Source organism: Cygnus olor, chromosome 1 (genome assembly GCF_009769625.2).
Source record: "Cygnus olor isolate bCygOlo1 chromosome 1, bCygOlo1.pri.v2, whole genome shotgun sequence".
NCBI lineage: Eukaryota > Metazoa > Chordata > Aves > Anseriformes > Anatidae > Cygnus > Cygnus olor.
This window is the reverse complement of record NC_049169.1, coordinates 97,515,503-97,632,749: the sequence shown is the minus strand read 5'-3', so window position 1 is coordinate 97,632,749 and position 117,247 is coordinate 97,515,503. Positions and strand designations below refer to the sequence as shown.

At 45.7% G+C, this 117,247-nt stretch overlaps 3 protein-coding genes and 2 long non-coding RNA genes across 8 annotated transcripts; 3 read left to right on the top strand and 2 right to left on the bottom strand.

Moving 5' to 3' along the window:
• The first annotated feature begins 1,654 nt into the window (after positions 1-1,654).
• ARHGAP31 (Rho GTPase activating protein 31) lies at positions 1,655-61,700 on the top strand. The gene is made up of 12 exons (XM_040571367.1): positions 1,655-2,796; positions 36,504-36,606; positions 37,107-37,251; positions 42,550-42,632; positions 43,347-43,454; positions 45,200-45,345; positions 46,750-46,948; positions 48,677-48,801; positions 51,084-51,143; positions 51,801-52,427; positions 52,780-53,093; positions 53,969-61,700. The coding sequence occupies exons 1-12, from the start codon at positions 2,697-2,699 to the stop codon at positions 56,435-56,437; spliced, it is 4,479 nt and encodes a 1,492-aa protein (XP_040427301.1). The 5' UTR covers positions 1,655-2,696; the 3' UTR covers positions 56,438-61,700.
• A 5,587-nt stretch (positions 61,701-67,287) lies between these two features.
• Positions 67,288-79,082, bottom strand: UPK1B (uroplakin 1B). The gene is made up of 8 exons (XM_040571357.1): positions 78,940-79,082; positions 73,929-74,016; positions 73,180-73,380; positions 71,511-71,585; positions 70,638-70,760; positions 70,159-70,338; positions 69,193-69,276; positions 67,288-68,587 (listed from the first exon to the last, which is right to left on the bottom strand). Exons 2-8 carry the CDS (start codon positions 73,995-73,997, stop codon positions 68,537-68,539), a joined length of 783 nt encoding a protein of 260 aa, XP_040427291.1. The 5' UTR covers positions 73,998-74,016; positions 78,940-79,082; the 3' UTR covers positions 67,288-68,536.
• Positions 79,083-87,751: 8,669 nt separating this feature from the next.
• Positions 87,752-92,970, bottom strand: TEX55 (testis expressed 55). 2 transcript variants are annotated; one of them, XM_040571318.1, is made up of 4 exons: positions 92,848-92,970; positions 91,703-92,002; positions 91,372-91,434; positions 87,752-90,627 (listed from the first exon to the last, which is right to left on the bottom strand). In XM_040571318.1, exons 1-4 carry the CDS (start codon positions 92,968-92,970, stop codon positions 90,514-90,516), a joined length of 600 nt encoding a protein of 199 aa, XP_040427252.1. In that variant the 3' UTR covers positions 87,752-90,513. The 2 variants fall into 2 exon arrangements, with proteins under 2 accessions (XP_040427252.1, XP_040427261.1); XM_040571327.1 differs by lacking the exon at positions 92,848-92,970 and adding an exon at positions 92,556-92,749.
• Positions 92,922-95,786, top strand: LOC121076745. 3 transcript variants are annotated; one of them, XR_005823691.1, is made up of 4 exons: positions 92,922-93,198; positions 93,279-93,366; positions 93,937-94,122; positions 94,834-95,786. It is a non-coding gene; the product is annotated as an uncharacterized LOC121076745 (long non-coding RNA). The 3 variants fall into 3 exon arrangements; XR_005823693.1 differs by having other exon boundaries at positions 92,931-93,198; positions 93,937-94,028; XR_005823692.1 differs by lacking the exon at positions 93,937-94,122 and having other exon boundaries at positions 93,022-93,198.
• Positions 95,787-115,752: 19,966 nt separating this feature from the next.
• LOC121079085 lies at positions 115,753-117,044 on the top strand. The gene is made up of 3 exons (XR_005824880.1): positions 115,753-116,006; positions 116,100-116,255; positions 116,545-117,044. It is a non-coding gene; the product is annotated as an uncharacterized LOC121079085 (long non-coding RNA).
• The last annotated feature ends 203 nt before the right edge of the window (positions 117,045-117,247 follow it).

Below are 117,247 nucleotides of genomic sequence, written 5' to 3'. Positions count from 1 at the left end.
CCTCCTCCTCCTCCTCCTCCTCCTCCTCCTCCTCCTCCTCCTCCTCCTCTCAGCCCGGGCTCCCCGGGCAATCCTCTCTGTCCTCATGCTGAACCTTGTCCTGGTGCAGCACAAGCCACCCCTGCAGCCCAGCCTCTTCTGGAGCTTCTCACACCGCAGCACAGTGTCTCTTTCACCCCACCCACCACGCTGTTTTGGACTTTGAAGAAGATGGCATGGTGGCTCACAGTGGTGGAGCCGCTCCCACCAGCTGGAGCGGTGCTGAGGCTGAACATCACGGAGTGGGTTGATGTGAGCAGGAGGACATGCTTCCCACCCAAAGGGGCAAGGAGATGGGTTTCTCTTCCTGCAGAGGGTGGCCAGCCACCCGGGTGGTAGAGGACAGCCTAGTGGGACACGTGGAGCTGAGTGTCCTGTTGTTCATCCAACCCCTTTGAAGTCTGCCCCTTGGCAGGAAGGCAGGATTCTCTGTGGCACGCGATGGGTTTGGCGGAGTGCCATTATGGGGAAGGATCCCAACCCAACACTGAGGTGCTGTGAGAAGCCCAAGATAAATTAAAGTCAGTTTTAATTTCTGTAGGGACACAGGGTTCCTGAGAACAGCTGTTGGTCTGGTCAAAAGAGCTCAGTCTTCCCTCTTAGCCTGGTAGAAGGAACAGGAGGCTGGGGGCCCACAGACCAGACATCTCTCTGATACCCTTCTGCAAATCATCTTCCCATCAGCCATCGTGCTATAAAATGAGGATAATGGCAATAATTGCAATGATAAGCTGCACAATAGGAGTTATAATTGCTCAAGGTCCTTCACTAGGGCTCGTGGTGTTTTTTCTCGTATGTGATGTGATAACATTCAACCCTTTTGAGGAAAAAGGAAAAAAAGTTGCCCTACTGAGGGACAGAACCTGAATGGCTTTTGACAGCAGAAGAATCACAACGAGGCTTGATTTATCAGAAAATCTTTGTTAAAATAAAGGAGTGTGGGTCTGTGGGAGGAGGCAGGTTTTCTGTGCTGGTAGGGGCTGAGGCAGGACAGAGTCCTTTGCCCCATTTCCTGGCCAATTTTCCTCCAAACCAAAGCTCTTTGGTCAGAATATAACTCATTTTTGGTGAAAAGCTGCAAGGTCCTGTTTTTGCTTGTTTATTTTTCACTGAGACCCACAGACTGACAAGTGGTGTGTGGCAAGAGGGGGCAGTGAAGCCTTGGCAGAGCTAGGCTTGCCTCCTGAGAAGAAGCGTGCAGCCCACGGGCATTCCCAGCTCTGTAAGGAGGTCTGAGTTTCTGGAATAAAAAATGTGGAGAAGGGACAAGGGACTGCCCTCATGAGCAGAGATGCATGTAGGGTAGGGTAGAGAGGTGTTGGTGGGGGGCAGGTATCGAGGCTGAGGGAAAGCCCATCCAATTTTCTTTCTTTCCACTACTGGGTGATTGCTGTCCCTTGCCTCCTAACCCCTTCTTTGGCAGAGGGCAGCCTTTTCTGGGAGCTGACTCTGCAGCATGGGAACTTCAGTGCCCGGATGGCATCTGTTTCTGCTTGCTGGGCGGGGAGCCGGGGAGGAGGGAGCTGAGAGCTTCCCGCCTCCCCCCTCTTCAGTTTCCCAACTTTCTGCCCCTGTCTCATGCTTTGCCAGCCCCAGCCCATGCCCCTGAAGGGACAGAGACACGGTGGAGGGATGCCTTGGGATAGAGGAACCAGCCAGCAGAGGCAGAGACCTCCTGGAGCAGCTCCTGGCCTCCCTCCTCCTCACCGGCCCTTCCTTGGGCCTTTCTAGGGCTGAGACCTGGTAGTGCAGGAAGCACCCGACCGCGGGCCACAGCTCTCCCAGCCGTGATTTCCTCTGGCGGCCCGTTATCTGCCCACGGGCAGGGAAGGCTTCCCCTCTTCCTCCCCCCGTCCCCCAAATCCTCTCTCCGCCTCCCCTCAGCCTCTTGCACACAAACGCACTTTACTGCCAAAAAAAGTCTTCCTCCCCCCCCCCCCCCAACACACACACAGCTCCTCCTCGGCTAACTTCCTTTCAGCATTTTTTTGAGCTGGATAATCCTAGGATTTGTCAAAGGGGGGAAAGGAGGGAGAGCGGGCGAGGGAGTCAGGACAGGAAGCTGGTTTCTCATTCCTCTTGCTGTCCGACGACGGCAGGAGGAGGGGAAGGGGGGGAGCCAGCGAGGAGCCTCGCACAGGCTCTTCCCCAGTCCCTTTCCATTAGCCTGCTGGAGCTCCCACTCTCCTCCGAAAGCTGGGAGAAGGAAGACCAGAGCGGGACGCCTGCGGCTGGCGGCAGCGACAGCCCAGCTGACGAAACCCAGAAGGGTGGCCGTGAAGGGTCCCAGGACAGCGCTGAGGGACAGACGTCCCCACCACCACCACCATCTCGACAGCTCGGATGCGGGCACCCGTCCACCACAGGCTTCCCCTCGATGCGAAGCCTTCCGGGCTCGGGCTATGATCGCTGCTGCTGCCGGCTGGGGAGCCTCCTCGCGCCCTGACCTTCCCCTGCCGCCGGAGCAGCCCAACATCTGGTGGGGATTAATGTTGATTTCTCCAGACGGACGCCGCGCGGGACCCCCGATGCTACCCCCTGGAAGCGGGACACGGGCGGTGGTCTGAGGAGAAGAGACAGCTTTTTGCCTCCCAGCGTGAGGCCGGGGGGAGGGGGGCAAGGCAGGAGGGGGGCAAACCTCTTTTGGGACTAACCTCATGAAGAACAAGGGAGCCAAGCAGAAACTCAAGAGGAAGGGAGCCGCGAGCGCGTTCGGCTGCGACCTGACGGAGCATCTGGAGAGCTCTGGGCAGGATGGTAAATGCCTCTTTATTTTCACTCTGGTTGCGGAGGAGCAGAGCGCGCGTCCTGTTTTTGGTTTTGTCTGTTTGCTCATTCTCCATCAGTGGGATTGGAAACCAAACATTTCTGAAGGGCGAGGGCTAAGCAACCTGGAGCTGTTTTATCTGTGGGAAGTAGAGTCACTGCCCAGGCACTCACAATGAATGAACGAGCAGGGGATTGCTTTGGTGACGCGCCTGCATGGCCCTTGCATGAGTAGCACAGTGCGTAGGGAAAGGACAGGGACAGGGCTGTGTGAGCGGGGACAGAGACGGCCAGGCGTATGCTGTGCAGCCCTCTCCTGTGCCCTTGGCCTTGGGAGTAGGGGTAGCAGGCTTTTAGGGAGCTAGGCTTGGAAAGCAGAGCGTTGTCTCCTCCCAAACCCAAAAATCCTCACGAAGTCCATGAGAGGAGAGCACAGCAGGGCCTGTAGAGGGAAGCTGGGGATGTCCTATCCACCCTTCCTTGACTCCAGGTCCCATATCGCCCTTTTGCTGCTGGACTGAGGCAGGATAGAGGCTGGGGATGGAGAACGGACGGGTGTGAGGTGCTGGGGGCAGCTGAGCTAATATTTTCAGTACCCTGCCTGTTATCTTTCCCTCCTTGCCTCCTCCCCCTGACCTCCATGCCCCCAGATATCGGATGGGAACACGGTAGCTCAGCCAAGAGATAACAGCGATAAGATCAGAGGGTCCCAGGCTTGAAATGATCAGTCGTGGGTGCAGGAAGGAGCACAAGATTTTTTTCTGAAAGAGGGTTGGAGGATAAGAGAAGCAGCTGAGAGTTTGGCTTACAGAAAGACTGGCAGTTTAGAAAGAGGAAAGGTAAATACGTGCCTGTTCCCATCCCTGCTGTTAGCACTGTGTGCCAGTTGGAGTTAACTAAGTTTTACCAAAGTCAGGCTACTCAGAGCAAAAAAAGCTTCCAGCAGCAATGTCAGCTTTGTACGGGGAGGGCTGTACAATCAGGTCTTTCATTTGCTGATGAGCATGGCTGATGAAGTGCAGTGTGGAAGTACAGTGGCAGAGGGATGGACTGCTTAGCAGCAGCCCTTTCCACTGCACAGGGAGGAGGACAGTGCATATATCACTAAGATAAAACGTTATATATGTGCATTTATTTAGGTATGGCGGAAAAATAGACATTCAATTTCATTGTGAGATGACAGTAACAATTACTGTATCTTTTAACTTATATAGCCCTTAATGGCAACTGAATCGAAACAGCCAAAGTAACAGACTTAATGAACTGGTATCACTTTGCCAGCACAAGATGCAGTTAGATAAATTCCATTCATTGCTTACACGAGCTACCACAGCAGAGGAACAGCTTACAGCTGTTTACAGGGACACTAAAAAACAACACAGGGAAGGCAGGTACAGAGAGTATATTCAGCTGAAGCATTGAGGGGGATTTTTAAGTGAGAAATATAAGTACTGCAGCTGAAATTATGCAAAAACAGCAGAATTTACTACCAGAAATCCTATATTCCTCTAAAATTGTTTTTGGGGCACAAGAAAGAAAGACATTGTCTCAAGTCTCATCTGTGGGATGGTTCACAGTTCCAACCTACTTAACTCTCTGTGCTGAGGAGTGCCGGGGGAGGACACGAAGTCCCTTTTCCTTTATACAGTACTGCTGTTTGCTGAATAGCACATCCCGTTGCCCAGTGCTGTGGGATCCTGAAATGAAAGGCTCAATTGTTACAGGTTTATTGGGAAGAGTGTACAATTGGTACAATTCGAACTGTTGGGATAGTGGGAGAAGAAATCAGAGAACTGGAGATACTTGTTTCTTTGCTAGCAGGGCTCTCAGGATCAGTAGGAATGTGCTCGAGTATGCGAAGGTGGCCTCCTGAGAAGAAACAAGTGTTCAGATGTCACCAGGACATCGTAAATATGCACCCTGTAACCGTGAAACAAAATCAGAAGAACAATTAGGGTGTGAGAGATGGCTGGTTTGAGGTTAAATTGTTCTGCTAAGAACAGTTCTCAGCGACAAGCCAGCGCTCCCGTGAGCAGAGGCTATGTCAGAGACGTAAAGCAATAACTTTCTGACTGCTTTAGATTGTGCTCTGAGTTTAACTGGTGGGATGCTGGCTCTGGTTGTTCCCTACTTGGAAGCAGCAATGATACAAGACCGTTCATGGTAGCTGGCAGTGCTGAGGAGGGGTAGAGCGCTTTGGCTGCTGTCCAGGAAATGGTTTGCTGCGGAAAGCAAGTTCTAAAACACACCCAGAAGTGTTAACTGGGAAAGAAGAAGTGGTTGTCGGGATGGTATAATTGGTTCTGCATTTGGGCTCAGGTCTGCTTTGTGCCGCCCTGAAGTGCTGCTTTGCGTGACATGGGTCCCGCACACTCGCACAGACGAAGGCAAACTGAGATGGCAAAGGCAAAGGCTAGCATAGACAACTCAATTTGGCTTTTTTTTTTTTTTTTTCTTTTTTCCCCGATCTGGATTAATGCACAGCCGTTACAGTTAGGGGGTGCTGCTCTACTCATGCGATGCTTCGCGGAGGCAATACACGAGTTGGGTCCCTACATGCTTGCGGTTGTTGAGGAGCAGCTTGTGCGCCCTGTACGGACCTTAGTCCCTGTGTCCTTGCCAAATTCCAGTGGAGAGAATAATGTCCTGCTTAAGGTATCAGCATTTCCTCTCCTGTCATGTTAACTGTTTAATAACTTGCTGCGGTCCTCATCAGAGATGGCTGTGTTTCAATGAAAGGTGGAAAGATCTCTCGGTCTACCTTATCAGACGGATGTAGCTAGGGCTCAGTTGTCATAAGCTTTATATAATGCAATAAAAGCTGTGGTGGAATTACAAAATATTTAAGAGTGGTGTAGATGTAAAGACTTTAGCAGGTATAGTGGGGGTAGCTCAGGAGATTTAAAATCAGTGGTGATGGACAGATAGATGTTTCTGTCTGGTGGTTGGTTTGAAGCTTGGCTGTGCTGAATTTACCATATTTCAAGGCAGCTCCTGTCATTGCCGCATTTGACCCTACTTGGCCTTTTCCTGCTGGCAGTCTCGACACAGAGGCTGGTTATGCTCCTTACAGAGGCAGACTGTTATCAGTGCTCCCAAGCATTTGAAGTCATGAGTCAGGCCACAAAAATCATGAGATAAAATGCTGTCTCTGCCAGCATCAAATTCACACATGGAGACAAGTGGTCTTCTGGACTATAAACCTTCACTAGAAAGCAGGCTTTGGGCATGGGTAGGCACCCATGCAGGAGGAGGTTTGCCCCCTACTAAAACATTTTATTGTGGCTGAAGTGTCTTAAAATGTTATAGCAGTGCAATGGAGCTAGTGGGTATTAACCCTGAATGGTTAATATTAGAGTTATATTTTGGCCTCTTGATAATCAGCCGGGTGTCCAGCAGAGAAAAGCAGATAGTGCTTCTGCTGAATGAGTGCTTTTCTCAATGAGAGCTGCATGTCAGGCCCCCAGTTCCTTTTATAACAACAGTATAATATTATAGCCATGGGTGGGCCAGCAGAATAGATAAGTCGCAAAACTGTACATGAACCTTAATTGAGGCAAGATAGTCTGCTCTGCTTAAGGAAACAGTCAGAAAGAGTAGCCTTGCTTCTGGTCATATCAAAGAATTGCTGTAAGAGGGGGCTGAAAAAGTCAAAGCTGTTAAAATGAGAGGAACTAAGTCAAAATGGAGTTTAATATTTCCAGTATTCCTAGTTGTTGGAAATTCAGACTGGGGTATCAGGTATACAACCAGGTACCACTTCTATGCTTTTTAAATGGAAATGGCCACAGCATCTATGAAACTTGGATTATGCTGGTAAAAGATGATCCAGTCTTTTGCTTAGGAACCGCTACTGATTCAGGTCTACCTTTGCTTCATTTGCTCAGAGCCAGCTAGGACTTAGAGAAAGGCTGAGGCATTTCCTTCAATTTTATTATGATGGTGTTTAGATGCAGGGCAAGGAGATGATACCTGGATGGCAAAAGGCCAAATCTCAGATTAGACACCTTCTTCTCAGGCTGCAGGTCAGCTCTGCATGTCCTAGCTTCCCCCATTTGCCAGAGAGTTATTTCTGCAGTTGCTGTACCCCTCTGTGGTTTGTTGCACATCTGTTTCCTGCCTGATGTTGTCTGGTTGGGATGCAATGAGCTCAGCTTTTCCCCTTAACCCCCTCCCACACTCCCCACAGCTCCCTCGGTGATTCTCATCCTGAGCCTGTAGCACCCTAAGCACTTTTGGTCTCTTTGTCCAAGGCTGGTTATTGTCTTTATTTGTTATTTGTTGTTGAAATGTGGCTGGTTGACTACAGGAGCTCTCTTGTGCTCTCCTTCTTGCCATGGCAGAGCTCAGGGCTGGCCACCATCACTCCCTGGAGGCAGGGGAGGGAAAGGGATTTGTGTTCTGCAGACATAGCACAGGGAGACATTATCAGCCTTTGCAGTGACTGCTTCTGCCTTCTCACAACTGCATTTGAATGAAAGAGTAAGAAAAGTTTTCATTTAGTGCTAGCGGTCTCACAGAAACATGGTGGTTCTGGCTGGCACTAGTTCCTCGAACAAAATCTTAACTGCTGCAGTAGGTCAAGGATTGTCAAGCAATTCTGAGGGAAAATAGTAACAATAATTCAAGGGTAATAGGCTTTGTACAAAGGAAAGGTGGCCCTGGACGCTCTTGGGCTGCTTTGGGACAGCCCCTTAACATGCTGCCTACTGCCTGGTTTTGATGCTCTGTATTTCATCACGAAGCTGCCTCTTCCGTGCTCAGGCAGATGAGACCTGCCACTCGAGAAGAAAGTTTGCTTTGACGCCTCCCATCAGAGCCAATCCTTAAACCTGCTGCCCAGATGTGAAGCAGCTTTTCGGGGTCACGGGGCTTTCTTTCCTCACACTTGCATGTGCAGCAGAGTGCTTCTGGGATAAGAGCATGCAGGGATGAGTGTGGGGGTGTGCACAAGCCCAGAGCGCATGTAAGCGTGTAGCAACCAGCATGTGCTTTTGCCTAACATAGCTGAACATCAAAGAATTACCCAATGCTGCTGTGTGTATTTCTAGGCTCCTAAGTGGAATTAGATGCTGCAAACTTACACCACGAAAAAATAAGCATTTGCGATTACTTTATTTTCTCTTTAAGCTGCTCTTCCTGTGTTGACGTATTGAAGTGAATGCATGCCCTTGCTTTTGGTTAGGTGATTCTGGTTAGCGATGCATGCAAAAAGTCCTGGGAAAGCTGCTGAAGGATCATTAATGGCAACGTGGAAGAAAAAGAGAAAAAGAGGAGGCCTTTTTTTAAAAAAAAATCTCCTTGGAAAAATGAAAATGCCACATGCTCATTTAATCTGCTGCAGAATGAAGAGCTGCCTTCATCCCGCTCTCAAAATTAGAAACTTTGGCACTGGGGATTTCTCTCTCAAGAAATGATCTGAAAAGAAACCTTCTCTTTTTGTGGCCAGGTTGCTTTCAATCCACATCAGTTCCCTGACCCACTTCACACCGGGGCTAGGCAAACACTTGTCACCCTGCACAGGAGGAAGGGGCAGGGGCTGGGAGGAGAAGGGGACAAGCAAAGCCTCTTGGGCTGGCTTGAAAGGCAGTAGTCCTCTTCTTTCATTGGACATGCCACTGCAGTCTGCTCTGCATTTCACTGCTGATGTACCAAGCAGCCCCATGACTTGTGCTCTGTGGGGTCCGTTCCTGGCAGGAGACATGTGGCCTGTGTGGATACTTAAGTCTGCATCTCCTCATCTTTGTGACAGGAGCCGGAGGGACAGTTGGGCTCTCAAGTTTGGGGCTAAAGAAGGGGGTCTGCATTGTTATACAGTAAAGGAGAACCATGGCAGAGGGGTCCTGAGAGCTGAGTACATGAAATGGAGGAGCTGGGCTGGGGTTACCACTTGAGGGTCTGCCAAGGCACGTGCAGGGGACAGAGGGGTGAGGCAGAGTGCTGCCAAGATGGACAGCAGAGGGGGAAAATTGTTAATCACACAGAAGTTGCTTTTTCTCCCCCCTGTTCTCACAAGTGGAGTGTCACGTTTTGGGTCCCAGATACCAGCCTCTATGGCAACAAAGTGAGAGCAACGAGACACTGGGAACAACGGGAGCAGGAGCCATCTGTCTGCTTCTGCTGCTCCGCTGTTACTCCTTGCTTTGGACGATGTTTGTGTTACTTCCTCAATCTGTTTTTCCTGGGAGGTTTTTTTTTTTTTTTTTTTTTTTTTTTTTTTTTGTGTCACTGTGGCACAGTGTTGCTGCAGTTAAAAATTCATGTTGCTGCTCCTTGTTCTGTATTGACTTTTCATTGCTAGCACCGTGTGATTAGCGGGGAGCTCTTCCACACTGCGTCCTGCATTACGTTTCCCTTACCAAGCACTGCAGGAGGCACACATGTCCTCTGCATGCACTAAGCCCCACTTTGATCCTGCCTTCTCCCCCATCCCTGGTGAAGAACAGCATGAATCACGTCTTGCCTGCAGATCCTAGATTAGAAAATGTATTTTGATTTAGCAAATGTTTTCTCTTTGTGGGGAATAGCCGATTTCATCTGGACATGGGGCACCAAGAACTAGAGACTTCAGTGCCTGTGATATGACAGCTCGCAAAGGCTCAAGCAAATTGAATACCTGCAATGGATGAAATGCTGGCACTGCACAAGGTGGATGTACAGCACAGGCTGATGTAGCTGTGGTGAACAAGTAGGTTGAGTGATCTCAGTGCTCAGATCCAGAGTTTTGGTGTAGGCCTGGTTCTGCTTTGGAGAGCTTGTGACACAAAAGAAATACTAGAAAGGTTGCATCCATGACACAGTTCTACAGCAGCAGCATTTGCTTGCAGTCAGGGCTGTGCCAAAAATGTATGTTCTGGTGTTTCTCCTTTACTGGTATTAGGGGAAATGAAAACAGCCCATCACTAACAGCGTACCCAGTCCTGCTCTGCGGGGTGGGCTCAATGTCAGATTGACCACCGGTGTCACTTCTTGGACTGTATCTCTGATTTGCAGCAGATGTGGTTTTCCTAAGTGTGAAATACAAATGGAGGGTGACTAAAGGATGGAGAGCTACCAGCATCTACCGCCAGTCCTGAACTACCTGCCTAAGGGCACACAGGGCTTTAACAAGGAAACCTATGTGTGGACATGGTGTTTAGGGTTTAGTGGTGGATGACACAGTAGTGTTAGGTTGATGGTTGGGCTTGATTTTAAGTGTCTTTTCCAACCTAAATGATTCTATGATTCTAGGTACTTATTACAATATCAAAGCTGCTGACTGGCTCCACTGATGGTTGTTTTAAGGGCAACTAAAGTGTCCATCTACTTTCCATCAATTCCCAGAGCCTCAAGACCCAATTATCCTTTGTTCATGTGCCAGAGCCTTCAGTTTCTCCTCTGATAACTTCAGTGGACATGTTTTGCATTGTCAACAAAAAATTCTGCAGCATGTTTACAATGGACACAGACAGAACAAAGTAACATAAATTTAATTTAGTGTTAAATCAAATAATGTGGGGCAACTGTGCTGACTGTATTATTAACTTTCCTACTTAATGCAATAATGTAACCCTCTGTTTTCTGTATTTATCTGAAACTGCAAGCAGACTTTCTGGTCTTCTGCACCAGAGTGACTGAAGAAAGGAAAGAACTTAACATGGGCCTTGAGACCTAGTTTGCTGTCAGATGTATAGACCCTTGTATATAATGAAGTTAAAGACACTGGTACTGAACTTTACACTCACTAGAGTGTTAAATCAATGCAATTATTGTGTGTGGAAGTGAGGAGTTCAGTCCCTAAGACTACAAGCCTTCTGGCATACACCATTTAAGTGGACAGGGAAGTCCCAGTCCTCTTCTGCCTCCTGGAGATGGCTGCCCAGGACCATGTCCAGTTGAGCTTTGAATATCTCCACAGGTAGAGATTCCACAACCTCTCTGGACAACCTGTGCCATCCTTTGAATTTGGCACAGTTAAGTAAGTATTTCCTTGTGTTCATATGGAATCTCATGGTTTTTAATTCATGCCCATTGCCTCTTGTCATCCCAGTGGGCACCACTAAGAAAAGCCTGTCCCCTTTTATCATTCCCTCCCTCCCATCAGGTATCTGTTAGAATTGATAAGATCCCTCTGGAGCCTTCTCTTCTCTGTGCTGAACAGTCCCAGCTCTTTCAGCCTTTCTTCTGTGAGAGATGCTCCTGTTCCTTAATCATCCCTGCAGCGCTGAGCCAGACTCGCTCCGGTAAGTCCATGTCCTCTCCTGGGGAGCCCAGAGCTGGACACAGCACTCCAGACATGATCTCACCAGTGCTGAGTAGAGGGGAAGGATCACCTCCCTTGACCCGCTGGTAATGCTCTTCCTGGTTCTTCTAGCATTCCCAGTAATGTACAGTTTCTGTCAGAAATTGGCCTTGGTAACCAAGGCCAGCAATTTCAGTAAGTAACTAACATGCAATTGAGACAATGTTGAGCATCCTTTCTACCCTGGTTAATGCTGAAAATGAATTATATTTTCATAAGGGGCCGCTGTTCTTTAATGGTTTCTGCAGTCTTGCTGCTGGCCAGCTCGAGCAACTTAATGTATGCTTTATGTAATACGCTGGTACGCTGCATCTCGTGAAAGCTGTGCAGCACCTTGGCTTAATAAAGGCCTAAAAATAATGTTGCAAGGCAGCACGCCATTCTCAGGTGCTTAGCTGTGTAGTCCTGCAGGCACCAAGCTGGGGACTTGTGGGCTGGCTTTTTCCTTTGCTGTTGGGTGTGTTACATGCCCTCCTCCAGCATGGGGACTGGGCAAGGCAGGGGGATATGTGTGTCCCCATGCAGGATGCTCAGCTGTGGCTGCTGCTCTCCAAAATATGCCCTGAGCAGCTGAGCTGGGTTCACAGCCATTTGTCTCCACCTCCTCTCTGCCCTCTTCTACACTCAAGGCTCAACTAACTAAATGCCTTTGGAAATGCTATTATCTCCTGTGCTCTCTGGGGCCAGGAGCGGCTTGAAGATTTATCATCTGGAACAAGAGGCTTTGTTTAGTTCTGTAAAGCACAGAACAGTTAAAGAAAGAATAAAAACTAAACCCCAAACCAAATGCAAAACTCCCTTTACATCTCATGTCCTTTCTTTGCTCTCTCCCATCTGTGGTGGTGTGTACATTTGTTTTTGTAATGTGATTAAATACATGGCTAAATGGTTAGAGGAGATGTACCTACATCTCTAAAACAGGGATTAAACAGCCAAAGGGCCAGGAGACATCCTTGCTATAATTAAGCTGTGTAACTTGCTTCCTGCAGATTGCAGGCAAGAGAGTGGTTCAGATTCCCCAGCACCACCTTCATTTAGAGAATATCACTGTGGTTTTCACCAGACACAGCGGCATCGGTGCTGCTTTTTTGTTTCCTGAAAGGTGCTGACATGCTCGCAAACTTTCTCTGAACTTGGGATACAGGGCCCAGAAGGCAGGGTGAGATCCAGGCCAGAGCCGTGCAAAGCTCACCAGCTCATCAAAAACGCTGATTTGGCAAACCCAGAACACTGGGAAGAAAGGGAGGTGTTTGTTTATCTGGATCTGAGTATTTCGGATGGGATATTCTTGCTACTGTTAGTATTCTGCGCTTGCCATCTCTAGCAGTGAATGTGACTGTCTGTCCCATTGCAGACAGGCAGCTTGGCAGCACAACAGGGCCAACCAGCACGTGGAAAAACACTTGCTCCGCGTGCACCTTGTGCTTGTTTTTCCATTCATCCTTCATTATGGTGCTGCAGTCACACCCCGGGAGGTTCGGAGGTGTGATCGGGCAGGATGAGCCCTCCTTCTGGACCCTGGTGTCTGCAACACAATTTGTGTGAAATAAATAAGCTGTCAGCAGGGCTGAATTGCTTTCTTACGCAGAATTGGAGAGGGAAACAGCTTCACCATCTTGCTCTTTTTATCCTCCTAGTGTTCTCCACTTGGTATTGCATTCGTCTTACCCTTGCTCTGGTCAGGTAGTCTCAGATCCGTGAGAGGCTAAATGAGAACAAGCTCTCCTGTGAGATTTATTGCACCTTCTGCTTCTAATCAAGCCAGAAAAATAGAGCAACAGCCTTTCTTATATAATCCTGTTCTCTCTCTTCTCGTCCCTGCTGGAAACCAGAAGTACAACAAGGTAGAGGAATGCAGCAAAGAAAAGTTAAAACAAAAGGTCTGGGACCTCTGAAGAAACCGTGGGGCTTGGCCTGGGGTGATGGCTCTGGGTCACAGGGAGGGCACAGGGGATTCTCCCTCATTGCTAGCGCTTTTGGTTCCCCTTACGTAGCTGCTTGCTTTTCATTTTTTTCTCCTTCCATTTCAATAACTTCATTGCCAGGATGGCAATATGCGTATGTTGCCAAAGTCAATACATCAAGCGTCTGTGCCTAAGGCGGGCTTAAGAGCACTAAATGGGAAGAGCTGTTTTTGATCTATTGACTCCATTATTCTTCCTTCCTGGCTCCATCACGAGCGTCAGTCACATAGTGCTGCCCGAGGTCTGCTGTGTAAAGCCACAAAAGGGATCCGAGCCAGGAAATTCAGTCCCAGATCCCAACAAAGCTTGGATCTGGGGTCCCATCTTGGACTTGCAGGGACCTGGACAAGACCCTTCTGTGGCTCTGTCCCCGGATCAGCCAGGCACGGGTGACCCGGGCTGGCAGGCAGCTCCCTGGCAACAAATGGGCTAACAAACCTGCTAACAAACCTGCTTCAGGGGCAGGGAAGGAACCAGTGTAATAAATACAAAGCAGGGTTAGGACTTCCAATTAGTCCTCATTTCTAGCCGGCTAAAATACCCATCTGTCACTCCACTGCAATAATGAGATTTGAGAAGATTAACTGGATACTGCTCAGGCTCCTAAACATGGCAGCTAAATAAGCGTGCTGCTACTCAGCCCTAAGACCTGCTTGCAGCAACCACAGCCTAAGCAGGCTCATGTCTGGCTAGTGCTTGCATGGGAGCTACCCAAGAAAGTCTGCTGCCAGCAAGGGCTGGGTGATTCAGGAGATGACAAGCTCAGCATCAGCCAGTCAAGTTGTTGCCCTGGCGTCTTTTAGGGAAATGTTGCCATTTGGGTGCAGGATAGAACAAGGGCACCAATCCTTTCAATGCTTTTTAAAAAGTTCTAGTTTATCTTGTATTTCTAAAGGATAGGGACCTTTTCACATACATACATGCTGTGCCGTGTCTTTCCCTTTCCAAAAGCAATTTCAGCTGGAGCTGTGACTTGTTTTTACTCAGTGTCCCATACTGTCACGTAGTGCTGCTCTGCCCAGTTCAACAGCTGCCACCTCCCAGCCTAGAGTTGGGTGGAGTGAATCTTGTTTTTGCAGTTTGTGAAATATTTCAGGATGTAAGGCGCTCATTAAATTATTGATGTTAGCTCTTGGCCATTAAAGACAGACCTGAACTGCAGCTCTGGATCCCAGAGGCTTTTGAAGCTTGTCCTTGCCCTAACTAACAATGGTTTGCTACTTTGGATTTTTCGTGCTTCTCTTATGACAGATCTGAACTCACTGCAGGATGGTGGAAAGATCTGGCAGGTTAACAATGGGTGACAACAAGGATTTTCTTCATAAAACTATGTACCTACGAAGGAAATTTAAGTAAGAATAGGTTAAAAAAAAAAAAAAAAAGGAAAAAGAGACATTAGACCAGGTTGCTCAAAGCCCTGAATGTGTTCAAGGCGAGGTTGGTTGGGGCTGTGAGGAACCTGGTCTAGTGGAAGGTGTCCCTGCCCATGGCAGGAGGGGGGTGGAATTACACAGGCTTTGAGGTCCCTTCCAACCCAAACCATTCTGTGATTCTATGACATGCATGTGTTTGCTTTGGGAGAATGGGAAAAATAAGGAAAATGTGCTCCTGCCCCTTTCCAGAGGATGTTTGAAGAATATGAAACTCTCCTGTCCATCACGGGGGTGAGGGCCATCTCTGATGCCCTCCTTCGCAGGGCAGCTTGCATGTTAATTAGCCCATCCAAACGAGACGAGCCTACAGCCCGACAGAGCCGCGATTCAATGGCCAAACAATGTCTGATTATCCCATCCCGGGAGCATGGGGCCAGTCCCTGGCATGTGGGCTCTGCGTGAATGAAGGCTGAGTTGCTCAGATCTGGGCTGGAACTGCGTGGAGCAAGGGAGGTGGTGGTAGGACTCCCACCGGTGACATGCCACAGGCCATGGCAAGCTCTGCTCCCGCAGAGACACCTTCAGGCCACTCCTTCTCCTTCTACACCCCACTCCCCACAGGGGTTAAATGATGCTGGTATCATCTTCTTTTTTTATACGAAGTTCTCAGTGTTATGATTTTCGCTCTTATTATTAAATGTGAAGGGTCTCATCTGTTTTCTTCACCCCATACTGAAAAGAGCGCCAATGAGAAATGTCATTTTGGACGACAGGCAGAGCAGAAAAGGGTGGCACTTGCCCACTTGCCCAACTCAAGCAGTCCCCATACCAACATCATGATGGTATTGCATGCCCAAAGAGGAAGGTTGCTGGTGCTTTCTTCTGAGTCAGAGGCAGAGCTCTGCCCTGATACATGGCGTTTTAGCTTTAAGGAGAACATGACAGCCATTTGCCAACTGATCTCTGCTGCTAGGAGATGGAGAAACAATCCAGCATCTATCTGAACTAGCAGTAGGGATTACCTAAACCGGAATTTATCCAGGATGCTGTCTTTATTTCTGCTAATCTTGAAAAAAAAAAAAAAAAGTGCTGCAAAAACTTTCTGCAAGACCGCAACCTTCATTTTATAGACACCAATTTAGGAGGGAGTCTATGCAATGACACAGCTTTCTCTGCATGTTGTGGGACATGGTTCATTACTGGCTCATGGAAAGGACTGCCCTAGAAGTCACTGGCAGCAATTTTGATTGATTCTGGTTTTGGGATCAGGCCCAAGGTTAGGTTATGGCTAGAAACTAATGATAATGCATCTAAAGAAACAGCTGGGAGGGGGAAAGTGTGGCAGAGAAATGAAAAATTGACTGGAGGTAATTAACATGGAAAGGGAAGAAGGGCAAAGTCAGAATGGAGAAAACGTGAGGAAATCCCAATATGCTTACGCTGAAGAAGGGCAAGGTTGGAAAAGCTAGCCTGGGAACAAAACCAACCATATCAGAGCAACTGGAGACTGCCAGTGAATAGGAGAAGAGAGAGGACCATAAGTGGGTGCAAGATTCAAAGTCCTGGCACATCTGTAGTAGGGGTAGAACAGATGAGGAGAGGCTTTTCTGAGTACAGGCAGCCAGGAATAGTGTTCATCAGCAGCAGTGGTCAGTGAAGAAAAATGCTCACAGCACCAACAGCTCTTCTTATCCCACACTCCTCTTCCAGCTTCTTACCCAAAACCGAGCCAATGTGAGAGATGAGGGAATTATTTCTGGCTCCTTCCAACCTCCGAAACAAGCTTGGTTTTGGAAAGTGTGAGAAGTTGCCATTGAGTTCCTGCATTGCCAGGGATGCAGTTTTTCATCAGTTAGCTACAATTTTTTTTTTTCATTCTCCTTTCGGTGCCTAATTGATTTTAAAATGGGCTTCATTCTCTGAACGGTTCCTGAGTTTATGGGTGTGAGCAGCAGCAGCTTTGTCTCGCTTGGGTGATCTTGCAATCCTTAACGTTTAAACATGCTCAGCTTTGTCACATCAGCTTCCTTCGCTTTGGAAGCCAGTGCTATGGTGCTCTTAATCAAAACTTCTCCAGTTTCAGAGTCTTCGACAGGTTCCTGTTTTTAGATCCTGCGGTTTGTCCCCCTTTGAGATGACAGGTTGCTTGTGCAGGGAGACGGACTCAGCCTGGTGTTTTTTTTCAGTTCTGAAACCCTCCAGCCTTATACAAACATCAGGATACAGGTCTTGGCCTGAAGCCTCTGCCTCAGCAGAGAGCTGCAAAGGCAACAAGATGATTGACTTATACGGCAGTACCAGAGCTATCAAAATGTAAGGAAGTTTGATTAAGTATGATCTCAACGCCCTTTTCCTGCAACACCCCTTCTTGTGTTTGCAATGTGTTTGTTAGTGCCTCAAAGCCCTTAGTACAGCAAGATCCAGCAGTCAGAAAGACAAAAGAAACACAGCCCAGAACAGCAACTCCTTGGCATTTGCCTTTGAAGAAACATAGAGCATTAAAGGAATTTTTTTTTTCTTATTTCCTCTTTCCTTGCTTCCCCCAATCTTTGTTATTCCCGGCGACGACTGCATTTATTTATTTGCCTCTTCCCAAACCGCTGGACAGATGGGGGCTCCGTCAGGGAGCGGTCTAGCCCTGCTGCTGGAGAGGGCAAAACAATGGGGCTTTAATCCGGGCGCCTCCAGCAGCTGCCGCTGGCCAGAGGTTTCTCTGGGTTCCCAACACAGAACAGTTGCCTCTTTCATGAAGCGCCTGTGGGATGAGCCCGGGATTGCTACACCCAAAGCATTTCCATGCTGCAATGGCTCTCCGAAATGAAACGCTGCCGAGAACACCGCCTGCAACGCCCCAAGCAACTGGGATGTCCAGTGTGAGAGCCTCTTTCTTCCAGGCCTGGGCTGTGTTTACTGTCCGTATGCAATTTGTGAATAGCTCAAGTCTGGAAAGTGTTTAGGAAAGCGTCTAACTTTTCTTCTTAAGGGAGAAAAGAAGGGCGAAAAAAAAAAAGAAAAAAAAAAAAGAAAATGGCAAGGGTAACAAAATAGTTTCCAATGATTTGATGCAGTGCGGCCAAACTGTTTGTAATCATTTCCTTTAAATTCCTTTTATATAGGAAGAATTAAATACGAAATCATGAAGCAGGAAGCAGTCATCCTGCCAGCCAGTGACATGTACAGAGAGATCAGAGCGAGGCGAGAAAGACACACAACAGCAGGAGACATGCAGAAACCTTTTTTAGCTCTCTCTTTTTCTTCCTCTTTTTGTTTAGCATACACATCCATGTAGTACTAACATTTCTTGCCCAAAAGGAGCTGCGGGAATCTCCTGCTGTTCCTTGTCTCTCCGATGGCAGCCCTGAACCTTCCTGCCTTGATATGTCTCATCTGTCTGTGTTTCCTGATGGATTTTGCAGTCCCCAGATGTTTGGATACCTGATTCATCTCAAAGGAGACTGTGAAACATTAAGTATTTTTAAATACCCAGCTTTATAATTGCTTTGTTTAACTTTGCAGCATTCTGAACTCATATAAGGCAATAATAAAAATCACTGCTGTTTTCCTTCAAAGGGTTTTGCTGTTGCTGCTTCAAAACTTGTGTGTGATGGCTTTTGCCTTTGTACTAGCAAGGTTATAACATTCCTATTCCCCGAAATCATATTTTTTCAATTCTCTTTTTCAAACCCTCTATAAAGCTTCCTGACAAGAGTGCCCAGGCTATTGTGTAAAAGAGGACTGAGGTTACCCAAGTGCTACCAAATCAAAGTTAAGAAATTTCCCTTACAAATCCTGAAGCCAGAAGAAAAAGACCTCGTGTCTGTTGTCTACAAAGGTCTATGGGTCTGCAAATCTGACTAGAGTTGCCCTTGAGGTTTGCATATCTCAATGTCAAGCTCAAAAGCCTGCTTAGGTTATGCTTTGGAGGTCTGACGCTGGCCTCTCTGCTGTCTCTTTCCCGAAGCAGGAGATGAGGATGCTTGTCTGGAGCCCTGTTCATTTTGAACCGGTTCTTCTCAGGTTTCTCTGATCGGGGTTGAATGTGAAGTAAGGGCTCCTGAGATCAATTTCCCTGAAACCTGGGGTGTTCAGCCACAGGGTTTTTATCTGAGTCTGTCTCTAGCTTGGCTCCAAGGGAAGGCAGAGTGAACATTACAGGCCAGGAGCCTACAGATGCAAAAAATTATAGGCTTTAAAATGTCACTAGCTGTGCATATAATGGATATTCTTTGGATTTTATGATTAGCTGTTGTGTTTAGTTGGCCAATGCTGCCTTCCTGATGCGATTTATAAAGTAGTCTCAGGTCATGGCCAGGCAAGACGGATTCAAAAGTTCCTTGGATTTCCCTGGAAACACCACTGTCTTCTGCATCATTTCCTGTATTTCTTCTGAGCAGGACAACCTTACTGATACATACCTGTGACTTCCATGAGCTTTGCAATCTCCTCTTCCATCCGGAGTCCAGCAAGACATTGTCCACCCAAATGTTTACCCGTATACTGTAAAACCAAGGGGACAGTTATAAACCAAACTCTGCTGTTAAATCATGGCAATACGGCCAGCATCAAGGGTAGTGTGTTACATGTGGGATCCATACAACTGATTGCCGTCTCATGCTCTCCCCAAAGCCATCCTAAATACCAGGATGGCCCAAACACTATATGTGTGTCTAACTCTGCATGAGACTGAGGACCATCTGTGCCTTGGGGACACGGGCATTGGTCTGGACCCCATGACACCTACGTGTGCACTTCTTACATTTGCACTGATGTATCTCCATGCAGCCTCCTCCCTACTCTGCTTGGGTGGACTTGAGGCACAGCTGGCCTGACGGGTGTCCCCTAGGGGCTCAGCTCTCTGCTGGTGTAAAGCTGCAGTGTAGAAGGGAAGGTGCAGAGCTGTTTGGCAAAATTGGATGGCTCAGGGCTGTACAAGCCAGGGCGCGCAATTAAGAGGATGCTCCTTGGCTGCACATTGCTTCACAGCAATCTTCACATGCCCTTCTTGGCATGTGGGTCCTGGGACCCAGTGTGTCCTTTCTAGAGCTCCAGCAAGTTGTATCTCTCACACTGGGACACCAGGAGTGTAAGGGATTCATGTGCTGGCAGAGAAAGGGTGTCTTCATTTTTTTTTCCTGTGGCTCTGAAAAGTTTTTCCAGCACCTTGCAGCACTCTGACACCATGCCTGCATTTCAGCATACTGTCTTTTAGCATTGAGCTCCTCCAGAAGCACAGACTGTGTGGCGCTGGGCCAGCTCCTGACCTCAGTGACACTAGCATGAATCTGGGATGCTGCAGCCAACTGGTGTGGAAGTACTTCAAATCTGCATATACAGCAAGTGTTTTCAGTTGTAAAGGGGGTTACGATTTCAGCTAGCAAAACAGCAGAACAAAAGCAACATCTACGTGGCTGTGGCATGTATGAATCTCCCCTTCAAAGGGGACAAAGTGCTCCTGTGACACCCACACTTATCCCGTTACCACCAGGCTGAGCCAGGAATTAGCTCCAGGGAGATCCAAGGAATGCACCAGAACAAAGCCACCAGGAGCGATAAAAAGAACCACAGATTTTAGGTGAATTTGCCAACATCAGGAAACATTGCTTTGATTTACTGCAGTTGTTATTGAAAATGGTGGTACCATCAACTCCAAGAGAAGTAGATTGTGTTGGCCCGAATCTCTTGTGGGACAGAGTGCTGAGAAATTACTGGTGAGGTTGGATACATATCAGAAAGCTTCGATGACAGTGCCTGGATGGGACATACTGGACACCTGGAGATGAGGCATTGTCTGTTTTCAGGAAGCCTGACCACAGAATGACATTAAACAAAGCCAAACTGCAGACAAATATGATCTTTTGTGAGACTTGCTGCAAAATTCCCCTTTGACCAGGGCCTTCTCTGCTGTAATTGGAGAAAATGAATTGGTTATGAACAGCGGGGAAAAAGAAGAAAAAAGCACTATGGTAGAAGAAGTTTGATTGAACCTGAGAGAGATACAGAGCAGAGAGCACAAAGAGCCTCGGCTCATTTGTAAACACGATCACATCCATAACATGACAACTACCAGTGAAGTGCAGTACAGTCACACTACTCGGGCTCTTCAGACAGAAGCCAAACATGTAATTTCAGAAAGGCTGAGAGGCCAAGGCTGGTATTTTCAGCATATTGGAAGGCAAAGTAAAGAAAGAGCAGCATGTATGTCCTGGAAGCCCTATGAGGATCCCCTGTGGTAGAAATACTTCATGTGGACAGGGGAGTGATGCTAAGGCAAGCACTGCAGTGCAGGCTAAAAGTGGATCCCGTAATGGGGCAGAGAAATATGGCCTGGGGCTGACAGCTGACTCACAGCATATCTTACTCCCCATCTCTCCCGAGAGCCACCCTGTGATGCTGTGACAGCAGGCAGACACATTTTGTGGGTACTCCCCACGGCTCAGGCAGAGCCTGCTGGGCTCTGCACAGGCTCTCCCATAGCCTTGTAGGGCCAGGATGGCCAGCAGTGCTGTCTGCCCGTGTCCTGCTCTGCAGCCAGCACTGAGCAAGTCCCAGCTCATCTCAGAGCAGCCCCAGAGGCCTCCAAAGTGGGGAATGCATCCATGCCCACGTCCAAGGAGAGCACCGAGTTCCCAGAGTGGTTCCCTGTCCTCCCAGCAGCATCGGCAGCTGCTGGCTCGGAACAAAGAGCCTGCGTGTCCCTTTGTGAGCCGGGGCAGCTGGAGGTGGATTTGTTTTCTGTTGATTTCATGGCAGTGTTGCTGCTTCAGGCCGCTGCCGTGGTGTGAGGAACAACAACGTGGTAGAGGAGACACCCAGCGAGTTGCTGACTGCTCCACGGCTGCCCAGTCTGCATGCCCAGCGTGGGAAGCGGTCAGACCACCCTGGCGGCATCGACAGAGCCATCATGTTTGCTGACATTTCAAGGGAACAGAGAAGGGAACAAAAGCTGGGAACAGAAGCCTTTGATCCAGCTCAGAGCTGCAGCTGGAAGATACAGGACTGAGTTGTAAACACCAGACCCAAATTTCCCTTTTTGCAGGGGAAGCATTTTAAACCTCCACTCAGGTCCCTTCAGTTCGGCCTCCAAGGGAAGAAAGCTATGCAGAAAACTGTGTGTCCTGTGAAGCAGAGATGAGAGGTAAAGGAGGGAAAGCAGCATTCAGTTGAGGAGATGAAAGAGGTCAGAGGACAGAGAGTGCAAGAAGTTTGGGATAACCAATCTGTGAACAGACAGGACAGCACATCTTTTCCATTGAATTCAGGCCTCTCCTCCCTCCCCCACCAACCTCCATTCCCTGAAATGATCAGAAATAATGCAGTTTCTCCCCAGATAGCCTCTGGGTAGTTTCTTGCCATTATTGTGGTATTTAGTTATGAGAGAACCATTCACACGTTCACATGGAAAAAAAAATAAAAAATGAGAATTAGAAGTGAGACCAAGCCACAAGGCGTGGATCCCATTCCAAAGTTCCCAGGCACAGGGATATTGCCATCTGGCCTTTTGGTACAAGACTAACTTTTATGACAACCAGAACACAGCTCCAATAATCTGATTGGCACACTCTGACCCAAATCTCCTTCTGAGGTTTCAGACTGTGTGTCCAGATTTTGGCTGGAGTTTTGGGTAAGGAGGGTCTGTTGGTTTGGTAGGGCCCTAGAAGAGTTGAGCTTCCCCCAGAAAAGCACATCTGTGTGAGATTTTCAGCTTGACTTTTGGGGTCAGTGACTCTGATAAGCCAGTTGCAATCTGTGTGTGCTTTACCAGCTTGTGAACTTTTGGAGGCAAGCTCCTATTTACTTGGAGTTTGGATGCAGGAAAGCTGGCTGTGCGGTTTAGTTACAGAGTGGGAGTCAAAGAGGCGAGCTCTAACCTTAGCTCTTCCACTAACTCACTGCACAACCTCAGGCTGCCGGCTCATTTCTGTTTCTCATTTTTTGCACCTATGGGATGAGAATGATACTTATCCTGTGTGAATTCACGGCTCCTTGCCGAGGGGCTGGATTTTTGCTGATGGAAGCGAAGCACGTTCTGTAAGGCCATGCTGGGGCTTTATCCTCACGATGGGGGATGTGAGATACAAATAAGATTTCAAATGAGGGTTTGTTGTAACCCGAGGGCTGAAAAGCAAACCCTAGGACACTCGCCTCCTTTTTCTCTCATTCGCTGACAAGAAACACACACAATAGTCTGCACTTTGGCTTGCAAGGAATTATGCTGCCATCCTTTAAGTGTGCAGAGAGGAGCAGGCGCTAGCCAGCCTCTGTTGATATCGCTACATATCCACTAGAGCTGGCTTCTCTTTCGCACTGCATTCCACTTCACTGCTGCAAGATTACCTTCATCCATACTCAGAATAAAAAAGCAGAAACTCCCCATAAATAAAAATTGTCGCAAAGGTGATATTATGTTGAAAATAACGATATTGGAGCAAATGTATTTCACCTTCTGGAAACAATATGTCTGGATGGTTCTTTGGTCAAAAAATTGAATTGAATCCCTGCATTCCCATGAACCATTTTGATTCTGTGAAATGCACACTTTCCCACTGGAAAATCATTCTGCTGGAAGGTTTTCAAGTAGCCTTTCTTCCCGCATGCTTTAGGATCCAATTTAAACTCCAGCTGCTGGTTGTGGTTGTCCCTTCTTGTAGCAAGTGCTGGCACTACATGCTTTCCTTTATAATTTACACACTGCACTCTTCCAGGGGATCTTGCTGTGGCTTAGAAAGCATTACCTGATAACAACATGGGAAGGACAGTGAGATTATTTTGTCTTGCTTGCGGGAGGCCCATGCAAGACTGTTCCCTTCAGAGCAATCTCCTGCCTAATTTTGAATATCCAGGCATGGTGGCTCACGCCCCTTCCCCTGAGGAGGCAATTCTGCAGCATGATACTATGTCTCGCTCTTAGGCCCTTTTTCCTACCACTCAACCTAAATTTCCCCTCATAATTTCATTCAGTCACTCCCAGTTACAGCTCCTCGATCATCCAGAACGAGCCCTTTCCCTCTGTGGTGTTTCCCTCTGCAGACCGCTATTGTGCATTTGTCTCTCTCCTCCTAATTTGGGCCAGCTGTGCCTATTTACCACCGTCACTTTGTTCTTCCTTTTGAGTCAGTCCCTGTAGATCATTAGTTTCTACTCCTTTTCTCTTCCTCCTCCCCATATGCAGTGTGGTATCCTGTTTTCTTTGTAACTGTAGCCATGCGCAGGGCTAAAAGATTCAAGGATTTTTCCATTAATAAACCCCACACCCTTTTCCTGGTCGGTACATTGCTTAAGAGTGATTGAGGTAATTCATTCACGAACAGCAAAGCCGTACTGAGAGAGAGAGGGAGAGTGTGAAGGGAAAATGTGAGCTCAGTGGGATCTCGAGTCGCGGTCCTTCCTCGAATCAAGGCTTTGCTCACGGGGCAGCTTTGCAAGCAGGGCCTGATCCTGCAGCGTGCTCAGTGTCCTCGGTGCTCGTGGGATTCAGCTCCAGATGGGTTTAGCTGTGTGAGGCTGGGCTCCAAATGGCAAGCGTCTGCTGCCCCAGCCATCTTCTGCTGTGAGGACCTAGGTGGGCTTTTTGCTTTTGCCTCTTGCACACTTACCAACAAAGATTTTGCAATCACACCTTGAGTAAGAAGTTCTGCTTGTGAGGAAAACGAAGCTCCAGCTCACTCTCTTGCAACTCCACTGGCTCTGCCAGGCTTGGGGCCATGTCTGTTGCATAAAGCTTGAGAAATTTTGCCAACCTCTGTGGCAACTTACACACAGGGACTGGAAGAGTAACCCTTTGTTTAGCTTCTACAGTGACACAAGAAGGTGGCCAGGCAATAGATAGGAAAGGAAGGAGAAAATCACATTGGAACAATGTATTTTATTGAAATATACATCAAACACCCCCTAAGGACCATGACTCAAAAAGTCTGGTCCTGTTTTGGCTATTAGGCACTGGGACCCTATAGTAAATCCCCTCCTCACTCCCCCTCTTTTGGCAGCAGTTTTAGGTGTGGTGTAGAAAATGCCGGGGGACCTGATTTCCCTGGTCATTCCTCACATAGGGGAAACTTGGTTTTGCAGGGGAATGTGTCCTAATGCAAGCCAGCTCCTCACCCAGTGCTGGAGGCTGTGGCAGCCGTGTAACTGGGATGCTCTGGAGGGCAGGAAATACCATTGCAAGTGTTGGCTGTGCTCCTCGTGCTCTGCCCAGTTACGTGCCCAAGCTATGGTGGAGCCTGCAAATATGTGTTCCCAGGCTGCTCCTTACATAGTGCACACCCTCCTATCACCCAGGGTGTGTTTATGGTCTGAGATGATTGTCATTGGTGCAGTACACACTGCAGAAATGCAGACTCTGAGTCCTGTTGTGCTAAGGGTGGTGTAAATACACACGTGGGCTCTTCTGCGTCCTTCCCTGTGTATACTACGGTGCCCAGACAGCACTAAGGGAATTCCTCCTCATCTGGGTGACCCTGTCCTTGATAACCTGCTGATGGGAGCTGTGGGAAGACCATCAGCTTCTCTCAGTGGAACAAGTGCAAGCCTTGAATGCCATGGACCAGGGGAGGTCCAAAATGGTGCTTGGTTAGGTTCACCCTTCCTTGCTGGGGAGTCAACTGGTGCAATGGCAGGCTGTGAAGAAGCACTCCAGCTTGGTGTAAGCCATGTTCTGCAATCTCTGTTCAGTTTCTCCACTGCTGATGAAACAGTGCTGGCAGCAGAAGAGGTTCCTCCATTTAAGAGAATGAAAATGAAGGCAGTGGTCTAGTGTAAAGGTCTTGGCATCTCCCTCAGCTTATGACAGCACTGCTGGACCACAGGGGCCGAGGCTGTAGCTTTTCTTCTGTGAGCCTTCATTCCTTAGCAGTGGGAAATCACCAGCTGTAATTAGTCTCTGATGTTCTCTGCTAATAAGTGATTTCCCTAGTACTCGCAAGTAAAGGCATCCCTGAGACACAGCTCTGTTGTTGTGACCTCTGGTCCCACTCCTCCTCATGGAGAGGGGCTCCAAATACATCCTGATGTCCTCCAACACTGCAAGGAAAGGAGTCCCCCTCTGCTCCTCCCCATTATACTCCTGTCTCTTTTATTTATTTATTTTTTCTCTCAGCCACAGCATAGGAAAATGGCTCCTGCTGGTCCTCATGGAAAAGGATACATGTGCTGGCAGGAAGGCCATTTGCTTTGGGAGGAAGAGGGGCCTGACATCAACAGGAAGAGCTGTGCAGCCGGACGGCTGCCGCGTCCAAGCGAGAGGGGCCTTGAAAACAATGTCAGCCCGAGGTTCAGGGCTCGCCAGCAGGAAATGAATGCACGCTGGTGTTTGCAGTGCAGAGGAAATGATAAGCACTACCTGGTCTGACTTGGAGCAGAGATAGCGGAGAGAAAAAAAAATGAAAAAGAAAAAGAGAGAGAAGAAAAAAAAGAAAGGTTGTTTTTCTTCACACTGGTTTGGAGCCCGTCCTTCGCCAAATGGAAAACAAAATAAAGAGCAAAATATGGAATGTATCAGGAGTCCGTTGGGGGGCTTGGGAACTGAGGAGAACAGTTGTGAAGCGACTAGATTTACTACTTTGGTAACAGCTGGATATTGCCATTTTTTCCATTGTTAGCACTGAGAATGACCCTCAGCTTGATAACTGCTGCCATGCTTATTTATTGAGAGATGAAGGGAGGTGGAGGCTGTATCCCATGTGGAAATGGGAGGAGAAAAGCCACGGATGGGGACAACTCTTCCTGCTGGGGCCTATAGCAGCCTAACGATAGAAACCTCTCCTGTCTTGTCCCTACTAGGTGAGGAAATCGAAGCCTGTTTGGGGAATAAGAAGACAGGATTATGCTGTAACAGTTAATTTGGCTTTATTTCTTCCCCCTTTTTATTACAGAATCACAGAAGTGTAGGAGTTGGAAGGGACCTTGAGAGATCATCGAGTCCAACCCCTCTGCCAAAGCAGGTTCCTTACAGCAGGACCTAGGGACCTTAGACCAGGACCTTAGGGCTTGTAAAAGCCATATCATGCATCCTTTCATCGTTGGCCTTCTGACAGTTTCTGGTTCTGATATCCTTACCCGTTTCTGGTTCTGATATCCTTACCCCTCTGCCAGGCAGCTGCAGAGGTACAGGCCCTGCAGGTCAGCTTTGGAGAAACCATACCTCATGGCTGGGCTGCATCTCAGCAGTTATGTGCTGATGTTGTGGGGTGGAGGTAGCCACAAAGAGCACGGCAGGAATTTTTTTCTTCTAAACCATCCCAGCCCAGCATCAGCCTCCAGAAGGCCTGGAGGCTGTGTGACACCATCTGCAAATGATGTTCTGCATCCTGTGCTGTCCTTGATGACTCTTGTGGAGGTCAGAGAGGGAGAGCTGCCCTCCTGCAACACAAAAACTGCCACAAGGCTGGCAGATGGAGCAGTACTGTATTCCCTGCTGCCTCTGCAAGCAGTCCTGAAGGTGCAGCACCACATCCAGATGTTGGAACCAGGCTGCTTAGATGCTCATTTTAGAGCTCTTTACACTTCATGGTGTATGGAAGGGAAAACATGATCCCTGAGACCAAGGCTGTAAGGTACAGCTTGGACAAGTGCAGCTTGCAGAGGCGAAAAGGTATAGAAAAAATGACCTTTATCAAATGGACTACTCTTAACTAAGCTGCTAAGCAAAACCAACCCACAGAGACAGGTTCTGAACTTCCTGATGTAGAAATACATGCATGCTTGAGGAATTCACCCCCAAACCAACAGCTTTGCTTGACTAAGAGCAAGTACTTCACCCAGAAAGACCTTCAGCATACAGCAATAATACGCAGGACAATGCACTAACTAGCTAAATGAACTTTGCCTGGGAAGGGAGACAGTAGGAAATGTCTGTGGCAATGGCTTACTCTCTGGCTGGCTGAGCAACCTGCAACAAGCAAGGGCACCAGCCTGTAGGGATGCACCCCCAGACCTATGACATCAGCTTAGAGAGACTTTTGCGGCTTCTGACTCTAAATATCACCTGTAGGTTTTAGGATTTCAATTGACACCTTATTGAGAAAAAAATCTATTTCTCTAAGAAGAATTTCCTGGTAATACACAGGAAACCTCTCTCACACACACATATACATGCACATACATGAATATACCTGTACGTATATGTAAAAATACGTATGTATATATGTGTGTGTATGCACACATGCTTAAATATATATGTCACTTTATATGTACATATTTATTTATATATATAGGTATGTGTGCCTGACCAGATGTTTCTTCTGGCAGAATTTCCTCCATCCTGGCTGGACACAGAAACTGAGCCAAGAGACTGTGGTGATCATACACCCTGGGCAGTGTTACTTAGGATGGGTAGAACAGCACTTCTTTTCACCAGACAGACATCAGTGATCCAAGTCACCCACAATTTAATCCTCTTGAAATAAAGACTAACTTGTCTTCATCCTTCTCTGAGCAGACCTGGGAGGAGCATTTCTGCGTGACCTCCTGCTGTCAGCAGCAGTCTTAGTTCTCTGTTCAGTGTTGAACCTCACACCATCATTTTATGTTCTTGAAAAGTTGGTGCAAATGCTCCTATCAGTCCTATCCATAGTTTGGTAGTATTTGAATGTTCCAGTAAGAGGTAGGACGGAGTTGGATATAGAGTTTTTTCCTCTTGTGGAAAATGTTGCTGAATTCAATGGGATTTTTTTGTATGAGTGAAGTTCCTTGGGTCAGGCCCAGCCAGCCTTGCAGTGAAAACACTCAGTCTAAATATATGCCTCAACAACTGTGCAAAGATGGAATGGATTTTATACTGCTTGGCTTTAAACTATAATGACTGATTATTGCTAGTGCCTTCACATGTTTGTTTTCAATCACATTGACATCATAAAGCCTTATTTACTTTTTCTCAAAAGTCTGTTTTCATTTGCTTTTCACTTCTCATCTGCAGCCTGTAAGGGTTTGTTATTTGGGCTCCTCATCTGTCTGTCTGTGATATATAATGATTCTCTACAATGTTCCCTGCTCTTTGCCCTAAGTTGTTGACTATCCATAAAACAGCGCACTTGGAGTAACCTCTGGAAATTGCTGTGTCCACTCTTCACCAGGAGAGCCCTAGAGGCAAGCTCAGTGAAGAGCCTGAGTGAAAGAACATTACTGCATAGCCTAGTGTCAGTCTGCATCAGTCTGTCAGTGTGACAGAGGGCAAAATAAAAAGAAGAGAAAATCACAGCATCAGTTATAAATGTGTACTTTGAGATTTAGCTATACAGTTTTAAATCCATATGAAAACATGGTCCAATGCCTCCTTCTCAGTTACTTTGTACCTTGTTACCAAACATTAACCTGGGCTCTCAGAGGAGTAACTGGCCCCTTGTTTCCCTTCCAAACACCTGAACTTATGGGCAGTGCCATTCTGCATTTGCTGGCACCTCTGGATGTGTGCTATAAAGCTGGGGAATGGCTATCACACATGCATGCAAGTGATCCACTGTGCAGAAAGCTTGGAAAGAGAACCATGAGTGCTGATGGTCCGTCCTACCCTTGCGTGCTCAAAGGGACAACAGTGTTTTGCTGGGGAAGAACCACATGGAGAATTGTAGATATCCTGGGACACTGAAGTCTAAGTCAGAAAGGACTAAGGAACAAACTAACTGAGAGCCAGCTATGGATTACAAACTGGTCTCCTTGAATTACCATTCTCCAGGTTCTGGGATCCTAAGAATCCTGCACAGGAGTTCCCATGCATCAATGCAGTTGTTGGTTTCTACAGTTTTTACAGCCAAAAATGGTTGTAATAGCTTACAATCACTCCCAGCATCATTTTGGTCTGTAAGAAACTGAACAAACCTGCATTAGCTAAACAGGCTCAAGTAGAATATGGAGGCTGTGGACTATTTGTTATCAAACTTGCTGATGAAGCCCTTGTAAATGAAAGCATATAGTCTAAAAGCTGTTGAGAGGAGGAAAAAACCTTACTAAATCCATATATTTTCTTTGCTTTGTTACCAGCAGTAAAGTAGCTTAGCATGACTTTCTTTGCTTTCCATGCTTAAGTAGAGAGTGAAGGAAGGAAGAAAAACATGATACAATGAGACAGCTGTAGTCCATAAACTTGTTTATTGATTTGGATGAAAGACAGTAAGCACTCAAGAGGCTTCAAATGGAGCCTACATCACTGTCCATCCATTCTGGCGCTCTTTTCTTGCAGGCTGCCTCTCCCGGCTCCCCTGAGCTGCAACATCAGTATTGCCCCACTCACTCCTGCATTCCCTCAGCCTCTGACACTGCCTTCAAATTTGGCATTGTGTTCAGTATGTGTCATCAGAAATGAGGTTAGCTGAAGAGCCCCTGCCTCACAGCCTGCTTATTCTCACTGTGCCTAGGCTTTCACCAAGGTCAATTCGCTACACGCAGCTCCACAGCTATTCTGATTTTTCCTGTACTTGACCTTTTTGTGACAGCGTGAACTGTCCTGTCACACCTATGTCCAGAATTCAGTACCCCAATTGCCTTTGCTGTTGTCAACAAAACCCCATACAACATCCACCCTGTGGATCAGAGCTGTTAGGATTTCAACGGTAGCTGAGACTGTGCACAGCTCACTGACCTGCTCCACAGAATCTGAGCCACAAAGCAATAAAGTTAGGACTGGAGACATCCTGTTCGGTTATCTGGTCCTTTTTAGCAGGAAACCCACAGCAGGATGTTTCCCTAACAAAACTATTCTTGTAGTTAGTACAATCTCTTTTCAAAAGTGCCTGCACGACAGAATTTGCCAGCTATGTCAAGGTATTAGCCACATTTCAGAGGGGTATGGTGACCGCTGGGTTTGAGAGTCAGCACTCAGTGTCTCCTTGCACAGTGCTTTCTTCTCGTTTTCCTTTGGTGTGCTGGTCAGGTCTGCTTCAGGCTCTTTCATTTCTGCCTGTAGCATCATGATCATCAGATCTGCTCTGGAAAATCAGGTGTTCCTACATGTCTTATTTAGATATGTGAGATGTAAGCTGTGTATAATACCAATAGGAAAAAAACCTTGCTGGTGGTGCTGTTGACTTTATTCAAGCTCACACTGGGCCTGTGGGCTGTGTTTAAGTGCATCTGCTTGAAATCCACCTGCCCCATCCCAAACAGAGCTTGGTGTTTCCACTTCCCACTCTGACCATGAAGGGGGATGGCTTGCAGCATTTGGCAGATCCGAGATCATACTTTTTTTTTTCTTCTTCTTTTTTTTTTTCTCATGTCTGATCCCACCAAAATCACAAGTGCATTCAGGACGGTGCTTTCATCGCACGGAACAGCATTGTTGTGCTGACCTTCGTGACGATGCAGAGAGGTTTCCCACAGAAGCAGAGGAAAAAAAAATATGAAGTGTGTGACTGAGGTGGTGATTCAGTTGTGCTGGCCATGCAGACAGGGTCACCTTGGCGCCAGCTATTCATCTTTTTTTAACTGTGTTTATGGCAGCTAGGGGGGAAGAGGCGAGGAGGGCTCCAACAAGGTGATTTGTTTTTCAGCCTGTTTGGTGTTGTTTAGATATCTCGTGCTGTTCAAACACAGGTGGGTGTGGGTGATCCTGGTAGCTCGGCCCTCGCAGCCTAACTAAACACTGGAAGTTGATGATGAAACTGTTTTATTTTTTCTTCTTCTGTAAAATTAATTTATTGATGGTGAAAAGTACGCACAGACATCCTGCGGGATGAAGCCCTCTGTTTGTCCTGGTAGGCAGATGAAAGCTTCTCCATCCCCAGCTCTGCCAATGCACCTTGCCTCTGAGCAGGGGAGGTCCTCTGCAGGGATTTCAGACACTGTGGTCCCTGCCATCCCTGGCCACTGATGACAAGGGGACTGTGGATGGCAAAGGAGACGATGCCTGGGGGTAAGGCAGGATTTATTCCTAGCTGCCGTGGGTTGGGAGTGCAAACTGGGATGCGGTTTCAAATCCTGACTGCTGTGCTGAACCACAGCTTAAGTGAACCACAGAGGGGAGAGCACGGTTTGATCTCCTCTAGAATCTGCTTCTCAGCCAACCTGATGCCTAGTAAAAGACAAGATCAGCAATAAGTAAATAAATAAATAAATGAAAAAAAAATAGTGAATCAGCATTAAAGTTCATGATTTAAAATAGGAATCATCAGGAAATGCAGAAAAATGTCACATCTGAGATACTAACTCTCAAGCTTGTTGCCATTTATACAATGCTGTTTCTTTCCTGTGATTAAGAGGCCAAGTTAATATATTAGTATGTTCTAAAATGTGTACCGTTTTGTTATTTTTGTGCATGTAAAGTACAGCTCTTGCTTAGCACAGAATGAGACACTCATTTTCTAGGGAGAAATATCTCCTAATTTAGTAATTTAAATTGAAACAAGAGACTGTTTAAACCTTTATTGTCTCATGATTTCACATGGTATTATAGGAAGCATACATTACAGTTAAGGGCAATGAAGAAAAGAAAAGAAAACTTAAGAAAATACTGGTACAAAGCAAAACAAAAATGGTGAAATACAAATGCCCACATCTCTTTTTTTTTATGGCACAGGATTCATTCTTTGGGGAAATTTTTGAAAAAAAACACCACCAAAACAACACTGTTTCCTACAAAGTCAAATGGTTAATGTTTCACATGAAATGAAATGTCTACATTTATCCCTCCAGTTACTTGAACTAAAATTAAAATAAAATGAAAAAGGATGTGAAACCACCTCCGTCTAGCTTAAACCAAGCACTAAGGAGGATCTGAGTAGCTCTGTCACTAACTTTTACCATTGGAAGGAGCTTTCTGAGAAAACAGCAAAAGGATAAAGGGAAAAATGAAGCCTGCCACTATTCAGACCAGTTTGGTACAGTGTGCTCTGGGCAAGATGACCCAGTCCAGGTTAGCTAACTTAAAGCACAGTCTTGCTAAATGGTGTTCATACCGACTAGTTTGGGTGGCTAACTTAGCAGCCTCCTCCCTAGGGTCCTTCTGTAGTCCATAGAGACCCAGAGTTTCTTCTAGTAGGCACCACTGAAGACCACAGGTGGTTGCTTGCAGCTCCTGCTGGATTAGTATCTTTCTTGCTCTTTGCTGGCTTTGTTTGCTAAATGGCCTAACTCACTCCCTCCTAGTGACCTTTCCTCTTAGGGCTGCTGAGTGATTTAGTTGCCTACATGCTTAAAAGTCTTGCTGGTTTTGATCCAAAATGCTCAGTCTTGTGCCAGACGAAACCTTGGTCAGCCATGGCTCAGAAGGGGCAGGAGACGGGAGAGACCCAATGCTGTGGGCATGAGCTGTGCTCATGGAAAAGATGCTGCTGAAGGTGAGGGTCTGCGTATGCTGAGCTCAGAGGTGATATCCAGTGAGAGTGGAATGAGTTACTGTGACTGCCCTTCTGGTTTATTTTTGTCTAGGGGAAGAGAAGTATTGTTTTTTTGTGCGCAGTATGTTTATAACTCAATTTCCCTTCTGACTGATGCCTCGCTCCACACTCTCCTCTCCTCTTCCATCTGGTTTCTATTGTAGTTTTAAATGAGGACAGTTTGGCTGTCTGGCAGAACAAGCGGGGTCTGTGTGACACCAGCTGCCTCTTCCAACTTCTAAGCCTCCAGCATAGTTTTAATTATAGAAGTGTCAAGATTGGACCCCCCCCCCCCCCCCTCAAACTTCTGTGTCTGCATGCACGCACAGCCCTCACTACAAATCCTCATCCCCATCTAATCTTCCTTCAGGAGACACCCACGTCTCTGATTTATGTGTTTCTTGTAAAGCTAATAGAGTCTAGGGCTGCATCTCCCCGCATCCAAGGTTGATCACAGCCTGTGTTTTGGTTTGTGCACATCAGTAGCCATACCCAAAACAACCCAACCACCTCAGAGATGGCTGGAAGTGGGAGGGAGCCACTCACTGCCTCTCTAACCTCACCTCCCCCAAGTGCCCTAAAGACCCAGCTTTGTAGGAGATCAGAGCTGCTCAGGAATTTCAGAGCTGCAGGTTCTGCTCAAAGAAAACACTTATTGTGCTCTGGTTTCATACAAGTGCTGCATTTAGGGGCTTGCTTTGCAGGAAGCCGATGCAGTCCTTTCACCTCCAGGGATCTGAGGTCAAAGTCTGTAATTTTTGGTTGCAAGTGAAATGTGCCCTATGTGGGATTTTATTGACATCACAAAACCGCCACACATTTTGGCATGACTAGCTGTTTCTCTTCATTAGAGTCAAAGACCTGGTATGGCAGGAAGTTATGTTCATGATGAGTGAAGGGCATTGGCAGAAATATGTGAGAAGCCCAGGGCTGGAAAAGCAGTTAAGATTGCAGGGCTGGTGTAAAAGATATTGGCAGAGCTTGGTGCGTATTGTCCATCTGTGGTCTATAAGGTTGTCTCTACTGTGCAGTCTTCACCCACTTTTAAAAATGAGTTGAATTTTTTATGTTTGCTGCAGATTATTCCCCTCAGCCCCCCCCCCCTTTTTTTTTTTTTTTTTTTTTTTTTTGCTTTCCGTCCTCAACAGATGGAGCTATCCTTCTCCAGTCTATGTATAAGAGGTTTGCTTATGTGCCTGAGGCCTCTTGACCTAATTTATCCCAAGGAAATTTAAACCTCAGCAAAACAAAACAAAACAAAACAAGACAAACAGAAAAAAAAAAAGTGTGATTTAATAGATCTTCCTTGCAAGAGGTCAAATTAGTCACAACAAACATCAATGTATGCATTTTTATTTGGTGTCCTTGTTCTTAACACTGAGGTTTTAAAAAGTGTTAAACAAAGGTCACTGTTGGTACAGACTACATTCGTGTGGCAGCTAGACACCATCACATACAGTTTGTTTATATGAAAGGCTGCTCAGTTTTCTGACAGACCTTGGCAAGTGGATTTCCTACTCAGATAGGTTTTCTGTTCAATTCAGTCTTTTTTTTTCTAGATGGCATGGCGTTCACACATTTTCCCACCCCTGTGGGTCTGAAGTGATGATGGATCTGCCTTGCTTTCATTTTTGCTGCTTATTTCACTTTTATTCCCAGACCCCAACCAAGAAGGCAATCTTAATATGCCATGTACCCATAGCTTCTGCCTCAAAGACATTACAGCTTAACCAGACAAAAATGAAGAAGAGGCTTGAAGTTATTTTCTTTCCTTGTCTTTATTTCTAGCATGCTCACCATCATATGATCTGAGTTCTCTGCTGTGGTTACAGATAACCAAGTCTTACTTGGAGAAAGGAAGGTTCTCTTTCTTGATGCGTCACTTGGGCAGGATATTTAGGAAATGTTGTACTTTTATTTTGCTCTGTATCCTTCCATGTCACCTAGTCCTTTTAGTAAGTGGGTGCTGTAGGCACTGAAAAGAATGCTTCCCATGTTCCGTTTGGAGGTCACTGATATGAAAAAGTCCATGACTGCCATGGAGAAATCTTATACCATGTAGTCTTCACTGGTTTTCCATGAACATTGTTGTTGTGGTAGGCTAGGGCCCCTGCAAGAGGTTCAGCTGGTACTTAGTCCTAGCCCAGCAACGTGGAGATCTTAAAAATCACCCTACGGACTTCAAGCATGACCCAACATGGCTATTTTAACCTGTATTATGAGTCCTTGATTCAAAAAACAAAGAAACAAACTAAAAAAATAAAAGACAATTTTCTCTGTTGTTCTGAAGAGGCTCCTTTGGCCTCTTTCAAAGAGAATTAGCCTGTTTGGATCAATCAGGTTTCCAAGGAATTGCTGCCACTCCCCCTCCATTTGGGTTGGCCATGCTGAGAAGAGAAGGGATGCACAAGAAGAACCTCTTTAACTCCCTTGGTGCCAGCTGAGAGGCAGACGGGCAGCGCTTCCCTGGCTCTCTGGGCTCAGCAAGAGTGTGTCACTGAGGTAAGGCACCAGCCTGGGAGCCCTCCTCCCCAGAGCCAAGGCCCTGGTCTGTGTGGTAGGAGCAAACCCACACTTCTGAGAAACCATGAGCTGGCTCTGGCCTCAGCGGCACCTAGGAGAAAAACAACAATGTACCAGCTCTTTGTTTTTCAGGCCGTCCTTGGGGTGCTGTCTTTGGATCCTGTGGGATGAAGCATGTGTTAATATGTCATTATGGCCCTGAACTCAGGCAGAAAAACTCAGGGAAGGTCCAGCCAGAGGCATTATCTCTGTGGTGTCACAGAGATGCAGTAATTTCTATGCCTGGCTTTCCAGTAAAATGTGTGGCTTAGCCTGTTTTCTTCCGCACAGCTTTCCGAATGTGCAGTGCAGCAGAGTCAGCATTACAGCGAGGAACTTCAACTTCTGCATTTACTGGCTTCTGTGCTTATGGCTGTGTGAAGCATTGCATTAAATACACAGTAGTTTCTAACACCTAATAAGGAAGGACTCTCTTACTGTTATTGTTATAGCTAGGGTTGTTATAGTACTGGGGACAGAGAGGCTTGGTCTGACCAAGGGGATGAGGGTTTCCTCTACCTATATAATGGAAAAAAATAAACACAAGCTTTGGGTCCAGGTCTGGATATAAATGCTGTGCCTCAGGCTCCTCTCAACTTTAAGGCTGATTAAGTCTTTGGCTGGTTATGTTGATGGAGTTCTTTTGAAGCCAATGTCAGATTTTGCCAGTGTGCAGATCTAGTCAATATTTGAACTTTATACCCCCTCTGTGGGAGTTTATGAGTACTAAACTGTGGGTATGTAGGCTTATATGGAAGTGTGAATGCTTCTCTGAGTTTTATCCAAGCCAATCAGACCTTTTGGCTTGATTCAGCAAGGCTGGAGCTCTATCCTGGGGAGGGGGGAGGTTCTTGGGACCACATGCTTTACCTCATGCTTTCAATTAGAGTGAAAATGCCTCTTTTTCTGGAAAGGAAAAAAGAAAAAAAGAAAAAAGAGAAAACCTACCTTTCTTCCCACAGTGCTTCTGTGACTTCAGGCTCAGTAACTGTCACATGGCAGAACCACTGCATATCTTTACTCCACAAATTAGCCACGGCTACTTTGTGGGGGCTATTTTTTTTTTGTTTGCCCTGTATTTCTCCTGTTACTGGACACTTTCCTGTGTCTGCAGACAGCCTCCAGTACTGTCTGATGAAACTGTCTCCTCTGTGGTGACTTGTGGAAGCTCTTGTTGTATATTCACTGTGTTTCTTGCTTTGCTTTCTTCTCCTAGTCCCCTATGTGCTGAAGAGCTGTGCAGAGTTCATTGAGACTCATGGCATTGTGGATGGGATCTACCGTCTCTCAGGAGTGACGTCCAACATTCAAAAGCTGAGGTAAGGGCAACCTGTCTGAGTGCCAGAGGGATTTGGTGGCATTGCTCAGCATCTTTGAGCAGTTAGTCCCTCAAGTACATATTGGGGCCAATAGAGCTCTGCACTGATGCAGAATGGGAACTGTCTCTGAAGCTGGTAGCAGGAAAATACAGTGTTTCGGGGATTAGTCTATGACAAAGAAAAGAAGTCTCCTTCTGTGTCCATTAATGGGAAGGGCCTGGAGTGTCTCAGCACAAATACTGAGTTGTTCTTTCTCATTTCAAGACAGAGAGATCTCTTTATATCACTTTGGTGGGCCCCTCATGGGACTGTGCTGGGGCAGCCAGAGCCTAGCTGAAACCTTGAGGCTTGGTCCCAGGCTGGGCCAGGCCGCAGATAATACAGTCATCTCTGCTTTCCAGTTTGTTTTATCCTCCAGCTGTAAAAGAGTATGCAGAGTGGAGTTTAGGCATGCTACAGCTCTTATTCAACTAGGTTGCCATGTCTGTGTGTTGTTTCAGACAAGAGTTTGTTTCTGATCAATGCCCGGACCTGACAAGGGAAGTTTACCTCCAGGACATCCACTGCGTGGGGTCTCTCTGCAAGCTGTACTTCAGGGAGCTGCCCAACCCTCTCCTCACTTATGAGCTCTACAAGAAATTCACGGTGAGCCCTCTTCCTGCCCTTATTCCTAACCAGAAGTGTGGACATGTCACAGGTTCCCCCATGACAGGTGTTTGGGTTTCAATCTGGTGTCCTGGCTTCTGGTGCATGAATCTGTATAAACACTTCCCAGTGCTCTTCCCTTCTCATCTTGCACTGGCTGTCTTTCCCTGTCCTTGTTTCTTTCCCCCCTTTCATGTTTGTTTCTCTCGTTTTCTCTGTTGTTTCCTTCCCTTTGCTCATTTTATTCACTGCGCTGCTTCCCTGGTGTTACCCTTTCTCCCCACTGTGCACCTCCTTCCAGAATGGCTAATTCTCTTTGTTTTCCTCATTACTGTCCATCACTGAGAGCCCTTGGGGTCACCTGGGGCCTCTGATCATAATCACAGGGGAGTGGTTTCCTCTTCCCTGTTCCTTCCACAGTCCTTGACACCTGAACAAATGGATTGCTCAATCCATGTGTAAAGTATCGACTTCTTTTTTGCATCTGTAGCATTTTCACAGAGTTTGTCAGAGAGCAAATGATGACACAGGTTATGCCAGCTATGACATATCAGGTCTGTCATGATCATATCATAAATACAAACAGCAGAGGAAAGTGGCAGCTGGCCAAGCAGAAATCTCCAACCTTGTTTAAATGGATTGTAATTCAAAGAGTAGTAAATCGATTCTTCAAAACAACCATAGATTATACATGGATACAGTAAGAGAAGATGGCAGGGAGCTGGAAAATATGACTGTGAAGCCTGAATTTTTAAGAGAGTTGGCTAATATTGGTGACAGATAATATTTTATTAAAAGGTGGCAGCGCAAGCTATACTTGTTGTAAAGGCTGCCTGTTTCTTACCCTTCTAAATCCACTTTTAGCTGTCTATGACACCAACAAATTTAAATCTAGTCATTCAGGCTGAAATTGTCCATGCTAGAGGTGTGAATTTTCAGATTAAAAGCATTCACCAGCTTCTTCAAACAACAGGGGTGGGGGAATGGGAAAGATTATTTTCTCAGTGCTAGAAACATCTGTCCTTTGTTAAGAATTTCTATCGTCCTACTCTTTCTCATTTGCTGGGGGGTGGAGAGGACAGGCATCGCCAAAAATGCTGGATATTGCATAGAAGAAATTTTGCAAAATCATGTCGAGATGAAATGGGAAGTGGCAAGCAAGCTTAGCTTCAGGTGCTGCTATCTGCATTACCTCTACCCTGAGTCAAGCATTTCCAAACAGCAATGCTATGGCTCAGGAGGCCCTGAGAAAAATACATGCGGTCCACACAAGAAGACATTCTTCAAAGACGCCTTGTGCAAGGGATCGTACTGTAGGGCAGAGAAAAAAGAGACCAGTCAACTTGCTATAAGAACCAGCAACTGGCTATAAGAAGTCACGTAGCTGCTTGGGACTATAACTGAGCTGGGGAACAAGAACTTGCTAGCCTTGCCGTGCTGCCTGACAGCCACACAAAAATGCTAGGTGTCTTTCTATTTCCATGATGATTTTTAAGTAAGACTACGCTGTGTTTTGAGGTGGTGGATAGTCAAAACCTCAATCACAACTCTGAGCAGATGTGAAAAATTGTCCTATACCCTCAAGATATAGGGATCGTTAGGATATAGGATAGGATCTCCAAAATGGAGACAGTCAGGGTGAATAGGACCTTGAAAATACAGGGTATAATTGAACCATTCATAGTAACTGATGAGCCTCATTCTTGTTGCAGATATTTGGCTGGTGTCTTTCTGGCTATCATTACTGATTTATGAAAGAAAAATGCTATAAAGGAAACATGAAGATTTAGATGGAAACTTTTTTAGGAAAGAATGTTTGCTGAAAAGTGCAGTTTTGAGATGATGACTTGCAGATTTTGGTCAGATACATTTGGTAAATAGTTTTATTCAAAAACAAAAGGGAAAACACTTCTGTAACTATCCAAATGTTTCTTTTACAAATACTTTCTAAAGGAAATGTTTCAACTTTAAATCAACACATCCAGCTCTTAAATAAAACATCTTTCAGAAAAGGGTTAAATAGCCCCAAATTTAAATGAGTTTTTCTTTCACTTTTGGTTGAAATGTGAACCTTAGTCAACCTTGAACAACTGTTTTTAAAAATCTTGTGCCAGCTCCCCCAAATGTTATCACTTTAGATTGACCTAAAAGGGATTTTTTTTTTTAAACTCCATCTTCTTAGTTTGCTCTGCCCAAAATCTCTTATTCACATAATTCTGCTCAGTGGAGATTTATAATGGGTAACCCAGCTGACAGGAAACACAGTCAGATACAGGGAGGAAAGAAATAAAAAAGACCAAATCCCCAAGGACCAGAAAAAGCACTATAGGAGCGTGCATGTGCGTGGGGTGTCTGAACAGCGAATGGTGGCAGCTGTGCCTAGGCAGAAGAGCTCTAGTAGGAGTAAAGGATGCATGCTAATCCCAGACTGACTCACTCAGAGTTGCTTCTGAGACGGGATAGGCTCCACATTGAGTCATCAGGGTGATTCAGATATTTGTGGCTAAGGAAAGTCAAATTCTTAATGACTAGAGAGGGATTGGCCTTTTGGTCGTCATTCATGGATGTAACATCCCAGTCACAACCTCATAGGCTGTTGACCTTTGCAGAATGGTGCCCTCTCATGCTCCCCAGTTTTCCATCTAGTATTCTGGTGCTGGCTGCTTGTTTCATGGAATAGATAAGTTGACTCTGCTTGGCTCCTTCCAACCTGGGCATAGAGGTGGATGGTCCTTCAGGACAGATCATCTGTAGGAGGCCAAGCCTACCTCCTCTCTCTGGTCTCAGTTCAAGTTGTTATTTGAGGCTTTTGTGAATTGTGCATTCCTAGAATCACCATCAGAGTTAAAAAAAAAATACAGGATTTTAAATTGTTTTAGATACCTACCTTCTACCATCCTCAGAGTGCTCTTTTCCTGTTTGTGAGATGAAAATATAAACAACTGGAATTCATGCTGTGATTAGCGGACATGTAATAAATGGAGTTATTGGTTCTTCCTTGATTTCTGTATTTTGCTGTTCTAATCCTGAAGTTGGAAAGGTCCTCAGATTTCAAAGGCACAACACATGTGGGTCAGAAATGTGACTTGGAGGTTTGAATGGGTCACGACCACAGAAAGTCTGGTATTCACTTGCTGTCTAAGCATTAGGTCTTTGAGAACTGGAAGTTAAATGTAGGAATGAAAATCAGCACAAATCAGGAGAGAAAATTCTGTGTACAATCCGGTTGAAATATAATGTTTTAGATGCACTAGTTAAAATTTGCATTCCTCTCTTTCTTCATCTTTGGGTAAGGTCATTCAGCTGGAAACCTTGTATGAAGATTGTGAGAATTCTTGTTCTTAGGATTTCTAGGCTGATTGTAATAGTGTTTTTTGTTTGTTGGTTTCTTTGTTTTTAAAGGATTGATTTCAAACTTTTAAATATTCCTATTTGTTGTAGTGAAAGGGCTGTCCCTAAACCTCCTGATGAGTCACATGCCTCAGAAGGGGTCCTTTGCTTGGTCCTTCCTCCTCACCAAGGCATTGTTTCAGCAGAATAACAATGAAAACAAGGAGAAAGTTAGCATCACTTTCTCAAATCTCAGAACAGTTTTGTTTCCTGCTTACGGTTGGAAATGAAGTGTACAGCCAGCTCTTTTCAATTCACAAGGGCTTATCATTCGCAATTCAGGTGTTTTGCAACAGGCGGCCTGGCACACTGCTGTTGTGGATCGCTCTCCTTGGCAGAGACCTGATTCATGCACATGTGCAGCTGCCTGTGGGGGCAATGCAGGTCATGGAGGAGTTGTACTGGTGTTGGCAGTGTTGTGACATGGCCCATCTGTGGCACTGCAAGGCTTGATTCCTGGCCTGTGGAGATGGCAATGTTCGGGCATTTGTATGAGTGTGAGCTTGTGACAAAGATAATCAGGTGGCCCACTGCTGTTGTTATGGGTAAAATGTAGTACAAGGCGTTAACCTACCTTTAATTTGGGCAAAAGAAATGCATCCACATCTCACATACACCAAACTGGTGAGTTCACTCATTTTTCTTTGCTGTAACACCAATGAGTAAATTCAAGCTAGAGGGCATAGATCTTAATTCCCAGTCTTAGGGAATAAAATATATTCGTATTCATCTCTGACCTTGAAACTAGCTAGATTTGGTTTACCGTTGGTTGTACATGAGAAATGGTCTGCAGGGAAAAGGACAGTGACCTGAACAGAGATGGCAGCATCGTTAGTGTAGATGTCGTAGGGATTGCAAGGACAAGAAGATGCTTCCGTAGTCGTAACTCGTAATTTCAGGTTGATGATGTTTAAGCAGCGGGTGGTTTGGGACGGGTTATTTCCTTCCTCTCCTTTCCTAGCAGTGCTGACGTCTGTCTGTAGGCAAAGCTTCTGCTGCCAGCGTGGGTCCCAGCATCTTTCTTTGAACCCACTCCAAAATCCAGTGGCAGCAGGGTAGGCAGGAGGTTCCCAGACAGTCATGCATTGTTTGAAGTCGCTGGTGGTTTGCCCTCCCCCAGCACAAAAACTGAAAGGGAATAGCTGAACAGATGGATACCAATGCAGTAAACTCCTAGGAATGCAGACAAAAGCTTATCATGGCTTTTTAAGCTTTTACTCCAGAGACACTTGATCAAGACCAAGACGTATAACCTCGATTCTGTCTAACCTAGTCTAACCTTGAGTATTGGAATTTATTAATCTACCAGGACAGTGATTTTGCTAAGGCTTCTCCCACCATGTAAGATGAAAACTCACACAGACTATTTCTAGTTATCCTCATATGACAGACACAAATATGGCTTATTTTAATGAGTATAGAGTATGCATATCCAACCCTTTTTTATTACACTGGGCTTGAAAGACCTATTTTATTTCAACACAGTTTTGGGGGATGGACATTTTCATTCATTCATCTTTTTCATTTTTCATTATTTTCACTTTTCTCTTTCCCTCTATTTCTATTTTACCCGTCACTATCCTTGTTAAATGAAGGGAAAAAAAGAGGGGAAAAAAACCACAAGAAACATAATTCCTAATTGAAGCTCTCAGTTTTCAACCCTCCCTCCCCTCAAAACATGGAACACCCTGTTGCAAGGTGTGGGGAAGATGTACCCATACATGAAATAACAGCACGGCAAATCTCTGATGTGCTGGGAACACAAAGCAACTTCTCCTACCAATAGCTCTGCAAGGTAACAAGAGAGCATTCCCTCAGAGACAGGCTGTCTCGTGTGACCTTCCTTATCCCTCTTCCTTTTCCCCTAAGTCCGTCGCCAGGGTGGACTGTTTCCTTGTATCTCTGCAGGAAGCAGTATCACGCTTCCCTGAGGACGAGCAGTTGGCACGAATACAAAATGTCATCCAGGAGCTCCCACCATCGCATTACAGGTGAGAATGTGTCCACTCAGGCTCTGAGGAACAGGGTGGTGGCTGTCACCATCAGGGAACGTTGCTTGAAACAGCAACAGAGTTCATTTCCAGAAATTAATTCCCAAAAGCTGACTCACTATTTCCAAATCTGGCAACAATTTATCTGGCATTTAAATGTCATTGAACAAGCCATCATTAAACAGGCTCTCCCTGCCTCAGCCTATCCTCCTCCTCCCTGGGTATGACCACCATGGCACCCTTGGCCAGTGTACTGGGTGTGGTGAGAAGCAGATGATCTTCTGGAGGCACTTCAGCATGAGCTAAGCCCTCGGACTTTGCAGGATCCAACCCTTTCTCCTACCCAGATGCCATCTCCCTTGCACCCACATCGTGCTAAGGATTGATTGGTTTATGTCCCATCCTTGGCCACCACAGAGCAAGGATGTTCAGGGATTCACTGCCATCCCATCAAAATCCTGGCTCTGTAAATCCTCAGTTCAATGGGGCCTATTGTGCAGACACTGCCCTCCTTGAGGAGGGGACAACTCCGAGCTCCAGGCTGAGCCCGAGACCTGCTGTCCCTGTAGACAAGCATTGGTCACCTGAGTGGAAGGGAGAGCCCACCGGTGGGTCTCACACTTCAGGCCGCAATGGGCAGCCCTCAGAGGAGACAACCATGCACACGGTGAGGGACTTGACAATTTTCTCTCTATTCATGTGAAACCACTGCAGAACGCTGGAATACCTGATCAAGCACCTGACTCACCTGGCCTCCTTCAGCAACATGACCAACATGCACACCAGAAACCTGGCCTTGGTGTGGGCTCCCAATCTCCTCAGGTACAGTAGAGTCCTCCCAGACTGAGCACCATGTTGAGCTCCACGGGGAGCATCAGCACCTGAGCCTAGAGACACATCCACTGAGGGAAAAGCAGAGGCAGGAAAAAACAGAACAACTAAAGGGAATGCTAGAGTAGAGCAAGCAGCTCTTACAATGGGAAAAAATTCTTCCAGGTTGAATAATCTGAGGTTTTACTGCCAACATCCAAGGAAACTTGTGGTTTTGCTTCTTCACTTCTTTTTTTTTTTTTTTTTTTATTCAAAAATAAGGCTGTTATTTGTAAGTTGAGCACATTGATTTAAAAATGACAAGTTAGCTCATCACTGTGGAACGGAAATGACATTTCTGACAGTGCCAGTGCTTCTGCAGTGATGCGGTGAGAGACAGCAGGGCTTGGAAGGGAAGAAAACAGGGTAATAATATCACAGGCCTGTCTTGCATCCGGGTCTGCTACAGCATAAGTGAAATGAGCTCGATGGACTTAAGATGGCAGCTCATGTCAGATCACAAGACCACCAGTTATATTTTGATTGATTTGCTGGGCACTTTTCTGAGAAGAGGTCCAGATAAGGCGCAGGCAGAAGTTTGTCTGATATGTTGTAGAGCTGAGTAGAACAAGAAAACATTTTATCTGAAAATTTTATATTTAAATGTTTTGTATTTTGGTGAAGTTGCCTTCCCCGCCTATCCCATACCTGTGTGTTGAGAGGATTGAGCTATGCAGGGGTAGTCCAGATAAGGCGGGCTGGGCAGGAGAGGGACATTGGCAGAGTTGGTGCAGGGAACCAGGAGGTGGGGGGGGCTGAGAGGAGGCTGCAGGGCAGGCTGGAGGGACATTGGCAAGAGAGCTACAGGCAAATCACAACAAAGGCAGAGCAGGTTCTGAAAATGATTCAGATGCTTACTCTACTGAACATCACAAAGTGTGCCTTTACTACTGAGATGTTTTCATGCCAGCATCTGTCCTTGTCAAAAAAAACTGAAGTCTGTTTCCTCTTGCAATCTATTGTAAGTGCATATCCCAGGGAGGATAAGAAAGGAGCAAGCAATGCAACTGCAGTCTCCTTACATGGTTATCCTCTTGGCAATGCCCCAAGCTATTATCTAACACACCAGTCATTAACTTTACAAAGGATCCATTGCCCAGAGATAATTTCTTCAGCAACACTTTGGCATGTCAAGATAAGGAATGTTTCTTTGCTGAGAGCAAGAGTGAGAATGTGAGAGTGCAGGGGGGCAGTGAAGAGCCTACTGGGACACACAGCAGAACATTGGCAAAACTGGCATGGGGAGAACATGAGCAGGTTTCTGAGGGATTTCATTCGAACTCTCCTTGGAGAGATGATTGAAGCATTGCACAGGGATCTGGAAGCAGTGCTTGAAGGCTCCTGTGTTGTCTTTCAGGGCTAACTTTGAAAGTGCTAAAGGAGGACCAAAGAGGGAGAAAAGAGAGCAGTTTGAGAGTCAGTTTTATCTACTGCTGAAGAGTGTGAAAGGGAAGGAGGGAAAATAACAGGCAGGAAAGAAATAACAAAGGTGAGAGAGAAAACGGAAATAGATTTTTAAAAGAGTGAAAAGGCAGAGAGAAGGTGAGGGCTTGGTGATCAAAGGAAAGCAAAAGATGCAACAGGGGAGGCCAAAACATCCCTGTTCCAAGTCTTGCAGGAAGAAAGCCAGTTCCTCATTCCCAAAGGCCTCATGTGACAATAATTCTGGCTACTAGTAAACCTCTTTCCTGGTGCAGGTCAAAGGAGATAGAGGCTGTTGGCTGCAATGGGGATGCAGCTTTCCTGGAGGTGCGAGTCCAGCAGTTGGTGATAGAGTTCATCCTGAATCACGTGGATCAGATCTTCAGCAAAAACAGAAAAGCCAGCTCTGCAGAGAACATTGGTAACAACCTCCCCAAACCACCCTATGTGTCACTTGCCCTGTACTATAGCTCTAACTGTATCCCCTTCCACCAATATTTCAAAAGCATCAACACTTAGAATGCTCACACACTCCCCCAAATACACCTTGATCCCAATCCCTCACTACCCTAGTCCTTCTCATCCTCATCTCCAATATTTCTGGGTACTAGTCTCCTCCAGTGTGCTCCCAGATTGCCCTATGGCTCATTCTTCACATGATCTCACGTGGCTTAACCCCTTCTTCAGAAGGAAGACCACCCAACTAGCTTCTCAGCCTGGGCCTAAGTTTCTCTCTAAGCGCATCAGCCACACTCTTGGTTCTGTCAGGCTTCCCCACATATAATTTATCATACCAGCGATACCTGCCCTGCAGCCATTGTATCCATCCAACTCAGAGGCCACACTCCCAAGATAAAACTTTTGCTTGTGTTTTAAAAACTTCTGTCTTGTTCTTGGAGAAGTTCTATGAGAAGTGATTGATTTATTTTTACTGGGACTTCAACACACTTGGGAGATGCTGATTTTTTTATTTAGTGACAGGTTTGCTGTCAAAATTCTTAAAAGGCTGAGAAGTGAGAGGGCTTGGAACCACAGTGATCTCACATCATTTCAGCAGTATGTGTCTTCCTGTTATACACACTGGGAAGACACCTGCAGAAATGATAGAGTAACCATGCTTCTTCTCTCCAGCCCTGTGTCAGCTCATCCCATCCACTTTTTCCTGCTGGCTGTCCCTGGAGCCTGCGGTTCCAGCGCGGTGCCCTGTTCGACCTGCAGCACCTGTGCTGTGCTGGTGCAGGTGCCACTGCTATGCCCATGTTTATGCCCTGGCAGAAGGCAGGGAGAGAGGAACTGTGTTCTTACTGCCACCAGCAGTACGGCAAGACATCGATTAGCAAATTCCAAGCCTCCTGGTTGTACTGCAGGTACTCCCCGTAGCCCCAAAGGGAAGGTATAGTAATGGTGGTTTTTAGAGCAGTCCCCCTTCCTAGAACAAAAGAAGGAGAAAGATGTGGAAGTGAGAGGGAGAATGAGGCACCAGGCTTGGGTGGGGACTCAGCTGCTCCAAAACCTGGGGAGGAAGGAGAATGTATGCATTCTGGTGTTTTTCAGGGACGCCTCTTTAACACCAGTGCATCTACAGCAGGGGCAGCAAGCCTGTGCAAAGCAGCCTTTGGCTGGCAAGTGTGGCCCCTGCTGGGAATGCGCTCAGATGGATAAGGTTGCTGGGGAGATGGAAGGCTTATCTGACAAAAGCCTCTCTCTCTGCACGTGCTGCTCCTTTTCCCCCTCCGCAGGAGTTGTTCCAGTCAAATAAAGACACAAAGCTCTTGCTCTCGTCTCTCCTCACCCCGGGGCTGGAATGTACTTTCTTGCTTTTCAGAGAACGCACCAGTTGTGAGAAATCTGTCACTCCCCTCGGCCTCCCTGCCGATGAAGCTGGTGAGCCTGGAAGAAGCGCAGGCACGGAGTCTGTCGGCCTCCCACCCTGCTCGGAAGGAGAGGAGAGAGAACAGCTTGCCTGAGATTGTCCCTGTAACCGGCTCCCTCTTCCACACAGTTGTTGACCTCCCTGACAGCAAGTAAGTGCCAAGAAGAGTGTAAAGTGTGAGTAAAAGGAGCAGGTTCCCCAGTATGATTAGGAATGAGACTTCTCTTAGTGTGAAAGCCGCACACCTGCACACATGAATTTACAGCCACCATTGAGAGAAAATTGCATATTCTTCTCAAGAGGCACAGCTGCTCCTGAGAAGCATTTCAGTTGCTGGATTCATAGCTCCACTAGTTCTCGTCCCTCCGTTAGGGCAGAACATCCTGCAGGAGGAATTAATTGTCTTTGCGACCTTGTGTGAGTTCAAGGTTTGACTAAACGAGGGCTGGGCAAGGAGCAGGTCCAGACACTGCTCTCATATGAGATCCACCTGCTGGTAGCTTGTCCATAGCGCACCTGATGGTACTGACCTGCTCAGCTTCATCCTTCTCCACCTTCCTCTCTGCTCACAGCCAAACAGCAAGGCAAAATTTCTCCAGCACGAGATATTTACACAGTGGCACCTATGTTGACAAGAGTCCAATTTCAGCTTACATTGCTGCAGTTGTTGGCACTGGTGCCCGGCCTAATTATTTATCTATTGGTCTATCTATCTGTTAATATATGGCTGCTTGACTGCCTGGTTCTGAGAGATTATAGCCTCTGCAGCAGGAGACTCATTAATCTACTGACCCATAAAGCACCGTAGCAAAGATATTTCTTCACACTTGATATATTAAAGGAAAAATGAGCTGTCTAATAGAATACTGGCAAGAAGATAACCAGTTTAAAACAAAAGGGTGTATTGCCTGTCTACAGTGCCTTTTCCTTTCTCACTTGAAGAGAACAGTCCTATCACTAAGATGTTAACACTCTTCGTAGGACTGATTTGTGCTCTTCTGAGTACTGATCTGAAAGAAAAGCAGAACTATGAGAAGGGGTAGAAAACCAATTTTGGAGAGTGAGACAGGGAGGTAAAATGGTTCTTGCTCTTGAAGATTGAAGGAGGAGTCAGAATGGGTATGCGAAGGAACTGAAACAGAGCTTCATGCAATAATATTCATAGAAGAAAATTGGCTTCAGGAACAGCAGCTTCTTTCTGTTTAAAGCTGGGCTTTCCGAAAAGACACAGGGAACTGGCATCCCACTTCCTCTGACATTTACAAGAAATTGATTTAATTCCCTTAAGCCTCCTCCTTTCAGTTATTACATTATACTAGCATATGATCAACACTCATGATTAAATTCAGATTGACCTGAGAAGCATTAATAGCCATTTGTATTAACAGATCCTTTTATTTTTGCAAATTCATAAAAACTATAAATCATGAGGACTTTAAAGGATAGCTTCGTGCACCAGGCAATAGCACACATTCCATCAGTTCTCTGGAATTTATCTTGCATACTGTCATCAAAACCTATCTAAAAGGCAATTATTTCTTTACTGTGTTACAAGACAGTTCTAGCCCCAGAAACATCTCCTTTCTGGAGGCAGGCATGGTTGATCACTCAATCACAGTTGCTGTAGAATGATGCCAAAGCCAACTGTGTGAAGAGTTGGCTCAGGTGTCTTTCCATCCTTGACATGGTTAAATCAGCAGTACAGATAAATCACTTGCAGATAAGGGAGAGGTGTTCATGTAGCAATGCCTTGCATATACTAGAATTAGAAGAGATTTGAGAGGAAAAGAAGGGAAGTGTTCAGGGGAAAGAGTTCAGGGACTTTTATGAGATTCTGAAAAAAACAAAAGGGTAGCTCTATTTTTTTTTTTTGTTCCAGAAGAAAGTTATCTACCAAGTCCAAGAAATGGAAGTCGATATTTAACTTGGGCCGTTCTGGCTCAGAATCAAAGTCTAAATTGAGTCGAAATGGGAGTGTCTTCGTAAGGGCACAGAAACTCTCTGGTAAGAACACACTTTTCAGTTACATATTTCTCTCCACAGCTTCTCCTGTGGCACTGATAGCACGAGGCAACCTGTATCCATGTGACACTAATGTCATTAGACTTGAGATAGTTTAATGGAGTCATGTTTGTTGCCTGGTTTCATGAACATCTTATTTGCATGTGATGGCAAAAAGCACCCTTAAGGATGATATGCCAGGCAGCTACAGCAAATATTCCATTTTGGTATGTGATAAACAGGCTCCCACTGCCCAGCTGTCGAGCCTGGGGACTAGGAAATGCTACGTGGCATATTGGGTTGGATTAGTCCACTCTTCCAACCCAGCCAACTCCTTACATTCCTTACACAGCACTGGGTGAGCGGCTGTCCTACCACAGGGCATTAAAGAACCAACTGTCTTCAATGTCTGTGAAAAACAAGGAGTTCCTATGGCTCCTAGCTCTCAGCACATTGAGGGAAATGATTACTTTTGCAACATTTACAAGGGAGAAAATGTCTTTCCTCCTGACTGGAATCCTAAATTCTAGATTCTCCTGAGCTGCAATATCTTTAGTGCTGTGCTTCCTAAAAAATTACCTAGGAGTGCCAATTCCAAGTGTTCAGAAATGATGACTCAACTCCTAAAAATCATAGAGATAACTTTAAAGTAATCATGATTTGCTTATTAAAAAGAAGATAAACTTGTGATTTTTAAGATAACTTCATGATTCTAGGAGTTGATGTTTGAAGGAATACTACCAAACGTCTCAAGACTTAAAATGGTTAGTGTTGCCAACATTACATAATGTTGCCAACCACATATAAGAGAGGCTGTCTTTGGATCAAAGATAAGTGTGAAGCCAAATGCTGGATCCAACTTTCTTTGGACACCTGCCTTCCCCCTGTGTTTTACATGTACAGATGGCCTCACACAGTGTCCATGGCGGACCTCAAAATAGCTCTCCATCCTATTTTGATCATGGGATCACCTTCTCACTTTGATAAGGAATACTCTGTCCCAAATTAGTACTAGCCTAGGGTTGCCTGGGAATGTTTGGAGCCCAGTGATTGTCAGGGCCGAGCCTTTGTTCCAAGCACAGTACTGAGTGACAGGAGGTTGTACATTTTCACCAGCAGGACATAAAAATGCAGAACCATGCAGAGATTTAGGCATCAGAGCAGTGCTTTGGAGAAGCAATGCTTTAGCGCTGCCATGTTGTATTTTTGTGTACTCTCTGCTTACAGCATAATGTGGGGAAACAGATGAACTTGCTGTTGAAACTCAGCACATGCTTTAGCACGGTTTTTGTCCATGCACACAAGTCTGCAAGTCACATAAAATGTGAGCTCCGCAGCTTGAATTCTGTTCCTCTGGGAATGCAGAGCCAGTGCTCAAGACATCATGCCATATGAACATGAAAGGTAGCCAGGACTCCATATAAATGCGAAAGGTAGCTGGAGTTTCTCCCGTGCTCAAGTGAAAGTCTTAGAAGCCTTAATTATATAAACAAATAAAGTCCAACAAGCCCACTCACTTTCTGCCTTACCTACTTTGTGCACCATTGTAAACAGCGAAGTTTGCTCCCAGATGTTTTCCAGAGCTCCCAGGATAGTTTTTGGGCTGCCAGAAACTAACTTGCTGTTCTTGCCAGCTACTTTTCCCTCCATCTCCCCTTTCAGAGCAGTAACAGTCACATGCTTCCAAAACCTCTTGGGAACAGACCTGTAGAGTGTCTGGTGACAAATGGCAGATCATGTTTGGACAAGTAAGCCCAGTGAGGATGACCAGGGAATAAGTTGCTTACTGACCACATAATTTTCCTGCTGTGCTTGCTGGAGGCTGAGCATGCTCATGCCAGCAAGAATCTGGGGATGGAACATGAAAATAACCCAACATTTACTATAAGGAATGAGAAGTGGGAAGGCATTTATGCCAGTTTAGTTAAAAAGTCCTCACAAGCAATAGTCTGGCATGATTGGGGAGGGCAATGAGACAAGGTGGCTTTGGGGATGTCAAACTGCTTCAGAGTGAAGATGGCGTTGACTGGCTGGGTTAAGTATAGCTCTCCACATGTCTGGCAGGTGCAAAGCTGTTGTTAGCACTAGTGGATCCCCAGCTGTGTGGACAAGTGTTGTGGGTAATAAGCGGCATGGTGTGGATGCAGAGGGGGAACGCTCGGAAACAGAAAATAACCTTGATGTCTGTCTGGCATGTCTGTCTATATTCAGCTTTTGTTCTTTATGGGCTGAAGCCTGCAAAGCTGCGGGATATGAAGCCTGTTTCTAAAACTCATTTTCCACAGAAAAAGCAACCATTCGGCCCGCAAAGAGCATGGACTCACTGTGTTCCCTGCCAGTGGAAGGTGAGACATCAACCACCTATGCAGTAAGGGTGAAGGGTTGCTCCTCTGCCCTCTCAGCTCTCCCCCATGCTTGCATATATGTTGTGGTCTGTCTTTTCTTATCTAACCATGTTGTATATCCTCATGTGCTTATGCCCCAACTGCTGACAAGTGCCCTCACCCTTCTGTGCATGCATTTTTAACCTTCAACTGTGTCTTTTGTGTTTGTGTGTGCACCTGAGAATTATCACTGTGCCTAGCTGCATCTTTATTAGCAGTGGGATTGCTTTGATTTCATTCTTGGTTATTCTGGTGGGCGCAAAGTTCCCTTTTACAAGAAAAAGTATAAAGCAATTAAAAATACTCACAACAAACCAAGAAAGCCCTGAGCTATGATCTCTGTGGGCAATGTGTGCTAGCTCTAGACTTGGCTGCATCTGATTGAGAGTGGCCTCTAATAAAAGTCCTAGATGATTTCCAGTGGAAGGCATCCTATTCAGCCCTGCCTGCCTAGTTTGAAGGAGTCGCAGGGCTACAGTCCCCATCCCTCTGAGGAAATGTGGGTGTTCACCAAGGGCAGGAGCCATTCCTGGAGGGATGAAGATGGGCTCCTTGCAGAGGAAGGCTGCTGCTAGTGCTTTGCTTCCCACTGATTGCCTTGTATCTTCCCTCCTCTAGGGGAGGATGAAAAGAGCAGATTCAAACGAGCAGTGACTACTGGAGGTTTTTTTGTCCCAGTGATGAAAATGCGGACTGGAGGCACAGGCAGCTCATATGACCTCAGCAAGGAGAACGAGTGGGAGCGGGAAGGATCTGCCATGGGGGCAAAAGGAAGCTCAGAGCTGAGTGGAGACAAAGCTCCTTGCCGGACACCACAGGCAAAATCACCCCCCGAGCAGCTGAAGGTCTTCCGAGCAGCAGAGGAGGCTGAAAACGAGCAGACTTCCCCCAAAGGCGGTCGCATGTTCTACACCTCTGAAACAGCTGCCAAGTCAGGCTTTCCCAGCAGCCTCTTCCCCTTGGAGGCCTCCCCTCGGCACCAGAGGAAAGCCCTGAACATCTCAGAGCCCTTCGCTGTCTCTGTCCCGCTCCGGGTGTCCGCAGTCATCAGCACCAACAGCACCCCGTGCCGTGTGCCCGCCAAGGACAAGCCTTCCCTCTCCAGCCTCGAGGAGCTGTCTGCCCTAGTGCCTGAGAGTACAAGCCCCTCGGCCCTGGAAGCAGGGAGCCACACAAGGATGGAGCTGGCTCCGGAGAGGAAGGAGAAGCCACCGGGGCCTCTCCTGCCAACGGGAGTAGCCCGAGGTAAAGGCGTGTTGAGGAGAGCTGTGTGGAGCCCATGCTGGGCTAGTGGAGGTACCCTGATGGTTGGCTGCAGTGGCATGGAGGTGGCTCCAGCCTGCCCTCGTGGCAGGAAAGAGACCAAGCAGTGCCAGGGCTGGTGTTGGCCGCTGCAGATCGCGTTGGCCCTTGCAGCAGTACTGGGGCTGGGGAGGTGGGTGTCCTTACAGCAACGCCCTGTTCTGCCCGGAGGAAGCTCTGCAGCTTTCTTTGTTCTCGCTGGGCCAAAATCGCACTGCTTCATTTCAGGGAGCGCTGCCAGGCACATGCTTTCAGTCACAAGTCGTTACAAAGTTCATTTGTGTTTCTGATCCAGGCTCTCACCCTGAGGAGCTGGTGGCAGCCAGGAAACCCGAGACATTAGAAACTGCACAGCCTGCAGCAGAAAATCAAGAGATGTTATGTGGGCAGAGCAGCAGCACCAGCAGCAGCAGCAGCCCCCGGCAATCCTCAGAGCAAAGTCCCACCTTGGAACAAACTCCAGCCTCAGAGGTTCATACAGGGATGCTCCCTGCAGACAAGGCAGAGCAAGGGCAGCTCAAGATGAAGGACGTCTCCCCAGAAGGCAGCTGTGGCCAGCAGGATATCCAGAAGGCTAAGCAAGAGGAGGCGCCACGCTTAAGGGATGTGGTAAGGAAGAAGCCGTGAGAAAAAAGATGGGGGGCGATGTCATGGTGGTAACTGAGAAGCTGTTCAAAATTTCATTGTGTGTCCGTCCATAGGCATGAAAACTCAGTCTATGACCTAGGCTAAGCAGGGTCAAGAATTGACCACGTATTAGTTTCAGTTCTGCTCCCATGAACATTTGGTGATTTAGCTTTATGCAACTACCTACTGTCTCTTCTTTGTTTTCTCTTTTTGTAACTATGACTGCAGTCAGTACAATCTGTCTGCTGTGAGACTCTCCAAATGTGAGACTGTCCAGGTGTCTGATCCTTTTGACCCAGGGTCTCTGAAATCCTCATGTATTTTTGCTGTCCCATTCTGTTGATCTGTACAGCCTGAACATTTCATTTTTTTTCCATTCTCTAGACACGTTTTTTTCCCCCCCTTACCTCCCCTGTATCTCTACTAGAGCTTTTTCACTAAGTTTCTTACAGCAATACTCCTCTCTTGATATCTATTCAAAGATCTGTTCGCCTATATTCTTAAACAGATCATTCATTCCAGTTAGAGTGCAACTTGGGAATGCAGAGCCTCTGGCGAGGACAAGTGAATGGGAAGAGCCGAGAAATGGGCTGAGACATTCCAGCTCCTCATTCACCTCTTTTTTCCAAGTGCATCTTCCCAGGCCTCATTCTGGCTACGTCACAGATCTTCTTCATAAAACCTACTTGTAATATTTCCTTCAGTGGATTGGTGGCAGGATGTGTGTGTGTTTCTGTACCCATGAACATGCTTGTCCAGAAGCCACCCTATCCTAAGAGGGCTGTACGAGAAAAACAGAGGTGTATTTACTGGTAAGTTGTGAGCTGTCAGGTCATGGCGTTTCTTCTGTTTTTCAGACTGAGGAGGACCCTGTGAATGCCCTTCTAGAACCGCTGTGGCCAGAGATACAGCATGAACTGAAAATCATTGAACCTGAAGAGGAGCTCTTGATCTTGCCAGCAGCTGTCCCCAGGACAGGCCCAATTTCTGAATCTTCTTCAGTACAAACAAATAGTTTTTCCTCTGGCCCAGGGCAAAGCCCAACCCTGTCTGAGCAGAAATCTGCAAGTGGAACGCCACAGACCACAGATCAGGTGCCTTTATTTGGTGCCATCAACGTGGAACGACCAGACAGCCACCACAGCTGCCAGTCTGATGTGGCTGCACAGCAGAGCTTTGCTCCAGCCCTACCCAAACAGGGTACTGTCCCGACTGGCGCAGCTGCCTCGAAGAACCACCACCCAGTGGTGGAGGACAGCATGAGTGAATGTCTCGCTCCTACCCTGGACTGGAAGCTTCATAGTCAACCAGAAATTAATGAGATTCCCCCAACAGATACATTTTCTCTTTCCAAAGGAGCATGCTCAGAGCCAGAGAAAGAAAAAGATAGCACTTGCAAGCTGCAGAAGGAAACTGAGGGTCATGCCACAGTCCATACTCAGAGTGAGAAGCCCGAGATAATGCCTGCTGATGGAAGGGACACATTCTCCTCCAAGGAGCTGAGTGGAGCTGGAATCCAGGAACTAAAGGAGGGCAATGCTGTTAGCAGAACTCATGATGCTGGTGAGCAGGATGACGAGGATACCTGGACAGACAACGTGCAGAGCTTAGAACTTGTGGAGCCATGGGAGGATCATCAGTGGGTCACGAGCCCCCTCCACTCCCCCACCTTTAAGGACATTCAAGAGAAGACAATACCAGAGTTTCAGCCACAGAGTCAGAGATCAGAGACAGGGCTTTCTCTTAGACCACGATTCAGTCGCAGCCTCTCCCTGGATAGTAAAGACACGGTGATGAGTCTGTGGACTATCCCATTCCCTTTCATAGATGCCCCTGAACAGCAGCAACCTTGCAGTGACATCTTGCCAGCGTCTTGTGAGCTGCCTAAAACACAGCCCATCTCCCCCTCTAGTTTGGGCAGAGCTAAGCAAGATGAGAATAGCACAAGTCTTCCTGAAGAACCTCTGAAACCTGAAGAGCTGGGATATCCCCTCGGCAGGGAGGAAACACCAGCTAAGCAAGAAGAACCCTCCAGAATCCCTCTTTCAGAACCAGAGGAGAAAAAAGTGGATGTGAGCAAAGAAAACCCTTGGAGCTCAAAGCTCGAGCTGTCTTTGTCGTACCCAGATACCCCAGACTGTTCTTTACAGACAAAGAACACAAAGGAGGAGTTGCCCATATCTCAGGACACTGCCCTGGGAGGAGATGCTGTTACCAAAGCATTGTGCTCTGCCACTGAATCAGGTCTGAGTAATAAAGATGAAGAAACACCTCGTAAAGTGAAGACTAGGCCATCGTCCCTCAACTTGGATACACTCCTTCCAGCCCCAGATTTCTTCACTTTTGAGGGCCTGGCCATGCCCTCCGCCACTGGACACCACCTCTGTGGGCAGAAGGAAGTGAAAAGCAGTGACTCTGTCCCATCCCTGCCAACTGCCTGCCCTGCTGCGGGTAAAGGTGTTCCCTGGAGATCTCCTTTCAATGCCCACATGGATCTGGACTTGGATTACCTGGCAGTGGCCCATGCCACCACCGGCCGTCGTAACTCTGCCCCTGTCAGTGTGTCGGCAGTCAGAACCTCCTTCATGATTAAGATGTGCCAGGCTAGAGCTGTGCCTGTGATACCGCCTAAGATTCAGTACACCCAGATCCCCCAGCCCCTGCAGGCTCAAAATGCTGCTCCCCCAGCAGAGAAGAAGGAGGCAGAAGCTAAGCAGGCTGGCAGACAGGCTCAACGGGTGGCATGGGGCCATCTGGAGCCCCCCAAGAGTCCACAGACAGAGAAGAAAGCCAAGGCAGAGAAAGAGAACAGTGACCCAGCTCAGAAGGACTCGGCCTTCCCTTGGCACAGCAGCCTTGGATCTCCACTGGAGCCATCTCAATCCAATCATAACCCTGGCCTGGATGCCCCCATTTTGCGCCGAAAGCGCACTTCTGAGGGGGAGACAGCTGAAGATAACCCACAGTCCTCGAAGATGGAGAGGCCATCAGGGTTCTCCAAGCCTTCCTATAGATCTAGGCCCGGGAGGCCCCAGAGTCTAATTCTCTTCAGCCCCCCTTTCCCCATTATGGACCACCCCTCCTCTTCAGCAGACTCCAGGGTGCTGTTATCACCCATAAGGAGCCCCACTCAGACCACCTCTTCGAGCCCCATCTGTGGCGATCTGTCTGAGACGTCGCGAACAACACCTGAGGGGGTGACGCTGAGGAACAAAATGACCATCCCCAAGAATGGACAGAGACTGGAGACTTCTACCAGCTGCTTTTACCAGCCACAGAGGCGCTCTGTGATTCTGGATGGACGAAGCGGGAGGCAGATTGAATAGCAACAGCTTCCCTTACTCCTTTTCTGTGGTGGATGGGATGGCAGTGTCTACACCAAGACCAACTGTTTCCATTTTGCTGTTGTTATAACTGTTTTGTGCAAGGAGGACCCAAATCTTTTACCATTTCCTGCAAAGCATTTTGCTATGGAGGGCCACAGTCTTTTTGTCTTGCTTTTCCTTCCCTTTCTCATCCCTTTGTAGTCCCTCACTGTCTTGCTTTTTTGTAAACCAGTCCCAAGGAACTTGCCTTTCCTCGTTCTTGTTATCTAACAAGCCCTGTGGAAGTCTCATCCTTTCTACAGAAAAAAAAAAAAAAAAAAAAGGAAAAGTAAATCTTGGATAACTGAAAAAAATAGAGTGGGGGGAAACTGTTTTAAAGTACTGCAGCCCAGGGTGCAGGGGCAAAACATCTGCTGAGGAGGTAAGTTCAGATGCTTGGGACCTCCTTCTATCTTTTCGCAGCAGCCATTGAAGGACCATGGCTCTCTGTCTCTGCTGTCTTTTTTTGGAGAGCATAAGTAAACAGCGTAGGAAGCCGGGGATAGCTGAAGAGGAAAGATGAAGCTGGCATGAGCAAGTTACAAAAGGTGTGAGCTACACAACGATGTTCCAGTGGCAAACATACAACCTGAGGGCACTTCCTCCAGCTTTTCTCTTGCATCAAAGATGTAATCTTTCCACCATGTGTGAGGTCTGGAATGAAAGCTGGACTGGAAATGCCTAGTTGTTCTTTCAGTCTTCCAAGTCCTGATCATGTTTTTTTTTTTTTTTTTTTTTTTTGTGCTCAGCCACACCTTTCTTTGGCAGGCAAGACTTGTGTGGCTGGGGAATGAGTGTCCATTGATAGAGACTTCTCAGGCTGGTATCAATGGAAGTGAAGATAAAGTCATAACAAAGGCCAGTATCAACTATTTTCATCATTGCTTAAAGCCAGGTGACACTTCTGTAACTATCTCCAGCTGTGCTCCACACTGCCAACAGCAGAGAAAACCAAGAGGATCTTCTGATCTGCATGTCCTTGGGCTACTGCCCTCCTGCACCCTGACCGATGTATCTTTGACCCTTGGTCTTTCATTGCCACTGTGTGGCATGTCCCCAGGTGCTTCTTCCTCCTTCAAACTTCCTGTCCTTATGATTTTACGTTGTTTCTTTGAGAGCATGGCTGGCTTTCACCTCCCTGCCCCTCAGTGCTTTCAAATTGATTGAGGGTATGGTAAAGAGATGGGGGACTTTGTGGGACTGTAGAACAGATCGCAAACAATATCCTGAGAGGGGGATCTGAAGTGAATTAAACTCTCTCCTGAAGGGCTGTTATCATTACAGGCAAATACATGTTCATATAAGCAATATATGCTGTGGGAATAGAATTAAAGCTTCCTTTATAAAGCCTCTAACTCTGAGTTAACCACAGGTTCATCTGTTGCCTGGTATGTGACGGTGGGCGATTGCAAAGTCAAGTACAGCCCATGCTGTTTCTGAGATTTAAATGTCATCAGTGGCTAGGAGGAGACGGTGTTACTACCAGCACTGAGATTGTCCCTGTAATGTGCTTGCAGGGCCCATCATTCGTGGAGGTGTCTGGGTCTGTAGGCTCTCTGATGGGTATTATGGGCTATAGTTTGAGCAGTAACTGGGCATCTGGTAGGAAGTGCTATAGCCACCACAATGAGTATCAGTCAGAATTTCCCAGCGGATGTATGGTTAGGGCTTTTTCATAATGTACTGGCATTTTAAAATTGTTGGCAAGCTCAGCTCATGAGCTCTTGGTCTGTCCTGAATGTGTCACTTAATTAGTGTCATTGTGGCTGGAGGGCCCGGTCTATACACTGCTTTGTCTGCACACTTTGATTGCTAAGGGGGAGAGGTGCCAGAGTACTTTTGAGAAGCTCTGGGCACACAGATGCAAGGAATACATCTTCAGCAGAATTTTATCTTGCCATATCCAAAGGGAGGGTGAAAAAACAAGAGGGCCTTTCCCTGTAACAAGTTGCTGTATTTGATCCTCCCCATTGCATGTCCCACTTGTGTGTAATGCAGTGTAGGAGGGAACAGAGCAAAGGACTAAGTCCATGCTGTCAGTTTGGTTGAGGGAGAATATTATTCCTGGAGTTCTTGTTTGGGTCCATGCTGTCTCACAGATGCCAGCCTCTGCTTTACCTGGGCAAGCTGTGGACGGCCAGTTCAGCATATGCAGCTTCATGACAACTGTATTAGCCTTCTAGACCATAAAATGCCTGTGCAGCCTCCCATTAAAACCAGGGGTTTGCCAGTTTTCCATATTCCTCATAGTACAGCTCTGTGTTGCATTTAGATGGCATCCAAGTGCTTTTCTTACTGCCTCACGGGAAAGCTTTTAAACACCATGGCTAGAGTAATGGCAAAGGACTTTGGAAGGTGTAATACAAGGTATCGTGGTAAGGCTTTACAGAGAGCAAAAGTAATGGAAATGGTGCCCAGATTTTTTGGCATCAATAAAACAGTTTACTTTGGGCAGGGATTTATATTTTCTCAGTTCCTAGTTGTGACTGCCAAGGCATCTGGAATGGAGCCAGCCAAACTCATAAAGTAATGTGTCAAAAGAAAAAAAAATGTGATGAAACCTCGGCACCTTAAAACCATTCTTTCTTTTCCTCCTTGATCTCATATAAGCTGATCTATGAACAAGAAATGAGGTCTGGCAATTTGTATATAATAAACTGCCTCAACTCTTAACAGTGTTCCAGTTAGTAATAGTGCTTTTGGCATAATTGGTGAAGTTCCTGCAAGAGAAAATTATTAGAAAATTATATATAATATTAAAGGTCGACCTCAACTAAAATCTGTATCCAGACTGTAATTTTTAAAGGTGTTTCAGAATTTGAGCTCAGATCCAGGTCCTGGATTTTAATTAAGCAGAGATTCTGTAACAAGATCTATATTTTGTAGCTTGATCACAGCTGTATTTGCAATTTCAGATCCAACCTGCAGCTGCTGTATCAAACTTCCAAGATCCTAGCCAGGTGGACAGAATGCAGGCACATCATGATAGCTTTATGGTTGTAAGGGGACTTGTATCACAAGAGCAGAGATAAGGCCCCAGATCCTGCAGAGCTGGGAGTAATTTCTTTATTGCACAGATATCACCATGCCCAGCTCCAGACCCAAACTTCTGCAGAGTTTCTAATGATCAAGGGTGGGTCTGTGTTGGTACTACAGTTGCAGTCAGCTTCAACAGCCAAAGCTTGATAGTTGGACAGAGCCAAGAAACAGAAGCTGTCAACCATTGAGTGGTGCTGACTGTGTGGTTGGAACCTCCTGAGACCCCACTTTACTAAGCCATTCCTGAGGTCAGCCCCAGGATCAGACCTGATGTCATCATCACTTTAGGGTCCTTAGGTTGTTCTCTGCCACTCCGCAGTAGCAGATTGAACCTGAGACTAGAAGATTATCTGAGGTTCAGTGTTTTGCAGTTGTACTTGGGGTAGTACCAAGCTCCTGCCCTCCAGAATGATCCTGCAAACAGTTTTAAGAAAGGATATTGTTTCTTTGATTGTTCCTTGGTTTTGTATGTTTTTCTGTGAAGCATTGAGAGGGATAGGACAGTGTTACGGGAGATGGGCCTGGCCCAGTATTTGAAGTTTTGTGAGATCTAAGTCAATGGTTCTTGGCACTATGGAAAGGATCTTCCTAAACAGACTATCACATCATTTGCAGCTTTGCAAGGATCATTTCAGAGACCTAAAAAAAATCAATTTCCCTGGGACTATGGATGGTTTAAAGGCCACCCCTAAACTTGCAGATGGACTCAGTCTCAATCATGATATCGTACCACCAGCATTTGCTGCTTGTAGACTTCTACCAGTGGGAGACAGGAGAGGTGGCTTAAGTTCACTTATTTTTTGCATGTAATCAGTGGGTTTGTACAGCTTCTGTTAAGTGCAGGAGCATAGGTCAGGGTGAAATGGTTGGGCTGGCAAAGAGGTAGATCCCCTGATGGAAAAGAGAGAGGTGGTTAATGTTAGCCTGTGTGGGAGCTGCCTTATTGGAGAGAGGGTAAGCAGAAATGAGTGTTCTATCTCACCTTATAAGCCACATTCCTCTGGACTGCCTGTCCTATGCTATCACTGCAGAAAGACCGAAGCACTTCTTTTTTTCACCTTTAGAGCTTCAGGGGAACTAAGGTCTGCATCAGAGGGCATTCATAAAGCCCTGCAACATTTTCCCCCACCTGGAGTCCAAAAGGTGCAATCAAAATCTATTTTCTTTCCTAATGAATTCTGAAATGCCTGTAGTGGTGAATATTGTGTTAAATTTATATATATATATATAAAAGAACATTTTATATAAATATATTAAAAAGGAAATGTAATTAAAATGAAGGAATTGTCTAAATGGAATCCTGCACATCTGTGAAACTTGGGCTGATGCATGGAACTGTTTTATGTTGCAACTTTTCTAGCCCTGAAAGTGTGAGATCAACTGGCTGTCTGCCCACAGAGAAGCTAATTAGTTCTGACTGTTTTGTGGTGGGCAGAAGGTCTGAATTGGCCTTCCTGAGCAAGATCTTGTCCTGGGAGAGGAAGGATGACATCAGGGGAGACCAGAGTGTAAAGACTGACTTGGCTTCCTACCACAAGCTTCTCCCCAGTCCTTGAAAACACAGCCATCTGCTGGAACATAGTCCCTTTTGGGCATGCCCAGGTTTTGCAGTTGTCTCTCTTGCTTCTCTCCATGTCTAGAAAATAACCTCTAGGGCTGGGGGAGAAGCTGTAGCTGATCACAATTCAGTTTATCTTTTTCTCGCTCCTAATCAATGTAAAGGCTTGGTGTTAACTACTTGTGCTCCAAGCAAGGCATGGAAAGCTTGCCACTAAGTTCAACTGGAGATGGAGCAGCACTTTCACAGGCCTGGAAAGGAAGGACGGCAGGAGGCAAGTGCTTCCTGAGGGCTCCATGCAGCAGCCCAGACCTCAGATATTGTTCTTGCAGATACTGGTCTCCTTCAAAACGCTATTTGCTGCCACATCAAGGGAAGGGTTGGAAGTCAGACACTGTGAAAAGGACTGTCCCCATCCCGCTGGCTCTGGTTTTTGATTATTTCTCCTGCTAGCCCTGATGGGTTGTACTTTTTTAAGCTTTGTTCTCTGTGTGGACTTGCCTGTCTTTGTGCCTTATTGCTTAAAAAAAGAAAGAAAGAAAAAAAGAAAAAAGAAAACATTAAAAAAAAAAAAGATGTTTTGCCAGGTCTCAGCCATGAGATTAAACTGGAGTTTTTATAAAAACAGATCTGTGCCCTAGTGATGTTTTGAAATATTTTCTTTCTCCTGGATTTGGTTTATGAATGCAATGTATATGCATTTGCCTTCCTCTGACATGGAGTTTGAGCCCTTCTCTTGTTGTGTGAGTGGCCAGGGCACTAAGCTGTGTTTGTCTGGGTTTTGACTGTGGGGGTGAATGTTAAGGCCTTGATCATACGTATTTCTGACTGGAATTTATGAGGGCTACAGCTGCTCTGCAGCTCTGAAAATGGTGAGGACTTGGAGACTTCTGTAGAAGTACCATTATCGGCAACACTTTAAAATTTCCGAGGGCAAAATTCATCTTTTTTCTTACTATTTCTAGTTCTACCAGGCTGATGTTTCAGTGATGCCTAATCATGTCATAAAATCATAGAATCATTAAGATTGGAAAAGACCTCCAAGATCATCTGGTCCAACCATCCCTCTACCACCAATGTTACCCACTAAACCATGTCCCTAAGCACCACGTCCAACCTTTTCTTAAACACCCCCAGGGACGGTGATGCCACTATCTCCCTGGGCAACCCGTTCCAATGCCTGACTGCTCTTTCTGAGAAGAAATGTCTCCTAATTTCCAACCTGAGAATGTCCTACCATTTAGGACAGGTCCTGTAGAATTCTGCCTTGTCTGCAATAATGCAGAGCAGCAGAGAGTAAGGAGCAGAAACACTTTGGGATCCCAACACTTGTAGAGTGAACAAGAGAAGCTGAACAAGATAGTTTACCATGAAGCTTTTGGTGCCTCATGTTTGGTGCTTTTGATGATATGTAAAGGATAAGCAAGAACTTAACAAAATTATGAATTAAGTTTCCTGGTTCTCTGGATTCTTGAAGAGTCCTCATTGATTCAATCTCTGAGATGTAGTGTGGATGTAAATATTATCTGTCCATTATTCTACTGTGGGGTAAAAAGGACCGAAAAAAAGGCTGGTGTTCTTGTGTTTATAGCCTCCTCGGGCATATCTGCAGTCCAGCCTGCTCTTGTTCCCCCCCAAACAATAGAGGAATCATTAGGGTAAATTTTTTTTTTTTTTTTTTCCTACTCAGCAGCTGAACTCAGAACTTGACTCTTTTCCTACCAGCTTCATGACTGCAATTTCCCTTTAGGAAAATGCCTGGGTTGTGCTTCCTGCTTTCCATGGCAACTGGCACGCACAGTGGGACAGAAAACCACGTCTGTTGAACTCTGCAATTGTGTTAGCCCTAACCAATTATTAGTGCTGTATGAGAAGCAGTATTTTTGTATTCTTTGTGCCACAGAGTCTATCAATGACTTGGCAATAAGACAAGAGGAGACCCTCAAACTGCCCCCAGCATTTCCATTTTAGATATCAAGCAAAAGGGGCGCTACAGACCTGGCCATACTCCAGTCAGCACTGTGCTTCAGCGCAATTTCAGCCAATTCCTTTTGCCTACTTTCCCATCACTATGGGTCTGAAAGTCTGACTCAGGACAAACATCTGTGTAGGTTGTATTAGAAACACCAGTTATAACATCTTCAATACTGTCAGCTAAGTCAAAAGTAAGATTAAGCAAGTTCCCAAGCTGGCTGTTAACCAGGAGAAAAGCTAACCCAGTACAAAGGGAGCTTGATACTTGTGTCTCATACAACCTCCTTGCCACGCAGGAGTCCAGCAGCTCTGGGCAACAGGACGTGTCAAGCTGCTATCCCACTTGGCAGGCAGGCAGTGCAGGGAGGGAAATTCATCCCAGCGGGGGAAACTTAGGTCAAGCTGGCACAAGGCAGCAACAACAGCAAGGAGAACATGATCATAATGGCCAAGATGGAGAAAGGCAGTAAGATATTTGATTACATTTTCTAGCTGAACAGGATTAACTCTTCCAATAACTTGTTGTCTCACATGGGAGCTGCAAAGCTAACACCTGGCCAGGTTCTGATGCCTCCAGAAGTTAGGTAAAACATAAGGGTTAGAACATGAGAGTTTGGTTCATTCCATAAGAAAAAAAAGGTAGCTCTTTTCTCATGTCTTATTTGCAAACTGCAGTGTGAGAGGAACGATGTTTTGTGTACCTAGAAAATCCGTAGGAATCGTGTCCTGCACTTTGGGTCCAGATGCATCTTAAAACTGGACCTGTTTTCTCTCATAGAACATCTGCTACAGGGAGCACATATCTATCATTCAACTCCCTTATCTGAAAAGACCAGGGAATATTTGAATTCTGTGAGAGGAAATGACTTCAAAGAAAATTCAGTAGCTACTTGAGAATGAACCACAAGGAACAGGAACATGAGAACAACCAGAGCTAGAGAAAGGAGAGTAACACATATGATGGTTATTAAACAGGGAAAGTTTCCAGATAAGTAAAACCTGAAAAGGAAGAAGAAAAAAAATGCCTATAAGCTATATGATAGAGTTGAACCAGTCTGGAAAATATCAGGTAACTTCTTTCCCTCCTCCTTCATACAAGTCAGTTTCAGTTTAGATCATCAAAAACAGGTGCTCACATAGTGCTTTACTCACCTTTCTTTTTTCTTTACTGTTTTTTTTTTTTTTTTTTTTTTTTTTTGTATCATGAGATAATTTGTTTTAAACACAATCTGCCAGACAGTGGAAGTAGAAGAGAGATGTAAAAAGACTAGGCAGCTTATTTGCAGGGGTTATCTGTGGTGGCTTTACCTGCTCCAGGCTTGGTGCCATCCACAGTGCCTTTCTAAAGGTGTAAGTTGCTGTACATCGCCTAAGGAAAATGATAGAGATTCAAGGTTTTCAGCCCTGCACTCGCATTCAGTAAGAGCCCCAAGCAGACATAACAGCTTGCTGCTCATCACTGTTTCTCTTGAAGAGTTTATCTCAGCGAGTGAATATGTAAGAACTACAGATGACCTTGCCTATGCTGGAATTTCACCTCGCGTGCAAGCTAATGTTGTCAGAAACACCCTCACCTTTTTTTTTTTTTTTTTTTTTTCTGTTGAGGATAAACCCTCAGCAGTCATCCGCAGCTCCTCACGCAGCAGGCTCTCCTAAAGATAGATGCCAGAGATTACAGGAAGAGTTCTTGCAGGAGGTTCCCAGCATACCACACGTTGCACAGGCTTTCCCCAGTTGCCAGAGGGAGTAGGGCTGCCAAGGGGTAGAAGAAGGAGGCTTCATTTATGAGCTAGTTTTAGGTCAACCAAGTATGGTTCCAATAAATATTTTTTTGGCATGAGTGCCTGTTGTAAGGAATGCGAAAAACGAAGATGCCAGAGCGGTGAGCAGGATGAGAAATAAATCATCTGAGCACACATTCATGCACTGAGGTGGGTAGCTAGATGCAAGCACAGCACAAAGCAGAAAGGCTCTGTACACTGTTTATAACCAGCAAGGTGAGGAGAAATAGGGCCTGAGAGATTGCGTGCAAACAGATTTCATGCAGATGAAGAACAAGTGAGAGGAAAGAAGGAAGGGGTAGGAGAACCTGTTGGAGAAACGAGGACAAAGGCAGGCCTGTGTTGCCCAATGGCCTGAAGAAACGAAGACTTTCAGCATTGCCAGCTACAATTATTCAAGAATTTGAAAGGCTTTGGGTTATGTTTGTGTGTGTATGGGAGGGGAGCAGCTGGGATTTGGGATACTTGTTGGCTTGGAGGTCAAGCTGCTCAGTTAAGTATGAACAAAGGATATTTCTCAGTGAAAATCTGATTTCTCAGAATTAGAATATTACAATATATTAATAATCTAAAAATACAGTTGGTAACTGTGGGAGAATTGAAACTTTTTTCTTTTTGCCAGGAGAGAACTGTGAATATTCACACCCACAGAGAAGAAATACACAGAGAAAATCTGCAAAAACAAAACCAGCCAAACAAAAAATACCACCCAACTTCCATCTGGTAGATTTTTTTCGTCATCTTGTCTTAGTCCAGCAAACTTAGTCCAGTTTCATACGTCTATGGACATTGCCTGCTCTGATGACCAGTTACAGCCATAACCTCCGGCAGAAATCCAAATAGCTGAGAATGATCAGGATTTCTTTACAAGCCACAGCCAACACACGAACCAGTTCACCACCATTCCTGTCATGGACTCCATCCCTTCCTCACCCTCCCCTGGCATCCCAGGTAGGGAACTTGTAGAGATTGGAATCAACCTTCAGAAGCTGAAAAACCAGAAAAAGCTGTGCAGGATTTTTCAAAAGCATGCTCAGCGTCATTCTGCCACCAGCCCAGTCTTCTTCTCCCACCTTAGTTCAAATGTGCCAAGTGAGCTAAAGGCTCAAAAAGCAGAAGGTAAACTTGAACCCAAATTTTATTGGCTTAAACTGCCATTTATGCCATAGGTCAATAATATCATCTGCAACTGGTTGGAGCAGTTAATACTGCAATAGTCTGTTCAAGCTATTATCGGTTCCTCTTCTCCTATAAAATCCTACAGCATTTTCTCTATATTGAGAGCAGTGCTATAATCACAGCACATTTAGATGGTGAAGGAAGAAAGAGACTTCTGGGTCTGAAGTAAAAGACCAGATGAGAAAATAATGTTTGAAGTCAGTTATTACTGTGGTCTTAAAGTTTTCTGCAGGCCATATCTCCAGCCACAACCACACGCAGAAGGCCTTGCTAGTCTCTAACATGTTCCATACCGGTCATGTTACTCATTTTCAGAGCTACTTGGGTTGTAGAAATAACTCAATCAAGAGATCTTTAGGCAGGTGAGAAACTATCCACGAAGGCTCTCATGACTGAGAAGTTATTAGAGGGATTTGGACAAGCCAAAAGGACAGAGGCATTGTCGCTGCATTTTGTCCTTATTCCCCCATTTGTCTCCTGTCCTCTCCCCTCCCCTCCCCTCCCCTCCCCTCCTCTCCTCTCCTCTCCTCTCCTCTCCTCTCCTCTCCTCTCCTCTCCTCTCCTCTCCTCTCCTCTCCTCTCCTCTCCTCTCCTCTCCTCTCCTCTCCTCTCCTCTCCTCTCCTCTCCTCTCCTCTCCTCTCCTCTCCTCTGATGTAGTAGGCAGGGATTTGCAGTTCACAGCAAGTAGTATTTAACTAAGTCTTTCCTGTTGCTGCCTATCCTAGGCAGACACCAATTCTCTTCAGATTTATTTAGATCTTTGTATGATTGTAGCTCTCAGAAACACACACACAAACAAAAGGCATTCATAAGACAAACCCCAACCACTGACATACACAGTCCCCGTGGACTAGTCATGTCCTCAAGTCTCACAAAAAAGCACTGAAGACAAGGCAGTCCTTATAGAAATTGCTGAGAGTCTGGTCTCTCAAAAACCATCACCACCCCACTGAAACAAGACTTTTGCATGTGGTCTCCCCTACTAGGATGGCTGGTCCGTGGGGATTTTCCTTTTCGAAGGCACGCACATAAAGAAAAACCTTTCTGTGCTACCGAGACTTGCTTCTCCTTCAAGCTATTCACCCTCTTTTTCTCCAGCAGTGCTCTAGTGAGGGACTATTGAGCTGCAGACATACTGTAGCACCATACATCAGGGCACTGCATACTCAGACCTTCGGGATGGGCTTACAGGACTACAGAGTGCACTGCCCAGGGTGTCCCAGATACAGGCCTTCATCGTTTCCCCTTCCCAAACACAGAATCATGAGCAAAAGGAAAATTTCACTTCCACTTCTTTTTAATTAGCATTTTGGCAAATATACAAAAAACAAGGCATCACAGCAGCTGGCAAACTGTCACAACCTGAGCCAGAACACCTTGGGAAGAGGCTTCACCTTAAAATGCTCTACATGGGAGCACGTTTACATTACACGTGTAACTGAAACATCCACTAGGAAAGACACCAGATCAGTCTGGGCCAAAGTAAACTGCCACTATTGAACCGAGTGAGATTTGTAACTGTTGATGCAACAATTGGACTTGGCTCACTAAGGACCTGGCATTTTTCACAAGATTGTTGGCATTATTTGATGCCTGTCCTGCCTTATCTGGGGATGTGGGAGGAGGAGTACACATGAGACATGACCATGTACACGTAGGTAGCTGACACAAGAAGCACGGTGATCTACGGATGTGGGATTGCCACTTCCACAAAGCCAACTACCGCACAGGACCCCTTGTATTCTGCACAAATTCTAGTGAAATCTTCTGTGAAGTACATGTAGATTTTGGTGGAGTTGCTTGCTAGCAAGAGGAGCTTTTCATGAACTGGCACTTCTGAAGGCAGGAGAACAGGCAGCAGTTTCATCGGTCACAGGAGGTAGGCCTGAATGCAGGCAGCGTATTGCAGAGGAGTGAGCTGGCCTTTTGTTGGGCCTGACTAGCAACAGACTTTTCATCTGTGATACGTCTTTACTGCTGACACACTTAAACTCTAAGAGAATCTGCCTTACTCAAAGGCATGAGGTGACAGAGACCAGGAACAGAAGTTGAAAGATAAAATATATTAGGGAGTTCTCCAGTCTTCTCCCTTGCAGTGTCCATCTTTATTGGTCACAGGAGGTTACAGCTTTGCTCATACAGCCCTTGCCAGAGCCTTTAGCATTACGATTTACACTCAGCCAAGTTTTAGAGACAGACTTTTCTGGAGCAAACATATCTGGGCATTTTCCTCTCTGATGTCATCACAGAACAAATCGGACCATTTCTTATCTTATGCTCCAAGGATTTCTTGAACAGCAGAAGGACTGTACCTCAGCTGGGAGGCAGAACAAGGGGCAAAGAAGGGACAAGAAGGTTCTTTCCTGGAAGGATCAACTCAGTGTTTCAGGTTTTTGGAGGGGCAAAAGTAATATGGGAGAGGTAGCAGGAAAACTTCAAATCCTCAGTGGCACAAGGAGCATGGAGCAGGAGACAAATGAATGCAGTTTCACGGAGTGCTTCAGGACAACGCTGAGGACACCAGGCCTTCAGTATTCGATTCTGCTCCAGTAGAACATGGTACCAAGGAGGACAAAGAACTGAAAAGACAAGACTACTAAGTCTCTCTACTCCCCTTTCTTTCTCCACACCTCTCCCCCGAGTCCCATGTAGTCCTACTGATAGAAGAGAGCAACAATGGACTTTGATAAACAAGGTCCATTCAGGCACAAGAAGCTTAAAGAAAGAAAGAAGATATGTGCAGATGTAACTAGTTGACTGCATCACTCAGCTCACTGGGGATTATCTGTCATGAAGCTGATGAACCCAGAGCACCTGAAACACACATGCAAAGTCTTCAAACCAGATACAGGATTATCTGTCATGATTGCAGATCAGACGATCCAATACCCTTAAAAAACAAGTATCTGCATTTTGTGTTTGCTGTGCTGTATTACTGAGGTGGCAGCAAGCCACGGCAGGCTGGCAGGCCGTTTAGCTCTTCGAGTGTGGGAGCCAGGATGGAGGGGAACTTCTGAATGTAGCCCTGTTAGTGGAACTGGCTACAAGCAGATTGGTGACAAATAAATAACCATCATCTACAGATTTTTTTAAAAATGTGTCAGCTGTCATCTACCTCCACCCAACTGGGTGTGGGACAGCAAGGAAAGAGAAGCAGAAATAAAAGCAAATATTAAGTACTCACAGTCCAGCAGAGGATGGCAAAACCAAACCAGGCAACACCCCAGGCTTGTCTGTTCATTGGCCCAGAAATAGCAGCATAACAACCCTGTAAGACAACCATGCCTGAATCAACACCAGCTTTGAGCTTTTGCTGCTAAGTTACAAGGTCATCCACCTCTAAGAGAGAGTCAAGTGGCATGTTTCTCTCCTATTTTAATTTGGGTAACTCAAGAAGACAAACCAGAACTGAACTGCTTATTGACAACTTGCAGAATGCCTATCTGTTTCTAGCTCCAAATACAAAGTAGATCCATCTTAAACACTTCAAGAACAATTCTCTGTGCCATCCACACGCCAAATAAACATATGTAATCAAACAGCCAACAAAGAGATGGCCTCCATAATCAAGAAGGTGTAGGCAAATTTGGAAACTTGAACACCCTCTAGAAATGTCTGTTAGCTCATGACCTAACAATTTGTCTGAATAGGAAAAGCTGTTCTACTGAAAAGCTCAGCAAGTGATGCGTTCAGTAACTGGATGTCCCCACAGGAAACAACTTCCACTTTTCAGAGATGCCCTACTATTCATTTCCTGGGGCACCATGCCAGAAGACAGCCTCTTCATCCTCCCCTGACATCTGTTCTCCATTGGTTATGGCAACTGCCTTGAAGAGGAGAACTGCTGACTTGCTCACTCATGTTGTATCTTTGGGTTAAGTTTGGTTTAGCTGCTGTCCACCTGCATGTAGAAGATGCCATAGTTGGCACTGGAAGAGTTTTCTAAATAATGTTTTATCAGAAATGCCTTTATCACAATCTGCCCTGTGTTCAACATGACGAGGACCCTACAGGCATTGCTTCTCCTCCAGAAACCTTTTCAGCACCTGTAGCTTACAGTAGAGGAGGAAGGCTATTCCTTGTTTCCTTCCCTTCCATCAAGGCACCTTTGACCAACACGAGTTAATTGGAAAAGCAGAGAAAACCTTACATTGCTCTTATAGAACCCAGGGACTCCAAGTTTGCAGCCATCAAGGTTGATGGGAGACCCTCGAGAATCCAAGATGCAGCAATTGTGTGGCCAAGGGAAGTCAGCATCACTGTGCGTCATGCGGAAGGCAGATGTGTACTCCTGCCAGTCAGAGGGCCCGTGCACTCCACAGCACTGATTCTGTGGGGAGAGAGAAGGGAATGATCTTCAACAGCCAAGATCATGGCCCTGCACAAGACCGGACCCTGCACATGGCTAGTTAGTCATTAACCATGAATTTATGGGAAAGATTCTTGAAGTTCCTGCCTTTGAGAGTCTGCCATCAGATAAACAAGTGAAATAGGGAGTGTGGCAGGACTTCATTTAAGGTTCAAGGCAGATACCATCCTCTTTATTAGTGAGTGGCCCCAAGGAGGACTTGAAATTCCAGAGCTGCAGGGCATTTAGTCATTAACGAGCATTTTCAGTGTTATTATTACCTGAAGCATGAGTTTATCCCATGTCTTTGTGACCCCTTCACTCATCCATTTGTCATTGTTATTGTCCGCGTCTGGCTTCTGATACCTCTCCAGCATCTGCTTCAAGAAGAGATTTGGTGTGAGCTGCAGAAAAAAAAAAAAAAAAAAGAAGAAAAGAATGAAGGAACTATGTAATTAAGTGGCCATGCAAAGCAAATATGGGGTTATTTGGAGTGGGTTTGTTTGCTTATGTCAGTGTCCTGACAGAGAAGAGGAATGAAGATTTCCCCCTCCCAGTTTTACACAGAGGAGGGTAACGAGCTAGACTGAAGGAGCAGGAGCAACAAAAACATAGATCTTGAGCATGAATCTTGAGCAGGTCCCTCCAGATGTCAGATCACAGGAGATGTGCAGAAGCTATAGGTTGCACTTGATATGCTGCCTCGAGCTGAAATGCCACAGGTCATTTCCCCCCACCAATATCTGCAGTTACCCACATAGTCTTTCCCTCACTAGTAACACTGCCTGTGGCAATGCAGAAGATGTGTCTTCTGCATGTGTGATAGATTAATCAGCCTGTAGCTGAAAGACTAAACACTGTATTGATGATTCAGCTAACCCACGCTATTATTTCCTTAGATGCAAGGTTATAAACATTTTAAAATATCAAAAATAACAAAACTATGTTAAAAACAACAAAGATATTTCCTTCATTAGAATAATGAGGCTGAAGGTTTCCCTTGTGGGGTCTTACTGTATCTCAGCAGTAGTCCTTTGAGCTTACAGTGTACCACCACACAGGCCAGTTACTCTACTGAACAGGAGTCAGCATGCTGTAGAACTGCAACATTTTCTGATGTGGTTGCATGAACACATGAGGAAAGCAATACTCACAAAGTCTCGGTGAGTTGCTGCTGTGATGCAAGAAGCCATTTCAAATGCAAAAGTGATCAGCATCAGAACAATATACTGTGGGAGAGAGAGAGAGCAGAATTGGCTTAGTTAAGCAGTTTCTTCCAGTTCTGTATTTTTCAAGATTAAGCCCTGACTCCTGTTCAAGCCAGAAGAAGACAGACTATCTTAGTCTCCCCAGTCTTCTCCTCTAAACATTCATGTAGCCCTTCTCTGTACTTGTTTCAGTTTGCAGCCTGCTTTCCTGAAGGTAAATGATGAGAATTGTACTCCATCTCACAGACGTAATTTCATCAGAACCTCATTGAATGGCATTAATGCCACCCTGTCTTTATGGAAAATACTTTGCCCGATATACCCTAGAATAACATTAGCCATTTTCATCGCTGTATTTCATTGGCAAATTATTTTTGTGCCACATCTCCTCCTTTCACTTCCACTTGCAAGCTAAAAGCTTTTCAGCAAGAAGCTATTCAATTCTAGCAGGAGACCTCGTACTTTATGGAAAAAGAAGGTGAAATTCAACGGGTTGATCAGATCCTACTGATCTCAGGATTTCCCCAGCATCATCAGATTTCCTCAGCACTCTTACTCTGTAAGCAAAGATCCTTCATGAAAACTGATCCTCAAGAGAACCTCTCACCTGCTTCTCTTCCTTTCTTAGCACAACTCCTTTTAGCTTTTTCCATATTCCTTTTGCAGTTTTCATGCGTCTATTTCTCCTCTCACTTTTTTTATTTTTTATTTTCTAATTTATTTATTTTTCAATTTATTTATTTTTCCTCATATTCAGGGCATTGTTTTTTTTTTTTTTTTACCCCAGCTTCTGCCCCCTGCATTCTCTGTTTTCTCTTATACCACAGCCTTGGGTTTCAGCCAAGACACTAAAATTCAGAAATTCTCTTCCATCAGCTGTTTTTTAGCGAATTCTCTGGCACAAGAGCTCAGATCTCTAAGTGTCTCCTGTTTAAAACAGACACCCTGCCATCCTACATTAATTCAAGAGAGAGCTGATTGCATAGTTTTCAGCTCTACCCTTAATGCAAGCACCAATTAAGTTCACCACTGTCAACCTGAAGGACTAAGTAAGAAATTATATAGAGTTTTGTTCACGTCTTAACATTGTCTTTGGCTTATCCAAAGCTCTCTGTCCTCACCCCTGTAATTTCTGCTTGCTCACTGATGTATAATGTTGTCAGTTGCACCCATATTTGGTATACTAACACATACTAATGCCTTGTAAAGCAGTCATTACTTATCAGCTCCTAAACTGAATGGTACATGACAGCTGAAAGGCAGTAGGGGGTGGGGAGAAACAAGAATCTAAACCACATCTCAGCCGCATGTGATTGCACAAGTGTTTCTGCATGGCTTCAGGGCAAGGTCAGGGTCAAGCCCGTGAGTTTAAACCTCCATTGTGGCTCTCACTATTAATTCCCTCGTCCTGGCTTGGGAGTTTGTCATGCGTGTCCTCACAGGTATCACCTTGTGGGAGAACACAGCCATGGTGGAGAAGAAACTTTGGCTCCTCTTCACTAATAAAAGCTGTCTTTGCTCGGTGGGTGATTATCAAGGTGAGCAGGGAAACTAAACCAGCCTTTTTTTTTTTTCATTTTGTCAGGAATCAGTGGGAAAACTTTGCTACACTTACCACCAGCAGCAAAGTCCTGTTGGACTTAATGACTGCTATGATGCCAAGGATAGACAGAGCAACGAGTGCAAAGCCAACGAAGATGCCAATCCAGGCAGCAGCATAGATGTCATCATTTTCTGTGGCTTCCAGCAGAGGGTAGAGACCATGGGGATCGGACACAAAGTAGATGCACTCCGCTGTCAGGGCAATACCACACATCTGAGAAGTACAAGTTGAGGAAATCCATTAAATCAAGCTTCCTCAAAGAAATAAAGACACAAAAAGAAGCAGACTACATTTGTTTCTTTCACCCTCCTGCCCAACAGGAGCTCCTCAATTCCTCCTCTGTCCAACTCTACAACCTCTTTTACTGTGCCTTAACACAAGGATTGCAAGTTGAACTCACCCAGCTTAGACCTGAAATGTTAGGCCTAGATCTTGAGTACTTTAAGAAAGAATTAACACAACTTTTGCCTTCACTATAATGGAAGGAGCTGGCTGGAAAGATGTTGGTCAGCAGCAAGGGCTGTTCCTCTAGAAGAGCTGTTGGTCTTGCGTATCAGTCTCTGCTGTTCCTTGTTGTCCCCTCCCCACCCTACTGACCAACCTTAGCAGCTCTCCTTTACCTCTCCTCTCACACTCTACTGCTCTGCTTACAGGCGGACTTCACATGGGAAGAGGGATTTCATGGCTGGGAAATGCTGTTTCAAGAAGTGTCATACTGGAAGGAAGCCACCACCCACCCACCCCTCTCCCGCTTCACTTACCCCAATGACCACGTTCCCCAGGATTAATAGACCCTGAAAGATGCGTACGCCATTTTCAGTTTTTGCCATCTTTAGCTCTTCATGCAACCTGAGAAAAAAAAGAAAAAAAATAAAAATAAAAACAGTCATCAATTAGGCAGGCACAATAGATTCATTCAGAAATTGAAGTTACCCTATGGAAAAGGATAGACAGAACCTGCCAGCCTTTCTGTACCGCCACTCCAGAGGACAAACTTCCCTAGGTGTGAAGCGGGTAACTCGTACTCTCCCTGACAGTTGAGCTATACAAGATTGGGGTAACTCTGTGCACAGCCAGTGGCTTCAGCTCGCTTTTTGGATAGGTTTTCACAGACACAACAGCACCCACCAGAATGGATAAGGGATGAGTTCAGACCTCTCACGTTGCTCCTCCTTCAAAGGACCCAGCTTTATCCTAGGGCATGCCATCCATCCTTTTGGTCATTTCCTCTCAGCCAGCACCAGCACAGGACCATGCTGGTAACTGCAGCTCTATCACACACATGCTGGCACTGCAGGGCTTGGCAGCACCTTGCTAAGGGTAGTTCCCTCTCACACCCATGCCAGGAGCCAAAGCTGGGGCCCCTGTCCCCGGTCAGGTGCAAGGGATGGAGCTGCTCAGGCTGCAGCTGGCTCACGGGAGCCGGGCCAAGCAGCATTCCCACCAAATTCCTGAGAGTGCTACATCCTGCAGGCTGGGCCCAGGCGCCCCGCCTCGGATTCACCCCCCTCCAGAGAGAGCGGCATAAAGGCACTAGTCAGAGGTGTGAGGCCTCTTGGAGAAACAAGCCCAAATTCCAGTGCTGGTGGAGCCCTTGTTTCAAAGGGACAGAGTGCATGTGTGCATGGCGAGGGGGAGGAAGAATAACCCCAACCCCGAGACAGCTGCATTTATTGGGTGGTTAGGAAAACAGACACCACGAACGAAAGGCTGAAGTGGGCCCAACTTGAGCTGGCAAAGGAAAAAGCAGCTGGAACTCCTCCCTGCTGGAGTACCAGCACTCCTGCCCTTTGTTCCTGGGGTTACCAACTCTGATTCTTCAGAAAACTTTTGGGATTCCCCAAGAATTCCCCAAGTATTTCCCCAAGATAGCATGAGTAGCCATTGTTTCCCAGGTAAGAAGTCATTCTTATTACCAGCCAGGTGGTCAGAGGCTGGCACAATACATCTGAAGCTGCAGAGCTCTGTACAGGCTTATGAGATCAACCTGAAGCTGCCAAACTTGCAAATTTGTTGGCCAGCCAGCATGGCCAGGAGTCACATCAACTGCCTTGGAGGTCTGGGCAGTGCTTGGCCACATGTGGTCTGCAGTACAATACTGCAGACCCTGACAAACCTGAGACAGACTGGTTCTCCAAATATCTGAAAGCTGTAGAAATCACTGCCTTAATCCTTGCAGGGATTTTAGAAAAGCCTTTAGTTATTGCTGGCTAAAAGACATCACAAGTCAGGGCACAGTCCAAAAAGCAAGGAAATCTTCCCTGCTTGAATGCAGGTGCATGAACTCTGACTACCACGTGAAAAAGCAGGTCTGCTCCAGCTGCCATGCAGAGAGCTGTGCTGAGTGTGCCATGTGTCTAGCACGACAGATCATGCTAAGTGTGGTTAACAAAGTCACAACCCTTTCCTTAACACTACAGAAATGTCTTTATCCTCCCCTTCTCTCCTGCAGACATCCCTGCAGCATAACAACAGCACTCAGACTGAAGAAAACTAGACCTGGCTTGCTCTTGGCTACCCAAGGGCACAGCTCAGCTACTTCATTTTTGTTAACTAGCCACCTGTTTGGAGACCCTTGCACTTCAACTCTCCACCCAGCCCACATGCTCGCCTCCTTACAACCCGGATTTGTTCTTATAGGCAGGACCTGGCTTTCTCTTGCCTCACTTTGGCCAGGTATTACTGCAGGCACACCAGCCCCAGAAAGGGGACCTCTTCTCCTGGTGTAAACCCATCTCCTAGAATGCTGTAGCTGGGAGGAAAGCTGGGAATGATCACCACCACACAGATATCAACTCGAAATTGCCAGACTTCTAGGCAACTTAAGGCTTTCCAGAATCTTAGGACTTCATTTCAAACCCTGTATGGGGTTGGTCACCTAAAAGAAGCTGCAGGAGATTTGTGACTTCCCATCCGGCCTGTTCCTTGTCCCTCAGAATTAAGCGGCATTAAGCAAGAGCACAGCACTGGGGTCAGGTGCATGACTGCAGAGGCATGAGACAAACCTGTGCTGCCTTGCCCGAGGCAGGCTGCATGCAGGCATGACTTGCCACCATCCCCTGGGAGTGACACTGGCAGGCAGTCCTCCTCCCACCTCCCAGAGAGACATGCGCCAGCAGCTCGTGCCTGCGGACACAAATCATTTCAGAACAAGGGAAGCCTTCTGTGTGGGCTGGCTAAGGAAAGTTTTACAACCCAAACACACTTTCCTGGGGCTCCTGGGAAACCCCTGAAGAGACAGGAGCTTCAGCTGCAACTGTTATCCAAAACATATCCAAAAACTCAACCTGTGACACAAGAAGGGGGCAAGGTCCTGGGATTTCAGCTGTGAGCTTGCATGGACCCGGTGTTCCTCAGCACATCCCGGGGACCTTGTAAGTTAGCTGTGACACTTCAAGGTTTTCAATTATCACTACCATAGGCTTTGCTTCATGCTCCAAGGAGCTCTGGAAAGGTTTCTGTTGCTCCCATTGCACCACAAAAACCCACAGCCTTCCTGCAGCACCTCCTTCTTCCCCTTCCTACACCTGGCCACAACACAGACTGCAGCTTCTCCCTTATCCTCTCCAAGCTCCTGTCTGAAAAGTCAGGCATCTGCCCTTGTGTTTTAGGTGACTAATCCCATGCAGACTTTCAAACGAAGTACTGCTGGCAGCAGTGCCTTGATACAGGGAGGACTCAGCCTCTTATGCATCAATTAACACACATTGCTCTGACTGACTTTTTGAAACCTCTATACCCTATTTTTACAGACTGAGACAAGATTTCAGTAGCCTTACAGATGAATGTCCCCTACTTTACTGTATTTCTACTCCATCTATAGCCAAAAAAGCCCATGGGTAAGAATCGGTTTGGCATTGCCTCATGTAGAAGAGGGTCCTGTTCTCATTGCCACGTGTTCTGTGCCAGTTCTCATGGTGGAGTCACAGTGCCGTAGCCAAAAGGATGTCCAGAACCTCTCCTGTGAGCATCATTTGCTTCCACAAAGAGCCCCAGCCCTTGTGAAGCCCTAGGTCCTCCTTGCAAACAGAATTATGGAGTTTCCCTCCTTGGAGATATTTAAAAACCACCTGGATGTCATCCTGGGCAGCCTGCAGAGAGGTTGGACAAGATGACCCCCAGCCCCTCACACCACGGGCAGCAGCTGGGGGTGCTCAAGCCATTGCCCACCATCACGGGCATAACATCCCCACATCCCTCCTGGCCTGGAGTGCAGGGGCTGGCACAAAGCAGCACCTCTGGAGGGTGGGAAGAGGAGTGGGGACAGTGCCTGAGCACTATGAATGGGCCCCGCAGGACTTCACCTCACCCACTGTTACCTCCCTGGGTTTCATCATGCCTGCACTCTACGTGGCTTTCTTCTCCCCTTGTGCAAGGAGGCAGAGACAAGGGGTGCGTTTGTACTGTTTCCCATGGATTCTGCAGCCTCCAGTTGCCTCAGCTGAAAGGCTCGGAAGCACTTGAGCACAACTAAACAAACCCAGCCTTTCAGCCGCTGAAACCTCATCCTTGCCCAGGGGCCCTGCCCTGCCCTTCACCCCATCCAGCCACCTCCTCCTACCCCTCTGGCTTTCCCAGGCCTGTCTCTACAAGCACGAGCAAAACGCCCATGGTGGGGTGCCAAGGGGGGGAAGTTGGCGAGGAGGAGCCATCAGGGGAGCAGTGCAGGTGCTGTAGGATGCCCCAGGCAAGGCACAGACCTGACTAACCCACTAGGGTGTCCCGTGCAGCAAGGCTCGAGTAAACCAACTTCATAATTATTAATTACCGTGATTGCTGTTGTTATTACTATTTTCTGTTTTTTTTTCTTTTTATAAGCCCCCAAGGGACTCAAAAAGCAAAGGCAGTTTCAAAGTGTTTGGGAAATCTGCAGAGTTATACTGCCTTTAAGAGGAGGCAATTAAATATTTTATTGATGAGTCTTTTGGACCCTGCTGCTGCAAAGGCGGATGATTTACAAGTGTCGATTCATCATTTATTTATTTTGAGGCGAAGATTTCCAGCACACATGCACACAATCCTCCTGCCCCACCGAACCTCTCCCGTCACTCCACCTGCCAGTGAAAGGCAGCCACCCCTGACAGAGAGCAGCTTGCTCGCCAGGATCAAGCCACTCTGAGAAAATGAAGAGCCAGCCAGTTATTTTATGCTACCAGGGGAGAAATATAAAGCAAAAACAAAGCTCGGCATCAAGCAGGGGTCATAGACTAATTAAGTTTCCTTTCAAGAGAGATCGCTATGAAATGGAGCCTATGTGAACAGTGAAGCGGCTGCTAAATCATCATCAGGCATAATTACCTTGGAAATAGAGCTGGGAGGTAGTTTTTTCCTCTCTCCCTCATTAGTTCAGCAGAGCCAAAACAAGAGTGTTTTTTTTTTTGTTTGTTTTTTATATAGATATACTTTTCTATTTTCACAAGTGAGGAAGAATTACAGGATTTGTCTTTCTCTGTGATGATTTTTTTTTTGACATTCAAACGTGTTGGCAACAGATCTAATTTTCCCATTTCCTCCTCCCTAGTCTTTAGGAGAAAAAAATATGAAAAATTAAAACAGCCATATAGAAGACGCAGCCTGCGGTAGAAGAAAAAAAGAAATGCTTAATAATCATCCGCAGTTAACCTCATCCAGGTACCAGCCTCCCACATACTAAACACAGCCCAGGGTCTGAAATGAAAATCATTTAACATAAAAGGCTGTTTTCTTGTACCAGATGCTTCTCGTTGATTTGCCTCATGAAGAAGAAGATGGTGACCAAAGCCAGGTACTCACCCCTCTCTTCTGGTGATGCTTCCCAGCAGAAAACCACGCACACCTGTCCAGCCAAAAAAAAGCCCCCTTTCTCCTGCCTCGCCTGGTCTTTAAAGAGCCCAGGTTGCTTGAGAAGAGCGGTGTGTGATTGGTAGGGTGCCCATCACATGAGGAAAACTTTTTTTTTCTAGCCAAACCTGTTCCCTGGCTCGTGTGGGACCAGAGGGTGTCTCTCCGATTCTCAGATTGTATCGGAATGTCGTTGTGCCGAAAAAAGAAAGCTTAAAGAATTTCTAGCATTGTACTCTCAAAAGGGTGGATAAATGACTCACTCGTGTGATACTTGAACTTTAAAGAGTATAGGCAAATTTGAAGGAAGTAAATATAAATATTAGGGTTGCCGGACAGTTGTTTGAATGTGGTATAAGAAGAATGCGCTGACTAGAAAAGAGAGTAAATGAGTATCAGTGTTTTCATTAAATTGTGTTGCATGGGGAAGACTTGAAAAATACAGTGGTTTGGGTTGGAGCCATTTTGATTTTCTTTAGCCCAGGGTATTTTTAGAAACAAAAATGTAGGAGTTGGCTGCTGTGCAAGACACTATGGACAATGAGGAAAGTGGGGAGACCATTGCATTGCCTTGTGCCCTGTGGATTTTTAACTCATTCAGTTTTATGAAGAGTGAGTAAAATTGAGAACACATATATATAATGATTGGCCCGTGATGAACTAGGAGGGGCTGAAGATGAGGAACACATCAGGAAAAGCACTTCCGTCACCTTCCTCGCATGTTCCAGCCCAAATCTGCCAAAAATCATCATTCCTATTACCAGAGCCTTGATCAAATCTTTGGCAAAAGCACAGCTGCTCGTGCTCAGTGTTCTTCATCTCTGGGTGCAAACCCCAACCTACTGAACCGTGAGCTTGGGATAGGTGATGGGAACTTCACATTTTTAGAGTCCTCCACAAGTCAAAAACAAACATTTAAAGAATACATGAGACCCAGCCTGAGCAAGAAAGGGTGGTGTGGCTGACAAACCACTCAATGGGAGCCCAGGTGCCACCATGGGCACCCCCAGTGAGCTGTCCACAGCTGCTTCAGCCTTCCCTGTAGATCTGCATCTGAGTTTGCATAGTCCAGATGAGGAAAAGCCACCTGGTCCGTATAGACAGATACATACATTTTTGAAAACTGTTGCATTTGCAAACGCTACAGGCTCACAAATGCATGTACCCCTCCCAAAAAGTCATGTGCACAAGTGTATAGGGACATGTAGAAAAATACAAGTGCATGTGGTTTCTACACACACATATGAACACATAGACCCACATATGTGCACAACTCTGCTGCCTGTAGATTAAAAGCAGAGTGCTGGACTGAGTGTGAAGACACTGCAATTTGGGGTTTCATTTGATGAGACAGTTGGAGGAGGAAAATGAAATTCCTTGGGAGAATTATCACTATGACCGTGAGCTCTATGGGAGACTGGGCAATGTGAGAATGTGCCTGTCATTAAATGTGCCTTAGTTTTTCAAAATAGGGCATGGGAGGGAGATGGAGAATGCCTGAAGAAAGAAAAAAGCTGCTGATAAATGCTGAATAGATGCTGTAGGCAATACTAATGGACTGACTTTGCTCCCAACCTCTAAGAACACCCTTTCACCTTCCTGCACCCTTTGAATGTCTTTTCTTTATAGCATGGAAATAATGATTTAAGACTGAAAGAGTGTGAGGGGGGGTAGCTGGGGAGGAAGAGAGCACACAGAAAGGAAAAGGAGATTGTGGCCAAACTGGCAGGAGTCATTTCTATGCCTGCCTCATGCCAGCATCATGAAGAAACCACTCCTATCCACAAGTGAGGGAGCTCCTAACTGCATTTGCAATGTTGCATGCAAAGATTGGGTCTCACAGTTAAGGAAAAACTCAAAGAGGGCTTAGGAAATCTTACATCCCTCGCAGTGTGGCTGCACTGTCAACCATGCCCATGCACAGGTTCAATCTGACAGGCACCCTCTGTTTGTCCTAGGGAGGGGGACCTTCCTGATGAATGTCCCTCCACCATGCATGGCATCCTTGGAGCAAGGCTGAGCATCCCTGCCACAACATGCTGCAGAAGGTGCTGCCCGTGAGTTGAGCCACCGCCTTGGTGACCTCCTTCCAAAGGTGCCACTCCAGCAGCCCCGTCCCCAGCCCCTGCCACCTGGCTTTGCTCCCGCATTCCCAGGAGGGCTGTGAACAGCTGCTTCCCCCTCCGCAGTTCAACCTTCCTTCCCCTGCCAGGCGGGGGGCTGAGGCTGGCTCTGGCTGCCCAAGCCCTCCACGTGCCGTGGCCAAGTGCCAGGCCCTCCCTGGAGGAGCAGGGAATTCCTGATGGCTGCCTACTGCTGCCTCCACATGGGGGGCGAGGGGCAGATGTCCACCATGCCCCTGGGGTCTGCAGCTGACCTCCTGCCTCCGCTCCTCTGCCGGCTGGGCCGTGGCTTGTGCTGCAGCTGCTTCCAACTTTCGTGAGGTTTTGCCCTTCTTCTGACACTTCTGATACATCTCGAGAGAGCGTGAGGGGAATAAATAAGTGAACACCACCTAGGGAGATCAGGGGAGAGCAGCTCTGTCCCGGAAAATGTTTACCAAACAGTGTTGAGTGCGGGGAGACAAATGGCATACCATTAGCAACAACCGTGGGCTAATTATAGTGGGCTCGGATAAACCACTGGGTTGATGGGCTAGCCCCTCCATCTAGGCCTGGAAATAGAGAGAGTGAAAAGCAGAACTGTATGTATATATTTAGTGTGATGCGGAATGTGGAAAGTAACTTCTTTCTAAAGCCTCAGATACCTTGGTGGAGAGTGCTACAGAAAAAACAGATACAGGCATCTTTGTGATGCTGGTAGTTCTGGTATTCTGCATTTGGCAGGGCACAACCCACCCATGAATATGGCACTGCACTCCTCATTCCTAAGAAGAGAGGTATAAAGCACGCTCTCAACGACTGGGGTTTCTTAATATTTCATGAAAAGAGGGGGTTACACTTTATTCTTCTGATTTTGTATGATAGAGTTTTATTCATGAGCTCTTTTTTTTTTTTTTATGATACGTGGCTGTATTTTGGTTTTAAGACTTGCAATTTTCAGTGTTTGCATGGAATCTAAGCTATTAAAATCATGTGATTGCATGAAAATCTGTACTTTCAGCCTTTCAAAATAGATCGTTTCTTGTCCTTCTGATAAGTGAGCAATCGGAAAGGACAAACAAGTTGGAGGAAGCTGCTCTGTCTGGTAAAGAACTAGGTTCAGGCTGGCAACTGCTTCCACAGGGAGTTTTGGGCTAGAGCTTATATTGAAATTTCCTCATCTGGATATAGGTGATAACAAATTAAATTCCAGTATTCTACTGCTAACAACCTAGTCAGCTGCTGTGGCTCCATTCCTCAGTGGTCTTGGCCCAAAAGCTTAGACAAACAGTGAATGTTTATAAAAGGTAATCTCTGTTAGTTGCTATTACTGTTGGCAAAGAAGATCCTCAGGGTGCTTTCCTGAGTACCTTGAAATAGATTTGGGCTCTGAAAGTCCCCTAGGGAAGCCTCTTTTATTCTTCAGACTATGAAGGAAACTAGTAGGAGAGCCTCATCACAGATCTGAGGCTAATTTCTGCAAAGAAAAACCCAGACCAAAATATCTACACCTTAGATCTGCTCATCCCACCTAGGTCTTTCAGCAACTTAGTGGTCACTTTTTGGTATACACAGAGACCAGAAGATAAAACAAGCACAGAGGAGCCTGGGGGAGTCCTGAGGTCAAAACCTGCCCCGGGCCCATCCCACCAGCTGGAGTTTCTGCTGGTGTGGAAGGGGTGCCAAGCCCTGCAAGAGTGGCATTCCCTAGCCAACACCCATGATGGTGTAAAAGGGTAAGTAAATCATAGAATCTTTTGGGTTGGAAGGGACATTAATGATTATTTAGTTCCAACCCCACTGCCATGGGCAGGGATGCCACCCACTGGATCAGGTTGCCCAAAGCCCCATCCAGCCCGGCCTTGAAGACCTCCAGGGAAGGGGCATCATGGGCCACATAAATGGAATGTGGCTTTCTCTTGAATCTCATCTTCAGCTTCCTCTGGTGGACCTGGCTGTCTTGGCTGGGTCTTTCAGGCTGAGCATTTATCCAGGCAGTGGAGGGCATGGGGAAACAGCGGTGGTTATTACCTCTGCTCTCCTCCTGTCATGAGGGATTAACTAGGCTGGGCTGTGGTCCTCAGCAGCAGAGTGTCTGTGAAGCACATATAAATCATCAGAGGATGTTACGGACCCTCCTGGTGGCTTTAAAAAGAGGAAAAGAATGAGTCCTGGGTAGATCTGGCCAAAGTGGAAAGCCTTGGAAAGTATACAGCAAGCAACTGCTGTCCTGGGGACTCACAAGCACCTATTTACTGGCAGGGAGCACTTCTCATCGTACAGCCACATCATCTCTAACCTCTCAGCCCATATGCTGAAGGGCAGCACAAAAACACATCCACAAAGGAACCAATGCTCCTAAGTCTGCTAGATGGAAATGTTGAGCATGCTACAAGGAGGGTGGTTTTATAATGTGTCATCTCCCCTTTCCTTACTGATCTTGTGTTCCCATAGATTGAAGTCCACCTCTTTCCTATAGGGGACCATTACTTTATCGTTTTCTTCATTATTAATAATCTCTCTCCTCTCCATATACCACCTACCTTTTCCCTCCAGTGGCCTATCCTCGTGGATATGAAGCTCTGCTCAAAGCAAATGTTTTCAACTTGCACTTCACTTTGAGGATTGCTGTTTTACTGCAGACCTGAAGAAGGATTTGTGTGCCCTTCTTGCATATTTTTTGCAGCTCTACTAGTTGATCTGATAAAAGCTATTACTTCTGCCTCCAAGCATTCTCCTATGTCAGTCTCAGGAAGAGTTTAAGGGTGTTTTATTGGGGAGTCTTCCCTGTGATGACCAGAATACGCTCACAGGGCACCTCGCCAAGGGAGAGAACACTCTAGGGCAGGCTAGCTCACTCTGAACAGGAGCCTGGCCATAGGGAAGGCTCATAGGAGGCTAGAAATCTCGATGTACCTAGAAAAGGATTGACCAGGACCCTGCAAAATGTATGGCAGGAGAAAAGACTTTTGAGAACACAGAACTTTTCTGCTTGTGCTTTAGATAGCTCCTTTAAAAGGCTGGCAATGTCCTGGGAAGGTCTGCTGGAAAGTGCCTCCATATCGCTCTTGGTTGGGAATTTGAGGGCCTTCCGGATTACTGCCTCTGAAAGAATGCAGATGCCAGTGTTGATATATCTGCTAGCATGTGGCTTCAGGTCCTGAATGGCCTTGGCACTGTGGTAGTCCTTTGGTTCTGGTATTTCACTTGTATTTCATCTAACAGACCGGGAACAAGCTGTTCTGTCTGGACCCAATGGCTGCACTGCTGTTGCTGGTGATTAAAAATCTCTCCTCCAAAAATCTGTGTGTCAGTCAGGAGCTGCAATATGGTAGAAAGAAGAGCTCTTATTTGGAGACTTTTACTGCTTGTTTGGAAGGGGACAAAGAAATTTATTCACATGAGTTGTTCCAGCTCATTATTGAAAGGTGATTGGGGGTACCTCATTCCTCCCATATCCAGCCTGTTCGCCTCCTCTGCATTAGCTGCTTCTGATCTGGGAGGCTGCAGAGGGCTGGCAGTGGAGCACTGCCATCTACATACAGTTCCCTGTCACTATCCAGTTTGCAACATGCTTGCTGTAAGCCAAATACTTCAAGCCCATGTCTGATTTATCTCAGCATCTCCACAACCCACCTCGGCAGAGGGTTGGAGCACCCAAAATGAAGAGGGAGGACAGCCGAGATAAAGTTGCATTGCAAGAGTCTCAGCAGTAGGAACACGGAGTAATAGCAGAGGAGTGTTGGCTGGTGCAGTGCTTAGGAGAGCTGGGTTGGAAATAAACAGCATGCATGCCTTGGGTGAGTTTACAGGGTTCCTGGGTTGACAGCTTCTACTTTGGCAAGGGAGTGGTTGGCATCTCACACCAACTGATTGCTTTGACAGAACTGTAGGTACTGTCCAAAGCACTTCCTCTCTTTTAATGTTTCAGTAACTAACTGGAAACTTCCCTGAGAAGTCTGTGAGACACAGATCCTGTCGTGCACGAGGTTTGACTTTGTCTCACCTGTACCTAGCTAATCTGAATTTTAGTTTCAGGTGGGAGAAGGTTGGAGCTGTACTTCGGACCATCAAGTCCTTTTACACGGACTTTTTCTCCTCTGCTTGTAGCTGCTGCACTGCTAGACATAAATCACGGTGAGCTAGTGAGCAACTGAATAAAGTAATCTTGCCTCTTAAAAGCCTTCAGCGAAGTCTGCGCCGGTCTGTGCTGCCCTCTCATGGACATATACAGGAAAGGTTAAATTTCACTCTGTTTTATACAAGATGCTTTGAAAGCCACTAAAGCTACAGTTTTCAACGCACGATTTCTGAAAAGCCGGGGAGGTTTATGAACAGCTTCTAAGAGGGCTCTGAAACCTAAAAAGAAAATTAATTCTGTTTATAGTTGTGTTGGACCCTCCCTTTCTTAAGCTCTTAAACTGTGTTGGACTCCTCCCAGCTCTTATGTTTCTCAAGCTCTTAAGCTTTGCTTCTCTTTTGGAAACATTCAGACATCTAATGCGGAAAAAGGTGGGTAGCTGTTGCTCTAGAGAACAGGCTGAGCTTCTCCCATATGCACTTCCATCCACCTTGTCAAACACAGATCATCATCATCATGGCATCATGCCACAGTCAAAGAGTCTCTCAAAAGAGCTCAGTTATGCTACCACAGGTTCAAACAATAAGCAGAGTTGGTGCATGGTGTCCCAGGGCCAAAAAATGGGTTCTCTGCTGGACAGAGTTCCCACTGCTTTTAATACCCTGGGGTTTCAGCAAACTTGTGACACTTCCCTTCCCTGGATCTCCTTGCAAAGAGGCAGGATGTTATACTAGACCCAAGGGGATACTTAAATAATAGCAGGACAGAGCAGGCACCTCTCTGCTCTTCAGAGTGACTCCTGTTGTGTGTTTTATGATGTTTATGCAAGTTTAAGTCAGTTTTAAAAGTCTATGGCTCTTTGACCACCCACTTGCCTGCATTTTAATGTAACCTCCCTCCTGATGTCTACTCATATGTCCAAACACCAATAGCTTTTTAAGGTGGGAACAGTTTTTCTTCAATGGCTCATATAGCACATGTTTTTCCCATTAGCAAGCAACTGTGCTATTCTATGTGTTTATTCACCTCTACTTCCTGTTTTATAGCAGGAGATACACTGAGTGAAGGGAAGGAGGAAGGACAGAGGTCCCCTCCTATTCTCACAAACTCCCTAAACCTCATATGGAGCCTAGCTCCTAGCTCATAAGAAGAATTTTTAAATGTTGGACCAGGTGATTCCAAATAAGACATTTCCCTTAAAGGCTTGTCAGTTTTTAGTGATGTTTTCATAGCCAAGGTAAGCTGGGTGTAGTACTCCCTTAGCTACATTACCTACATTTTCACACCTGCAAACTGTACTAGGTACCAGTCCACCTTCATAATACTGGCTCAGTGTACCCCCATGTTCCTCCATCTCTTGCCACTTTAATGGCTGGCAATGAACAAGAGGTTAATTTTGGTCTCAAAGTAGGTAACAACACACAAAAAGCAAGTGGTTCCATCTTATAGTTCTAGTTTCTTCCCTAGTATTACTTCCCTGCAGTTAATGAAATGACTCCAGCAGTTTCTCCCATCTTCTGCACTGACAGAAAGCTCACCCCAGACTCCTGGATGAATATGACATGGAGATGGCCTTCTGAAAGCTAGAAGGCAGCTAGTTCTGTGGTAAAAAAGGGTGAGCTCTTCCCACCAGGGAAAGGAGCTGCATAGGGAATTGGTATGACATCCTTGAGGGAAAAAAGATCCATTCCGTTCATTCACACCAGGCATTTCTATAACAGACCAAGCACTGCAGTGTCTGCAGTAAGTTTCTGATCTTGAATTATGAGTGTAGAAGTCTGAGATTGCCTTGCCCAACTTCTGCTGTTCTGCAGTGACATTCCAGCCCATCACCTTTCCCCAGGAGAGGATGGTAGGTGGCTGCTCATCAGACAATGTCACTTCAACAAGTCAGTTTCCATTTTCATTTGTGATATGTTAAGGTATGGCCAAGCACTTTTGATGATATTGCTGCATCAATGTTGTCCATGAAGGTAGTGACCAAAAGGCAATGCAGCCACAGATATTGAAGCCTGACCTTAACAGCATGTTTCTTCTTTTTCTTCTGCATTTCTTCTGGCTATAAGAATGGTCAGGAGAAACTTTCCCTTGAATACAACCTGAAGGCATGTCAGACAGGGTATGATCAGTTTGCCCTGGTATATTCCCTTCCTAAGCACTCCCATAGTCCCCAGTCTTCAGACTGAGTTCTCTTCTGAGCTAAGCTCTTTATTAGAGTTTACCTAGAGGTTAATTTCTTCCATTTCAGACATGCAGTTCTCTGAATATTTGCTGCTGCCTACTTCAAGTTTCACATAATTGTGAAACTTCAAAATCAGTGGCATTAAACTAGCTTAAAATTGGTGTTATATAGCCATGATTCATACCCAGTGAGTCACAATGAAATGTCTCATGCTATAAGTGGCACGCCATTGAAGAGCTATCATTCTTGTGCTGTCCACCTAAGAAGCAGAGCAGAGCAGAGACAGGGTGAACTTTTCAAAAGACCTTTAATCAGCAGTTACAAGATTTTTTTTTTTTTTTTTTTTTTTATTGCTTAGAGGCACTACACTGGCAACTTTAATATTGCCTGGGCACCTCAGTTCTTTCAAGTTATATACAGAGATGGCAGAAAAAGAATCTGGCCTTTTGAACCATGACACCTATCTCAAGGTGAGTACAATCTCTTTCTGATTGGCCCCATGGCATCTAAGATTCACAACAGAAATGCTCTGTGCACCACAAGACCATGCTATTCGTAAGCCAAACTGGACGTCATGCTTCTGCATCAGTTCATGGATCAACAACAATTCTCATCCGTGAAAATACTGTGCTTGCTCACTGTCCGTCTTGAACTACAGAGTAGGCACCCTTGGGAACAACAAACTATTTCCAGCCTCCCCACCTTCCACTCTGTGACTTACCCTTAGCCATTGGAAACACAAAGCAATGCGCAGGTGTGGGTAAAAAAAAAACAACACAACACAAAGCACCCTTTTTAAAAGAATGTACGTCAGTTCATTCTCCCTTGTGCAGAGGAGAAAACAAACAGCAGATGTTAGTCACGTTGCTTAGCACACTACTGGAGGGCATTCAAATATACAGTGACTAGCATGCCACAAGGACTTATATGGAATAGTTTCGGTTACACACAATGAACTGTTAATTCCTTCAGAGCACCCAAGGCAAGAAATTTAATGACAGTTTAATGCCATGGTGATAAATGTCCACTTATGAAGAAGAAACAAGGATCCAAAGGTTTGGGAAAGAGTTTATGGAAAAGGGACAGTCACTCTGGAATTAATGCTGTAATAAATGTTTCCATTTTAAATCTAACTTTTCTCCTTGTCTTCAACACACAAAAGGAAAATTTTGGCCCTGAGATTGCTGAAGAACACTGTGTAGGGCCTTTCTTGCAAAACTTCCAGCACCTATAGGAGGAATACTTTACAGCTCTTTTCAATTTGTCTGAGAGAAATTAAGGAACTTTCCTTGCATAACACTCTTGATGCTGACACGAAGTTGAGGGCACACACCTATAGCCTGATAACGTCACAACTCACAAGTTTTTCATAAGTAAAACAGAATAACAAAATACAAATGATAGAAACCTAGGAAATTCACAGCTATGGCTGTACCCAAAAGTACCTTAATTCTGTTCTACAATAAAATTCAAAGACATGCCAACCCCTCTGTCTCTCGGAAAATGTGCTGACAAGCGAGCACAGAGATCAGAAAGCCTCAGCCAGTATCTTCACATGATGTTGATTATCTTCCACTCATTTCCTGTTTCACAGAGGTGCTTTAGCACTTCCCTTGCAAATTCTTGATCAAAACTATATAAGCCTGAAAAGCAATCCAATTCATCTAGTTGCTGAAAATAAGCAGGGCTTTCAAAAGCACTTCAGTGCTTCAGTGGGACCTAGACACCTAAGACCACATCATAACTCTTACAAAACCCATGAAGAGCTATCTAATCTTTAGCTATCTTTGGGATCATAGTACCTTGAAAACCTGTGTGCTCTGTGAATGACAGAGGTGCTTCCTGCCTTTAACCTGGAAACACAGGAGTTAACTCATCTTTTTTGAATCTTAGATAGAAAGGCATCTCTTCACAGATGCAGAATTTGTATGCCAAATACTTGCCTCTGTTATTCCCAAACTTTTTGGGCCCAGGGTCTGCTGTGGAGTATCACACAACCTAATCATCAGACTTTTAGCTGCAAATAGATAGATGGAAGATAAGTTTCTGTGGTGCTCTCTTCATAGCCAGAGACAGACATTTGGGAACATGCTACTATCCATCATGAAATTAGAGCACTTGCCTAAAAAAGAGAAAAGTCTGTAGTGACAAAAAGCTTTCTGGCACCTACTGCACATACACATGAAATGATGCCAAAATAACAGTATGGTCTATTGCACATTTTCAATAATCTTCAGACAAGAGACAAGAAATACAAACGTCCTTTGGAGGGTGAAAACAGACACTTGGAAAGTATGAAAATGAGCATTGCAAGTGTTTTGAGAATTAAAAGCAGTTCAAATGACATGTTTGCAAAGTGTATCTTAACTCTGAATTTCCTGTGCTACCAGTGCATGTCTTTGGTTTGTTTAGTTTTATTCACCTCTCACATTCCCGAGTGACAGTGCCTTCTGAAGCCACAGAGCGTGTAGGCAACTGTTGCTTTACTGTTCTTTTAATCAAAACACACACTGTACTTGCAATGATACAGGCAGGGCAGCACCAAAAAGCAGAGTGATCTGAACCCAGCAGGGATAGTTAAGAGTGAGACAGCTGCTGACAGTGTGTGGAAGCAACAAAGAGATGGCTCCTTGTGCCAGAGGAGCTTTGGGACAGCAGAGGAGCTTTGAGGCACTACTGGCTGAGCCTCTCCCAGTGTGGACTTCAAAGTGTTAGATGGACATTGGTGATACTGCATAGTTTGAGACAGTAAGCCACCAATGCAGCATGAAACATTGAGGACTGTGGGTTGTCCAGGGCTGCTTTTTAATTCTACTTGCTTTTGCACTTGTATCGTCTGCGCTGTGAGGTTTCCCTGCACAGAAAAGTTGAATCTAGTGGTGGCCTACATGTGGGAGTTGTGGATTTGTACAGACCATACAAGATTTCAGGAGAGCAGCCTTTTCAAAATGTGCCATATGTGCATGCAGGTTCATGCTCTCTTTCAGATTTGAGTTTGTGTGTCCATAAAGACACTAGATTACAGGATTTATATTAAAGAAGAAGCGCAAGCACATGAAAAATCAAGAAACAGAGATACCAGCAGACATTTCCAAAGTTACTTCCACTGGTTGCAAAAGCAGGATGCTGCAAAGGCCATGTGCAACATCACAATAGCAAGGTCAGTAGGGGCCAAAAGGAGTGCACAGGACTTGTTCCAGAAACTCCTCTCTATCTTTGCTCTCATCCAATATTCCCTCCATTTCTGCCTGCCGGGCATTTATCATAGACTGCACCTGGGCAAAAGGAAAAGGAAAAGAGTCATTTGGGAACCTATTTCCCTGCCAACAGTGCCCAGAATCAATCTTACCACCCCTCTGCAGGTCCTGCACATATCCCATACAGGATGAACCCAGCAGCAAATCACAAAAGTGGTGCTTCCCCTTACTGACTAGATGGCAGGGAGGGAAAGAACCCTCTCCCTTTCTGCTCATTTTCCTCTGAGCTACTCCTTTTTCCAAAGAGCTCCCAATGCTTCTAACTCTAACTTCTAATGCACTCCCAGTATATCACTCTCTCAACAGACTGAATTTTCTGTTTTAAAATCATCCAGGATCAGCAGAGGCAGCTCACCTGAATAGGGGTACCTGGCAGGAAAAGTGTTTGCTCCCAGTATGGAACAGAGGGAGCTACAGACAGATCACAGGGACACAAATCAGCCCCAACTTTCTCCCCAGGCTTCCCTTACCTGTCAGATAATGGTTCTTTGGGGCACATCCACCCCATTCTCTCCCTCACATCATGCTCTTTCACGCACCCACCCTCCTGGACCTCTCTTCCCTCTTCCTTAAGAGCACATGTGAGCATTTGCACCATGGGCATTCTGCTCCTGCCCTGTCCTCCTCCTCCTCCCATCTGAGCAGGCACAAAGTGAGAGAAAGAGTAATGAGTTCACCATGTTTCCAGCATGCTCAGCAAAGCTGGCTTTCTGTTGTGGATCTAACAGGCAGTCCCTGCTGAGCAACTACAAGACACCATACCTGCAGCAACATGAACTGCAAAGGGTCATCAGGCTTCTCATACACCAGTTTTTCTGTGATCTCCTAAGACAGACAGAAGGAAAGAAGTATTGATCCTTGGGAAGACACATGGCTGCACTTTCTTCTCCAACACTAGCTGCATTTTAAAAAGCAACCATCTCTTTCAATCCCTGAGGATGATCAAGTGTCCCTTTCTACTGCTTTTAACTTTACACTGAAGAAAGCTCAGGACCAGGAGGGATCCAGAGGAAGGGACAATTTGATCCAAGCTAATTTTAAGCCCAGCTTCACAAGCAAGTCTTGGGACAGAGAAGGGAAAGAGAAATATCACCTGAAATATCTGCAGAATATTATGTTTCTCCATATACTTAACAGAGACTTCATAGGGGTCTTCATACACCATTGGCTGCTCTGATATTTCACATGTTGGTTTGACTACAGGTGCTGATGGCCCAGCCTGAGATGTTTTACCCCCAGACTGTGAGGGTTCAGGCAAGAATGTCTCAACTGCTGGGAAGTCGTTCAGTGATGGTGGGAATTCAACTATAGGTCTCTGGTCCTCTGATGGTTCAGCAACTGATGGTATGCTGGATTTCTTCACTTCATTTTCTGAATGGTCACTGGCATCTTGCTAAAATATTAAACAAAGAACAATGAATGTTTTAAATAGGTAGCGCTGCAGACCAGATACATCACATTACTTCATCCTTCTGAAAATATGCTGCAGCCCCTCTTAGAGCAAATGTTAGGGCTCTCAGAGCAACACTAGGCTTAAATTTCTGTGATGGGTCTCCCCCACTGCCCCGTCCATGAGCCCAGGAACACCATTTAAGCTCAGACCCAAACCTTCAGACCTCATCTGTGATATGTTGGGGGAGTTCCCGTGCCTGGTCCTTGCATACTGACTGGTTTTCCTTGGGGGACTCCAGATGTATGTTTCAGGTGGTTTTGTCTGTGTCCCTGTCTCCTGCGTGGAAGTCCCTGGTTGTGTCCCAGAGCAGCTCATTACGTTCCCTGTCTGGCAGTGCTGGTGAGCCCTGTTACCAGCACCCTGCCCATGTGCTGTGTACCCATGCCCTCTTGCCTAAGGGTGAGGCTTGGCACAGCGAGGTTCATCCTCCTTGGCACAGCGCTGCTCTTTCTCCCCAGGGCAAACAGCCAAAACCTGCGAGGGCTTCATCTACCTCCCAGCAGCTGCCTGGGCACCGCACCCTGCCCGTGCCCCACATCCCCCTTCACAGCCCCGTGACCGAGCCCAGGCACCATGAAATCACACCGACAGCACGAAAACCCCGATGGAAAGGGCTGCTCTGCCCCGCACTGGGGGGAGATGCCCCTCCAGAGGCATCTGTCCCCTCCAGAGGGGACGGACAGGGGTCGGGAGGATGGCAGGGGCCACGGGATGGTCGGGATGAGGATCTGGGGATGGGCGGTCTCCGATCCCAGGGCCTTTCTGCTGCCACTGCCTGTGCTCACCGGCTGCCGGCCCTCCATGGCGGGGAGAGAATGGGAGAGAATGTGAAAGCCGCTGGGGAGGTTGCCAGGGAAGCACGGCCGTTGGGTCCCACCCCCGGTCTCTAGGCAATGCTGCACGGCCATCTTAGGTTCGGGCGGAAGAGCTGGGGGAGGTGGGGTGGCCCTGGCTCTGGCCCTGGTCCTGGTCCTGGTCCTGGTCCTGGTCCTGGACCTGATCCTGATCCTGGCCCTGGCTCTGGCCCTGGCCCTGGTCCCGGTCCTGGTCCTGGTGCACTATGGAAGCAGGCATCTCTTGGCTGAGAGAGGGGACATGGCGAAGGGTTGCATGTCGCTCTGCCTGCCACGGAGCAGGTGGGTTTTTTGTTTTACTGTGAGCTTTGTGTATTCACTACAAATTCAGTGCCATTAACTTTTCTATTTTGACAAAACAGGCCCTGATATTGCCTCTCTACTTTACCAAGCTCTGGCAAAGGAAGCAGCAAAGCACATGGTAGCTATTTTTTCTTGCTGGCCCTACTAGTAAGTATCACTGTAGTGAGAAGGTCTGGAAGGGAAGGGCAGACCATGGCAGAGACATGCTCTACAAAGAGGGTCAAATGTAGAAGGATATGGCAAATATCTTGTTATAAGAAGCAGGGACGCAAGAGGTAGGGTAGTAGAGCAGTGAGTGAAATGTGTGTGTGCGTTCAAGTGAGAGGTACTTTCTCCTCTCGGTTTTACACAAATCCTGACAGTGTGCTGTGTGATGAACTACTTCAGAAAAAAAGCAAATAAACAGATTGCCAGTTTCCCCCAAAGAGGAGATGAAAGGAAAAAAAAGATAAAAGCAGTGCTGGGTTACCACAGTAACCAGCTTCTGAAATACTCTGGTTCGTGCTCCAGTGTGACAAGAGCTCGGATTGAAACATGAGTGGCTGAAACTGCCATGGGCATTGAGGCGGGGAGAGTGAAAGGGGAACACAGGACTTCAAAAACTGTGCTAAACTAACAGATGTCACTTAGATTCAGAGCAGCTCACTTTGTGTGTATTTTTCAGGTTAAACTGTTGACCTTTTACAAGAAACACTTTCCCCACTGCTCCCATACTAGGTTCATAACACCATTGTCCATGTCTGCTGGCATGCTGACTGCTCAGATCCTCTTGCATTGCAATGCAGCTGCCTGCTCTCAGGGGATGTCAGGTCATTGCTCAACTCCTTTGAGCCTGTCTTGCCTTTCCCAGTTGCCCACGTGACTACTGTAGTACTGGACAACATTGGACTGCCAAGTTTTTGAGTATGGATTCTTATTATTTATTTTATTTTATTTTATTTTATTTATTTTATTTTATTTTATTTTATTTTATTTTATTTTATTTTTATTTGTGTGTGTGTGTGTGTGTGTGTGTGTTGGCTTAGGAAGATCTTGAAAGGTGATGGATAAAATTGTTGATGGGTCTTAGGCAGTTGGTTGTCTTCACATGATGGGAGGAAGCACTGTATACTGTCTGGTGTTAGGGATTGTCAGTCTTTGATTTCTGGACCCTGATATTTTTCATCCAGGAAATGTGGGCCCATGGAGCAGGCTTAAGTACCTAGACAGGATATTCACAAGTTTGTCGTGTACACCCCTGAGAAATAATCAGTTTGTTTGGTTGGTAGTTTTCTGCAGTGAAGTGTGTGTGTTTGCAAACCTTGTATCTGTGAAGAATTTTTGGCAAGGTCTTCTTGCCAACTGGTCCAAGAAAGAAAAGTCCAGAAACCCAGAAACAGTTGAGGCATGAGTTAGGTGATCTTCTCTGCCCTGCAGCTAGATATGTGCTGTAATGCTCACAGAACTAGTTTATTGAGGGTCTGAAAGGAAAGCTGTAAAATGTTGTATCCCTGTCATACTTCAGGGGGGCAGTGTTTGCTGTAGTAACTGCAATTGCAGTTTGAGCTGAAGTAGGCACCTGCTTTCAGTTGTGTGCTGAGCATCACAGTCTGAGCATCACAGTTTTCTCCACAGCATGACTTCCTGCAGAACTTCTCCCATGGGTTTCTCCTCTCCATCCTTTACTGGACAGGACTGAGCAGTTCTCAGCTGCCTGCTGTCTTCAAATAGAGTCCTGCTGTGGGCAAATCTCAAGCCCCATGTCTTCCTTTCATCTGTGCCTCATTGGTAAACAGCATATCTTTCCATTTCCAACCCCACTGTCTACTGCAGGGAACTGGCTGTTGGGGGTGGAAAGCTAGGATTTTGTACAGGAAAGTAAGATGAATGACTCCATTAAATAAATATCACTGCTCTGCTTGTTATTTCAAAAGAAGAGATTACAAAAAAACAATAGATGCATTTTAAATACATTAAAATTCTGAGTAAAATAAAGCCTTAAATACAATGCTCATGTAACATAAATCATACAGCTTTTTTCTATCCCTGCACATGGAAAGCAAAACCGTATTATTATATCATTATTTATATGGCACCATATGCTAAGTCTGGAACTTAAAGACTTTCAAATAAATAAGAAAACACCAGCTGCAGATCAGCAATACGCTCTTTTATTGGGAGTCACTGTGTAACTGTGGCTATCATTCCTGCTGTTAAGTTAAAACTTAAATAAATTGTCAGAGAAATAAGATAGCCATTAGAGATTCAGTGTCTGTCTCCTGGGGACACTTTTTCTAACAGCTGTAACAAAGATCTGCTGCTGGTTTTGTCCTATCTGTGTAGTAACTCATTGCATTTGTCCCTGCAGTATCACAGTTGTTCAGTAGAGATGGTTGAGCTGTTCACTATAAATAATGTTGGTTAACAATGCGGCCCCTTTTGGGTTAATAAATTACGGTCAAACCACTCCTGAGCCCCTTTGATTGGTTTCTTGCAAGTCTGCAGTGAAGAGTTGGAACAAATCACTTTTCACAGTCTCTTCATTTTGAATATTTCTTCTTATTTTATTGTGCTGTAAATAAATAAATATATAAGCCAAAGCCTGAAAATGCATGTCCTAAACTCCTGCCTCTTTATCCAGTACTTGACAATCATAACGGGATGCACAGGACGAAACGCATCAGAAAATTACATGGCTTTGCTTAAAGACACATAGAACCCTGGCCAGTGCCAGGCTGTGGGATCCATCCCCCTCCTGGGTGTGAGAGCTGTTTTCTGGCAGACAGAGGTTGCTGGACAGGGCAGCGAGCTCACCTGCTACACTGTCTATGAGGTTGTTGCAACCCAGCCGATACCCGAGGCCATGGCCTCATGGTTCCTCATCCGCTGTGGCTCTGAGGTTCTCCGACCTGTGGTTTTGCACAGTTGCAGCTGGGCATAGTTAAAACCTTCCTGAGGTCTGGAGAGCAAAGGGCAGCATTGTGGCATGGACCAATCATTAAGAAAAGCAGGCTGCAGAGGGGGATGGGTGGCTGGAGTCTCTGCTTATCCACACACTGACCTAAGATTTGTCCCGCATGTTTGTAATTGCTCAGCCCTCTGTTCAGGGGACTGCTGAGAAATTAAGTTATTTACAAGCTGGGAGGAGAGTGGTTATAAGTGCAGCAGAGCATCGTGGAGACAGCTAGCTCCCAAATGAGGTGGGGAGGGCTGGGATGTGAGGGGAGAGAGGCAGGCAGGGGGTGCTGACTTACACCAACAGTCCTTGATGTGGGCCCGGAGCTGACAGCGATGCTGCGAGAGAGGTTGCACCAAAGTGTCTGTTTCCATGCAGTGCCTCTGTTCGTGTGTGCGGGGACCAAGCCAGAGCATGCTGGCGAATCCAGCTCTTGCTGGGGCTCTGCCTGCATTTCCCAGCAGAGAGCAGCAGAGCCTCGTAGCTGCTTGCAGGGCCTCCGAGTGCATCCTCCAAGATTTCGTGCACTGCTTGCCTCCCCAGAACACAGCAGTAAAGCACTGAGCTCGCAGGCACGTCAGACCTGTCAGGAGCATTGGTGTGAACAAACAGAAAACACATGCCAGGAATCCCAAAAATTTGGTGCTTTCCTGAAAATCTGGGTGTTCGCAGAGAACAGAGGAACGTTTCATGAGGGGATGCTCTGCAGGTCGTCTTTGTACCCAGGGCCAAAAGGGGATACCTCAAGAATGGCTTCAGAAAGGAGACAGGTACCTGTAGCAGGTTAAGCAAACCCCTTTCACAGCTGATGTACACGGAATAAGTAACACCCTGAGGTCTTCTTCAGCTCCATCTTCGGCAGGGCAGGAAAGAAATGTGTTTGTAGGTTCTGTGTTTTGGAATATTTCTTTGGAAACCTGTTCACCACACTTTAGGTTTAACCTTTTCTATTAAAAATAAACCTTCATCTGTATTCTTCTTGTTCCCTCCTCCCTTTATAAAGTTATCATGAATGTTATTGGCAGTAAAAATGAATGAAAAATGTGAGACACTGCTTCTTTGCCAAGGTGTCAAAACTAATTAATCTGTGTCTAATTTAGACATCATTCTTGAAAAAAAAAAACAAGACTTCGGCCCTCTGTTTGGAAACTCACCTCCTGTTCCTAGGGGAATGAAAGAAGCCAACTTCAGTCTTATACTGGAAGTTCCTCAGTGATATTAACTGGGGCAGCTTCTGTCATTCTGTGATTGCCCCATTTCTAACTTCTGAAGCCTAAAGCTGTCAAGGTTTTATACTTCCCCATGGGAAATAATCATAGACCTTCTGGGATGCCAAATGCTTGTAAGAGAGAAGGCTTTAGTTTTGTCTCAGCATCACCTGGCACTAGAGGGAGCGGATGCTCTGTTCTGACTCATGTTTATGCTGAACTTTTATCCCACACTCTCCACATTAGCTGTGAACTCCCTGCAGGAAGGGAGAGTCGAGGCTTGATGTTCACCTGAGGGAGTGGTGTTTGTGGAGGATGGTGAGAATAAAAACAGCAATAGGATAGAGGGAAAATGCAGGTTTGCCTACAAATGCTGCCATATTCCTGTGCTGTGACCCTGTCTTTCACCATGGGGCAAAGAGCCACCATTGTATTGGACAGACATGGTATGGGACAGGCTTTTGGGAGACAAATATATCACACAGTGACAGTAAGACCGTGGATAGCCCTGTCTTGAAAAGCCTGTAATCCCTGGAGAGTTGTGAGTGGCTTTTTGTGCTCCTCAAAGTATGGAGTGCCCCCTCCCTCCTCTGATCTGCCTGTTCCCCTCTCCCAGCTTCCCCCCTGATTTGGCCTGTATGCCAAATTAATTTAAAATGTGATGCAAACCACCGCAGTCCTGGGGCCACTGAGCTGGTCTCCACAGCCTCCCACCACTCACCCCAGGTGGGATCTGTCCTTCTTTATGGATGCAAATGATGCTTCATCTCTGCATCGTAGCTGTACATGGGAAAGGTGCAATTAGCTGCTGCAAGGAGCTGGGCCCATCTGACTTGCCTTGTTTAACAGAGGCTTTAATTAAAGACCCCCTGATGCTAGAAAGTCACATTAATTATTCATCTGAAAACATTTACATAGAGTCCCCCGCTTCCCTTCTTCAATAAATTATCAACTTCACGTCTCCATAATTCATCGAAATGACTAAAAATACATTGTCTCAGCCTCCATCACCTCCCTCCTCACTCTGGCTTTGTCTGTTCCAACTGTGATGGTTTCAGTGTCTTAATGTGAAGTTCTCCTGCAGCTCTCATGTAAAAAAAAGGGGATGGAGGAAAAGGGGGAGAGTGAGAGGGAAAGATATTTCTCCACACAGAAGTCATGGAGATGGCAGTACTTTTTTTCTCTTTTTCTTTCCCACAGAACTAGCATGATACTGAGGTTTGCAGAAGCTCATTGACTATTTCTAGTGAGGAAAAAATCAACTGAGGGGGGAGAAAAGATGTTTCCAGGCCTGGATATAGATAGTTTCTGTGCTCAGCTGCAGATATTTTATGTGAACCAGAGCTCAGCACTTAATCTCACTGGATCCCCTTTATACTCCACCTCTAGATCAGGTCAACGGTCCCTGTCTGCCTGGTAAAGGGATGGTGCTTTACTAATTATAAGCTGTTCTAATATAGCTGTTGTAAGGAGGAAAAAAGGCAGACAAACTTAGGCAGAGGGAGAAGTTCTGCAGCAGATCACAACCAAGATGTCACTGCAGGCACAACTGAAGGAAAATTCACTGCAAATAGTTTTCTTCAACACATTTCACTTTGTGATAAAGTGAACTGTCACATGAGAGAGGGAAAAAACAGTCCTCTGAGGGCTTGTTTACATGGGGAGTTAAGACAAATTAGTGTGAGGTGTGAGTTAATGCGCAGAAGTTGAAGTGCATTAAACCCCTGTGTGGGTGCTCTAATACAGGAGGAAAACAGCATCCTTTCACTATGGTGACAATTAAACAAAGCAAAGCAAGGTCACTTTATCCTCGAATGTCCACACAAGGTTTAACATGTTTTAATTCATGTGCATTCATTTCACATCTTTGGTTAATTTACCTTAGCTTTCACGAATGTCCTAACCCACAGGGCCTGGTCAAGTGTGTGCTCCACCTGGCTCTAAATAACTCCTGTTATTTCCAGAAACAGGAGTGGTCTGGTGCCTACAGAAATCAGACCTGATTTCTGGAAGCAGAGGGAGTTGGTGGCTAGGAAGGAGTGATCTTCCAAAATAATGGGTGGACAGGGGCAGTATAGGTACCAGCAAGTTTCTCAAGACATGATAAAAGAGATTAGTAAATGATAAATCAGGAAAAGAAAACACTGACTCAAAGACCGACTTTAACACTGACTTTAAAGACATGACTTCAGTATTTTGAATAGGAAATAAAGAGGTTTTTGTGTAGAGACCAGAACATGTGTAGGGTCTGAGACTAAGACTGAAAATGGGGTTGAACTGCTAACAGAGTAATATGCTTATCCTAAGCATTATTCCATTTATTTCTGTCTTTGTTTCCCCATCCCATGCTCCTGTTGCTGTTCTAGTTGGGCTGTCTTGACCCAGCAATGAATGATGGTGACAATACCCTTTTAGGCCATGAGAATGTATCCAAATCTTGGCATATCTTGTGTGATGGACTGGTAATTGTTGGCTTATCTCAACTGTTAATGATGTGCTTTAACACAGCCTTTATTTTTGGCCAGGCTGGAAACTAGCTGAACTAGTTGATGTAAGAAGTGTCAGCTGAGATGAGCAGTGCTACATTCTGCTTTGACTGCATCTATAAAAATACAATTTAGATTGATACATGACAACTTTAACTTCCCTACTTGTCATGGGATAGGGATGGGGGTCGCTGAGATGTACAGTAGACTACAATGTGTAGGTAACCCAACACTGCCTGTCCTTGGCACTGGAGTTTTTGGCGGTGCCTCCAGAAACCGAGCCAAGGAGCAAAGTCATGTTCTTCGCTGACATCTCCAGACAGCACTTGAGTTACTGTTTGTGAATTCGTGCTGTGTCTCACTGACCTGCTCAGGGAGAATAAACTAGTAACCATCAGCCACATTTTGTCTTCTCAGCTGCTCCAGGGATTAAGGACCAAAGGCAGGAAGGGTGAAGCAGAACTTTCCAATGATGGTAAAGCCCTAAGTAAAGCTCTTGGGGGATTTCTTAAGCCCTTAAGGTTCTTTATTGGGAAGGGAGAACTTGTATTCAAAGAAAAATAGTAATACAGCCTCCAGTGTTTGCTGACCCTATATACTGCTTTCTTGGAACTGAGAGACTAGAAACTCTTCCTGCATCCAGTTCCTGGAAGACAATCCACTGAGGTCTTTTAAAATCTGAAGATGCTAGTTCTGACTCAAACTGTTCCTCACAAATAGATGGTGTCTGGAAGGGCATAGGAGTGCAGTACAGCCATACTCTGCTCTTCACCAAAGATACATTCCTGAAAGGTGAGATGATTAACAGTTTAAGGTAGAACAAAACAGTTCTTCCTGTAGAATTAAAGTCCATGTGTGCAGGGGCGTAGGGAATACACAAATTTAAATGTACAGGAGCAGTATTGATGGCATAGAGGACAGAGGGAGAAATAGGATTGTCAGATGGAGGGGATGCTGGCTCTTCAGAGGCCGACTTCTGGAAATGTTTCACTGTTTGGAAGATGTCAGCTGCTTCCTCCATGGAACAGTACACTCTAGTTTGTTAGCCCCAGCCCAAATCTTGAGTTTGGTGTAGGTTTTAGCTTGGTGTGCTGTTAGCTCTGGGAGTGACCTCTTCCAGGTGATCATTTCCTTGGAGAGTGGAGATACTATTTCATAGCATCTGTTGGAAAAGAATGCCAATAGAGGTCATTCTGTTAGCAATTATACCTCTAGAGGATGCTAAATAGCACTGAATTCAAAGCTTGCTAGCATTCAAATGGAGTCAGATACTTAGGATTAAATTTGCTAAGATATAAATATCATCTATTGCTTATCAATTAAATTCTATTTCAGACTGTGTTATTAAGGGATCTGAATTAACATGCATTTGGATGTAAGTCAAACACATCTTTGCAAGCACTAGGAAAAACTCCCATCCATCTCTTCTATCTAAGCAAATTGGGTTTAAATTGTCCGCAGTGAAGTTTTTTTAGCACTTTATAGAGTCTATTGAGGACCCTTAAAAATAGTCCAGGCTGTGGCTTCCATCTAGATGCACATAAATATCGGTTGTCGGATATATCACTCACAGATTAGTTTTTGCTATTTAATTTGTATTGGCCTTAATGGGCTTCAAAGTGATAATTTTTGCTGTGGCTCCTGCAGGATAGGACAATATGTAATTGGCTTAAACAGAAGGAAGATCGGTTTAGATATTGAGAAGTCTTTACTAATGGTACAGTAATGACAGATAAGAATAAATGGCTTGGGTCCTTCTGCCTCTAGAGGAGTTTGGATGAAAATGGCAAAATGATCTTGTCTTCTCCTGGAGGGAGAGCACAGACAGTTCTTTGACGTTTCTTTCAACTTTATTTTCCAAGATTCTGTATATGCCCACAAAGTTTTCTTGCCAAAAGTGGCAATAACAGCATGTTCATTGCCACTGCATTGCCATTGAAAATGCTGCCTCATCAGTGCCCCAAAGGAAGAACAGGCTGACATAACAGCATGACAACGAGAGCATTCTTTCTTTCCAAGCTGGCAGAAGCAAGCCATTTTGGAAGGTGTTGTACATCTCCCATAACCCGTGCTCCAGCTTCCTTGGTTGAGCCAAATTGTCTTCCCAGCTTGTTAAACTGGAAAAGTGTTACCACTGTAATTAAAGACATTAAAGCAATCAAAATGAGCATACAAGCATAATTAAGGCACTAGTGGTTTATGTCCCCTGCAGGCATTCTGTCAGAATAAATGACTTTTTGGTTTAATTTAAGCCTCTTCCAAAACATCACTAAGACTAAGAAGGAAAGGAATTTTTATTCATATATTCACTAGTAAAACTACATAGTTTTCAGTCTCATAACCTAGCTTACACTGGTAAAATTCTCCCACATAGAAAAAAGCTGGAGGGTATTGCTGCATAAGAAGGATGTAGCTTTGAAATAGTAAGTTGGATCTGGAGGACAACAAGAACCAAATGGGAGCAAGAGAGACTTCCCTGGCACTGGATCAAGCCCTTCATAAAAGAGAAATCAGTTGTGTTGCACCAGCATAGGACACAGTGTCCTGAAAGTCTCTTCCCTCCCTCTGAAAGGAAGGTATACAGAATAATTAACAAGGTTGGAAGAGCCTGGGTCAGAAGGAAGAAGAGGAGAGGGAGGTCAGGAACATCTAGTGAGTACTGGGGATTTGCAACTCCTCTGTGTCTTTGTAAGACTGGAGTAGGGTTGCTCTATGGAGGAGGTCAAGTCCACTTGTAGAGCTCACTGGATTAAACCTCAGGGAAGTAGATGTTTCACCTCCAGATAGGTTGGTAAGTTTATAGGTACATGGCTTGCAGCTTTGCTCATCTCTGGCCCTTTTGCAATAAACATCCAAGGTCTTTTAACAGCCATACCACTATGAATCCTATGTCGTGGCACTGAGACCAGGCAGTGGCTGGCTGCAGATTGAAACCACCGCTGTGCTGACGGTTGGTACTGGGATGTGTACAGCACTGCAGATGGGGTTACCCCCAACAGTACTACACCCCCATTCTCAGAGCTACTATGGTGACCTCAAGGCAGGCTCATAGGGGCTGCCCTGGGCTGTTCAGCTCTGACATACTGAGGTTGAGCTGTCTTTATTTGAGGTTGATTCTAACCTTCCCACTGGTGGGGGGGTCAGAGTGTCTGCTGAGTATTCTGAGTGGTCTGGGAAGAAGACTGAAATTTGACTTTCTTCACAGGGATTTGAGGCTATGATATATTCTCAGATATGCCTTCCTCAGAGCTAGTTTTCTGTGTTCTGTTGTAATGAGGCTCTTCAATTTATCCTGTGATGTAATACCGTGCAAAAACTCAATCCGACTGGTATAGTCCAGAAACATAAAGAGCCAGCTAATGGTGGTACAGCTTTGTGGACACTACAGCAATGTGGACACTTCCTTTGAGGACCTGCCTGTATAGCAGGACTAACGAGACCTCCTATTAGCACTGTAGAGTCACTGACCCCCACAGCTATTCCAGACTAAGCTGTTTGCACACAAGCCAGAAGAATGTTGGCTCCACAGCTGGCACCTCCCACTGCTGGGGTCCTGACCTTCTCATTTACTATGATCTCCAAACCAAACTCAACAGACAAGCTCCTTCATGTGAACAACATGGCAAGCCACAGGTACCACTGGGTACTGCTGCAGCTTTCTGGTTCTGGTACTGCCTTCACAGATGAGAAGTGCCACCAGAATCTGAATGTCGCGGTGCTGGACACCTGAGAAGATACGGGCAGTCTAAGCCATGGTGGTAAGTATCAGACATAGACTCTGAGTTTTCATTGTAGTTCCACCTGACGGAACTGAATCATGGTGAGAGTCAATAGGAGTACCTTTTGCCCCCAAAACTGACTCAGCAAGGGACTTGGGGATGCGAGGGTAATTTTTTGGCTCAGATTCTAGCATGCACATGAAGGTGAGAACTATGGAGATCATTACTGCCACTAACTCTGTCTGGGATCTGCAGTCTTAGCTGCAACTGGATCAAGCAGCTCCATTACCCCTAATCCTTGCGCTTTTATTGAGGATGCTGCTTTCCTGGTTGCTTGGCTTAGACCTGCTGCAGTTCCTGGCCAGGGAAGAAAACACAGGAGGACCCTTAAGGTGGGGAATCTCCTGCAGCACCTCTGCAGAGTTGTGTAAATACCAGTCTGCCACCTTGCTGCTTCTGTTTTTCTTCCCTGTCCCCATTGAGTGTTACCACAGCTGATGTGCCATCTGTACAGAACAGACTGCTGGCTCTTTCCCTCACCCCATGCCCTCTTCAGAGGCAAGGAGCTGGCGACTGGCTGTGACAGATGTGTGAAAGGACAAGGTGAACGTCACAGGCAGCACCAAGAAAATCCAGCCAAAACCACACTCCGTATGGGGAAACACAGTTCCAGCTGTTTGTCCTCTGGAGGAAGTAATCTCTGAAGCTGCTGCTACCCTGGCCCTGACACTAGGCAAACTCAGTCCCATCAGAGATGGTGAATAGGGGGAAAGCAGCAGGTAGCAGCATCACTCTGGTACAGGGAATCTCGTGATGATGTCGCTCCTCATGATTATGCTGTTAACAGCCAGGCAGGGTGGAGTGTAATGAGCAAAGGTAGATGAGAAAAGGAAAACAGATGAGACAAATGATGTTTAAATGTGATGGCTCATTAAACAAAAGCTCTCTTCTATGTTTCTTTCCTCAGTAGCAACAGAAGGGACAATGGTCATAAGGAAGAGGCAACCCACTGACAATAGGAAGCATTTATAGAAAGTAATGCACTTGATTTAGCAGCTCCAGCATCAAGCACCAATGAGCAAAGATATTTTGCATCAAGTAACTCAAATAAAGGGTTTTGCAATGTTTTTGCATGAGTCAGAGAGCTCTTTTCTACCCAAACCCGAGTTGCTTCTCGCTGTTGAGTATGAAGGACCACTCCTGTTTTTCCCACGGATTTGAACCCCTGCTGTCTCCAGCCGATGTTTGGGAATGCAGAATTAAGGGCAGCACAGGCTGTGGGTCTCAAACTAATGCATCCGTGATCCTGTCTGGAATGGCTTGCTCAGAGGGCTTTGATCCTGACCAGATCCTGGAATGTTTACTGACCTGTCAGCTTTAATAGACTTTGAGAAGTTATCCCAATCAATCCTCTTCCAAAAGGCAGGGTCTGTTTCACCATTGTTCGTTCTGCCAGCTGCACAACCTATTCTCAAAGCATCCAAGTGATGGAGTCTCTGCACCTCTGAGCAACTCTTCCAGTGTTCCATTGACATCATCCAGCTTGTCAGTGTATTGTCCTATACAGCCAGAAAATGGAGGACAGACTGTTTCCTCCCTCTTTGTCGAAGCCTTTGTATTGATTTTGTAATAGACTGCTTTTCAGCTTTCCAAAAACATGCATGAAAAGATCTTCACAGTGTTCATCTGTCTTACATGGCAAATGGCTACTTTGCATTTGTATAAATCACGTCACCAGGTGTGATTTTCTATCTGAAAAAGAAGATGCAGTCTATCATATTGAAGTTTCTATTGAGTTATTTATGCGAATGCTAAAGGCAATAGACAGTCTTCAGACATGAAATACCTGATCCTCCAAGAACTTCCACCAGTAAGTTCTTGAGCTGAGAAGCTGGCCCAGCAATCCGGCAAGAGAGGAGGACAGGGCCCTGGAATTATTTGCCAATTTGGAATATGTCAGGAATGAGAAGGACAGCATACACAATGACTTCAGATATTAGGACATCTTGGATGGCAAGAAAGGAATGTTCTGACTGTTTTTTTCTTGTTGACCACACTTTTCTGCCTAATCAGAAATTACATTGCCTACAACTAATTTACCCCTTTGGCCATTTGGAAAGCTGCTAGCTCTCTCCAAAATAAATAAATAAATAAGTAATCTTAGCAGCAGGTTCAGAGATATCAGATTTAAACACCCTATTCTTTGTCCTTTTTTTTAAGGTCAGCCACAAGGAACTAATACATATTCTAGGATTCTCATTGAAATGGGGGTGCACAACAGCCGTGGTGTAGGCCCTTTTGTCTGTTGTGTTGTGCACATGACTGTGCTGACATAGTAAACTACAGTAAAACAAGTAACTGTTCTCGCTGCTGCAACAGAAGGTCCTCTGTCTCCAAAGCATCATTTGATCCAAGAGGGATTGAACTGACTTGAAAGCAGCTTTCATCAACACCCTCTCTGTTCCAAGTGAGGAGCTTGCACCACTGGAACTGCCTATTCACAAAGCTCATGGGAAGACAGCCGTCAAAATACAGCTTCCATATGGAAAACACTTATTGGTTAAGAAGTGGCAACTCTGCGGACAGGAAAAATACTGCTGAGACAATTAATCTGCAGTGGGGAGTTTAAACCTGTAGTTTTTGTTACTGTACCACTTTATCTGACGTTTAGTGGATGTCAAAATCTTGCAGCTGAGCAATACCTCATTTTATGCATACAAATCAATGATCTGATTGATTGCCCTCAGACTGATTTTTGTTCAGAATTGCTGAAGCCCCATTGCCTGGATGACAAGAGTCAGAGAAATTAAAGTCTCACTGATTATAATGTTTTAAAGCAACCTGAGTTTGCAAAGCAGTAGCCTACATATTTGATACCAGGTCAGGCTGTGTTTTCAATTAACACTTTGAAGGCAGACACCTAATGTTAATCATTGCAACACACAAGGAACGCAGGTCATAATGATAAGGCAAGGACAGCTGGACAGAGAATGACTGAAGTGTTTCACCTTGGCCTCTGGCTGTGGGAGAATTTCCAAAACTTCACGAGTTAGCTCCAAAACCCAACACTCGATTGTGGGTTTTTGGAACGTTATGAGGTTGCCCTCAGCACAGATCCAGTCAATGCAGGTGGTGGAGTCTGGAGAGAGATGTAAGTTTTTGCTGAAATAGACACAACTGGTCAGCCTAGTGGCTCTCCAGACTCCACCACCTGCATTGACTGGTTTTCACTGATTGTAAAGAGGTATTTGGCCCCTAGTTCATGTTCAGGTGCCTACAGCATAGACACCTACATCCCTCACTGGCTGTGTCTGCATACAGTTTGACTCACTCCTGAGCTGCAAACCTCACCTTGGTGTGCTCCTTGTCAGTCAATAACAGATAGCAAGCTCCTGTAAAAACAGTTACCCGAGCATAATCTCAGATTCTTGGGGCATCAGCTAAATATTTAAGAGCAGTCCTTCCACTTTGTTTCACACTAGGAGGATGGAGAAAGTTTCTGGAAACTGAGTCCTGTGCTGCAATGTCTTCTGAATGATGTGTTCACAAAAAACACTCAGTCCCAGAAGCTAAGTATATGCAAATAGGTCCTTCTCTTAAACTTTTCACCCACCTTGCCTATCTTAAAAATGGCTTGTCAAGTTTTATTCTGATGTATTTCTTACAGCTTTCTTAATTCTTTCCAGGTGGCCTTTCTCCAGTTTCACATCTACTGATGACCATATTTTCTTCATGCATCTCTTGAAAGCAGCAACCACTGTAACTGTTCCAAAACACCTCCCCCTGTATAGATCCAGGGGGCTTCTGATAACAAACAACATTTTGATGCTCATTCATGTTATGCTGACATTTAAACCCACCGAGGGTGACCAGAACAAATGGGACCTGACTGTCTTCATAAATTTCCTCGACTGCCTGGTGGGAAGCAGAACATGCTCTTGCCAATGACCTCTGAGACAGCAGTATAAAAATAGCCTAATGCATTTAAAAAGCAACAAGAGGGGAAGGATGCATTTTATGTCAATTCAGTCAAAAAGTCCTCAGAATTAGTTGCCTGAAGTGTTTGGGAAAGCTGACAGAGTATAATAGCACAGAGACTATTTTCTTGCTTCTCAGCAAACACAGCATTAATCGTCTGGGCTTAATATAGCCTTCCACATGCCAACTGGGTGCAAAATTATGGCTAGTATTAGAAAACCACTTACCATGTGGACAGGCTTAAAGTGCAATAAGCTGGTGGGTGTGGATGCAGATGGAGTATGCCTAAGGATGTACAGTGACCTTGAGAATTGTATGCCATGTCTCTGGAGATATAGTGCCTCTTCTTCATGAACCCCAACAGAGATGGAGCTCTTCATCAGTGGTGGGGCATGGAATGGACTTGGATTTGTAGTCAGCCTTGAATTTTGGGATCCTGGTGTAACTGGAGATGTCTGAGCACAAGAGATTTACTGGAATTTGTTTTATACACCATTGTATCCGAATGCATAATACATAGACCAATATACAGCAGGATTATGCCAGGAAAGGAAATCCACAGCTCTAGGTGTTTGCAACAACATTATGTATAGAAAAAAAACACAGACCTGTAAGAACTCTCTATTCTCTTCCATACCCAGCCTGGTTTGGTTGGTGGACCTTCTGCCAAATAACTATTTTTATTTTGATAGAAATGGAGAAGAAATATGACTGAATATCTCATCTGAGACACTGTCTTAGCGCTTGAAGGATGCAGAGTATTACAAATAAGGTCAAACCCTTTAACACCCTGTATTGTAACATCTGTACAACACAGCTTAGAGACTGTTGTTCCAGTATTACTACCTAGTAAAGTGGGCTCAATCACTCAGTGCTTATGTAACACTCTTTTTTTCTGTACATGAATTTCATTTCAGTCCTGTTTTTCTCTCAATATTGTGTTGAAAGTTATTAATAAACAGCTTTGACTAATGACTTACAGGTTTTGCAGTGAATTCCTTGTCATTCTTTCTGTAGTTGGCCTCCTTGATTATTCATTGAACTCTCTTTGATCTCTGACAAGAGGATTAATTGTAAGAGCACAATAATAAATATACCATTGGTGAAGTCTTTTGGACAAATGTAAATCTTTGCTAAAATTAGAATTCATTCAGCCTAGCATTTCCATGGTTATCCAGATACTGACATGCAATGACATCATGCAGAGTGTATCAAGAAGAAGGCTGTGATTCACAATTCAGGATTTTTGATAATCAACCAGCACTAGTATTAAGGTAATTATATCTGTACAGGATGTTATGACATGTCTGTCTTACATGTATTGCTGGTTACTGAGACAGCTCCTTTTTATTACTAAAATATACCTTTCTTGCCTTAAAACATTATGACAATTGTGTGAATTTCTCTAATTACTGAGCCACATGCTGCCTTGGTGAAAGTGACAGGGCTCAGCATGTATGAATTAATACAGAACTGGAAGAATGGAGGAGACAACCTATGGCTCCTTGCCTGAATTCCAGAAGGATGAAAGGTTTGGCAGCAGGGCTGGCATTGAGAGAAGAAAATACAAAGAAGTGGAAGTGAGAACATCCTGGTCATTTCTAATGGTTTTCTTGCATCGCTGGCCAAATAGTGTGAGATCACCAAGTGCCCTTTCTCCTGCTTCAACCCATGTTTCTGCAGGTGCAGCTGCACTCAGTGTCACCAAGACCTGCTAAGCTGAAAGGATGATCCAATACTCAATTTATAGATGGGAATTGGGGCCTGAGTCATTTTCTTTGAGCAGGGAGATGGCCAGATACTTGGCCAGTGCTCGGTTCTTGTGGCTATGAGGAGGTATGAGCATCCTTTACCTCTGCGCATGCTCTTGTGCACACCCCTCTCCTGGCCCCAGTTGGGAAGAGGAAAGGTGACTTGATGAAAAGTAGCTTACATCTTGTGTTGGTTGTTGGTTACATAGGGGACCTTCTTTCCTTCCCATCCTGACTGTGGGAAGCACAGCTGTGCTCCTCAGCTCTAGGTCACTCTTTGGGCCATGGGTGCTTGATGTCAAGGTCAAGTGCAGAAGCCTTGCTGGTGTTCACCTGCACACCACCAGCTAAATGCTGCTCACTGTGCTCCTTCCACTGGATGATGCCTCGCTGTTCCCACTGCCTTCTCCCTTTTCCCCTCCTCGTGCCAGGAAAGACTCCTTGCCTTTTAGGTGGGGGCAGATCACGGCAGATGTATGTTCTCCTTTGAGATTAGCCCACTGTTTGGCTTAATTAATCCTGACATGTTGCTGTTGCTATTACGGAAGAAACGTCAAGAGAAATTAGACCAACTGGTAGCATGAAAATGGGGGAAGCCAGGGCTGAGCAGTGCCTCACTTTCCTGGAAAAGTTTGGTTTGCCCTTCCAGCAGAGGTGGCAGGGGACTGAAACACTGTCACCTGTGTGTGTCAGCTAGCCTTGGCACAGTCCCCTCACACCGAAATCCATTGAGAGGACATCAAAGAGCCATTCACCAAACAAGCATGGCTGGGAGTCTGGCCAGCAGCAACTGGCATGGCTGGGCTTTTGTGAGAACCAGGACAGTCCTGTGATTCAGCTTGGCTTAGGGTCCCTCTTCCCTGTAGCATGAGGCTGCAAGGAGCTCTGGGGTTTAGCTCAGCTCCTCTGGGAGGAGAGGAGCACTGCTCATTTGTTCCTTTATCTTCTCTTATTCTATCTATCAGCACCTTTAACTGCTGTTTCTCACTGCTTCCCTCACCTTTATATCTATTGACTTGAATGATTTCATACACAATCAATTTTGCTGGATTTATCAGCAGCTTTCACACTTTTTGTTTTTTTTTTTTTAAAGCAAACATCCTTCATATTTTGAAGTTCCATTAGACCATTGAATTTGAGCTTTTTCCTCTCTGCGATGATCTGATTTAAAAAAAAATGATAAGCTTGCATGATAGTACACAGTGCAGCTGTACAACACGGATATATTGTAAATACATATTTCCCCCTATATGAACATCTCCTCCTCTGTGCATTCCTGTGGGACATGCAGCTTGTAAGTCTGCAGATGCCATAAGCCTGGAGTAGAATTGCACTGATGGAGAACTGATTCTGACACTTAAAGACTGCCCATAGTTCAGCAGTGTATTTTCTTCTGCGTGTTTTGGGGATGCAAGCAAGTAAAATTTCTCTTTTGCTTGATGCATTGTGAAAAAAAAAAAAAAAAAAAAAAAAGGAAAAAATAGGCTTCTTTGTCCTACCACAGACAGGCACTTACTTGCCAAAGGGATGTTACTCATATTTAAATGTTAAGAACAAGACCTTGCCATGGCACGGCATCTCTGGCTTGCCAAGCTCAGAAAGAAATTTGGCTTTTAGTAATGTAGAAGGAATATATTTCTCCTGTTTTGAACCCACAGACTGCAGATGCTGTTGCAGGCTTTTGAAGTCTCTGTCCTGCTGACTGCTCTGGGCTCAGTGCAGGAGTGCTTCACTAGGACTCCTTGAAGGAGAGAACCATGAGCAATGCATCCCAGAAGAAGAGAGACCAGGAACTCTAGGAGGAGGAAAAAGAGAGACGGATTTGTGAGGGCTGTGCCACTTCACAGGGGATGAGAGCCTGTTTGCAGCAGAATTGCTGGCTTTGGTAGCTGTGACTGCAGTAGCTGCTCTACACTGCCAGGCTTCTTTGCTTTGTACCAGTGAGCTCCAGGCCCTGGGGCTTCTTTGGGGTTGATCTAGGCACAGGGCTACCCATGGCAGGAGGTTGTTGGAGGCAGCTGGACAGTCATGGTCTCCTGCCCACTATACATATGTGTTCAGAGGAAAACTGGGCTATTTTTGGCCAAGAGTGGTCAGGGCAAAGCATGGTTCTCTGCTGAGCTATCGGAGACCTGGTGGCAAGTCTCTTCTATCACTTTGGCCTTGATCAGAACTTTACTGCACACATCCAATGTGTAAGAAGGCAAAGGGAATGGGATATGGAGGCTATCAGAACCATGACTTGGACATCCCATATCCATTCATTTCCCTCTTACACTCTTCCAGAGGTGTTGCTCTGTCAAATGTCATCAGGCTGCAGAAATCACTTGCAGCTGTCTGTCCTCTGGGTGATGAGTTTATAGAAAGAGGTCTGAACTAGGTGAGCATCATTGCTCAATGGATCCTGGAGAGGGAGATGGGGAGTGGGGACCCAGGGCGCCAAGTGTCTTGCAGGGTTTGTGGTATGGGAGGTGGGAAGTTTTGTTCAGAACAGTTGTATCTTGAAAAGACCCCATGTTCCTTCTACTCATGAATCCCTGCCTTGGTGATTTACTGAGTTTACTGAAGTGGTAAGCTAAGTTGTATCAGAATTATAACTAAAAGCATCGAAGCCCTTGTCAGGATTAGGTGGCTTGAATCCATGTTCAGCATGAATGCATAGCATATTATCAGCTGTAGCCTTTCAGTCCAACTGGGTCACAAATCAGGTGTGTTTCACTGACCCAGACTGCCTGTGACTGTATGGGGTCCATGCCAAACGAGAGCTGCCAGTTCAAGGCATTTTAATGCAAGTGCACACAGAGCCCTGCAGAGCTCCTGAGACAGGCTTCATCTTGTGTATATGATCAGTTTTCACCTGAACAGGTGGGATGCAGAAATCCCTGGAGCTCAGGAGCCCTTGTGTGTTCTCAGAGCTATCTCAGGGATTCTTAGACATGTCAGCAGGACTGACTGCTTCAGGGACAAAGGACTGAGACTAGTCCAGGACCCTCAGCAATAACTGCAGTTTGTGGGCCACTAGAAACATTCTTCTTCTCATGCCCTGTATGTCTACAAGTCCATGTCCTACGTGTCCTACAAGTACTCTACCTGCTTGAGCACAGCAGCCAGCCTGGCTTAATGATTTAGTTTAGATGAAGCAGGTGGTGGGGTCCTTGTCCCATACTTTGCTAGACCCCGTGGTCTAGCCTATTTTGCCCAAGAGCTGGGTGCTGCACATGGTGGAAGCCCTTATCCCTCCCTTCACTGCTGTTGGGTTGGGCACAGCAGGCCATTGCCACAAACATGGTGCTTGTTGCATTGGCTTCCAAATAGCTTTTGATCTGGGACTGATGCCAGCTGCCTTCACCCCAAGCCTCCACAGGTGAGCAGAGGTTGCTGTGTTGATGGGAAAAACAGCTGCTTCAACACACTGCCACTGCTGCTTTGTTGGGATTTACCAGCCCTGTCAATCTGCCAGGGAAACTGTGAGCCTTTTATTCCTGGGCCCAAGGTGTGCAAAACAATCCAGCTTAGCTCGTATCAACCATTTTGATGCTTTCAACTATTTTGTTCCCCCATGATTTGAATTTGGGAAGGCTCCTGTGAACTGCTCTCCCAGTAGTCCTGCATATCCCTATGCTCCTGCATGGGGAACAAGAGCAAGGTGAAGCATATCTCCTTTTCCACTGGCATGGCTGAGTCTGAAAGAAGGCACCTCTCCATTTCCTGAGGCTGCTCTTACACACAGCCCTGCCCTGGATTAGTTAAAACAGCACGATCTCCTTCTCTCCTTCCTCCTTGAGCACTCTCATGTCTATTATAAGTGGCTTAGATCTGCTTTTAATTCATAATTTCCTTGCAGACTTAACTTGGATCATCATAAGTCATTTCCAATCCTTATAGAGTGCTAGCAAAGGAGGGGGGGCCTCCACTAAGTGCATGTAACACCAGGACAATTTTATGGGTGGGCAAGCTCCAAGCAAGGTGACTGGGAGCAAGCGAATATTCACAGATTTTAAAGTCAAAATAAATACAGTGTGGATAGCCTAAAAGCTTCAAACAGTGAATGCAATAGTAGGAACTGCTGTGAACGTCCATGAGCGAAGAAAGACAAAGTTTGTTCAAAAAATGGTACATTGGATTATTCACTCAGCTGCAGTTTCTCCTCTGGTAGACTTAGTTAGCAATAGCTGGAATGGGGGAAGGCAAAGCAAAAAGAACATCAGACAAGGCAATAGAAACCAAGCAATATTTAATGTTTCACCAGTTGTTGCTTAATTATCAAATGTCTTCACTCAGGGTGGGAGGACATGGTCTTTGTGAGGTGTGGAGCCCTCTGGCAGGGAGAGCAACATGCAGATATATCCCTGAGACTTTCTACATTGGCTCTGAAGGGAGCTCTGAGGATGTTTTTTCACTGTTGTACTGCTGGACCTCCTTGAAGGAAGAAGAGATGCTGCTCATTCACTGTGGGACTGGAAGGGAGTAGGAGTGGAAGGACCTGGATGGGTCAGGAGGGAAGATTTACTGGTGGTTCTCCTTCCCCTATATCCATTAGCTCTTACAATAGAGCTCTAGAACTTAGTTATCATTAGTGTCTCAACAAATTACGATAAGATTTGGGGACCAGCTCCTCAGGGCACTTTAGTAAACGTGGACATTATTAGACATCTTCCAGAAAGCCAGCAGAGTCTTTGTACATTTGCTTCAATGTTATTAATTTACAAGGGTTTCTTCAATTAGGAGAGTCCGTTAACTTGTAAAACTTTACTTATTTACAGTGTCTCTTGGAGAGGGATTTTCTCAAAGTGTGATGATGATAAGCTTAGGCATTACAAATCCTCTTGCTGCTTTTGTCAACAGGCAGGCTGAGAGCATTAATCAGAGAGATGCACATTTGCACGCTTCCTGGCAGTGGTTTTGCTCCAGGTCATCACCGCTGGACACAGACCTGTGAGACACCAGTTTCACCCCCAGGTTTGAAGGGTTCTGCCCATGGACATCAGCCTATCCCAGGGCTGGATATCCCATCTGAAAGGCTGAAGAAAATCAGAATGTTTCTCATAAACCTCTTCTTAGGCAGTAGACAAGACAATGTTCTCTTTGCCTCAAAAGCGAAGTGCTCTCCCTAAAGCATTTGCTTCAGCTCAAGGCAATTTTCTTGCATCGTACACATCGCTGCTGCATGAAGCTTCAGCAGGGCAAGAAACGGGGTTGGTACTCAGTGTGCTCCAACTCATTTTCCAGCCAAGTGAAAAATTACAGTTCATGTTACTCCTCTAGTGAAGGTAAATGGAGCACAGGGTGAGGTGGACTGGGAGTTTTGTGACCTCAAGGTTATCTTGATAATCTTAAGGGGGGGTCCAAAGTGCTCCTAGCTTGCTGAGGAGCCTCCAAGGGATTTCAGTCCAAGCCAGTTATTCAGTTCTGTGTTATTTGCATGGCAAATGTGGTAGGTAAATGCTGCTTATCTGCTGCTCCTGGGAGGTGCTGGTATACCTCAGTGGTATGAGGAACTTGGCACAATTTCTGCCCTGCCCCAGCTGGGGTGTTATTCATCCCCAAGTGTGTCACTGCTGCAAGTGAGATTTAAGAAACAGGAGTTTCTCATTCCTGCTAGTTACTGAGTTTTTGCCCCGGGTACATGGTGAATCCTCACCTTCCCGATCTGTAGACACTGTTGGTGCATGAAGCGTGAGGTTTTAGCCCACCCAGCAGACTGGAACAAGTCCTGTTTCTATGGCGGATTCACCAAGGCAGTACTGGAGACGGTGAACACATCCACTAGGTATTTTAGGCAAGAAAGACACTGCCTCAGGTGGTGAAAAATAAAGATATCATCTAGTTTACCCAAACAGGCTGATATTAGAGACAAAGGTTTTGACACAGGTTGTGTAGAAATGAATTATTGCTCCTGTGTCCAGTGTCTGCCTACTTGGACATTTTTTTTTTTTTGTGTGTGTGTTATTCAGAGCTTTATTCTGTGTATTGACAGCTGCCTTCTTTGAAAGCTGCAGGGAAAGGATAGCCCACTGCCTTCTTACCTAGCAGCTGCCGATAATGAAATCATATGCAACAGGTTCTCCCTTCACTAAGAGAGCTCCATGGTTTTACAAATGTCTTGTTAGTGTGTGGGTGGCCTTTGCTGCCTTGAAGAGTTTTGCTTCTTGAAGCAAATTGGTTTCCCCTCAAAGTCAACATAAAAGCAAAGTTTTCCAGCCCTTCACCATAGCTGACTCTTCCACAGGTGTCTGTGCAAGATCTAATATATGTGTTAATGTGCATGCAAGGATGTTGCTAGGAAACTTGTGAGAGCTAAATGAGGAAATGCTGTTAATAGAGGCAGGCAACAGAGCCTCGAAAGTCTTCCTTTGCAGCTTAACTGATGGTTGCTATTATACAAATGGGGCCAACTGTGAAATTGGGCTGGGTCATCTCTGGTGTCAATGGGCCTTGCTTAAATAGCAGCAAAAAAGCCTTAGTTTTGTTCTTGGGATAGGGTCCTACTGCAGCTCTGGACCAGAGAAGCTACCCAGCATCATCTGCTTTGGGAAGGGGTGGGCAAGGACTTTCTCTTTGGATTAGTTTGTGGGGTTTCTACTCTGCCTCATTTCACTGAGCATATTTGGTGCTCCCTGGTGGGTGGCTGCAGACCTTTCTGAGCCCGAGACTGGGGTAGCGTTTTCCCAATCAGCCTGAAAATACTGTGCAGTGCCTGGAGCACAAAGGTAAGTGACTTTCTGCCAGTGCCTTTGCATGTCTTAGTGTTCAATTCAGCTCAAATGTCACCTTAAATAAGAGATTTTTCTCCCTTCTTCTAGGTGTAAGAATGCTGTAGAGCCCAAGAAGTGCCAATTTAGCAGGGAGCGCTTATAGCTTCTCTGTGGAAGAGGCCAAAAAACTTGTCTCAGGTTGACTGAGGATATATTTAATACATGATCTTCCCAAGTTAAGTCTTCTTGCTTTCCCTCCTAAAGGTACATTATTTCTGTAACTAGTCTTGTTCTTCTTTCTGCAATTACTGTCCTCAGGAAGCAACCCTGTTTCTTCTCACAATGGGTTCTGGAGAGCTGAGCTTGCCCTCTTTTGGAGAAACATGGAACCATGTCTGTTATGCACTTCCCAATCACTGTAAAAACTAGGACTGGTAATTCTTATTCCCAATTGGATCTGTGACATTCTTTTACTTCAGCTTCTCTTCTACCTTCCTAAATGTGTAACACTTCTCTTCATGTCTGCATTTGTTGCATTTATTTATTTTTTTAGAAACTGGCCTCCCTAAAAAAACGCCCAAGTCAACTGAACTCCAGGGAAAAAAGGGTTTCCTTTGGGAATAACCACTTGTTCTCTTAGCCAAGAGTGACCTGCTGACACTTGGTTTCAGCTGGAGAGGGAAAGTCATTTGTGCACTCTGATGTATGTATGCAGGCAAGGTGTGCACCATATAAGCTTTTTTGTAATGAGTTGGGGTGGAGTTGTTCCTCATGAGTCCTGAAGTGTAACTCACTTACGTGACTCATCCTAAAGTAGCCCTGATGGCTCTTTACCCCATCATGTGCCAACTAACTGTTTTTGCAGGAAGGAAAAAAAAAAAAAAAAAAAAAGGAATATTTTAGCAATCTTAAAAGGCTTATTGGAACAATTCTCCACTCCCTTGCTCCCTAGTGTTCAAATCCAGACTTTTTTTTTAATCTTAAATAAGGCTTTGTGTGCCCAAAAGATTGTGCGATTTTTCCATCTCTTAGCTGATCTAATAAAAAATAATTCCTTTCTCTACAAACTTTGTCTCATCTACAGCCTAAAGCCTTCACAACTACAATACTACCACTGTGAACACAGTTGACTCCATTTCAATGAATCCAACTGTGGAGAACTCAAAGGGAAATTAGCTGTGCAACCATTTAAAAATGACTCAAATGCATTTCTATGCACAAAAATGTCATAGCATTAAAATCTTGAGTTTTTTCAG

Excerpts from the sequence above, each read along its gene's own strand:
- ARHGAP31 (XM_040571367.1), top strand. The coding sequence starts at position 2,697 with ATGAAGAACAAGGGAGCCAAGCAGAAACTCAAGAGGAAGGGAGCCGCG. Across the intron at positions 42,633-43,346 it reads CTCCCACCATCGCATTACAG|AACGCTGGAATACCTGATCA; the intron begins GTGAGAATGTGT and ends AAACCACTGCAG. Across the intron at positions 45,346-46,749 it reads CAGCTCTGCAGAGAACATTG|AGAACGCACCAGTTGTGAGA; the intron begins GTAACAACCTCC and ends CTTGCTTTTCAG.
- TEX55 (XM_040571318.1), bottom strand. The coding sequence starts at position 92,970 with ATGGCCGTGCAGCATTGCCTAGAGACCGGGGGTGGGACCCAACGGCCG. Across the intron at positions 91,435-91,702 it reads ATATTCTGCAGATATTTCAG|GAGATCACAGAAAAACTGGT; the intron begins GTGATATTTCTC and ends TGTCTGTCTTAG. Across the intron at positions 90,628-91,371 it reads TGCAGTTCATGTTGCTGCAG|GTGCAGTCTATGATAAATGC; the intron begins GTATGGTGTCTT and ends CCTTTTGCCCAG.
- UPK1B (XM_040571357.1), bottom strand. The coding sequence starts at position 73,997 with ATGGCAAAAACTGAAAATGGCGTACGCATCTTTCAGGGTCTATTAATC. Across the intron at positions 70,761-71,510 it reads CAGCAACTCACCGAGACTTT|CTCACACCAAATCTCTTCTT; the intron begins GTGAGTATTGCT and ends TTTTTTCTGCAG. Across the intron at positions 69,277-70,158 it reads CTGGGTTCTATAAGAGCAAT|GGTTGTTATGCTGCTATTTC; the intron begins GTAAGGTTTTCT and ends GTTGTCTTACAG.